A 144,179-nucleotide genomic window follows, 5' to 3' on the forward strand; every position below is an offset into this window, starting at 1 on the left:
GTAATAAAAAGTCAGACATATGCAACTCTTATTTCACTGTCATCAGCCTTTACATACGATATGGGGACAATTATGCATCTTAATTAAAATCAAAACCTAAACCCAGAGGTTTCAATGAAATCAGTGCTAACCTGATAATAGATAAGACTGACATTTAAAGTTACCTGTCTCTCCAAGAGACTTTATATTTTCCTTCTGTCAAGACTGCAGGTCTTTCAGTTATTTACCTATGATTGAGTGTCTGCTTTAAAATTCCCAACCAGATCCAGCCTGTCTTTTCCCATGGACAGTCTGCACAGATGTTGCCCAAGCTTAGCAGGCAGGTGTTGCAATTACTTCACAAAATACTTCATGTTCAAATTATGAAAGGTCATAACTGAACAAGTCATTCAGTTTATATTGAAAGACAATGTACTCTGAAGAGGTAGGAATAAGGTATGTTTGTGGGATGGGTGACACTGCTGCTGAAATTGTGAATTTTTGCAGACGTTACTTAAAACATTTGTTTTAAAGCTGATATGAGAAGAGCTCTTAATGAAAGTGCAGATTTCCCCCAGTTTGAATTCTAAGTAGAGCTGGGGAACTGCTCCAGGCTCAACAGGGAAGCATTTACAGGTCTTTCCCAGAGCTATGTAAAGCATTTGGGTACTCCTATAGAATATAACTTATTATTTATTAAAGGTAGAATATTTCCAGTCCATTAATTACCCCTGCAGCGAGGAGAAAACATATTCTGCTGTATAGAGTATTATGTATAACCTATTGAACCATTCTGTCCTCTTGTATTCAAGTGTGATTTCCACAAAACTCAGTAGAAAGGAAAGATCCACTGTGATCACAAAACTTACACTTTGACAGTTCTAGAGACTACAGAATGTCAACCAAACAATGGGAAAACACCCACTTCAACATCATAGCATGATACCTGCAAAAAAAGTGCTGCATTTTTAAAAACAGTTTTCACTGAATATTTGCTAATTGAATCAACATACTGCTGGATAGACTTTCTTTCTCTAGAAGCTGAATTTACATATTTAAGCAACTGACTGTTACTACCTGCCATCTCTTCTATAAAAACAATTGAACATATGTGCACTATTCTAAAATGTTATATCTGCTAGCAGAATGTTAAAGACATTTGGCTCAAATTGAAGCTTCCAGCAGGAGAAGAAAAATAATTACTTCTATTTAAACAATAAACACATTTACAAGAATAACATGAAAGTTTCACAAGTTTCTGGTTACAGATGGGCTAGATCACAAATACCTTCTGCTTTTTTATATCCATAGGGAAGAAAAAGATTATGTACTTTCTCTGGTGCTCTATGTTCTATTGTAAACTAAGTTAATTACAGAGACAAAAGTGTCAGCCATTTAGTGACAAAGAGCCTGGGGAAGCAGCAAGGAGCTCCATGAACCATGAACTGTTATAAATAGGTCAACATTAGGCAATACTCCGAAGTTCTCAAATCTGGATAAAATTCCTTTTTGAATTCTAATTCTTTACCAAAGTGAAAATCTAGTTTGCCTAAACCTTGTCTTGCTTCACAAGGAAATGTAAAATCATAGGTAAAATGCAGTAAGCATTTCAAATTCATAGCATGACATAGTTCAATGAAAGTGTTACATTTTTAAAAGAAGTTTTCACTGAATATTTTCTCACATAATCACCACAGTGCTAGATAGAAGGTTTTCTTTCTCTAGAAGATGAATCTACATATTTTATCAAAGGATATTAGGCAAGCTCTAGCTAAATACCCAGTGTGAATGGCTGAGGAACTATGTATGGGCTGTGAAATCTAGAACTGGACAGCTCGGTTCAGAAGGAAGTAATGATATGATACTTGAATCCCTTCATCTCTAGTCACATAATCTCACTGTGATCAGAGACACATTTTTGGGCTCCTATCCTTCTACAACTGGAAATTCTTGGAGGTGCCACTAAATCAGGTATTATTTGTACTAAGTTCAAGCATCACTAGACCCAAATATGCAAAACCATGCTGTTGCAAAAATGTTTTCCTTTTCTGTATTCTTAATTTCAGAAAAGGAAAGTTCTCAAAGAGATTTTTTCTCAAAAGACTTAGTTTCTGTAAGCTTAGTAGGATAGAATGCAGTGGATTAAAAAAAATAAAATCTGCCTAATGATAATTTGTGTAACAGTGGACACAAACAAATAAATTGTTTAAAATCTTTTATAAACTGTGTGAGCCTGCTTGTCTTCCTAACACTGAAGTCCTTTTCCTTCACCAGGTATTCAGGTGCTTTCATGGCACTATGTTTTTTTATGGGACTATTTATGACCTACATCATAATTCAGTATCATTAGTGGTATTGCAGCTTAGCCCCATTTTAAAGAATTCCTGGTCTGCCATTTTCTCATACTATAAATGGGGAAAAGCCTCACAAGTGTAAGAAAGAGATACGGGGGACAAATTATAACTATTTTTTATTAGGTTATTTCCTCAGACAAATGGTCCCTGTCTTTAGCACAATGTACCTTCTCTCTTTCTTTTCTTATATGACACATATATTTTAGATTTAAAATTTCTCTATTAAATGTTTTGAGTACGTCTTCTAGTGTTTCATTCTTGATAAGAAAATTTCTTGAAGATTGCAAGTTAAATAAATCACTGGGTGCAGACATATACAGAAAGCATTTAAAAAGGAAAAAAAAAAAAAAAAAAAAAAAAAACCAACAAAAACAACAAGCCACCAACCCACAAATATGATACCAGTATTTGGAAGTGTTGGATGGGACCATATTGCATGTTAAGATTACTTCACTTGTTGAAAACAAGTATGAAATTTCAAGGAAGAACTGCCTTTGCTGCTTTCTACCATATATATATATTTTTAACAGCAATAATAATTTAATTTCATGTGAATTTAGTTACTCTGTGCAACAAGTTTCTAACATTATTTCTATCAAAGATAAAAAATTTAATATAATAGATCTGTGCATGTCTGTGTAATATACATGAATAATTTTATATATATATATATATATATATATATATGTACATACACAAATGTGAAGAATAACTCATCAAATTGGAATGCAGAACAACAAACTGAGATAGCCATGATGGACAGCACAGATTTCTCTACTCCATTTTGATCTTGCCTGTATCTAGGTTGGTTTAATGTTCCTGTAGTAACTTTAAAATCTGTTTATTTTGGTGATGAAGGTAGCAGGTGGAACTGCATCATTGTACAGAAAAAGAATTAAATATAATATGTTAATGCAGTTACAAGTTTAATAGAATTCATTAAGGTTAAAAATAGAGTTATGAAATCTTAGAAAAAAACCTCAGACTGCTGAGAAAACCCTTCCACCCCAAAATTTCCCATGCTTTTCTCTTTTAAAGGCTTAATTCTATAATCCATGAATAAATAGAGAACAAATATTAAAATATTGTGTTTTACACCAGTTCTCATAGATTTCCATATTAGTGCCTGGTCTCATGTGGAAAACAAGCCACAGATACAGTAGCAATATTTGGGAATCTCATGTTCTTAGATGTGCATTCCATGCTTTGGTACTCAAACCAAGCATACTGACATTAATTCTGACTAATTTAACAGGAATAGCACTGAGATTCTTCCCATATGAGATGGGAATGGTGGGACAGAAACAGTTCTATGAAATGCTTGCATCCCCGTCTGCTGAGCCTGTCAAAGACATCACAATCGGAATGTGTTATGTTTAAATTGGCAAAGCTATGAAGAGGCATATTAGCTGACCTTATCAAGCAAGGAATCATGTATAATGGCAGCTAAAACCTTGTCTCAGTAGGTTTTAAACCTCATTCAGTAATACAGTAATGAGCAAAACACAAGCACTCTTATGGAGTTAAGACCTAGCAAATTGAGAAGCCTCAGTCTTTACTCTCCTGTGCATAAACTCTGGTTTATAGATTCTCTCTCCAGCATTTAATGAAAGATACATATTAAGCTTAATTTAAGTAACCATTGTAGTGACAGAAGTTGATATTTATACCATATTTAAAGCGAATATATTTCTTCTCACTGAATGCATTCATGTCTCATTCTCCAGAATATGATTCTATAAATCTTAATTATTTTTTTTTCTAATAAAGAAAAATTAAGCATCAGAAGCCAGACATCTGGAAATCCAATATTTCTGGAAAGAATCAAAATTAAATTAAAACAAAAGGAACAAAACACCTGATTTGCTGATTTGCTGATTTCAGTACTTCATAAGTAATTACATTCATTTCCCTTTAACTCTTTGCTCAGAGAAAATAACTGCTTGTAGAACAATAATATCAGTGTATGGAAACAATGTTTGTAGACTCCAAGTCTTAATTTATTTAAATTCTACATTTTTCAATTTAAATATCTAAAGTGTATGATAAAGACATACAATATGAAGTCCTCTTATAAAAACTATAATTTTGGAAAGGGAGTAGGTTGAATGTATTCATACTACTTACACGCTTGAATGTGCCAGACAGATACATTTGTCAATTTCTTTGTATACTTTTATTTTTTCCCCCTTCTCAAATAGAAAACGTTAAATTAGTGGTTCGCTTTGTTGTTGTTATTCTTACTGTTACGCCTGTTTGGCTTTTACCATTTGTTACAATGGAAGTATTAAAAGTCTTTATAACTTTGAAAAGATCTTTCTATTATGAGTTATGTTCCCTTATGAAATATATGAAACTGTAATTCTTATAGTTTCAATGCTATATTCAGATAAGTGTTCCAGGCATTTTTCAAGAACATGAAGAATTAATATAGACAAGTCACCTTGTATCACTTTATTAATTACTCAACAACTGTACCCTCTGTTTTAGTTTTCTTTTTAATAAAGACCAGTTTAACATGAAGGTTCATAGGCAAGAATTGCAACTTCTGCAAACCTAACTTCTGAAACATGCCTCAAATTAGGAATTTAGACTGTGTTATCCTAGTGAACACTGATACAAGGCTGTAGTTCAGCGCAGAAGACACTGAAAAAAACAGTGCAAAACAGAGAAACAAAAAGGCTGAAGGACTCCTAATTTTTCTTTTCCTCCTCAGTATCCCATGAATAAAGATGGCAAAGTATGGGGGGAAAAAAAGAGGCTGGGAGTTTTAAGAGGTAAAGCTTAACTATATCGGAATTACTCTGATTTTGAATATTTTCTCCCTGGATCCTGCCTAAGATGTCTATATTTTTTACCTTACCCATCTGGGATATTCTGGCATTACCTCACTGAATGCCCAATGACATCAATAGACTTAAATAGAAAGTAAATAGAATGTTAATTGGCAAACGAATTTGGAATTCTAACAAAAAAGACAAGACTGCAGTAAAATCATATACTTCAAAAAGTAAAAGTTCTAAAGATTTAATCTTTTCAATGTTGATAAAAACTTTAAATCTTTTCAAATTAAGATTTTTTTGTGTGTGTGTCAGTACTAAAAAGGACACAATAAAAATGCAAATCCAACCAAAACCACAGTTTATGCAGATGATATATTTTAAAATTATAAACACAGCACATATGGTAGCTGAAAATTCCACACTTTTTAGCTTTCTTGTTGCACAGTACTTTTGATTAAAAAAACTCAGCTAGGCAGCAAGAAAATGAGTGTTTAAACTATGAAATTACAAAGTCCAATCAAAGTCCAAAGTAGGCTGAAATTTTCTTATTACCAAAAACTTCATTGAAAAAAAGTCCAATGCATGTATCTTTTCTTTGCCTTCAAAGTCCTCCTACTGAAGCTGTGAAGGCTGTACGCTGTAGCAGAAATGACATGATAAAGAATGCGCAAGCAATTTCTGTCAAATAACCTGCATTGAGACAATGGAAGTGAAATTACCCTAACAGCACAACTCTGATGTAACTTGCTGAATAACTCTTCTGAGCTCTTAGTTGCAGGAAGGCAGCAGTGGAGTTTGAATTTGAGGAAAGATTTGTCTGAAGAGAAATTACATGCTCTGGGACAGGGAAAGGATGCAAGGTCAAGTATTTATCAGTAACAGACTGGCTATCTGAATAGACAGGTTTTTCTGCAAAATAAAGTATGAATCACATATAAAACTCATTTATTTAGCCTTCACCATGACAGGCATTCTGTTTCCAGTGAATTATAAAAACAAATCTGACTTTTCTCCTAAAATCAAACTAATTTTTTGATTTTTTTATATCTTTTTATTTGCACTTTGTACATCATCTATCCACTCCTGCTGATCATCATGTGGAGTGATGAATTACCTTCCATGGCTTGCACGCTATCATGATGTGTCAGCAGTTTCTTTGTCAGGGTTGCTCAAAGCAGAATATCAAAGGTACACAGTACACATTCAAGACCTTCGAGAAGAAGTAATAACTGTTAAATCTCAGTAATCATATAGCTAGCAATTCAGAATTGTTTTATCGGTGCATAATGGAACAGCTATTCCAAGCAGATGTACATAGAGTTATAGATTGGTTTGGGTTGGAAGGGACCTTAAAGATCATCCAGTTCCAACCCCTCTGCCATGGGCAGGGACACCTTCCACTACAGCAGGTTGCTCAAAGCCCCATCCTGACTGGCCTTGAACACTTCCAGGGATGGGGCATCTACAGCTTCTTTGGGTAACCTGGTCCAGTGTCTTGCCACCCTCATAGTGAAGAATTTCTTCCTAATATCTGATCTAAATCCATACTTTCAGCTTAAAAACATTTCCCCTTGTCCTATTGCTACAGGCCTTTGTAAAAAAACCTGTCCTCACCTTCCTTCAGGTAATGGGATGCCGCTATAAGGTCTCCCCAGAGTTTCTCCCCTCCAGGCTGAACAACCCTAATTCCCTCAGCCTGTCTTCATAGGAGAGGTGCTCCAGCCCTCTGGTCATCTTCATGGCCCTCCTCTGCACTGGCTCATATCCCAGCATAAATAAGACATGAAGCAAAATAGGTGATATTCCCCCTATGTATTTTTTTTATTAAAGAAACAGGAGTACCACTGTTCTGATACCAAATTCTATTGAATGTCCAGGAGGATTACACCTATCTCTTCCCTCTCTCCTTGCTGGCTAGGCCACAAACCAGCCACGGATTTTACAAAGATCAAATGAGATCAACAACAGGCAGCACAGAATTTACTATTTTAAAAAGTCCAGGATTTCACTATGATTTTTTGCCATGACTGCTAGAAGTCATTTCAACTTATCTACTTACTATTAAATACCACTTTGTCTATAGTGCTCCTTCGAAAGCTAAAATATGAAAGTGATACAATGGCAGAGGGAGCTAACAGGTGGGAGATGCACTCAAGGAATGCATTTCCAGGAAGAAAGTAAATGGGTTCAAAAAGGGATTCATGTCAACTTCAGATGCCTAGCACAGGTGCTGGAGTGCTGATGCATAGTCACTGGAGAGAGACAGTAGTTAGGAGCCCAAGCTAGAAGCATTACTTAATCTGGATACAAAAGCAATTTTGGTAGATTACCCCTCTCCTCTGAACCATGAACACAGCATGAAAATAGATTTTTGCCTTAGTGTTCTGATGTGAGGGTTTTTGGGAGGCATGTGTGTGTTTGTGATGTGTTTGGTTTTATTGCATATGCAATTATGGAAAAAGAAGGTGTAATTTACTGTGGAGATTTAGAAAATCAAAGTTCTTGTTTCACAGAGTAGGGCAGTCAGGCTATAGCTCAATATATAACACTGTCTTTACTGTGTTTATTTCTTCTTTCCAGGCTTCATTAAGGCTAGGTTAACTGAGAGTTGTAAGACTAGCATAAAGTATGACTTTGTAAAAGCATATTTTTATATATGAATTAGTCAAATGCTATCTGACTAGTTTGTCACTTACGGAAGAATACTTTCAGTCTTGGGCAAAAAGAAAAAAAAGGTATTTTTATATAAAGCTAAAGAAATTACAGTATGTGTATAGATAAATATATTTTCTTCTGGAAATTGTCATAAGTGTGATGGACTTAGGCAGATGGAGGAAATTTTACTTTGGTTTTGTGTGATATCCTAATATAGGACCTAAATAAAATATTGCATTATGTTTCAAGTAATAAAGCCTGCTTAAAATTTTCACAGAGCACCACTTTCTTCCGTGTTTATGTCAATCACCCTCAGGGACACTCTCAGTGAGAATCACTTTATCCATTATTAATAAGTCAAAAGGTTTTCCTGCAGATCTCTCATAAAACCTTGTTGTATGAGACAGCGTTACCAGAAGCAGCAGGAATCTTGCACAAGTTACAGCTGATCCACTGATGGTGTTTGATCTGTTGTTTCTGTAATTCAGTGCATTGTCACCTGTAAATTAATGCCTGAGAGTGGCTGAACCTCTCTGTGTGTTCCATGCAGTACCTGGCTGAGTGCTAACATCAGAAAGGTTTGTAGTGATGCTGTGTGAGAATACGTATTTTCATTACTTGAAGATGAAAGGAAAAAACTAATTAATGAAAACTCTGTAGAGTACCTTATGCAAATGAATTAAAAAACAAACAAATAAACAAAACCCTGACATGGTAAGCTGACCCTAACTACCAGGTAAGCCCCTACCCAGCTTTTGGCTTACTCTCTCCTCCGTGGGGTGAGAGTCAGAATAGCAAAAACTGAAAATTCATGCATTGAGATAAAGACAATTTAATAGGTAAAGCAAAAGCTGCACACACAAGCAAAGAAAACCAGGGAATTCATTCACTACTTCCCATCGGCAGGCAAACATTTCACCATTCCTGGAAAGTGAGGCTCCATCATGCGTAATGGTTACTTGGGAAGATAAACACTGTAACCATGAGCATTCTTCCTTTCTCCTTTCCCACACCTTTGATTGCTGAGCATGAAGTCATGTCATAAGGCATACCCCTTTGGTCATCTCAGGTCAGCTGTCCTGGCTGTGTCCCCTCCAATCTTCTTGTGCACCCCAGGCCTGCTCACTGATGTAACAGAGTGAGTCAGATATTGGGACACCCATAGCAAAGTGGAGGGGAAAGCAGATAGCTTCTAAATCAAGGAACTTCAAACTTCAGCTCAGCAGAGGTTGTATCCCCCTCATGATTTCCATCAGAACAGATATAACTGAGTGTCATTGACCCTAATCATAGTCCCACCAATGCTTTATGACACTATGACGCTCTTTTGGCACTCTTCTACAGAAAGGATCCAAAAGAGTGTTCTTTAAATGATCTGTATTTGGTACACCCTGAAATAATCATTTTCTCCCTTCTGGAAGTTGTTTGAAGACTGTCTATGTGCAAAACTACCATATACAATGAAAATATCTGTTAAAAAAAATTCTGTGTGAAACTAGACAACAGAGCTAAACCAGAAGAAATGTTTAATTATTTTTTTTTTATTAATAGTATATTACAGAAGTAAAATAATATCTTCCTTTTCCACCTGTCACAAACTGGGAAGTGGGGAGGAGTATAATTTACTGCATACTTCAGAAAGTGCCTCTGCCAAAATCCTTGCAGACAGCCTACAGTACAAACTTGTGTCATTATGAATAATTTATTACCATAGGCAGAATCAGCAGGGGGGACAATACATTAATGAGTAACAGCTCAAATTCTAGAGTCAGCTCCCTAGCTCTGAGCTTGGTGATGCTCTAGACAGCAGCAATGGTTATATTTGACTTTCTATATCTAAGTCCATACTCACTTCTAAGATTTGCTGTAAATCCTATCTACTATTTACAGAATTACAGAACAGAGCCATAAATTACCATACTCTCTTGACTTAGAGCTTTAAGATTTATAGACAAGAGAAATATATTTTAGGTGCACTTCCTAAATCCTTTTCTGAAGAAGGAAAGTCCTTTATGGATCAGAGCTGAACTGCCACAACTGCACCCTTATTGAAGGCTTGGTTCATTAGTGCTTATAAATGATTGGTAACTGTGAGTCTGACTAGTGCAATAGTATAACAGAGCTTTGCTAGTTTACCTGGGGTATCTGACATACAGCTATTTCAAAGCCTACTACTCAAGAAGCTATCCAATCTAATAAAACTCTTTAACATGTGCTGTGTCTTTTAGTCCAAGGTAATTAATTAGGATCACTTGGAGCTGAAATATCTGAAAGGTAATGAAAATATATTTTTCAAGTCCTTATCTCAAATGATAGGTTTATGATTTTACTATCCCGTGGAATCATCAAAGGCAGCAAAGACAGGCTTGCCTGACTAAACAAGTGAGGTCCTGAATCAACTTTCTGATGGGTGATTGTGGGCACAGACAAAGCAGTAATGACAAAAGGCCAGTCTCCTCACAATCCCTTCATAGCTGCAGAGCATTGTGCAAATGTTTAGGAAAAAAAATTACAAAATCATATTAAGGTTAGTAAATATGTTTTCATTCCACTTCACAGTAGATAAATTATGAACATCTTAACTTTTCCAGATGATGTGCCTGTGCAGGCAAGCTTCACTAGTTTTCAAGACTCTGTAGATTCACTTCCTGGCAGAGGCTTCCACGTGCCACCCCCCGGTACCTGAGAACCATAACTCAAAATGATAACTGTCATGGCAGAGGACTAAAGAACACTTTAAAGTATGTCATTCATTAATGAGTCCATGTGTGAATCATTGCACACTCTGTGCAGCGACTGAAGAAAGAATTTATCTTTTTTTCAATGGAATCTTTTGCTCAGTTGAGTTACAAGGGAATTAAAAATTCAGGCCAATCAGATTCCTGCATGGATCCTAAAGACTATTATCTGTGACAAATATATAACTTATCAGGTCAGAGCAAAGGTTTTACTCATGCAAGTGAAAGATTATCTTCCACTAATCTCCACAACTAGTAACTGCCTATTTGAAACAGCTAATGTTTTTATTAGCCAGGAAAATGTTAATCATAGCAGATGTCCACAGAACAGTAAATATGCTGGAGGTTAGATATCAAAAATGTCTACTTCACTTGCTTTGGATTTCAGTCTTCATTTATATTATCAAAAATCACTGCTGATCACAAATGCAATGATAAGACAGAAGCAGGAAGACAAAATTTAATGCTTCTAGAAACTGTTTGCCACGGATCAGATAGCAGCTTTCTCTTCAATGTGCAGCACTATCAATCTCAACAAATGATAACCATTTCCTCTTTGACACTCATGCTTATATCAGTTACTGAAAAAAACAATGTAAAATTATTTTCAGATTCATGGTATAATAGATCTTACACCATTTCAGCATTAAAAAAAATAATATTAAAAGATATTTTTGGTTCAGTATCAATTAAGCCCTTATTGGGTTTTGTGTTTTGTTAGGTTTTGGGGGGGTGGGGGGGTGGGGGGGGGGGTGGTCCTCTTTGCAATTATACTGGTGTAATTTCCTAAGATAAACAGAACAATTACTGTACCTTTGTGGAAGAAATTTTCTTGTGATCATCTTCCATGTGCAACTTTTCAGCGGTTTATTTTTTACAGATAGGTATGGCCTTTGGAAGAAATGGCAGATTATTTTCATAGAAGTGATTTCAGACTCAAAATCAAACTGTTAGGTCAGATCATGCGCAGACAGACAGCTGGGTGTCAACAATGTTCTAAATACTGTACAATCAAGTCTCCTAACTGATCTCCAGCAGCCCGTCTTATAAATAAGGCAATATGCTAGATAGAGCCATGAAGAATACTGCTAGATAATATCTTTTGGGAGAAAGGCTAAGTGCTTGAAATTTATTCTTTACAACCACTTGAGAATAAATCTAACCAAAGTCAAGTTTAGTAACACACAAACTGTGAAAAAAATAAAACACTTAGTGATAGATGAGTGAGATAAACATGATTTCTAGTCTTCACAGAGAATATCCTTCAAGAAGATGAGCATTCGCCGTTGCAATCAATGTAGGCAGCATGTCACGTCTATCAGTATTTAGGCAACTAAGGTTAGAAAAACATGAAATTAAGATGTATATTTTTTGAGACATGACAATGCAACTACAGGTGGTGCAACCTTAACCAAAAAGGGTTATATGCATCACAGAGACAGACTTCCTTTTCTTTCTTGTTGATGTGTTTGTACTTCTGTGAGCAGTGCTTCACACTTCTTTCGTGCACTATCTCTTCTGCCTGCAAAGACAAAACAATCTCGGGTTCTAGAAGTGCATTTATTGATGCACTTTATTGATTTATGGAAATCTGAGTGTGGAGATGTTAGCAAAAAAAACATGGTAAGGAGATAAAAAATGTAATCACTACTCATCAGATTCTTTTCAGTTTAAAAATAAAACAAAATATATGGAAATTTTTAAACACTAAGAACTTCTCACAAATGTAATTAATAAGATAAATTGTATTTTTTATTCAGCTTTTTCAAAATTTATAACTTGCCAAAAACTATTGGTTGATTATGTTATAGGAAAATTATGAGAGAATGTTAAATATCTTAAGAAAAAAAGAGAAAAAAATACCAAAATAATTTGTGGTTTGACCAGCATCAAATCTGAAAAGTTCTTTTTTTCTATGGAGATTAAAAGAAAAAATAAATCTAAAATGTATCAATTGTAGCTCTTATTTGAATAAACAATGCATAGTTTTGCAAGTTCCATAGTCCTTTCTGGAATTCCTGTTGGTTCCTCTTGTAATATCATGTCTAATTTTCACAAAATCAATGCCACATGTTTTGAAAAAGTTATTTCTTTAGTTAATCAATCCCTATGGCTTTATTAAAATTATACTGCTGGGATGTGAGGATTTGCTTCTGTTAAATTGCTGGAACCAAGCTATAAAGAATTGTGTTCAGCCTTGGTTTTTTGACAATTGGATAACTTGCTATAAAGAAAACATCAGATCGGTAGAAAGACTGATATTCACTATCAGTAAGACTTCTCCTAAATAAAGGCACGATCATTTATTTTTGTCAAAAATAGATTTATGCAAGTGAAATGAAACCATCAGTTTTCAATGAATAGCTAAATGTAGACTTAAATTCCTAGTGACCATAAAATGCCAAAAATATGAAAAGCCGTTCAAAGTGATTAAAACTTTTATTTTTTTAATACATACTCATACAGAACAAAACAGTGAATAAGATGATATATATGATTATAATTACCTTCTATGACTATGATTAGAATAAGAATACAATATACAATCTTAAGCAGATGTTTAAATACTTGTTGGGCTAAAGCATAACAAAGATGCAAACAGTTGTAAGGTTGACCTGAATTTCTGTACATCCTTCTAAGCTATGAAGCGTAATAACACTTACTAAAAACCAGGAACTACATTAAAGTATGGTCCCTTCTTATCCATCTATGCTGGAACCTACATCATCTCAACATGAAATAAATTTGAAAGAGTGTAGAGGAATGAAGCTGGGTTAATAAGCATTGATAATATACAGTTGTGGGCTGGCTTCAGGGGTGGGGGGTTGGCTGATGTAGATAAGGTGCAGCTGTGGCTGGTTCTGTTAAGGGGTTGAGAGCCAATGAAGAGAGTGCAGCTAAGGAAGAAGAAGAAGAGAGAGGAAGAAAAGTGAGAACACATGCCCTGGATGAGGTGAGGAGAAGGCAGTAGAGGGACTGTATGAAGAGTATGCTGGTATGAGATGGTAAAAGACCTTGTTGCAGCTTGATAACCTGGAGAGTGCTGTAACAAAAGAGGTTTTGGTGCAGTATCAATCAAAATCAGTGCAGAAAATAAGATGTAAATACTTTAAGTACTTAAGAAATGTCTTGTAAGTGTAGAATGCGGAACATGGCTGTGGCATGTTACAATTGCAGCTTGGGGGTTTTATTACAAGTTTAATATTCATTACAGGTTACCAGGAAGCATTTTGCAGTCTTCAGTATGTAATGTAGATGTTTTGTAGATTTTTTGAAAGTATTTGAAAACTGCATAGTTTCTAGCCATTGAAAGGGACTGAACTGTTCCTTTTCACTTCTATATTTATAAATATTCATATTTTTATCATGATAGGCAAACCTGTGTACAAAAGTTAGAAATCTCATATCCAATTATTCTAGGACTCTTCCATTAAAATATATCTGCTGTCTAATCTTCATATCCTTCACTTGATTTAATTGTTTATCCAGTCATGAACCCAAAATCAATTTTTTTCTAAATGGTCAAAGACATAAATGACAACTTTGATTAATCAAAGTGGAAAATGCTAGTTCCATACATTTTCATTCTGATGTAAACCCTATCAAGAATATAAAAGTATTTGAAATATTTTTAGCCTTAGCATGAAAAAAATCAACACTATGGACTTTTAGAAGGAAATTGTATGATTTATTTAAATTTCAGTACTCTCATTCCCTCAGTTTCCTACAAAAGACAGAAGTATTATTAATTTTAAGTAATTGTCCTTTCTTAATGATAAAATCAATATTAGCTTAATATCAAAACCTTAATAACATAAACTTCCTGAAGGTCAGAATAAGAAAAGATAACACAGAAAAATTATCCCAGATATATTTCCTATGAAATCATGCTCTTTCATACATCTGAAAGTTTCTTTTAAGATTAAATAAACAGACTTTAAAGCCAGTGAGGTGTTTTCTGTTATCTTAGTAGTATGTTGGAATTCTTGCTCAGACTAAACAAATATAAATGAATGATACATTAGTACGAGGAAATAATTTCTTTTTTGCCTATGGAAGAGCATAAAAAAATCCAGACTCATGTTTAGACTTGTATTTCTTAGACAAACTAAACATTGTTTAATATGATCATTAGGGAAAAAGAAAGTGGAAAGAAAAAGACAAACAATAGAGAATTGGTGTGTCAACAGATATTTGCTATGCCTGCTATAGAAGAAATCCTTTACACAGAGAATTAGTATTCCAAAGGAGATGTTGCAATTTTAACAAGAGGGAGGAGGACTGAAAAAGGAACCAGAGTGGCACAGAGAGACCTGCTGATGGTTTCTAATAAAGTTACATCTTCACAGGTTAGAGGATGATAGGTCTGGGGATAAGTTTACAGTATACATGACAGTTATCTATTCTCTCTAATTGCTTCAATCCCAACAGTTAAAAAAAAACCCATTGCTTGGGCCTGTTCAGTTGTATGCACAGCTGTTCACAGCTTCTAGAGGGAAGTAACACAGGTATTTGTTCTGGCCAATATCTACTAAAAAGCTCTGATTACAAAGCAAGATGACCCAAAACAAAACTCAGCCTAAGAACTGGAAAATATAAATTATATTTATTGATAATCAAATGAAAAGGAGTGACCTGAGAGAGACCAGGCATGATCCAGAAAGACCAGTGTCGTCTTCCTGGTCAGATAAGAACCCTTATTTCTAAGTACTGGACCTACTGGATTTGATGACAGTCCAAAGTTTTCTACGTTTTACAGGGTTTCTCCAATTCAATTACAGAGTAATTTAAGCATATTATGAGGTATGTCTCAGGTGTTGGAACATAAGGTTTTGTTCAGGAATTTGTTGGATTGGAGTTTTGTTTACTAGATAGTTCTTCATCTGCTGTCTGCAGCAGAACTCTGTGATTCAATGGATGTAGGCTGCAGGCTAAAGGAAATATCAATGAACTTGCATTAGTTATGGATAAGCAGAGCAAAAACAAATCCAAACAAAACCAAATATTCCACCACAGCCAAAGGAAATAAAATAGGAAACAAAAGCACCATGATTCATAAAGCTCCGCAGTTGACCAGTTGCAGTTTTATTGTTCGTATTGTTGATGCCATCAGGTGGGGAGCATAAGTAAAGTTTGTCAGAAGTTCAACCAGCCTGAACATTAAATTTTCAAAGGCTCTGTAAATTTCTTTGAATGTACTGCAAACAGTGAATACATATAATTCAAAATCATAATTGAAAGCATAATAGAATCTCCTCACCTACAGGATGTTCTTCAGTTGTACGCAGGCTGCATGCATTTTCCAGTGTGGTGAATTACTTTAATTGCTTTTGACAAATTAAGATGCACTCTTTCACTGAGTGAGTTAGCTACAGCAGATTGGCTGAAAATGGCAGAAGACAAGACAATGATAACTACAAAATTAGGCATATGAGAAAAGTTCTTAAACTTCCCTGTAACCACTTTGAGTCACAGCAGCCTTGCTTGTCAGCGTGAGGTTTATTAATCAACACAGACAGAGAACCATCCTTAATAAATTAAGATTGTGGAAGCTACCTGTTCATACAGAACCCTACAGGATTGTTGGAAGGTAAAGGAAGAATCAAATCTAAACTTTTCATTTTAAATGAGAGCAGACATACTTTATTTCAACACCTAAGCATGGTTAGGAGTCATCTTACTGAAATCCCAACAGTGTTTCCTTACTACTTCTTCCTTGTTCTATCTAAAATTTGTCTGGAAATGCAACTAGAAATGAAGAGGCATTCTGAAGTTTTGGCATGTCAAAGCATCCTTTGTTCTTGTTATGAGCTGACAAGAGGACTTTCAGTTGCATTGATCAATGGGGTTGATGAATGTGAAATTAATCAAATGTTTCTAACTGTGTATATGGAAAAATATGAGTTTAACTTAAAAGGTGAAGTAAATTCTGTGGTTAAGATGTGAAAGCTGATGCTGGAACAATAATCTCACTTTTTGTTAATAGCAACCTTAACCACAGGAACAACATATCAAGGGTGATGAATCACCCTTCATGAGGCATCTTTAAGCCATGACTGGGTATTTCACTTTAAAGGATTCACACCTAATTTATCCACATCATCAAGTTCAGCTTAACTACTGCAAGAATTCTGACTGGTAAGACATTCTTTATCCATCTTTATATGTCTTTGAGGAGAGAATATTTACTCTGAAATGTCTCTGACTAGGTGGATTAGGGTGACCCAGGAGTCATGGTGGGAGTGACACCAGAGGAGTGGATTACAGTTTAGGAATGAAGTAAGTCTGCACTGCAGTCCAGATGCTTAGTCTGCTGCTGGTGGGGTGATGTCCAGCTAACAACTGGAATGAATAGTCGGTTGTCTGAATGTTATTTGTTTTAAAACAGGTAATTGTTCACCAATTTTAGGATAAACTACCAAGCTTTTTTGTAATGACATTGATGAAAACTTTCATCATTTCTAAAGAAAGCTTAGATACTGCCTTTCTCTGGGCAGCTTGTGATCATTAGAGTTTGATGCCTGATATAATAGGCATCCATTTAATTTTCTTTTATCACACCACCACCTACTCTCTTTCTGTTAGGAAAGAATAAGGTGCCTGTCAGATTGCAATAGAAGCCTTCCTGAGCCTTTGTGTTCTGAGAAACAATGAGTGCCAGCTTGCAACAACTTGAGCGAGGAAAACGAACACCTGCTAATACAGACCTTGTTTAGATGAAGGCTGCTCAGACCTGTCATTTGACTTGGGTGCTGCTAATGTCTGTTAGTATTTAATGGTTATGCTAGTTTTCCTCACAGTCTGTGATGTACAGAATCAAAAGATGATACTCAGTGCTTCATTGTCTTCTTGAAAAATATTTGCAAGGTCCCATACTGCAAGGAATAAGAGATTGTTTCAATATTTTTGAAACTCTTGTATTGTTGCAGCAAAAGAGAAAAAAGTAGTGATGAATATCCTGGGACTGTGGCGTTATCACTACCCCTTGTAACCACATACAGTCTCCCATGAGCTCAGACTCCTACTTCTGATTTTCTTATGCAAATGTCGTTGTCATCTCACTGCTATAGTCACAGGAGCCAGGCATTGGAGTCGAGTCTGGTCAGACCTTGGAGAGAAGACTGGGTGAGCAAGAGGTAAAATGCAAAATCCTGTAGCTTGCTTGTCTACAGCAAAACCAGAAGGCTCAGCATGATCATTTAGCAGGTCAAATCACAAGCAGAACTGCTTTGTTAAAGACTAGACAGAGGACCCTTGTTTAAATCATCTGGGGGCAGTGAGGTAGGTGACACAGCACTCATGGAACTGCTTAGCCACAACAAAGCCTCTTAGTGTTAACATTAAATCACTTGTGATGTGTTTCACGGGGAGGCTGAGAATTGCCCTGCTGCTCAGTGACTTGGAATGCTAATGGATTCCTGGGAACTGATTTTCAGTGCAGATCTGCTACCAGCCTGTTGAAAAGTTGCTCTAAAATGTGTTTTCTGCACAGCTATAGGAAGGTGAATATACTGGGCGACTTGTGCAGTATTTATCATGTAAGAAGCTGATGTACTGACTCACAGAGGCCCGTTATGAATCACGTTTATCTGGCACCTCTGCCCTACCTGCCTTTGCCCTGTAATTCCTTTCCACAGAATCTGTCCTCACATCCTAAATCTCAAAGCAGCAGAGACAAAAGGTACCAGGGACTTTCATCTTGCCAGTAGAAGAGGAACATACAGAAAGTTCTTCCGTGTTCAGTGAATTCCTTATGAACAATGGAAAATTATCTCATTCCTATCTACTGGTATTTCAAATATATCCAATTAAAATTTTCTGCTATAATTTCCATAAAGGGAACACTCAGGTTAACCTTTTCAAAGGTTTTTAAGTCACACAAATCCATCTCTAGGTTTTTGTGAATTATAACTATTGATATCTGAGTATGGACTGATGCACCTAGTGCTTCCAACTTCATAACACATTAATGACATTTGGCAACAGAATGCTAATAGCACATTGACACAGTGCCAGATCTAAAATGTGAAGAGAACTCTTTGAGTAAAGTCATGTGGTAGAATTTTTTAATGCAGCATGTAAATGTACTAGTTAGGAACAAATTTATGTCTCTATTCTATTGTCCCCTGCTTTGTAGAAATACCGGGACTCTCCAGAGTATGTTGTGCTATATAAATGGGTTTAAGTTACTCAAGCTTTTTTATAAATGTCAAGCATTAAATCTTACACATAAAGGGTTTACAAAAAACCTAAATTGTATTCTGCAAATGTAGTTGAATTTAGTGAACTATGGTGTAAACAAAACTGAGGTTTTGACACAGGCTTGAATGAATTGAAAAAAAGTAATTTATGGCTTGGAAATAATGCAGCCAACTTTATCTTACAGTAAAAAAAGCTGAGGGCTGATTTTTCTTAGCACCTTTCCTCAAAATCACCACATCGTCACTTTGTATGGCTGCCTCGCATTTCAAGCTAAGTAACAGTATCAGAGCCCAGTTGGTCTCAGTCACCAGCTGTGAGAAGACATGGGTCATGACTTTCCCAGCATAGGGACACGAACATACAGTCAGCAACAGCATACTCGGGCTAGAAGTAAATCCAGGACCTTTCTGCCTGGCCAAATGTCCCTTGTCTTCCACGCCAGAGCAATAAGGAGATTAAGGAGGTCAAGATTTTTCAGGGGTCCAAACTGAGTTCTGGGAGAGGTAGAAACTTTTGTTATTTTGGTTGTTGGCCAAACCCTAGTATTAATCCCCTTCTTTTATCCTGCCGCTGATTAACACTTTTGGTCTCATTGCTGCTGTAGCTTGCAGTCATCTCCTTTCTAGTACTTTGCTCTTTTTTTTTAGGCCAACAGATGCTCCTTTCTCCCCTCTATCTTGGGCATATTTCTTTCAGTCCTGTCCCCTCAAACTGTGGCTCTACCTCCTCCTTGACTACGGCAGAACCATAGTATTCTGCTACCTCAGTTCCTCTCTCCTACTATTTCTTTGAGAAGCAGCATCACTTCTGCAACCCTCTCTCAGGAGCATGAAGAAAGGATGCTTTTCTCCATAAAAATAAAAAAAAGGTATATTTCTATGTATGTGTAATCTACTTTCTTCAACTTAAAATAGTGAGATGCAGAATTTTTATGAACATCTCTGCTGTTGCAATAGGCAAACTTACTGAAATTGCTTTAGAAGAATACTTTATAATAAAGATAATTCAGTTCTGTAAAGAACAAAACATACAAAAAAGGATTATTATTATTATCATTATTATTGATCACTTCATTAAATCTTTATTAAAGACTAATCAAGTATTATTTAGAAAGCTATAGAACCCAGATTACAATTCTGGTATGCTAGGTATTTATTAACACTACTGATATATAATTCGCAACACAAAGCTTTAATCAACAAAAAGAAAACAGACACAATATAAAAGAAATACTTCTCTGTGAGAAGCATCTGACAGAAGATCACTCAGTCAGTTTGCTGTTGCACTACATCATAAACACATAATAATATAGGAAAACCACTAGTAGCAGAAGACACTTGCTTGAATTTCCAGCTAATGCATTAGGTTAGATTTTCAACATCACAGTTTCTTATAATGAGCAAGACAGTGTTTCTCAACTAAAATTTTATCTTGCTCCTTTTAAGTCAACAGCAAAATTTTCATTCACTTAAGCAAAGCAAATGCCAGGTTTGATTGTCCTAATTAAATTAGTTATAAGCACCAGAGCAGCACAATCTGACCTTCATGTGTAAAATGAATGCATATGGACTTTCTACAGATAAATTAATAGGAAAAATGATTAAGAGGAAAAATGGTCTTACCATACTTACATCACCCCTGCATTATGCTAATACTGAATATTACAGCAGCAGTAGAAAACTTACCTATTGTACTTGCATCACTCCTGCATTATGCTAATACTTCTAGCTACAGCAACATCAATCTGATGATGCATTAACATACTCTGTCTCTGGAGTGATGTACAGTAGCACTGATGATATGTTAGTTTAAATCATTGCCAAAGTGATACTGCTGTAATGCTACTATGTTGATGATTTGATATAATATATTGCTGGAGAAACACCATGCTGATTACATAGCAGTGTAATATATCATTATTTTCCTGTCACCATGAGGATATTGTAGAATAATCTATAGAAAAGGAAGGAAGAAAATCTGACAGAAAGAATCTTTTAGAGAAGGAGAACTTTTTTAAGTATGCATTGAAATGATAACTTTATTTAGCCACAGAGGGTTTAAGGAAAACAAGAATGTAATTTTGCCATAATCAAGGATAGAGATACCTCAATTCAGGCTTCCTAAGATATTTCTGCAAATAAAGCAATAAGAAATTAGAGAAGTTGCATGCAGAAGTAAATGGTTCTGAGATAGTCATAACTGGCTTTGTTGGTCTACATTTTTGTTAGTCTACAAAACAGCCTGAAATGAGAACTGAAAACACATGAGCTAGATTAATAGAAACTGAGGTAGTTAAAGAGTGACCCCTAAAGACATGTAAATACTTTGGGTCTTTAGAAAATACAGAACACATAAGTTTTTTAGATGTCTTAGGCATGCAAATGGATATCTAAGAACTGGTAAGAGACATTTCTCCTTGCCCCAAAACCCAGTAAAACACTAATAAATTATATCTCTCTCCTTCTCCCTCTCTGTCTCAGTTCTCAATAAAGAAAAAAGCAATATGTTGTGATTCATCAGATGCATATATCAGTGTGTGGGAGGATTAGCAAAGGTTTCTGACTATTTGGAATGACGAATTTGAAAACAGTGAAGAAAAACACATAAGAAAACCCTTAAAACTTTGGGTTTCCCAATTCCTGCCAGCAATCCAAGGGCTTCCTATGCTTTGACAGGGAAAGTCTAGAGACCTTGAATGTTCTTTTTTTAAGGTGATGTCCACAGAAGTTTCCCATTCAGGAAAGTAAAACTCCCTGGAGCATCAAACCTTGGGAGTTCTGAAATTTCTGACTTCCCACATCTGTATTTTTATAAACAATTATCTGTCATGAACCACTTTTGTAATACCTTTTTGTAATAGTTTTACCATCACTGTCTGTCAAAAAAGGTAAGAAAAAGAAATTGTTTTCAGATGTTTCTTGCCCAGCTGAGCACTCCATGCACATTCAATGCAAAAATCACTAAAAAGTGTGTGACATACTGTTAACATAACCATCTCTAAAGGGGTGTCCCTTAACATTCTATCCTGTTGTAAGGTAAAATATCAAAATTAGAAGATGAAAATGAAGAAAAGGAGCTATGATTGCATTTGCTGGTACAGTTCATCAGGAACTAGTCGTCACCTCAAGAGCTGCCAGAGGTCACAAGGCTGAATTTCATGATGAGCTGAACTGTTCAAAGAGAAGGACTTACATTCCCTATTTTTTATGCTTCTTTTTAAAATTAAACGTGAATATGAGTCACTCTGTAGAATGAGGTGTTTGAGAAAGGAGAGGATTTTTTTTCTGTTTCTGGGCCTTTTCCTGGTTTAGTGTGTTTGAGTTCCCACTCCCTGCAACAATTTTCATATAGTGCTATGCCTTTACTAAAGCCTTTCTTTTATAGCAATATGTCATTAGAGAGACTTGAATTTTAAAATAATGGAAGAGTCTTTCTAAAGCTTCCATTCCTACTGCTACGGTCACTGCTATAGTGACCTGTGACCCCAGTTAAAGCTATTTTAGACTTTCTTGTTCCCTTGATAGCCAGAATGGAAGTAAAGAGAGACAAAAATTGTTTATGACACCTTTTAACTTCTTTCTTAAATATCTGATGTTCAATCAGGTCAAGAAGTATCTTTCTCTTCCATAGGGAAGAGGTGGTTGTCTCTTAGAGTAATTGTGGAACCTATAAGAAGTGACACTGGAGATTCAGCATGTGGGGATATTTCTATTTAGCAAGTAATCATCAATCACCTTCTGCTGTGCTACTGGAAGTGACACATTCTGTATGAGATGGAAAATTAATGTCTTCATCATTTTGGTATTAAGCATCTCCAGGCACTTTCATAAAATTAGCAGTATTAGTACCTAATTACTGGCCAGATCTGGGGTAGAAAATTATGCTTTACCACTATAAAATTCATTCTTATGTTTCATCTATATATTTTTACTTCCTGACCTGCTTAGTGCTGCTGTAGTCAACTGAGTAGTTACTGTGTTCCCCTACAGAAATGACCATCTGACAGCAGCAGTAAATTGATTCTTAATCTAATTCCATGGTGGTTTTACTTAAAATTTTTCTTTCTGAGACTTACCTAAGATATTCTGAAACATAGAGTTCAACCTAAACATCTTTTTAAAGCCTGAGAGTATTTTGCTTCGAAGATTATTGGCTCTTGCATTTCTCTAGTACAGCTCCAGTACATTCCCCATTTTGTCCAATAGAACATTAAAATCAGTCAAAAAAATATAATAGAAGAAATAGAAATAGCAAAAGCCATAAGAAAAATTGCCAAATGCTAGGTCCTTCAGGAATGATAAGGAAGAATTGTCTGACAAATATATTATTATATAAATCTGAATATATTCCTGAAACATGGCTTCTGTTGTTTGAGAAAAAGAATAAGGAAGAGTCAGCTGTTTTTTACTCTCAGTCACTCCTGCCTAATACACTGTTGCTGTCACATATTTGGCTGCTTGAGTCAGTGGTACACATGTCAGTGGGGATCCTAACCCAAAGTCATGGGTTTATTTGATCTATCTGCATTCCTGCTGCTCACAGAGGGTGCAGGGACTAGAATAAGCTTCATAGAAACAGTGCATTGTGGATTAGCTATAAATATAGCACTGTTGATACTTGTGTATAACTTTCTTTAGAACAAAACTGAGCAGACAGCTTGACGGTCTAGCAACAGTGTTCCTTACTAGAACAAAGCAATTAATTTCTTCTAAAACTGGGCAAAGAATGTTATTAATGGATAATAGTTCCCTTAAAAATTTTTTCCCGGTTCACACACTCTCTCTCACACATTTACTGTGGATTGTTTTCCTTCAAGCAATCAATAGCTTGGTCTGTTTTCCCACTGCAGTTCTAAGGAAAACAGTAGATGTATCTCCACACCTAGTTCAAATCTGAGCGCCTGTGTACATGGTCCATAGAAGTTCAGTGTTCAACAAAAAGTTAAATAAGAAAATCATGATAGTTACTCTTAACTATAAATCTTTCTGATAGATGAGATATGTGGAAAAAGCATGCTCTGAACAAAAACAAAATATCACGCATTATATAGGAAAAACTGTGCAAGGTCTCTCTAGCTGTATGTGCACTCTTCACCAACTGCTGATAGTGATTGTCTAGGGAAGAAATTAAGACAGAACAAACTTATAGTAATGCTTCCTCAGTGTGTTCTCCATAATTTGAGAGTCTGTGGGTTACTTTGACACTTTCAGGATTCAAACTCAAAAAGGCTTTGATGAAATCTTTCTAGTGTCTTCCTATCACTGAAAGGAAAACAGAGTGTTTCCAATGAATACTTATCAGAGGGGGGGACACACACCAAAAAAAAAAAACCCCACAAACAAACCAGAACCAACAAACCAACCCAAAATGAAGACAAAAACCTCAAAACATCCCCATCCTACCACCCCCAAAAAAACCCAACACCCAACAGACACCCAAGAGTATGTAATAAAAAGGAAAGAAGGCAGGGTCAGAGTAAATCTAATCATTGTAACTCCTATTTAAAATAAGAAAGGGCTAGGGGAAGGGTTGTTCTGCATCCAGATACTTCTGGATCCTTCACAAATTCTGTTTGAAGGGAAAAGTGTTTGATATCTACAGTATGATTTTCCGCAGTAGGGGAAACAGCAAACGGTGTTTGATCACTTGCAACTTCATTAATCAAACAGGCTGAAATAAAGAGCTGCAACAGCTGACTGAGCTGAAACAGTGTACCACATGAAATCCAAGAAGCAGTAATGATTTATTTCTGTAAAAGAGACATCTCTTTCAGTTGTTATGACCTTAATGGTAGTTATTTTACTCTTCAGTTGTTTTCACTATGAATGGAATATGATTCAAACTTTGAAGTCTTATCAGATAGCCTTAACCAGAGCTGATGAGAACAGATTATTTTTTTTTCTTTAATATTACAGTAATACACAAATGATCCCCAGGATACTTCCAAATAAACAAAACTACTGGGGGTGGGGCGGGGGTGGGGGGGGAGGTAAAGAAGTAAACATTTAGAAGCAGTTTACTCCACTGTTTCAGTACAAAGAATTGCAAGAATTTCAAAATGCTGAAATGCCCCTTAATTCATAGGTAAGATTATAGAAAAATGGGAACAGTTTGATTAGACATCTTCAAAGCTTTAAGTAAATGCATTCAGCTAAGGTGATGAATTTCCTGGCACTACCATACTCCTAAGAAATCTCTGAAGTGTTCTGAACTAAGTTTGTCCATAAAATTTGATCAAACATATCTGTTCTGCTTCCCTGGCACAAAGGTCAGCTGGACAGCTAAACCACTGTTTTTGGTAGCATTAGGTGTTCCTCACCAAATTCATGCCCAGAGCATGCAAATAACTGTATAGTGTATCAAGTGACTGGAACATTTCTTGGCATTGTTTCTATTGATGTTATATATACCCATTGACACACGTATATTTACTCCATTATTTAGTGTTGTTCTGGCCTTTGTTCTCCTGAATCTTTACAGATTCATGATGTACACAAAGGGAAACATTTGCACAGTAACAAGAAATGTTGATGGATATTTCTGTTTCTATATTTATCAACTCCTGTAGTACTAGTTGACCTTAACATCATTGAAAATGACTGCATGAAGAAATAAGCTGCACAATTATTTGAATCGTTCTTTTAACACTCAAACAAATGAGTATAGAAATAACTCATACACAGCAAATGTCTGTTTGCAAATTACTCTTGCTAGATTATTCAAGTCAGGTTTTGTGGTATGTGCTTTGTGGGAGATACTTTAGAAATCATCAAAATTAATATATGATATTTCTAGTATCTATTAAAAAGCTACTGACAGAGGATCAATACATCTCTTGGGGTAAGGGGGGGGGGGGGGGGAAGTCACCCCCTGCCCCCCCCCCCAGCAGCAGACAAACACAGTCATATCTGAAAAGAATGTACACTAAAACTTTGCTCTAATAGATGTTGTTCTTCCAAACAAAATTAACTCTGATTTTTAGTGAAAGAAGCAATATTTTTAAATTACCTATGGATGTGACCTGTCTTTTTTCCTGAAGCTGGATTTCTGAAGCAGGAATCCACAGGAATTGTGGTGTTCAAAGCAATATTCTGGTGTTGAAAGGGAAAAGCCAAACCTAAATGCTTTCTTCAAGAAAACAAACAAAATTATATCCGCAACAAGCAGACATCTAATATGTAATGATTTTCTTGCCAAGTTTAGTTCCTCCAGGAGACAACAAAATAATTGCTGCACAGCTTTCTAGTGCTGTTCAAACACGAGTATCCCTGCAGCACACTACTGTCCAAATTATTTTGCAAACATTTGACATATTTCTAAACTTCAAAAAATCCTAATTTATCAAAGGAAAAGGTCTTTTTGGCTCTAAATGAGTGTAATTTAGAAATGGTGCTTTTCAGTATAAATGTACTGTTTCAAATCTTTAAAAATAATTATTTTCTTGTATTCAAATCAGTATATGCAAACGTTTGCTTTAATTAAAATAGTGCCATGGTTATTTTCTTAAACAGCTGCAACTGTTGCTGTAAATCTGTCTTTCCATACAGAGCACCAAGGGTATTTCAAGTTTATCGGATGAACAAGTAGGATAGCCAGGAATTACAGGCTGATTTCAATGCATCCTTTTTGCCCTTGTGGGGGAAGACACTACGTGAGCAATTAAATGATACTGACTGTCAGTTACATGCCACAGACCTTACATTCGTGTCAATGAATAATAACGTTTGGTGCAGGGTGGATAATCTTCGGTGTTGTTTCTAGTTACTGCAATTGTTACCTAAAAAAAAATGGCCAAGTTCCGCTCAACCCAATGTTGCTGGTGTCCTCACATGCCCTGCCCTGGCTGCCGCGCTGCCTCCCCAAGCGCTCCCCAAAGTTTGTTTTACAGGGACATCTAGCGGCACACGGATTAGAAACCTAATGGCAGTTTGATTTTTTTTTTTTTTTTTTTTTTTTTTTTTTCAGATTACTGATTTCTTCAGGAGACCCAGAGACGGGTGACCAAGCAAAGGGACGTGAACTCTTCCTGCTCTCAGGTACTGTAAGGGGCAAGAGGGTCTGGCTTTTCTGTGAGCTGCAGCCCCCAGTTCACCAAACTACACGTGTCAAGGTAACTGGGAAGGACCTTGCTAACCTTCCAGTCTCTCTTGTCGTCCTTGTTTCTTGTGTCAGCAGATAACACATGGCACTGCTGAGGTTGCGGTCCAGGAGAGGTACGCTTTATTCTAGAAGCAAGTTTTTGGTTTTCTTTTTATTATGTTGTCTCCTCATCTGCATCTGCACAGGTTCTTGCCACTAAAATACCTGAACACCTTTCCTGGATTCATTAAAATAGTACGATTAGCATTTGTCATCTGTTGGTTCTTTTTTCTTTTGGAGAGAAACATTCACTGTGACATGTCTTCCAAGTAAACAAAGTTTGTTGAGTCTCTGTTCAAATACATGTTACTAAACAGTTACACTACATGGAGTGTGAAGTGGTGACTCATCCCTAGTTTGTGAAGATGAAAACGGGTGAGGATTCAATGCTTTGAACTAGACTTTTAAGAACATTCTCTCTCTGTCTCAAAGGCAGTATTTATTTTTATTTTTATTGTAGTTAATTCTGTCGCGCTGAGAGAACAGAACAGAACTGTCGTTTGTGGACCTCAGTGGCTGCACATTTTCTACATCTGATTGTAGCTTACTGGCAACCTGTGCTGACATATCATGTCCCTCTGACTTTAGTGATAACCTGTTATTAAGTCAAGATGGAGTATGTCCTGGGGCATCAGATTATAATAAACCCTTTCACCATAGGGAATAGTAGGGGGGAAAAAAGGGGGAAAATATACATAACATAGTTACGTAAGCATATCAAATATTTGGACTGATTTGAAAAAAGAATGTTCAGCAATGAAGTATTGTGTGACAGCACTTACAGAAAGAGAGAGGAAACCCACACAATTTTGTTATGACCAACTCCTTTATGTGTACCAAATAATTAAGGCCACATCAAAAATTCTTCACATACAAAGATAAGCAGTTACTGCTAAACATTTGAATATGAAAGCCTATTAACATCACTAACATATATCCCTTCTGTCATGCAAACTTTTCTAAAAACGTAAAACTTTTGCAATGTTAGGATGCAAAATTTGAGGAAATAAAAGGAATTCATATGAGGATAAACAAGCTCCACAGTCTGTACTGAATTTTTAGAAATGTATAGAAATCATTTTACTAAATTGTTAATAAATTAGAAAAAAAAAAAAAAAAAAAACAGGAAAGGAAAATATTATATTTTAAAATTTGGTAAACTTTCCTCTTTTGAAAAAGAAAAATCAATAGTGAACAAATAATAAATCACTGCTTTTTCTCTTTTTTTTATTCATTTTGGAATTTCCTATTAAAAAAATACAACCACCTTTGTCCTGTAAAGGTTTATTTTCATATTACATTGTAAAAGGTTTCCAGCCAATTTGTTTCTGCCACCTCTGATTGTCACATTTTCAAAATGCTGATGTTATCAGGTAAGATGTGTCAGAAATTATTTTCCAAATTTGAATCTGAAAAGCAGTCGATAAATCTACAATTCATTAAAAACCATGGCCAGCTTCAACCTCCAATATTTCAATGTTGCTGTAACATTCCTATTATTTCCTTCTTGGCTGTGGTTGTGAAAAAAAAACACTCTCTAATTTTAATACAATATTGTATGTCCCAGAGCTCCATCTTTTGTATTAAACAGACATCTTTCTCCTTGACAATTCATGATATATCTGGCATCAACAGGCAAATTATTTATTCAGATGCACAAGAAATATCTGACAGCTGATTATGCTGTCATATTTTCCCCAGTAATTCAACTTATCAAAACATTAGCCAGCACTCCAGTGAATCACCAAGGCAATATTCACCAGATGCAGTATCTGCAATGAGCTAATCTTGGATAATAAACTAGAAAACACTTCTGGGGAATTGGGGCGGCTTGTGAAAGACTGCCATTTCCCACATATGGTGCATAGTCTATATTACCCATAGTCCCGTAAACTATCTGAAAAAGTGGATAATGGCCAAGAAGTCCAAATGAACATGATCAAGAACTATACCTCAGGTAGTTTAGCAAATTACCTAACTACATCCATTATGTCATCTACACATATGCAAATGAGCAGAGAGCTCAAAACAGTGATGTCTGAAAAAGATTCTCTTTTGAAGCTCAGAGATGAGAATCACCACTAACAGACATTACTGGGAAGACAGGAGAATACAGAAAACTGAAAATTAAGGTTTTGCTTAAATAATGTTTCTACTTGTGTGGTGATGCAAACTTCTAACAGTCATTTGCAACAATACGTGATTGAGTGGGATCATGTGTAACTGAGTTCATGTGTAATACTCAGATAAGGGACAGGTGTTGGGTGAAACTTAGCACTGTTGCAGGAAACCTAATATGTTGTAAGAAAGAATTCTTCCTCCATATTTGAGAGGAAAAAGCAATGATTTATTCTAGCACTTCTGTTAAGCACAACTCCTTATAAAGAGACTACCAGGGCCCTGAGAAGAATAGTTCTGAAGCCTCCCCCATCCCATCCCTCTCCCTTCCCCTCCAGGGGCTGCGGTGCAGCAGGTCAGGGCCACCTCTGCTGCCAGGCAGCAGTGACCCAGGAAAAGGTCTGGGATCAGCTTCCCTGAGTCCCTCCTCCTGTGGGGCTACAGTGGGGTTCAGACCCTTTGCCCTGGCTCTCACCCTGGACTGCACTGTAGGGAGGCCTTGTGCCACGTTACCCCCTTGCTGACCCTTGCCTTGCAACTTGCCTTCCCAACCTGACCTCTGATGTGCCTTGGGTGGCCATCCTGGGGAAAATCTGACTGAACCTGCTCTGCCTTGCTCAGGGCTGTAGAACCACTTCCCACATCAGGACTCTGCAGCATCCCCATGCACTGGTGCATAAATGTGTATGTCCTTGTAAGAGCAAGAAGGAAGGCGACACAGGGGTACCACTTATGGCACTGCTCCCTGGTGGTCTCCTCTGGGCTGTACTGAACAGGTCTGAGCCACTGGCAGGAACTGTGGCAATTTCAATCAGCAGCTGCTGGGGAAAGTGAGAAATCGCTTGTTTCTCCTGTGTTCATAGAAGCCCGTGGTAAAATGACTAAAAAGCCATAAATGGAGAAACAGAGAACGAAAATTTTCAATACTTCCAAAATTCATTTTTTTAAAATTTGTCACAAGCTTCTTGCCCTATCAAGGAAAAATAGTTTAAAATTATTTCCTTTCCCATGAAGCAAATTTCTGCACAGCTTTATCTATTTTTTTCCCGGAAAAAAACCAAACAGGTAAGCAATTAAGAATCCCTTCCCAATTTCTGTCAATGACACTTACCTGACTTTTACTGGGGGGTTGAGAATCAACTTTTAAAAGTATACTTACTGCTTAATGAAGTCCATATAATGGTTGGATAAGTCAGACAAAAGACAAGTATATCCTAATATATTTATACTATTCTGAAATTCAAGGCCAGACCTCTAAACAAGGTCACCGTAGCATGCTCTGTGTTGCTTGATGAAATGCATCACGGCTCTGTGCTTCAGTGTAAAGTATGATTAATTAGTATTTATTTCCTAAAACCATCCATTATGCGAAATAACTGAAGGGTAAGGAAGGTGGGGAAAGGTGTCCCAAGATACTCAGCACTGGCCTGGTTTCACTCTGACTGAAGTTAGGGAGAATTTTCCAGATTTTAACAACAGCATCAGTAAGCTAATACTACTTCCTTTTAAAATGTTTGTACCTAATGCTTCTAAGCATCTTTAAAAACCTGAAGTGAAAAAACCCTTCAAAAACGCTAAATCACTATAATATCATAATATTGAAGCTGGTTTACTTTTCTTAAAAACTGTTTAAAAAGAAACCCATTTTCAATGAATTGAAAGAGTTAGGACTTCCTGAGAAAAACAGCATGAGTAAAGTTTAATTTGAAAGTCATAGGTTAGCATTTCTGGCTTTAGAAAAAAACAGGCTTATACACATCATTCTTTATTTTGCATATAGAAAAGAAACTTGTAATCTGATATAATCTTCTGAACATAAATACTTCTTTTTTTTCTTAACCAAGTAATTCATTTACATCAGCAATAACAATATTTTTGTATTAAAATCTCACCAATGGCACAAAAAGAATCAGAATAAATGCCATGCTGTGATTTTGGAGATGATATAAAAGTTAATACCTAATGTTGAAAATAGCATTTGGATTTCTGAATATTGTCTGAAGAAAGCACAGGGAAGTATTTCTTTCATCTTTAATGAGCCTTAGAGAAAGAATTTAAAGAAATCTGGGAAGATGGTTGAAGTTCGAATGAAATTAAACCCAGAGCTTTGAGATACTGCAGATTAATATGATTGAATAAAAAAACTCTTTTAAATATAAGAAAAGTGCTAATCTGAGGCATATTTTCTTGGCTTTTTTCCAAGTCTTTGCTGATGTCCCTAATACTATTTCCAGGCTAAATTAAAATCCGCTGTTAAATTTGTATTTGCTAGTATGATTGTCCATAACTTTAGGGCTGGACGAGAAGGAGAGAAACTGCATCACTTCAGGGCTGCTTCCTTTCACGTGAATGGGGAAAATCTTACAGTAAGTGTTGTTAGAGTTCATGTGTGTGTGTAATTCTCTCTTAAACTACTTTTATTTGGGCAGCCTTAGCTACATCAAAGACTGTAAGCAGAATTATACACAATTTACATGAACACATAATTTAATCATGAGCTAACAGACATAATGGATAGCTTAGGCTAGTTAAACATGTCACAAAGTTAAACATGAGTATGCTCACCACTTTCAGGGCAGGCAGATCTAAGCGAGATCCACTGCAGACCAAACAAGCCATGAAGATACAGCTGTCTGTAGTTCCACAGTATAAACAGATCCTCAACTTTGCTGAGATGCTGTCTTCCAACTCCGCTTTTTACATAGTATTTTATATGTGACAAGATAAACAACTTTTTCTCTGAAATTCTTGAGTTACTATTACCACCTTAGTAATTCCACTTGTGTCTTCTGGTTTGGTGGTGGGTTTTTTTTTGTCATATCTCAAATGTCTTCAGCTTATGTTTGTCAATATAATATCTCATTATTTATTCTAGAATTCAGACCATCCACAATTAAGATATCTATGGAGATTCCTATGAAAGCAGGGAGAGCAGCAGCAGATGGACACAAGAATTTTGAAAACCAAAGTCACTTATTTAGTAGTATAACTTTAATGGAGGATCCCAATAAGACTGATGACAAAAAACACCACTAGGAAGAGGTAGAATAAGCAGCTGTCCATACCTCCTCAGGGAATCTAAGATTTCTTTCTCAAGCTGGAGTAACCATCACTATCTACAGAGCATGGAAAGATGCAGAAGCAGATAATGGGAGAGGGTTATATTCTTGGTACAATAGTCATCATTACTGCCCTTAATTGTTGATTAGCAGTTGCAGAAACCTCTCTGGTGTCCTGTGTTAGCTCCTACCTTTCTTTTTCTGCCTTAGAAGCAGGACCCACAGTTATATTCTTGCCTCCATGGCAATCTCAGAAGACACTACACCTTATTTAAAGTGTGGTTGTCTCCTGCCAGCCCTCTTCTACCACCCACAGCTTTCACAACTTCTACTCCCTGCTTCCCATTGTCCCCTCCTAAATACTCTTATCACAATGGAAATCAGCTGATCTTCCTCCCAAACACAGACATTTGTTGTGGATTACATTTTCCCTATGTGGCTAATCAGCTTTTGTGAGGCCCGAACACAGAACATAAAAAGGAGCAATAAGGCTTTGTGAATATACTTGCAAACTACAATAACTGATCAGAAGTAGGTAAATGAGAAAATGTTGCTATCTTGCAAAGTTAGTGGCTTCCTTTTTTCATTATTTTTTTTTCTTAGTTCTCAATTGCAGGGAAAGTTAGGTGTGATGGGACCAAGCCATTCTGTGACATAAATTCTAAGATTTATTTACGAAGTGGGATGGGTATATCAGATGGATAGCACTTTCTATTCTCACACATGCACACACATACACGCTGCATAGGATGCCCACATCAGACAAGGCTTCCACCCCAGTTGTGATCAGCACCATGGTCTCAAGGGAATGGTACACTTTTCTACCTGGTTGAGGTGTCCAAACCCTGGACAGCAAAGTGAGTTCAGCCTTTGGTGACAATGAACACATGCATGTATATGCTTCTACCAAGAGGAGGTACTGTCTTCGCTATTTATTGCTTTCTAACCTAAAAGTTCTGCTTAAGCCACCAGAGACCTTGTCTACATCACCCCAGGCCAATCGCTTGCCTGCCCTAATTCAATTACCTGTTTTTAACTAAATCACTATCATCTTCTGGACTCTTGCCCTAGATAGATAACAGTTCATCTGTGCATCTTCATTTCTTTCCTATGTACCTAAACTGTTAGGGAAGGGCAGATATAGTCCAGAACTTTAGGATAAACCTTCTCCATAATAATAATCTATGATTTGTTAGTGTTTCTAACCTAATAATTTAATGAGATAGAACTGGGCAGATGTAATCAAGGTCTTATTGAAGTGACGCTTTCTTATAGGGTTCACCTCATGGCATTTCCCCTCTAATTAATGTCATTTCCATTTAGTATGTCTATAATTTACCTTCTTCTTCACTCAGTAACGTACTACTGGCAACAGGATAACTGTCACAACATTTTTGGAAAATAAATTTGAACAATATAGAGAGAGTTTCAAGTTTTCTTCAGATTTAAGGTGTAATAGGTACACATGACCGAGAATAGATGTCAGCTCTTAAACAAGTAGTACCACTGAATATTCCCAGGGTAAAGGCAACTGCAGTGCTCGCTCTGCAAAGAGAGGAGTTAAAATATTTTTATCAGTTTGTCATAGAAGGCAGAATTATTCGTCCTCCTTTCAGCTCAGGGGCATAAAGAAAGTGTCAAAAAGTGATCGATGTCCAGCTATCCCAGTCTATTCAGTATATAAAATGATAGGCTTCATCAAATACAGAAGAACAAAAGATTGAAATATTGCACCATAAGAGTAGATGAAGAGTCATTATCCTTGTAAATGATGCAATGTCTTCACATCGGCATACCCTCTGTAAATATGAGGGAAACGGCCAGGTCTCTGTAGTGGGTAGAAGAGTGTATGAAGGATAGGATAGGTGCTAGTCAATCCTCATGTCTATAAATTTATAAATACTTATTTCTGTGACTAGCATTCTCCTTACCATTCTTACCACCACTTCTTAATCTTTGTTCCTATTCACTCAGTGTTATTATCTGCCTCATCTTTAATGCTTTGGATCTCTTGCACTCATGTTTATCAACTCACTGTTTCTTTTTCCTCATTCCTCTTGTCTTTAATCAGTAGAACTGTTCAGTATAAAGAAGAGAAGATGGAAAAAATAGCTCTGTTGAACTTAAGAAAGAGCACACCAAGTCAAGATGAAACTCAGTGTTCTGTTTCTGAAACTGTCTACAAGCAGTTGTTGAGGAAAGAATATGAACAGGATAATAATGCTACTCCCCAGTATTCATTCATCATCCAAATACTTCCAGCTCATGGGATTTTTTAAGTCAAACAGAGTTCCTGTGTTTGTTTAGTAAACCTCAGTTAATTTTCCTTTTAATTACTGTAGCAGCACCATGTATACCTTAACCAGTGTTAACTTTTCGCTATCTGCAGCAAGTTCTTATGCTGTGTGTGAATAATATTTTTGTTGGTTGGTTTGGTTTGGTTTGAGCCTAGCATATTAATTACTGATATACAGAAATTCATGTGCTCCATGGAAGCTAGAATATATAATAAGGACACAGGGTTGCAACAGGTGGGATTTAGGATTTAGGAAAGAATTTAGGGAAAAGCATGTAGCTCTACCCTCTAGTCTATTTGAGGCTATTGGAAAGTTACAAACATCAGTGAGGAAACTTTGATATAGTTTATCCAACATTTGAATGGGTTGAGTTCACTTCCTGATGTATCTTTTGAACTATTTGCTGTGAGGTTATGAAACACACAGGTCATTTCCTTTACTCCTTATCTGCTAGGGAAAAAAAATATTACAGTAATTACAGTTAATATTCTAAGCTGTCTCATCTTTATTGTTCTTTTTTTATTATTTTGCTTTCAGTGACTGTATTATGTCTAATTCAAATGATATAGTCCTGAAGCTGGGGCAATGGTGGTTTCACAAATTTTGATGAGGACTCGGAAATTATTGATAATTTTTTTGGTGGTGGTGGTGGCTTTTCCTCTATTCCTAAGACTTCCCTGAGACTGAATACATAGCCTGTGAAAGAAAGCTTGGGTTCAACTGGCAAAATAGTAGATGGGGTTTGGTTTTGCTAGTTACAGCCATATAAATTATCTTTTGCATCTATTCTAAAATTCCTTCTCATTTCAGAAGGCAGTGCCTGTTAATTGGTGTACAGAAGATGACAAAAAATATTTAGTCAGAATCTAATTTGAAATTGTAGTTCAACAACAACCTTCATATTAATTGCTATTCCAGTAACAGTATTTAGTTGATACCTGGAACAAGAGCACTAGCCAGCTGGGCACACCAAAATCTTCCTTAATAGGCTCACTTACATCCCATTACAGTTGGCTTGGGAAAATTACAACTGAAATAAATAAATGAATTTAACACCACCACCAGAATGCATCACTGCAGTAATCTTTAAATTACAGCAATTAGTACATTTTGTTATTCATACCTGCCATTACCGTCCCATGTTTCACTGCAGAAATGCACACATTCGCACACCATATGGGTAATCCCTTCTGAAATTAACTCTTGAAAACCACTGTTACATGAAATTACTACATATAACAGTTAACTCAGGGTTAGAATTCTATAAACTTCATCTTGTGTTATAATTTTAATCTAACATGTCTTGCTGCTTTTTTCATGGCAACAGGTAACCTGTTTTGTTTCATGTACAATACAGCTACTCACCTGTGTACATAAAGGCAAAAAAGAGAGTCTCCATTTCAGCACTCATGGTAGTAGAAATGCTCCCGATTTGCAAGTTTGTCTGTTTAAGTGCAAATGAGTCTAAGTTTCTCTGTATGCTGTGATTCCTGGCAGGAATGTCTTGAAATTCAACTAGTCTTTCTCTGACTTACCTAAAATTTTTGAGATGTATTTTTTATTTAAATATTAATTTTCAAAATGTATCTGGCACATATTAGTCACTTCTATCAATTTTGTGAACATCTTTGCTCAAATGTGGGAATGAATCTTTTGTTTGCTATACCAGACTTGATGTAAGTGGAAACATTTTCTGAAAATGTATAGTTTTGTGAAACATTCTCACAAATCTACAGTGATCATGTAAGCGATCACAATTCAAAGTGAAAGTTTTCTAGTGTCACTATTTAGATAGTGACTTTTTACAGCAGAGATATAGGAACAAAGGCTGTATCCAGAAGAGGATAACAAAAATAGTAAAAATAAATACATCTTGGTTTTTTTTTTCCTTTTCAGTGTAGTTTAACTTATTGTATGTAGGAAATTTCCTCTCATTTGGTAAGCATCAGACCTTTTCACCTGTATTATTTTTTCTAACAGAGTGATCCCACAGTTCTGTATCCACAGGCTCTGTCATATTAATTTTCAAATTTTAAGATTTAAGAGATCTAAATATTGTACTGAACTGATGTGTTTATTTTCAGGGAGCCAGTACTAACAAATGGAATGAAGTAATTCAAATTAAAAAATCCCAGAGAAGGCAAGTAGAAATTCAAGGTTATGACTGTAGGTTTTTTTGAGATCCAAATAAATTTCTTAAAAACTCCTAAGTACTACTTACCAGTATGTATAAAAAGTATAAACAATTCAGTCACATTTAATAGCTTTTTCAAGTTTATAAGTATTCAAGTTAAAAATAATTGAATAATGCTATATTTAAGAATGTATTTATTAGATTAAGTTGATTCATCTACCTCCATTCACTTAAGACACTTAAGAACTCTGTATGCTTTGCAGAGGCTATACAGGTAATACATATAAAAATCTAAGCAGTGACTACAGACATTTTATAGGACTTTGAAATTAATGATCTGAAGCTGAAATTCTTAGATCTAAGCATTTCAATATTTACTCATACCTTTCATTCCAGCTTTAATGCAATGGAGCACAATCAAAGAGGTGGGAAGCTTCTAAGATTAAACTCAAAAAGAAATACTAAGCAAGTTGGACTTACCCTTCTTGGAAATGAAGAAATTTCATGATGTCTTAATTAAAGCACTGCTGTTTCAAAGATGGTAAGTAACACTGATCCAAGTAATGATTTACAGCTGCAAAAAAATCACAGTCTAAAAATGAAGTAAAAAAAAAAAAGGCATAAACAATTTTTAATAAAACATTTCCATCTCTCTTACATAATGTAGACAGGAAAGAAATAGAAGACATATTTTTTACATTCATATTTCAAAAAAAAAAAAGTTCAAGAATTAAAATGTTCAAAAATGTAGAGAGAGTTTTGTTTGTTTTTTTCACATAACAGTTGATTTCCAAAGAAATATTGAAAAGAAAGTTGATAGGTTTAGTTATGGACTGGAAAGAATATAAGCCAGTTCCAGCGCTACTTAGGGCTCTGCTGAAGAGAACACTTCAGAGCAAGTACGCACCAACCAAACTGGCCAGATGACTGTGAAAATACTCACTGTTCAGAAAGTCATCACAAGGTTTATGATCTAGTAAAGGTCTTTGTGTAGTAATGTATTTCAGGTACATAAAATATGATTTAAAAGTTCTTTTCATTCTCCATACACCACCCCCACCCCCCAAGAATTAGGTCCTAGAACACATCTTGGTCTTGGAAGGCTTAGTACAGAGCAATAATGAATGAGTTTCCTTCTCTTTTTGCTCATGAGGGATTTTCCAGGACTTTTTCTATACGTTGCTACAAAATGTATAGATTGAGAAGGTATTTTTTTCTTTTTTCAAGAGTGTCACAAGACTGCAAATGCTTCCAGGTAGTGCTCTTAACATATTAACAAACATACGTATTCATATTCAGTTATTAATTATCAATATAAATGTCCCTAAGTTGTAGGAAGGTGGCTAGCCCCAGCCATTTTACAAAGCTGAAAGGAAAAAGTAACAACTAGGACATACAAGTTCAACATGGTGTTGAACCAGGAAATTATTTCAGTGTCACACAAACCAATCTAATACCTGTTCATATTCCAGGTGAGAGAGTTCAACACTAATTTTGAACTGAAATAGCTTATTCAGCAATAAGAATGCTGCAGATTACCTCACCTGTGCAACCTTGGCAAGTACTTCAACAGCAAATCTAGCAGATCAATTAAATGTAAGTGCTACACTGAACCTGTCCTTTGAGGGAGCAAACTCCTATTGAAGAGCAATTTCTTCAATATTATGAAAATGGAAAATTGATTTACAGTCTAAATGTGTCAGTTCTTATAAATAGAGTTATAACGAGGGTCTATTGAATGCCAGATAAAGGAAAAGGGGACTGAATGAGGGGACAGGTAACAGTTCAGTAAAAACAAAGTATAATTGTTCAATCAATAGTTTCCTTTAAAGATTTAGGTAAGATTTCATTAGACATCTATCAAACAGGTATCACTTTGTACAGAGAGCAATGAACTGCAAGTTTATGGTGGGCAAACGCTCAGAAAGGAGTTAAAAGGATTAAAAGCTACTAAAATGCACTGAAGCAGATCATGCTAATGACTGGGTTTTAACATCAGCTAAATAGTACCTTATATCTTTCTTTCCCTCTCCCACTCCACCTTGCTTCTGTCTCAGCAAGACAGATGCCAAGTTAGGCTGGTTTCTGCAAGGAGCTTTTCAATTCCAGGTGTTGTTGCAACATGGCAGGTGCCATTCTTTATGTATGAAGCAGTTGCTGCTAAAAGTAAAATCCATAAAATAAGTTGCATAGCATTTAGACTCAAAGCACTTCATACAAATAGATGTTTGCCTAAAGGATCGTTCTCCAAATATTGACACAACCATTTTCAAACCTGTTTAAGCAGCCCTGCTGCGTTTAAGAAGTTCAGCAATCTAATCAGGGAGCAGCAGCAACACCATGTGATTTATAGCACATTTTAAAATGCAAATAAACAAATAATGGGAACAGAAATGATTACTGTCTATATATACCTCGGGAGTGAGCAGGATAGCAAAATGCCCAGGAGAAGGAAGAGCTGTTTAAGCTAAAGGACAATGCTGGCAGTTGACAATGAATAAATTTAAACTGGAAATTGAAAGATTTCTAACAATTAGAAGAGTCAGAGTATGGAACAAACTCCTAAGGGAGTATTGAAAGAAACAGATCTACTAGCTTTCAAGACACATCTGAACAATTTTGTGAATGAGATTGCAGAATAGCAGGAGATTGGGCTAGTTTGCCCTGATTATTTCCAGTTGTATGTCATACCTTAATAAGTACGATAAAGAGATGAACAGCAATTCATGGGGTGATACCAATCTCTCTCTCTTTTAGTTGGCTGGAAGTGGTATGTTAACTAGGAAAAGCTACTATGTTCACTGAATAAAATTTGTTGCACGTGGTTTGAAAATCTGAAGTGAAGAATAATTTGATCTCAAGGGCCTATTTCCCAGGCACACCAATCACGTATTTCAGAAAAGGATATGTAAATGAACTGAAGCTTATAACTACTTCTCTGGCTAGGTAGCATGATTAGTGAGGGCATAGAACCATGTAATCCCTTAAGAGCATCCCTAAAGAAAGTACCACATTTCCTAACCTTCTTACCATCCCTATTTTGCCAAAGTTTTCAAAAAAAAAATCAGTTGCAAACCATATATTAGAAATCCTGACACCAACTTAAGTCACTGATGGAACGTCCTAAGACATAAATGGAATTTCCATACCACTTGGAGTTTCCCCGTGCTGTTATTTAATTGCATATCGTTTCTCTAGCCATTGAAGCATTTGCAAACCTGAGTCAACAACTGCATAGTACTGTGCTAGATGTACTTGCCTAAAAGTGGAGCCTTCCTTTTCAGCTGATCTGTTTCAAAAGAGACTCACTAAATAAGAGCTACTAATGTGAAAGTATTTACAGTAACATGCACCAAAACCAAAAAGAACAAAAAGTGAATCATAAGTGCTTACCATCTCTAATGTTTGACAGCAATGTAGAAAACGCAGTTTGGTTGATAGTCCATCAATGAATGGTGTTACCCCAAAACCATGTTAAGGTACATTCAATGTGGTAGATTAAAATCTAACACTGATGCAATTATTATTATATGCTTTGCAGAAAAGTGCTAGTTACTGATCTCAGAGTAATTTCACTGGCAGTGCAATGAAGAACATTGATATTTTAATTGCTCATTGGCATTTAATTTAAAAAGTTTTAAGCCATAATAGTAAGCCTTATTAGAAGGACAATTTATCTGAATCTCTGAGGTTACTCAGTGGGAGTACAACTTTATTTCATTACCATTTGTCCTGAAATTTCTAATGCTGATACTAATTTTTATTAGTGGAAAACATACAGGACTGGAAAATGTCTGGATCCTGTTGTGCTACTGCAGTACAGACACCTATTTCTGCCCAAACAGTTTTGGACATGGGGTGTGGAGGGTGTGTGGAAATAGAGATGCCTTACCTTTCCCAGAGTCAAGCAGCTAATCATCTAAAGAAGACACAAGACTCTGCTTCCCTCCATCTGAGTCCTTGCAGTCTTTTATGTATTCGACCTTGTTTCTTGAACTTTGTATTAAAGAGACAAATTCTTATCTTGGGAAGGACAGAAGGGGAGACTGTTCTCAAATTGCTGCTTCTAGAAACCACTTCCTTTTGGTCAAATAGGACAATCTAATGGTCTCTTATACCCTTGAAAATCCTTGAACAGTATTTCAGATCTGGCAAATAAACTAGAACAACTGCACAGCAAATTTATCAAAAAATGCCAACCTGACCAGGGAGCAGGGAAAAGGATAGAAATCATCACTCCAGTGGGATGAGAAAAACTCTGTTCAGCCACTTAAAGAGAACCTTTAGGCCGAGAATTTCAAGGCCAAGAGCCTCCTGTTATGAAGGAAAAGGTGGTGATGAGAAAAATAAATGTTTCTTTGATCTGTAAAATATTACATATATATGCACAATACTCACAGTACAGAAACCCCTCTCAGAACCCAAGAATTTCCTTTGCCTGATGAATAAGCTAGCAAGTAAGCTATGGATCTGTGCCCTTTTTCCCCATCTGTTCTAATTCTTATATTTTACTGCATCATAATCATGTAGCAGAAGGACAAGAGAACAGTATTACCTGGAGCAGTCTATAAAGTGTTGCCACAAATTTCTTCCTGGGCAATGAAAAAAACCTGAAGTTTGAGAAGACCATTAGGATTGAGCCTTTCTCTTTGATGAATATTTTACCAGCAGATGATAATAAAAAATACGGATTATGATGATAATTTAAACCCACTTAAGGGGTTTTATGTTTACTTCTTGACTGGTTTGTGGGTTTGTTGTTGGTTGTTTTTTTTTCTAAGATAGCAGCTCAGTTCTACTTTGTGAGAGGTTTGGTCCTGTGCATTATTAGATACAATCATTTATAATGTTTAGTTTGAGGAACACTGATCTCTGTCACTGCAGAATTTAACAGAAGATAAATGTTTCTAGGGTTTTGAGAATGTGTTATTTGAGATATATTTGAAAACTCAGACTAGGAGAAGTTAAAGTCACATAGAAATTTGTTTAACTTTGTTTAAGTAGTGGTAAGGCATAGGAGAGTATGACAAATTAGAATTTAGATACTTAAATTGTTTTTCTTTTATCAACCATAGCTTTAAACTTGGCACCTGAAACCTCTTTTAGATTAGGATTTGCAGTTCTTATCTTCTTTCGGCAGTTTAGCACTTAGGCTAGCCACTTGTCATGTACTTTCTCAGTGTCTAACTGAATAACCAGGGTAGAAAGCACAATCAAGCTGACTGTGATTGGAATATTTTTTTAATCAGTAAGTAATACTAGTTTAAATCCCAGGAAAAGACCAAGCCTTTATCTTCCACACCCTTGGTGAAAGCTTAATTTCAAAATTGGTGGGATGTGTTAGATGTTTCTGCTCTATCTTTACCATTGCATGGTATCTTGACTGTAGATATCACTGAAAACTCTTATCCAAGAAGTTGGAGAAATCTGACAAAGTAAATATCCAAGTATTCCTTCTTCAGCTGAACTGGAACGTCCATTTTAAATGTCTGAGACTTTTCTGTGGCTGGGTAAGCTCTGAGAATTACCTACCAGAAATTTTCCTTTGCCCAACAATTGCAACTTTATCCTTAACGGCATTAAAAGGTTGTCTTAGAATTAATTAAATGGTATCATTTAAAAAATTATGCAAGATATTTATTAGTCAATCTGCCAGGTGCTTCTTCCAAACACATGGATGAATTCCCCACCTGTGAAGAATTTGTGAGAACGTGTTAACAAAAATAAAGACCAGTTGTTTTTCTAATTAGGTTATATTGTGGATATGTAAAAATAAACTACAACTTTTTAGCAACTAAAGAAAAGAAGTATTTTTGTTTTGACATTACACATCACTAGGATAAACATCTGTGTGTCTAATTTGGTATGACGAGCGGTTAATGTCTAAAATATAAACCATCCAATATTAAAAAATAATATGAAGATGAGCAGTGTTTGGCTTCCAGCTTACCATAGTGGTTCTTTAATGTTTTTTCCTCTTTCAGTTCTGATCACAAAGGACTATATTGCTGCTGAGTTATAATCAGTTTAACACTTGTTTTTAATAACAGTTTGTGTATTCATTTTAGTTTGTGATGATGTTCCCAGCATGTTATAATAATTTGCATCTCACTCTCAAATAAGAAATGATTTTATTTGCATGGTTAATTTCTCAGAAATCCTCCTTATTTTCAAGATTAATGTGTTTTTCAATTTTGTGCAATTATGTAAGCAAAAAACTAAACCATCAACTCCCCCTGGAATCCCTCAGCTATCTCTTAAGACCTTTATAACAATCTGTTTTCAATTAATTGTCTTAAACTCTAGCTCTGTGGGAGAGTTGCTAAGTGCTAGCCAGTTGCATAGAGGTTGTAGAGTGTCTGTCCCTGGGGATTATCAAAACTTAGTTGGACACAGTCCTGGGCAACCTGCTCTGACTTTAAGGTCAGCCCTGCTTTGAACCAAAGCTTCAACAGGATGACCTCGAGACCTCATGGCCAAACTGAATCTTTCTATGAGTCTATGAAAACAGCTGTTAATCAGATGATATAGTGGCACCATTGTACATTGGATTATACAGGGAAACTATTTTCATATGTTATTCAAACATGAATACAATAATAAATAATTTAAAATATCTGCATTGAAAAGAAGCTTTACTGTATATGACACATTTGTACATGTGTGGTTTTGCATATAGACACATATGTATGCACATTTATAGCTATACATACATGTATGTGTACACATTCTATAATGTTAAAACACCCCTTTTTATACATCAGACTTTGGTGTTTAATGTTCTCAGGTTTTTGAAGAATTCTTGCTATTTATATTTTATTGCCAGTTCCTTCTAATTATATTTCAATTAGTAATTATAAAGACAATAATAAAAATTTAAATTTAAAGATTGTGACAATAAGATTTAAACTGGAGGTAGTCCACAGATGATTACCTTTGAGTAAGAACAATAAATAGCCTATATTAAAAGGATAACATTATTTCCTTTAGAAAAATACTTAATGGACTGAATTTGACTTCTTAGTTATTCCAGACAAAATTATCAGGATATTTCTGCTTCCAGTAATGCCAGTATAAATTGAAAGTAAATCTATGATATATACTGAGTTACAGTTGCCAGAGTATTTATTTCAGACCTGAATATGACTCATTTATACAGCCAGTTACAAAGAAAATAATTATGTTTTCGAGGTGGATTTCATCCTATCACCTTCTGTTATATATTTCAGAGCAGGTTTTCAATCCAGAAGGAGATTTTACTGGGAGTGGCCACAAATCAATTGATATCTTTATTGTGGGACATATTGATTGCATTACAGCCTTAATACATTAGAATGTTATATAATGTCCAGTACTTCATTCTTGCTTACATAAAATTCATACTGACTTCCAAGTTCTTTGCAACCAAAATGGGTCTGGAAGCCACACCCAGCACATTACATATGACATACCAGAGTCTCAAAAGCACAATCTGTTCCTAAAAAAATGTCATATTAAATGTTTCCTAAAAGATTATTTTGAACTAGGAAAATAAGTGGTTTTACATTAAGTAAGACACCTAATGAGTGTCTTAATTCTCAGCTGTTTTAAGGCCCTAGAAGGTTTTGGTTTTTTTAAAAAAATTATTTCCTATTGTTACCTGAAGTCTGTGATGGTGTTTCAAATGATTGTTTATGGGTGTAATGATACCTATCTTTACTGATATATCATGTTGCTTATGATTCAGCATGTAATATTGACTGTAATCCAACTGCTGGCTGTAGGACAGCACTTTCATTCTTTACTCTGTTCCTTCTACATCTTTCAGAAGGCAATATTTAGGAAAATACAGTTCACAGATACGCTTTTAATCTTAGCATAACACATTTTTCAGTCAGTTGATACTGATGAAAAGTTTCATGATTTAAGAAAAAAACGTTGTTTCTGTTCATAGTGTGTTATAAAAGTACCATAAAAGTCTGAAACTTTCTTTAGAAATTTTCTCATTCTATTGGGTCTGGCTTAGCCCCACAGCAGCCCTCACAGCGCTGTGCATGGCTGGAAAGGTGGTGATAACACACCAGTGCCCTGACTGCTGCTGGGCAGAGCTCACAGGGCATCAAGGCTGCCTCTCCAACCTGCCCCTGCCTCTCACCAGCAGGCTGGGGGTGGGCAAGAGCTTGGGAGGGGACACAGCCAGGACAGCTGACCCAAAGTGACCGATGGGATATTCCATGACATATGATGTCTGCTCAGATATAAAAGCTGAGAGAGAGGAGGAGGAAGGCAGGTGGGGTATGGGGTGGGGGGTAGCATTCATTATTTATGACATTTTTCTTCTGGAGCAATGACTACAAGTACTGAATCCCTGCTTCCTGCCAAGTGGCTGAACATCACCTGCTGATGGGAAGCAGAGAATAACATCTTTTGTTTTCTTTCACTTCTGTGTGCACAATTTTTGCTATTGCTTTATTAAACTGCCTTTGTCTTAACCCACAGGGTTTTCTTCCATCTTATTTACTCCACCACCACCACATTCTGCTGAGAAGGGGAGTGATAGAGCAGCTTCATGGCCACCTGGCATCCAGCCAAGGTCAACCCACCACACTCATACCAGGAATTTAAAACCAAAATCTATAAAAATGTCAAAAACTTGAATAATTATATTGAAAAATTGAATCAAAAGCATAAAATCTTTTTTTCCTGTACATATAAACATATTTATAGCTTTTCTTTGGAACTGTGAAGATTTGAGATTTGTTGTGTCACCATTTTTAATCATCATGTTTTTAACATCTTCATGTAATGATCAGAAAAATTTGAAAAATTAAAAAATAATTTAAAACCACCAACAAAGAATGGGTCACATGAGGCTACACAGCTGGGAAGAGAGACACAAGAAAAGCTCAAGCTGAAAAGAAGTGAAACTTTGAGCACCCTCACAGAAGACAAAATGCGTTAGAAAAGCTGTGCCTGCTATTTGAGATAACTGCAGCCAGGAGAAGTCAGTGCATATGCATCGTTCTCCTGTGAAACTTTAATATAACTTTTTATATAAATCTTCCAGAAGTCTGGAACCAGCTCTGAGGGGTCTCTCAGACTGGAACTTTCCCTGCTTCAAGCTGAGAAAGATAATGAGCTTCTCATAAAGGGAACCTGCTGTGTCTGGTCTTGTACCAGAGGTAATTTCCAGCTCAAGGTCTTTTGAGGAGGGATCTAGCAGGAATGTAGATTATTTTAGGCATTAGGGATAATTATATTCTGGTTGATTTGTGAAACTATTTGCTTAAAAAAAGTGCTAAGACACTCTTAATTTAAAAGTAGAAGAGATAATCCTACTTGAGACTGATAAGGCCTGAAGTCTGTATTAGCTGCATTGCTGGTAGAGGTTTTGGATGGAAAGGATTAACTCACCTGCTTCATTTCAAGCAGACTAAGCCTGCAAAAGAGCTCTTTAAAGAATCTGCTCACATAATTGAGGGTCTAACATCATTTAAGTGCTGGAATTGTGTCAGATGTGTCACATTTGTCAGGCATCTGCAGTTTTAAGTCCAGGCAGGACAGCTAGCATCAAATGGATGCTTGTACAAATTATAGTTCATCACGTTCTGCTCTAAGGCACTAGCATTTTAGTACATTGATCTTTTGTTTTTCAGACATAGTTTTCCCTCTCATTCAAGATAAATTTAAGGAAACATGTTCGTTCCTGTACACATCACTACAAACAGGAAGGACTCTCTTCCCCTTCCTTCTTCACACATCTGAGTATGCATGTGAATATAAGATGAATAATTAGGTGTAGCATCTAAGTAATTAACCTCTGATAAACTTGAGAAGAAATTGAACTATGTGGCCCAAGGTGTTCTCCAGGATAATAATAAGGGAAAGTATGCCACAAACCTAAGGTCTTACCCATCCAGTTTCTTGTTCCTTTCTCTAAACAAGTCATCTATCTTTTCACTAAGCCATCTGAGACATTATCTTATTTTTTGCCATGTTCTTTCCAGCTCTTGTAATAAATAATTAATCCCATTGCTCCTATCCCTGGAGGCTTGTTACTTTCACCAACTCTCTATAGAGAACTTGCTTTATTTCTGATTCTTCCACAGACTTCAAAAAAAGAAAGAGAAAAAAACCCAAGCACGTCAAAAAACCCATGAGGACAAAAAGAAAGCATCAAATGGGATCAAACATATGCATTATTTGCCCATTATTACTTGCCTTTCAGCATCTGAATCAGACAAGCATTGCTACTATAGAGAATGCATCCTCTCCAGGAGTTCTAAAGTGAAAATATAAGTTATTTATGAGGGATTTTATAGGAAGGGTATTCCCAATATGCTCTAAAAAGTTCCCCTCACTCCTTTCCTGGGTGACCTCATTTTCACCTGTATAGACTTTAGAATTGAGTTAAATATTACAGTTCGCTGAGGTGTTTTCTCTGTGCATGCTAATGAAAAATTTTATCCATGTGACCCAAAGCAAATATCCAAGAAACATGCATGTAATTAAAGTGGGTTTATTCAGTTTCGATTGTGTTTAATCAAACATTTACTTTGTTTTTTCTTATTGCTTATGATTATGTAATTTTTGTGCTTAAATATGAAAACAAAAACACTTAATGAGCACTATGACTGGAAGGCACTATGCAACTTTATAGGCAGTCATGTAATACACACTAAATTAAGCAGGGTTCACATGACCACTTTCTGTATTCTTGTCTGTACTCAATAAACTCTGAAAGCACTTCTCAGCACCTTATAATAAGCACAAGATCATTATTAAGCTAGAATGCACTACATGAGAAAAGCAAGAATAGTGCTAAGGATTTAGGCTTATAAAGTATCAATTAATTCATTAGGTATAAACAGCTGAATATTCCCAATAAGCAAACCAGACCCTGTGCTAAAGAGCAAGGTAGAAGTTTACTACAATTCCTTTTCCTCTAACTTGAGAAAAAATGGGGGGTTTACCCCAAACCTTAGAGCTGCCTGAATCACAAATATGAGCGAGACCAATCAGATACCTCAGGGGTTCTGCAAGGTGTCAGAGACACTGGAATCACCCCACTGACCACCCCCCTGCTGGGACTGTGGGGTTTGGGAGAAATACTTTCCTCTAATTTCTACTTGCAAGACTTTACTATCATGCTATATAAGCTCTCAAAAACAAAAAAAACAAAAAAAACCCAAAAAAAACCCAACAAATGCCCGTTTGAAAAAAACGCTTATATTCACAAAAAGATGTCATTTCAGCTACAAAAAGGGATTCTTGAGTATTGGGAATGGGGAGGTTCTCAATCCATTCACAATCTGACGACAAATTGTCAGCTGTTTTCCCATTAATAGTCATTAAAAAAGCCTTTCACCCAGCTACTTCAATAATAAAAAGTACCCCGGAAGTCTATATGTTCAGTGGTAAAACTAGCTAAATAATATAAATTGATATTATTTATAAAATAAAATAATATAAATAACTTGATGGATTAATCTAGCACTATTTTTCTTCTATGAATTCACTCGACTTTCTGAAGGTTTTATTATTGAAAGTAAAAGATTAGGACCTTTTTTTAACTGTGAGGGAATCACAGTCAATATTATTTAGAACTGGGGAGGAAAAACTAGGGAAAGGAATACATTTTCTTTAATGCAGCAAACAGGCCTTCTACATGAAGTTCATAGCAATTTGTGTTTTCCTGTACAGTCAGGCTGATTCCCATGAAAGCTCTTTATGTTTTCTGAGGGTTTTTTGGTCTTTTTAAGACCTTTCCTCAATTCTTTGCTTATCATTTCTTCTGTGGCATTCAATTTCATTCAGAAAGCTTTGAAGAAAAAAAAATATTAACAATATAGGTATTGCTTTCTATTATTGACCCACAAACATTTTTCTGAGGCATATTTTATTTGATTTTTCCTAATCTGCTGCTGAATTCCATATTAAACTAAATCAAAATGGGTGCTATACCCATCCCAAGAGCTAGATAAATAAATATGAAGCAAAGTATCGCACAACCAAAGCTTAACAATCAAACTTCTACCTGATTAGAAAGAGACTGTATACACACCTACATAATAGTTATGAGTAATCCAAAACAATTCTATATTTGCCAGAGATGATATTTAACATTTATGGTTTATAAAATTTCCAATTATATATACATAAATTTATGTTCTAAAAGTTCTGTGAGATATTGTATTATAAAAAGACAAGCTGGGATTACAAAAACATCTATGTTATCACTTTGAAATCCTAATTAGTAATGTGAAGATGTATGTTAAAAAGGAGGAATGATGTGAAAAATACAAGCACTGATCTTCTCTTAAGACAGCTAGATAAAATTCAGACATTGATCAATTGAATGAAAGCCTAAAGTATTGTATTTGCCCTGCACTGAAGGGCATCAAATGAGAAACTGTGTAACATCACAAAACAGTCAAGAATAAAAACAATCCACAGCTATTCATCTAGAATGACCCTGTTTCTTAATATTCCTTTAAAAAAAAAAAAAGAAAAGAAAAGAAAAGAAAGAAAAAGTAGGAAAAAAAATCTGTGATGAGTTACTGTTTTTCATGAGGTCTGGGAAAATGTAAATGAAAGGATAGGGAAAACACAAGAATTGCAAATTTTTTTATTTAGTGGCAAACCCTGTCTATAAAAAGGAGAGATATAAAAAAAAAGTCAATCTAAACTTGATTATCCTTATCGCATAACCACTTGTATTTAGAAAAATCTGTGCTACTTAAACAAACAATTCTCTTCCTCTTCATACCAGTTTTTCTACTTCAGCTGGAGAGGAAAGTACTAGTTTCCCTGTAAACTTGATCGACCCCTTAGGCTTCAATTTCTTTAAGACATGTTTCAATTTCAGCAGCACAAAAAGAATGTCATGAGGCAATTTGGCAAAAAGACATCAGTGGTACTACTTGCATAACAAAGTGTTATAGAAGTAAATTGTTCCAAAGATGTTGAGAAGAATTTACATTTACCCAATAAGCATGAAAGATATGGTTGCGCATATGAGCAACCATTATCCCATCCCCATAGTGCGAAAGTCCACAGTCCCAAATGAAGTCAATGGGACCCATCAGCTGTCAGATCAAAAACTGTATTCCTGAAGGGGAACTTTTGTGTGGTACAAATTGTCATTGTTCATTTAGCGATAATTGTTTCCTGAGTTTCACTGTCTTTTTTATTTTATTAGTCTTTATTCAAGTAAGAAGTATATGCAAAGATTGGTGGACCATAATCAGTTTCCCCAAATTCTACCCATATCTTCAGGAAAGTTGGCAATCCTTTTGAAATTGGTATCATTGCCATAAAAAATTTACAAAACTGAGTCCAGCCTTTACTTAACTCACACAGATGAAGGAGAGAGAGAAGGAGAAAAAGTGTTACAGATTGTTTGCTTAGGATTTTTTTTTATTTACTTCAGTACACCAGGGAGTTACAGCTATTCCTTTTTCACAGGTCACGTATCTGTGTCACAGGTATTGCAGTCTCTAAGGATCCGAAACCAAGCATCCCTTCATGCTTAATAAGCTGGAAAACGAACTGTTAGAAAACTGACTCTAAATATATGTTTAGCTTTTACACTAAGTACGATGCTGAGCCCTAGAGATACACTTTGACCTGCAAATCAAACCTTTATTTTAGAAATGTAACGTATACAGGGACAAAGTGGGAACCTAAATAAGAGTTTTGGGAACCTATGTTTCAGTGAAACTCATAGACACTCTCAGAAGAACCACTAAAAATTGAAGTTACAATTGTAGGGAGAGGTTTTTTAAAAGTTCAATTGGCACATAATTTTTGAAGTCAGATTTGGAAATGTATTTAGCTGGAAAGAGACACAGACAAATTCCAAGAGAAGTTTCAAAAGCACTAGGACTCATAAAGTGTTGTATACTTGACTCTTTTCAAACCCTGCTAAGGGCTCATCTGCAGTTTTTATGCCTAGATATTAGTGGACTTATTTAAAAAATAATAATATTTGAAAACACTTTTGTTTTGGAATATCTCAATTAAGAAAATTCAGTGTCAGTTGTTCTCATCTTTATAGCTGCAGAAAACATACTGTCTAGCTTTCCCTCTTGTATATATGTGTGTATGAGTGATTATATATATGTGCGAACCTTTGCAAGGTTCATGCAATTTTTTAAAAAATCTGCATTTAGCATATTGTATTGAATTTCTTTCAATGGTATATTTAATTTAAAGTCAAAGAGGAACTTTTTCAGGCTTAAAAACATTTTTTTTTATATTTTGTATTATGTGATAAACACATAATGAATATATTTTCCCCCTCAACTTTAATACTACAGTCTCCAACAGAAAATAATCAGATTACTTCATGATTGACTGTAAGTGCATCTGAGAATAGATTCACTTATTTTAACAAAGATTGTGCAGCACATCTTCTACAGTGTAACATGAAAGTGAAAATAAGGGTAGATGTGTCTGAATATTTTTTTTTCACAGAGTCAGTAAAGTGAATTATTAATGGACCTAAAGTCCTGAGTGCTGAAAGCCGGTAGTTATGTGAATATTCAAAAATATGAATACTCCAGTTTGTAGAAATGTTTTTTGTTATCTCTTGTATTAACAAAAATATTCACCAAACCATTATGTGCTGTAGCTCTATCTCCCAATACTTTTAATTCTTCTTCATATCATAATGCGTCTTATTATTGTGAGGCATGCTGTAATATTTTTTCCCTATCTGCTCAAAACTTCAACAAGGAAAACTTTCAGCAGGAAATGAATGAAATTATGCCTTTCAAGATCACTTTTCTGAAGGGGGGGGGAGGACGGGGGAAGGACAGAAGTGCTGTAATCTTCTATTTATTCCACAAGATGGCGCTCAACCACTATATTACAATTTGGTAACCCCGTTGCGAGGTGCCTGGGTTTTGACATTCTCTTGTATGAATAAGCAATAACAAAGAGTCGGAAGTGTGATGTAGTAGTCCTGTATTTATGGATGACAGAAATGTCTGCCTGGATTGAATCCTACCATGGTGTATCCACAAACAGTATGCAAGTTCTAAACAAATCAATGTGACCTTTCACAGCAATAGCTGATAATCACAGAATCACAATTTGGCTGGAAAGGACCTCTGGAGCTTATCTAGTGCTTCCCCTGCACAGAGTCAGAGTAGGGACAACTTCATGTACATCTGGTTGTTGCTAACAAAGTGTCCAGCTTTTGAAAGGTGATGATAATCTGTTTTCTTGAGTGTTCAGTTAAGAAATACAGTCTATGTACTTCCAGTGTTTGAAGATACCTTTTAGTGGAAACATCGGTCTTTCAGCTACAGAATAGAATGTTGTCACACACGTTCTGTGAAGTACTGAGCACATGTAAAATCTGTGAAAGTAGATCAAACCGTGACAAAAAGCTTTTAAGTTTCATTAAAGGACACATCCGAAAGCTTACTCAATTGTGCATGCTGCTTTGGTACATGTTCCATGGAAAGAATACCATATGCCAGAAGTTTTTTAACCTTGGTGATTATGTCAGTTAGAACAACTTTAGAATCCAGAAACTTCATTCAGCTAAGGCACAACTAAGGCAACTTTATTCAACACTCCAACTAATTTTGCAGTGATTTGATATACCTTAAGATAAGTTTCATGCATCTTCAGTTGTTGAATTACCATTTACCTTTGTTTCTGTGAGCACAGTAGGTGAGATCTATCATAATCTGGTTTCAGAAGCACAGAAAACTCAACTATCCCCTTGTTTTCTTTCCACAAAAGCTTTTGTTGGCTCACAGATGTTGCAGTAATGTCTATCAGCTTTCATCCAAAGCAATAAAAAAAATAAAATTTCAAAAGTCATATTTTCACAGCATTTTCCAGTTCTACTTTTTTTCCCAGTCCTATTTCACAGTAATTTTGTCTGTCCCTCACCCAGTTCTTATCCACATCCACATTCCGAACAAAAATATCATGTAAACTTATGCTGTGCTACTATACCTGTTACCTTCATGTCCCTGCAAACTCAGGATGCTTCCTTTTTCTGTTTTCCTTTGATGTTCTCCCCCCCCCCTTTCAAACAAGTGAAAATCCAGATCCCACACCCATAGTTTTGCAAGCAACTCTCTGACATTATATTCCTTTACTATTGCCATCCTGCATGCCTGCTATTCCTATCCCACTTATTTTCCTCAGAACCTCCACCACTTCTGTGCTGTCTTTGTAATTTGTATGACCATTTCTATTTTTCTGTTCTTCCTTTCTCTGGAACATTTCCTCCACCCATTGAATAAAAAAGAATAAAATAAAGGGGAACAAAAATATAGCCATTCACAGCACTTTTACTGCCATCCAAGCTTCTGATTTATGGAGACCTGGATCATTTCATCTGATCCTCTTATCTTTGCACCTATCTATTGTAGATCAGATCAGACTGTTAGTGTTGGGACACTCTCCTCATCATTTCTTGCAAACCCTCCCAGTTCTCCTTTCACTTTCAGCACTTGCAGGAAGTCTCTCTTCTTTACAACTGCTGCTGCATCCAGTCGCTACAAATCATCTCACTACGGTTCAGCTTTCTTCTCTAATTTCAGCTTCAATCTCTCTCTCCTTCCCTCAGCATCCTGCACTGTTCCTTGGCTTCTTTGCTAATGATCCATTTGATCCCTTTCACTGCTGGCTCTGTCTTCCTTTGCCCTGGTGCTTTACTTCAGCTCTCTGACATGCCAAAATGGTCATCCTTTACATTGCATGCTTTCACTAAGTTTCACTCTCTTTTTCTGTCTGATTTCTCCCTAGCTGAGTTTTCCTTTTTCTAGCTATGAGCTAGTCTCTCTCATCACTGATCATTGGTCTTCATTGTCTTCCCATATGACACTACAGAGCAATTCCTTTTGACAGCACTGGTAAGTGCCTCATGATTACACGCAGTTGGTTTGTTGTTTTTTGGGGGGGTTCTTTTTCATTTCCTGGGATGGAACTGATAAACATTTTTCAAATATGCCTAATTGGTTAGGCTTTAGAAAATGTTCTCCCATCTCAGATACAGATTTCAGAAATGAGTGTGTTCACTTGCAATACATGAAACATTTTTTTTTTTTTCAGTTTCTCCTTTTCATGTGGATTTTTATGTAGACTATAGTCTTCCCATTGCCTTAGCTATAAGATTCCAGAAAAGGTGGTATTTTCAATCCAAATGAGAAGGATTTTGCAGACAAGTGTTTAGTTTCTGGCCTTGCTATATGCACTACATAAAGGTGAAAAGATTATTAGACTAAAGCAATAAAGTCTCCTTCACACTCAGGTGAGTATCCCACTTGCTGGATTACACAGAATTTTTCTTTCCTTTCCTGAATTTCTCACATCCACAGTGGTAGTTAATCATCCAATACTAAGTGGAACCTTGAAAAGTAGATGTAGACATCCTCTATAAATAAAACCTAGCACACTGAAGAGTGCCTTGCTATGCGTTACATCATAAAATGTCTAATGATGTAATTAAAACTTTCATATAGAAAGTGGGAAATCTGGGTCCACATTAACTCAAGAGAGAAAAGAAATACATGAAGGACTCAGTGGATAATAGGACGAAAGGGAGGTTTGAACTGAGTAATACTGTCCTTAGATTCCTAATTCTCAGTGAATGTTATAGAGTGAACTAGACTCAATTCAACAAATTGCACTAGGCAGATGTCGAAATGTTAGGAAGTTGAGCACTTTACATCAATCTGAGGGCTCCCTTTTGAGATAGCAAACTTCATCTGAACAGAGAAATTCTCCAGTAAACATAATTGATGACTGTTTCTGAGTCTATATGCACTCACTAGAAGACAAAATTACATTAGAAAAATTGAAAGATAAGAACAGGGATCCATCCTCTTGTAGAGACTCTAATCTGAGTAGAATAGACTCTAATCTGAGTCATCTAGTTACAAGGGTTCAAACTGCTACTGCTGTTTCATTTCACATGCCTAAATATCATTTAACAGTGTTCAGAAGATACTATCACATAACTGACATATTTGGTTGACTATACAAAAAACATATCACCATACAAAAAATAATTTATTGTTTAAAATAGTGGCAGAGTGGAAAATAATTTCAGCTTTTTATAATTTCTCTCTCTTGAGTTCACTGTCTTTTTGCACTTCTTTTCTCAAAAGTCTGTATCAGAGAATGGAACAAAGGGATTTGAAATGGCTGTTCTGTAATTCTTTGCATTTCATTCATTATCAAATACAAAATGACTTTCAAGATGGCTAGATACCGACCATTAGTTCAGTCTGAGGGACAGAAATATTCTTGACTCTATCACAAAGTTTGTAGTCATGAGTGGGATTAGGCAGCTGTTAAATAGGAGATCTAATCTTTGGTTGGAGGCAACTCAGTAGCAAATGGGTTAACAACTTCATATCTTCCTGAGAACCAGTGTCAAGCTCTCACCTGCATTAATTCCATTTCATATTCACCAAAACAAAACAAACAGTGAAAAATGCCTTTGACAGCACATCTTAGCTTTGATTAATAGGTAGACAGAGCAGTGTAAAGCTCCCCTGGTGTTTGAAAAAATTAAATCTTCAGTCTTCTCTCTTACAGTCATCATACTTAGATTTTACTGTCAAAACTATTGATTTTATCTGTTATTCCACACATACAAACCCCTGACTTTGGTGGAACGAGACTGTAAGAAGTCAGGGAAGGTACAGGAGAAGAAGATGGAGATGCAGAGGGCACAGTCTTTATGGTAGGGATCTCAGCTTTGCTCTGACATGTGGAGTGATAGCCCATCATTCATGGGTTTTGACAGCAGGACAGTTTCCCAGTGTTTTGCACTGTGTAAGGTGTTGTCTCAGAATAAACTTGATTAACAAGCACATACTAAAACCCTGCTAGAGCTGAAACTCTCCATAAAGGTGGTGATTGCTTGCTTTGCTTATTAGATTCATAATACTTCAAGATGTGTCCTTTGATATAGTTTTGTACTTCTCATCAGGTCTCTGATTCCCTTAAGTTACAATTGTATGAATAAGAATCAGCAGAAACCACAATGAATGACCTTTCTGCTGGTCATTGTTTATAATCACTTTATATGCCTGAAAAAAATTCAAAAACATTCACTGCTGAACTTGAATCCTGCAACAGGAAAGGGCAGGGGGAGGAAAAAAGAAAACACCACCTTTTCTTCTCTTTTTATCTTAATCAGACTTTTTGTTCTGAAGATGCCAAAGTCATGTCAGTCAAGATGATAATTAGAAATTTTAATTGAGTCTCCTGAAATAAAAATAAGGTGAAGGACCCCTAGTAAAATGTGCCACTGTCTTCAAGAACACAGTACAGAATTCAAAAGATGTAGAAGTCTTTGGGGGCTTTATATACTTATATTCTTAATATGGTAATGACAGACACTACTAGCCATACTAATAATACTGTATTTTTTTAACATCTTGATTCATTCTTTCATGCATGTCTCAGCTGACATTGTAGTGACTGAAAAGAATTAAGCACAGAACAATTTCTTCTTTTTTTTTTTTCTCCCTTTTCTGTCAGACAAAACTCAGAAAGTCATCAAAATTTCACCCCAGTCCTGTTAAATGAAACAAAAATGTTGATTGCTGTGCTTCCTAATAAATTATGATGATGCTAGGAATGTAGAACTGGCATTTTCTGATATTTCAGCATTTTCTGGGTTTTCAAAATTTTCTATGTCAAAGTTTTTTAGCACTTTCAACAATTTACCTAAAAAATAATTGAAATAATAGAAAACTTGATACTGTCAAGTCAAAGATGGGCTGTTCAGGAACCCTGGCATCAGACTGCCTCATAGCCAGAGTTAAACCACAGAGCTCAGAATAAATTTTTGTAGCCGCAAGGAAATATTAGGAGGTTTTTTGCCCTAGCTCATCTTTCACCTCTCAGATAGCCAAAGATCTTAAAACACAAGGCCTCTTCTACTGTATGTTCATACATACGTCAAGAACAGCAAGAAAACTTTCTCTGCTGTAGATTCCTTCTTAGACTGGATGTATTCACACCTACTGAAAGCACACACACAGCAGTTTTAACTTCCAAAATAAATCCTAAAACATCACTCAGTAAGTCTGACTACCGTCACTAATCTCGAGAATTATTTATTATTTTCTTTACTTCTTACTGCTGCCTTTCTGGGTTTTTCCAGCAAATTTTGCCATAGATGCTTTGAACAGATGCACCCCTTTGAGTGAGATGGAGAAAGATGAATGGAAACATACATACATGAATGACTAAAGAAAAATCAAATAAAAGATCTGACTGTTTCCATAAAAATATAAAGAACCTTGATGTTCTTGTGGGTGTGAAATCGGAAATTCCTTCTTGGTTTTACGATCAGTTTATAGGAACTAGATTGTTTGCTACTGAAGAGCTCAATGTATGGAGTGCTCACAAAATAAAGTACATGGCATTCAGTAGCAGTGCTTCCACAGGTGTGTGTTGAGAGAAATCTGCTGCACCTGGATGACGACTCAGACAGAATAAATGAGGAAGATCTTCTGCCTTGTCTTCAAAAGAGAGGCTCCTAAGTTAGATATTGCAAATTTCCTGTGAGGAAACAATTGAATATTTTTCTTGGCACAGAGGTACCAGCTTAACTCTCAACAACTTTGTTTTCTGACATTGTGGTTTCATTTTCAACTACAGAAAAAGTCATAGTTGGAGTATTATGAAGAAACAGAAGACTGAAGATATAATTTAAAACCTTGGTAATCTGATCCAAATAAATATGGTTTCAGTACAACTTTGCTGATACAATTTTTCCCAAAATATCGTCGAGAAAAATGTATCCATCTGTATCATTTTACCAATCTATTTTTCCTTCTGTTTTTAATTCATTACTGAAAATGTGAATAGTTGGGGGTTTTTTTGTTTCATTGCTTTGTTTTTTCAATGTAGATATTCTGCAACATCTAAAAACCTGTATGGGACACAGACAACAGGTTGTATGCAGGTGGAAGGTAAATTGGAATATTAAAAATAATGAAAAAATATTATTATTTGTAAGATTATTTGGTATTTAAATTTTATAGGCTTCATTATTTTAATGGAAATCATATACACAAATACGTTTGGAAATCGATCCCAGAAATATACTCCATAATCAAGTACAGTGGAGAGGAATGAATTAAAACATTTGCTTGATTAAATTCCCAGTTACTGTTGCACTGCATATCGGTGCCAGCAGATGCTTTTAATGAACCTGGGATTTAAAATACAAAGCAGAGACATAAGGAAATGCAATGTTACGTGTTAAAGAAAAAAGTAATAACAATGGAACTCACTATAAGAGCTTGATTTAAGGTATGACCTGTCTCCCATGCTTCCTTTCCACTGCTGGGTCCACAGGCATCAGGCAGGCAGTGTGGACAACCCCAACACAGCAATCAGCCCGCACAACCAGTGCGGCAAAGTATGTGGGGTGCTCCAGTTAGTGCTGGATTTATGTAGATGTTTATGTTTTTATTTTTAGCTTAAAGGGAAACTGTCCATTTTGATTAGGTGACATTGACTTTATTTTGATGCATAAAAATAATAGTTTTAATGGTAGCACCAGGTTTTATAATTTTTTAAGAGAAACATTGAGCTGCATCATACCTTTTTTTGTTAAATGTCAGTCTATCTTCAGATCAGCTTGGGAAAGAATGCATCTCATCCATAAGCACATCCAGCTATCTTAACTACTCCATTTTTCACTAGCACTGAATTCTTTGGTGTCTTATTGTTTCGTTACTTACAAGACATATATTTTATCCTTACTAGAACTTTCTTGTGTTACTTTTTTTTTTCTCTTTTGTATTACTTTCTTCACAGCTTTTTTTTCCTTTCTGTAAGCTACCATACAAGGCTCTTTCTTTACCCTTTCTCTTCTCTACCTCTCAAACTATTTTCCTTTTTTTTCTCTTACCCCATTTTCATGCATATTCACTGTCATGCTCTTTTCCTTTTTCTCTCTCCAGTTCATTTATGGTTTCTGTTCCTCAGCAGCCACTTATAGCTATTAACTTACATATATTATCCTATACTCTTTTTACCTCCACATAATTTAAAGTCTCTATTCCCTGTCTCCTTTTTCTGTATGCTAATTGATTAATTCTGTGGTTAATTGATATTTTAGGAATTAGACCCTTTCCCAGCAATTTAGGGAAGAAATAAACATGGGACTGGAAACTAGTGAGCAAGGCAATATATATAGTTAATTAATTTTACTCTAAGTGTTATTATAAGATAAAGGATACAGACAATTTGGGATGCAAAATAAGGAAATCAGATGGCATGCTGAAAACACACACTGGAGTCTGAAGGAATTGCAAGAACCAGTGGAATTTGTCCTCTTTCTGAGGCAGATAGGCAACTTGTGATCTGACAGCTATGTCATCTCTTGCTTCACTTCCTATCTTCTTGTTATAGAACATTTTTTACAGGTTGCTTGCATGGAGTAGTACTTACTCATTGAAGAAATACCAACAGAGGGTTTAATTTCTTCTTGATTTTAAAATCAAATGTGAAGCCCATGTGTATATTTACGTGTATGCATACACACATTTTTTCCTTTGTAATGCAACTGGTTTGCTATAGTACAAATGCAGACATATACCTATATATCACTTAATTAAGAATTCACAGTATTGTAAATGCATTAATCAACTTTTTTGTCAATTTATCTCAAGTAATTTAACATTTGTGATATAAGCCATTAGGAATACTGCCTCACCCCTGGGAATCTGTCAGTTTAACCACTGCTAACATTGGATCATTTCAATAACTATTAAAAAGAGGAAAATATGGACAATTTTTCATACACTTGGTGATTCATAATAGAGTTTGATGCCATTCTTTTTTAAAAAAGTGAAATATGTAATTATTCAAATACAGTAATATATTTAAATGTATTTCTAACACTGAGTTTTTGTAGGTTAGGCAGGAGAGTTCATAAAGATAATGGCATTAGTGTCAGGAAAAAAGATCCTAATACAGCTCATAATTGTCATTTCAGAATGGTTCAAATTAGATTCCAGAGTGATGAAAATCGCCATTTCAAAAAATAAGCTTGTACACAGGAGATAACAGTAGCCATCTGACAGAAATTATTTTTCTGCATTCCATTATTTGCCACTCTACACAAGCATAGGTTATTGGAAGCTATTTGGAAGACATTTAATGCGAAAGGAGTATTAAAAAAAAAAATCTCTTCTATTTCATAATTAGATGAAAAGGTAAAAATTAAAATAATCAATATGGTAATGTTTTACTAACATTTGTAGTTCACAAGAGCAAAATGTTGCAAAGCAAAGACGGGCTAATGGCATTATACATTGCTGTACTTCCAATATTTTATCTAGTATTCCTGAAAAAAATCCACCAATCCCTCACTCTTTTAACTGTTAAACATCTTTGAACATATGTGCTTTGGAACAAGATGAAGAAAAGCTTATGAGAACACTTTTCAAGCAAAAAAGCTCTTTTGAAGCCACTACTAGATGCATATATTTTTAATTGGTATGATGATTATTAGAAATGCTTCCATTGAGAAAAGTGGTTATGAAAAAGATATTGATTCTTTGACTTATGCCTTATCTGTTGGCATGGTTGTGACCTTTAGATAAGTTTTTAAGTCTGTGCATATATGATCAGTACATAGTGATTGATCTTATAGCAGGAGTGGCCTTTAAGATGCATCAAAGAGATGGAAGGCATCATAAGAAGTAAGCAAGGCTGTGCATATGCCCTAAGCCCACAACAAATGCACCTAAACTTTATTTGCTATGCTTATTTGGATGGATTGAAACAGAACAAGGTCTTAAAATAGAAAGATTAGTCAGGATGAGTTTGGGACAATGCTCTGGGTGATGCTCTGTTTGTGTTGAGAAAGGAATGTACTCTGGATAATTAGAAAAGGTAAGGCAGGCACCTGAAGGAGATAAGGAGACCATCAAGTCAGGAAATCATTGCACAAAGAAAATTGGAAGGTCTACTCCACCTAGATCCCACCTACTGTGAATGGAATGATTAGGTGTCAAAATCAAATGAGTATGTATGTAATTATATTGTGTAACCTCTCAGGAAAACTGTATAAAATACCTAACTTCTCACTGAAAACTTTGGAGCTAGTTTGTCCAGTGCGAATCGGCTAGCTCCCCAACGTTGCATGAAATAAACACCTTTGTTGCTTAAAGACAAAATTCGTCTCTGAGCAGTTATTCTGTGCCGTTTTGGCATCAGGATAAAGGGATCCAAAACTAAAGTAGTATCATTGGTTTGATTTTCAAACTTTTGCAAGTGGATCAATTATTACAGGAAGTTCTCAGAAGGCTGAACATGCAGATTAGTTCAGTGACCTATCCAAGCCTTACAGAAAATCTCTAGGTAAAGCAGTGCACAAGTTCAGAAATAAGCCATTACCTTTTGTTGATTTCCATGGTTGGATTTTTTCCAACTAGGCTGCTGCAGGAATCTGGACTTCTGAACTAAGTAATAATCAATACATCACGAGAGCATCAGTAACAGAAAAACTGGAAGTTACAATTCATTGGTGTAAGCAAAAAGTGGCAATTGCGTAACATTTAGAGGATGCCACGATCAGGACAGTTCCCCATCCCAGAAAGACTGGAAATAAATCTTCCACTGTCCTCTCTAGCTTCCTGTAAAACTCCTTATTTAACTTCAGCCATTCATGTGCTTGCTTCATCCTACTTCACTGACCTTACACTTATTTTCCTTCCTACAATTATAACTTAACATCTTTCATTCTTCTGATGAGTACGAATCATTCAGAATGAAAATCCCATTTTTGTCGCTAAACTCAGTTAACAAATGGATAAAATCAGGAGCATAAAACAGGGAACAATGTACTTAAATTTTATTTTTAGCCTTATACATGACAGTAATAAATTGTTAAGAAATTAAGATTTTATCTAACAACGTATCCTAAGTTTTTGACCTCAGAACTATACTGATATAAATATTTAGATATTAACCACAAAGTTCATGCTGCAGCATAGAGATATTTCAACATAAACCATTTAAATCCTTTTTCCGACAGAGATGGGATAGGGGTTGGTGTGCAAAACAAAACAAAAGCAAACAGCAACAATAAAATTAAATCATTTTCTATATGAAAAAAATAACTTTTCCCTAATTCTAAACTGTATCTCACAATTATCTGTTCCTTTGTGCAAGCATCTGTCTTTTAAACAAAAATACAATTTCCTCCTCTGACACTATTTCTCTCCTTTGATCAGTACTTTATATGGCTTTTAACTTTTTAATTTCCACTGAGTATGTTATTCCTTCTTGGGAAAATGCTTGATCTTTGTGAGAACATGCTGTGGCTTGAAAATAATAACCTTGGATTAAGTAAGGAAAGCAGAGCTATATCTAAAACATGCAGAACAAGGATGTTTTTATCTCCAGGCAATGTCACATTAGTGGCTGTGCGCTCAGCAGGAATTGAAGGCTTATCCAACATATTTGCTTTGAAAATTTCACAGATAACAATGTACAAAAACATTGATTTGAAAAACTGGTAGTAACTATGCAGTAAGGGCATAACAGAATTATAGTAAATGGCATATTCAGCTGAGTGAATAAATAGATTTTTAAGACTGAATGCTCTTGTTTTTCTGTTCCCACTAACTTACATGTTTGGATAGTACGCATCTGGTTTGGCCAGTAATTTACACTGAGTTCTAACTGACATTTTTGTCAATTCCATGGAGTAAAAGCTTCTAAATTATTTTCTTCTGCTGAGAAAGACTTGTGACATTGACTCCAATATACATTAAAATTTTCAGGATTAGTTTTCTGTAAACATCAGAACCATTTATTATACTGACAAAATGTAATTGAAAATAAATGTCAATGTAACTTATGCATGCATCTGAAAAGTATTGCCTGATCTAATGTAAAAGTTACAGCTCAGAAGGAAAAATGTCATTTCAGTTATTTATGAACAAACCACAAACAGAAAATAAATAAATAAAAGAAATCTGAGGAAACTGTGATGTGTTAATGTGTGTTCCAGGATCAGCCTGAAAGTCTGAAATTGGCTGAGTGAAATATGAGCTGGGAATGTTAATTCCAACTCCTGTCCAGTGGGAATGAATAGTTCCTTTTCTGATACCTGACAACATTATTAAGCCATGTGTTATATTATGGTTGTTTATTTGGCATTTGACAAAATAAATCCCACAAAAGGAAGCGTCTTTTTAACTCCAATAAAAGCAGTTTCTGGACCTATGGATTAAAAAAGTTTTTAAATAAGTGAAAAAATAATTTTATTGTAGTTTTCTGTAAACCACTGAATTAGTATTTTTTCATGTTCCTTTCTCAGGGATGTTTCCTCCAATATTTCTGTAACACCAGTTGTTGATACTAGCGTGTACAATGGCTATGAGCCAGAGAAGGGGCCTGGCTCAGAGTGTTCTCTCCTTACTGTTCTTTCCATCTTGACAAAAACTGTTGCAAAAGGTTACAGCAGAAATTTCAGAAATGCTTTTATTCTTCCCAACACACTGTTTCAAAAATGCTTTTTTCTAGAATGAGCCAATATGGGACAATACTGTGTTTGAGAAGCACAGTAATTCTTGCTAGATTGGCAGGAATATATGAACAGCCGTTCAAAAAAGAATTAAAAAATACAGGAAGGTATTTGCAATCTAGCACTACAGGAAAAATCAGGAGCAAACATGTTCCTATGAATTTAAAAATTGCAGACTTAAGAACAAGTTTTTGGTTTGGGTTGTTTTGTGTTTTTTTTTTTTCCTGTAAGTAAATGCTCTTATCTCTGAGGGTATGAGCCTTTTTTTCCACATAATTTTAGGCAATTATGACCAGACAATTCAATAGTTGTCTGTGCTTGTGAGGAAATCAGTTCAATGTGCTATCACAGAGATCAGATTATGTTAATTCCTAACACTGGCTTAATGTCCAACACTGCCTGCACAATTTTTAAAGAAAACAATTTTTTAAGAAAAAAAAAATATGGTTACTGATCAGTCATGTAACTGGACAGAACTTATTAGCAAACCTAAAAATTATACATTAGGCCACTGAGTATTTAAAGGAGTTTTCCAATAACATCCAAAGAATTAATTCCCAAATTCCACTGACTATTGTCTTGAAATGAGCAGAATCAGGGACACTTAGTTCCAACTTCATGTACTAATGAGCACTTGAAAAACAGTATTCATGCCATCTAAAATTAAATACCTAGCTTAGACACTGTAGGAAAACAAGCTTCTTAGATAATCAGCTTGGTTTTTTTTTATTTCTGTGTGGAAGGAAGATCGGAAGACTTAAAATATTTTGCATTTTAATTTATTTTCTTACAAAGAAAACCTCATTAAGGAGTTTCAGCTAGAAAAGTTTTCACCTGGCTATTTGCTTCAGATTTTGAGAGAGAGAGAAAGAGAGAAAAAGAGTCTCCTCTAAATTTTCTAAGGCTCTTTAAAGATGAAGACATTGCTTATTTCTATTTTTGTACTTGTGGTGGGTTGACCATGGCTGGCTGCCAGGTGCCTACCAAGTTGCTTTATCACTTCACCTCCATCAACAGGACAGGAGGAGAAAATACGATTTAAAGCTTCTGGGTTGAGGTAAGGACAGGGAGATCATTTCCCAATTACCGTCACAGGCAAAATAAATTCAACTTAGGGAAACTAATTCAATTTGCTGCCAATTAATTGTAACAGAGTAGGATAGTGAGAAATAAAATTTAAAACACTTTTCTACCATCCCTCCCCTCTTTCCAGACCCAGCTTCACTCCTGACTCTTCTACCTCCTCCCTCTGATCTATGCCAGGGGATGGGGAATGGGAGATGCAGTCAGTTCATAACAGTTTGTCACTCCTTCCTTCTCACACTCTTCCAGCACGGAGTCTCACCTATGGGCTCCAGTTTTTCAAGAACTGCTCCAGAATGGGTCCTTTCCATGGGGCACAATCCTTCAGGAACAGTCTGATCAGGTGTGGGGTCCTCCATGGGCTGCAGTGAAGATATCTGCTCCTCTGTGGACCTCCATAGACTGCAGGGTGACAACCAGCCTCACCATGGTCTTCTCTTGGCCCCTGCATGGCTGCAAGGGAGACTATGTTCTGGTACCTGGAGCATCTCCTTCCCCTCCTTCTTAATTGACCTTGGTGTCTGCAGAACTTTTTCTCTCACATCTTCTCACTCCTCTCTCCCAGCTGCTGTTGTGCAGCAGATTTTACCCTTTCTTAAATATATTATCACAGAGATGCTACCAACGTTGCTCATGGATGTAGCTTTGTCCAGCCATGGTGTCTGTCTTGAAGCCAGCTGGAAGTAACTTTGCCCAACATGGGGGCAGCTTCTGGTGTCTTCTCACAGATGCCACATCTGCAAACCCCACTGCTACCAAAATCTTGCCACATAAACCCAGTACAATACTTGCATCAAAGAGTACAGTTTTCTTGTGTTTTAAAGTATTTTTTCTAATAATTTTATAATACAGAGTAATTATTTTTGCTGTTTTCACTTCATATTGACTCTTCATTGGTAAGAAAATGCTAAAAATATCTTTGCATTATAAAATTTGTCACCTGCATCTGAATGGTAAATATATTTTTGGGGAAAAGATTAGTTTTAGGTCTAATTTAAAAAAAAAAAAGGCTGATTGTAAGTAACATTTGAATAGAAAGTGTCTGAAATAAATGTTGATCTGAATGTCAAATCAAATTAATCACATATTCAGGAAAACTGAAATAGATACACTGCAAACTTCATAATTCCTAATTTTGACTACAAACTGTCAGTACTCAGGGAAAAGGGAAAAATGAGACAGAGCAACAGAAAATTGGGTTTGCAGGCTAGAATTCAAATGATGAAAGCATAATGGAGCAAGAATGGGTAACCAAACCAGTGGGAAAGCATAAGTAGTAAATAAACAGGGAATAGCAAAAGCAAGCCAGTGCATACTAAGACGGGGAGAGACACTAGAAATAAGGAAAAGAACCACATACTCCTCTGTGAAACATTGGCTCCTCTTGCAATTACAAAGCATTTAACTATAACATACTAGAGGGTGGAGATACCTGTAAATTACTTTGAGAAATAGAAAGGCAAATTTTAATGTATTACACTGTCCTTCATTTTCTATTTAAAGGTACATATTGGCTTTCCAACTACCTATGTCTGAATTCCCAGTGGAAATTCTTTATTACTGTTGCTTAACAAAAATATGCCCCTGTAGCAAAGCCTTACAAAAACATCCATTAATCCAGTAATAGTTAATGTCTTGAAAGGATTACAATACATTGGAGGATCAGAATTAATAGAGGATTTCTCACTTAATTATCTGACTCTGGATAACTCAGAAGGAGAAAACTTCTATGCCTTTTTTCTGATTTTGTGATTTCTTTAACATTCAGCCAACTCTTAGCCATGGTTTACTATAAAAATTACATCAGGTACAACTTTGTCTGCCCCATCCCTCTGCCCTCCGCTTCCCAATAAAATCTTTCGTTTAAGCTACTGCATTTCTTGCTGATACAGAGAAAGGCATGTTAAACTGATTGCTATCTGATTGATATGTGGCAAATAAACTGCAAGGAATATAAGATCAGCACCTTCTAAAACAACACCTAAGAAATGAAACAACAGGCAAAGATTATACCCATTATAAAAAATATTATATCACAAAGAAGCATAGCCAAACTTAATCCATTATGTATTTACTAACAAGAGACCTATGGAAAATTACCCACATTCTTGATATTTGAAAGTTATTAGTTTTGTTACTCATTATACCAGCTCTCCATAACAGCAGGCAGTGCAATACATAGACAGAACGTATGCAAACCCTTTATTTTAAATCTACTGCTTCAATGCCAGTTTTCTAGAATAATGCATGTATTTTAACCTTATTCATTTATCATTTGGTTTTACTCTAATGAGGTTTAAAATATTATTTTTTTCAAGAGTGCTTCAAGAGCTCAATTTATGCTCCTTAGGTACATCTGAAATTCCAAACTAACAGTGCCAAAATGCTTACACAAGCAGGTCTAAAGCCCTTATTAGTCCCAACTTGCACAAAACTGAATAGAAACTACATCTGAAGAAGAAACTGATGGGAGGACTGATGGAGTCCCTCTCAGACTGGCCTCACATCAGAGGCAGGTGGTGGAATTTACTTGAGCTGGATTTGGCTGGGATGGAGTTAATTGTCCTTTACAGCACCCCTATGGTAACTGACTTGGATTTGGGAGCAAAACTATTCATAACATACCAACCAATGTTTTGGCTATTGCTGAGCAGTGCTTGCACAGCCTCAGTGCCTCCTCTGTTTCTCACTCTGCCCCCCAAGAAAGTAGGCTGAGCATGGCCAAGACATTGGGAGGGGGACCACAGACATATTGTGCCATAGAACACCATGCCTAGCAATAAAAATGAGTGGGTGGGAGGAATCTTCCAAAGTGGTTGTTGCTCAGAGACTAGCTGGACGTTGGTCTGCTGGTGGTGAATGATTGCTTTTGCATGACTTGTTTCTTTTTCCTTTTTATTTTTCCCCCTCACTGATTAAACCATCTTTATCTTGACCTATGAGGGGTTTTTTCCTTGCTTTTAACCTTCTGATTCTCTCCCCATCCCACTGCAGGGCAGTAAGCAAGCAACTGGGTGGGAGCTGCCAGCCAGGATCAACCCACCATGTTACTTCCAGACAACCACAGAAAGCAGGTAGCCCTTTCACGGACCTACAAGTCAAGCAGGTTGGCATTCACAGATTTGTCATTCATGTCAGTACATTTTTGCTTCAGTAAAACATGAAGCAGAAGTTAAGATTCAACTCTGATGTAAGTTACAGAACAAAATGTCCACCCAGAGATTTTTGTTTATCCATATCTTTTTTTATTACATCCATGTTGCCATCTCCTAGAATGTCCAATATCTTTCAGATATCCCCAGAAACACATAATTTTGTTGTGAAGAACCTACTGTTAACACAATGCTGTTTATGACACTGTCTCCCATGACATCCTCATAGGTAAGCTCAGGAAGTGTGGGCTATGGGTGGACAGTGAGGTGGATTGAGAACTGGCTGATGGCAGAGTTCAGGGGGTTGTGATCAATGTCACAGAGTCCAACTGGAGACCTGTAGCTAATGGTGTTCCCCAGGGGTCAGTCCAGTCTTGTTCAACTTATCCATCAATGATCTGGATTGAAGGGACAGAGTGTGCCCTCAGCAAGTTTACAAAGTTCAACCATACGAACCTGGGAGGAGAGGCTGACACACCAGGTGGCTGTGCTGCCATTCAGTGAGACCTGGACAGGCTGGAGAACTGGGTGGAGAGGAACCTCATGAAATTCAACAAGGCAAGTGTAGGGTCCTTCACCTGGGGAGTAACAGCCTCACACACCAGCACAGTCTGGGGCAGACCTGCTGGAAGGCAGCTCTGAGGAGAAGGACCTGGGAGTGCTGGTGGGCACCAAGTTGCCCATGAGCCAGTAGCATGCCCTAGTAGCCAAGAAGGCCAAAGGGATTCTGGGGTGCATTAGGAGCATGCCAGCAGGTGGAGAGAGGTGATCCTGCCCCTCTGCTCTGCCCTGGTGAGGCAGCACCTGGAGTGCTGTGTCCAGTGCTGGGCTCCCCTGTTCAAGAGAGACAGGGAACCACTGGAGAAGGCCCAGCAGAGGGATACAAAGATGATTAGGGGGCTGGAGCATCTCCCTCATGAGGAGAGGCTGAGAAAGCTGGGCCTGTTTAGCCTGGAGAAGACTGAGAGGGGATCTTGTCAATGTCTACAAATATCTTAAGGGCGAGTGTCAAGAGGATGGGGCCAGGATCTTTTCAGTCACGCCTAGTGACATGAAAAGGGCCAACAGGCACAAAGTGCAACAGAATTAGTTCCTTCTGAATGTGAGGATGAAGTTTTTTACCTTGAGGGTGACCGAGCACTGGCACAGGCTGTCCAGAGAGGTTGTGGAGTCTCCTTCTCTGGAGACATTCAAAACCTGCCTGGGTGCAATTCTGTGCAACCTGCTCTAAGTGAAAGTGCTTTTGCAGGGAGTTGGACTGGCTGATCTCCAGAGGTCCCTTCCAACCCTGACCATTCTGTGATTTATGATTCTGTAATTAGAATTTTCACAGATATATTCTGTACCATAAATACTGATGTAGATTGCAGATATCATCTGGTATCATGAAATGTGCTTTATGATGTTTAAAACCAGTAGTAAAAGTGGCAGAGAGGAGCTGCTATGGACTGACCATAACCCACATTCCCCATCTCCCTGCACCACTCAGGGGGAAGAAGGTAGAGAAGATGGGAATGGAGGAGTGAAGTGGAGCCTGGGAAGGGGACAGGGAGGAAGCGTTGTTTTGATTTTTGTATTTGTTTCTTACCATTCAAGTCTATTTTAATTAGCAAAAATTAATTTCCCCAAGGTTGAACCTGTTTTGCCTGTGAAGGTAATGGGTGAGTGATGTCCCTGTCTTTATCTTGAGCCATGAACTTTTTCATCCCATTTTCTCCCCCTGTCTGCTGAGAAGGCGGAGTGAGAGATTGACTGTCTGGGTGTTTGATTCCCAGTCAAGTTAACCCACCACAAGCAGGAATTCACAGCAGCCACTTAAGTCATTACCAGAACAAAAGGTGGCAGCAATGTTAGGCAGATGTTGCCCACCTTTAGCTGAGACTTCTGCAAGCTTCAAGACACTCTTCCACCTCTCTTCCAGCTCTGATGTTATACTAGTAGACTTTAACCCTGGACCAACACACAACATCACTCCACCTGCACAAGAAACTAGAAGAAGCAATTGCCAGCTAAAATACAAACTCACTGTCTATTACCTTATGGCTGAGTTGTGACTGTGTTCTTATAAGTGCTTGGGCTGCATGTCACCTGGCCAAAGTGGAGTCTTCAAACTTGGGTCACAAAAGTGGTACATACAACACATGCAGTTCTGTTTGCAAATATAAACCACCTTTTGGGCATGAATAAACTGCTTGGCTGTGTGATTTTTGCTGAAGATTTTCCAAGTAATTTTACACATGTTCTTAGATTCACAAGTGCAGAGTAACAAGCAGAGTTTTCCACTGCATCTGAATTCAGACAGCTACTAAAAGGTTCTGTTTACCATCTACACACTCCTATCTTTTCACTTGCAAGCTTGAGCCCATAGGATGAGTTGGCTGATTCACTCATCTGATAGGAAATTAATCCCCTCGTCCCTTCCACATGCTGAGAAGTGTAATTTCTGTCATCAGTGAGCCGAACCAACTCATACTTCAGGGAAGCTGCCTGAAGATGGACGACACAGAGGACAGAGGGAAAAAGACTGGACAGCATCTCAAAATTATATTGGAGTAGGTATGACAGAAAACTGTACCTTGGCAAATATCTGAACAAATGCCTGGTGATGTTATAGGTGAATATTTTGTGGGTTTTCTCTGCAATACCTTCAAAATTAGTGTCTACTTGATATTTCTATTTTGTTTTTCACATACATTTGTGATGGAGATATATCTGTAGGTGACATAAAAAGCAAACATCAGTTGCTGCCTGAGGGTAAGTAATGAAACCATATTTGTCTGTTCCTGCAATTACACTTAGCATCACTTTGCCTATTTATACATCTTTCAGACTTGTTATTGCAGTAAACGCACACACAGAGAGTCAGATTCCAAGTGGATAGATAGGTTACATCAGGCTGTAACAAGTCATAAAGGGAAGCAAACACCCTGTGGGATCCACTCTCACTGTTAAAAATGCGTGTTTGCATCAGTGGTTCCAGATTCTCTGCTACTAATAGATGGTAAATGCTATATGACATGATCAGTTGCAGTTCTTACTGGAAACATATTGAAGTCTGGGACAAATTTTCATCCAAAGCAGTATATTAATAGTAGATTTTATTATTGAAGAAAATGAACCATTTCTTTATTTCATCTCTGGCCATGTTTTCTTCAAAAGGACTTTCTGAATCAAATATATTTTAGTCTTAGTAATATTTCAGTGATCCTTCCTACTAAGAAATATCAAAAACATTGTCAGCTCCAGAAGCTACTGACATAACTGTAGTCTGTTAGAGATATGCATATGCACATTGATTTAAAAAGAAATGTGAAAAAACTAAATGAAACTTAAAATTGGAAAGGATTGTGCTTTCAAAAAACCAACTAATCTGCACTCTTGCTTGAAGAGTTAAATGTTGTTAAGACTTAGTACAGATATATGATTTGATGTCCAAGAAAAAGGAAAAATTTGACCACAGAAATAAGGAGAAAAATTGTGGGGAAAGCGGGTTTCTTTCCCTGTCAAGCCATCAAAGATTCTGGTTTATCATTGTTCATCAAAATTCAATGGTCTGAAATTGTGACAGATGTTGAATTAATAGAGAAGTGTGTACACTGTGTAACAGCATGTTCTTGTGCAACATGTCCATGGAAACAGTAACTTCATAAAATATATCAGAGAAAAGTCAGATGTTGTACTGCAATATATGAGAATAGATACTTCTGTCAATGTTGCACTGATTACAGGATAAGGATTGTATTAGTGGTGTGTGCCAAATAGCATAGTTATGGCATTAGGATTTTCTACTAAAATAAATCTGTAGCAGACTCTGTGGTAATAAATCAGCCATTATTTTTTTCATACATTTTGATTTAAATATCTTTATTTAGGAAGGTTAGGCTAATCAAAGCTACTAAGTCATGTTCACTGAATAGATGTCTAAATGTATTTAGTATTTGTAGAATGCTGCAACATCTACATAAATCATAGCAATGAGTACAGCATTTTCTTTTCCTTCCGTTTCCTCTTTTTTATTTTTTTTTTTTCTGAACTCTCAATTGCCTTTATCAGAGAGTGCTGTATAAAACTATTGGCTGATGATATGCTACCTTTTTTATTTGCTGACATTTCCTGGAAGAGAACCTCATTTTATTTTGCTGACTATTCTTTTTAACTTGTACATCTTTAAGTTAGCCTTTGACAGATCTGTTTTTTAAAAAAGAAGTTAAAAAATTATAAAATTCATATAGATACCAAAAAGAGATTTTTAAAGAAGTCCCCTTCTTTCATCTCTCTCTCTTTTGGTTTTCAATAATGTTAGGTGTACATGTACCACCTAAACCAAAAAGCCATTATTAAAATTGTTTACATGAATTTATCTTGTGAAATATCCCATTCCCCTTTAGAGGTAGTAAATAACTTAAATAAATGAAAGACCTAACATTCCCATCCTAAATTAATAAGAATAACTTAAGGAGTACAATTATTATTTAAAGTAAGATCCCAAAGACCAGCAGTTAAACTTACATGCAAATTAAGATTCCTGCAAATTACTAGATATGTGTTTTGATATATTAAAGGACCCAACTGTAGATAAGTGCAAAGTTCATTTATTAGCAGAGATGGAGAGAAAAAATCTCTAACAAAAGAGAATTTGCAAGTTTTGAAAATGCCAGTATCAATACACACTTCAACAATTTTTATATCTTTTAAGGCAGTTTGTCTATTTATACTACAGTTTTCCACTGAAACTCCTATCCTAAAAGTTAAACTTAGGGGCTCTATTTTCTTAGCTGAAGCTTTTATTTATGTCCCTGGAATGGCATGGCCTGTGAAAATAGCAAAGCTTCTTGGATTAATAAAATGATCTAGATGGAATGGCCATCACCACTAAGCAGTCTTTTAAAGTGGCTATGGTTTTCCAAGGATCAGGAAATTATCCTTTTTCTCAAATAAGGTCAAAACTCATGAATCAGGGAGTCTAGAGGAACAGGGCAAATTACCTGATGAAGATGACACAAATTTTTGCCATGCTGCCAACTCCAGGTCATCTAACACCATTACATACCTTCTGATACTCTGTATGACATACCAGGGAACAGCCTAGGAGGTAGGACATGTAGCCTTAAATTCCGTAAAGGAGAAGAAGGAGCTGAAAGTTGGAACTCACACATCATATGCATATGCTGCACCACCTGCTCTTCTGTGTAAAAGAGGAGTAGCATGACACTGACATTTCTGGGAAATTAACTTTCTTGGTTTCTTCATAAGTATTCAGCATAAGTGGAACATGCTGTGCCAAAGCAAATATTTGCCCCTCTCCCCTTCTTGCCCCCCCATTTTTTCATATATAATTTGAAAAATTGAATATGGATTTGGAAGGTAAATTTGACTTTTGTTGTCAGGGTCTTGAATACACCGAGAGGCTCTGCAGCCCTCAGCCTTGACCCTTCTCTGCATTACACCATGGGTACTGCTGTACTTTGCTCTCTTGCTGATTCTTGCCTTGCTGATGTGATTTACAAACTTGGACTTGGATCTCCTTTGTCACTGTGGGCTTGCAGGGCCATCACAGCCCAGTTGCCTAAACCTGTCTCCTCTAACTGGTCCTTCTCTGTCCTCCTTGCTCAGGCACTGTTGGAGTGCACCCTTGCTGGTGAGGACATTGGTCCTCCCTGCCTCACTGTCACCATTGGCTCTTGCTTACTTTTTACTTCATGAAGCAGCCCAACCCTGCTGTCCCCTGTCTTCTGTTGGTTGTTTTTCCTTTTTGTTGAGGTTTCTTTATTTATAATTGTTATTCAGCACATAGCTTCTCAGCTGAAGCTAAAAGGTCAATTTATGGATATTGGGTTCCTGTTATTCCCAATTCAGCAACCTACAAAACTTATGAGACACTTCCTGAATAAAGTATTGCTCAGTGTGGTGTTGATCTGCATTTAGCTTTACTAAAGATCAGTATTAGAAAGGGACGGAAGTACTTGCTATTTTTCCACAGAAAAGCAAAACTTTGGAGCATTTACATTGCTCAAAACTTCTGGCAATATAAAGTACAAAAAGACACAAGCTGGGTGGAAAAAACCCAAAACCTAATAACACAGTATAACTTAAGAATCAATGTGCTTCCTTGTGAAAACTTTTCTCTTTTAGGGTGGAGAAAAATTGTCACAATAACTGTGATGCAACAAAGATAAAACATATTTTCACTCTCAAAGTACAAATACTCTGTAGAAAATAAGATAAAGTTTACTATACAATAGGCATAAGCTGAACCAAGTCTAACATTTTGTCCTAAATATTCTCAGAGAAGGCATAATCATGACAAATCAAGACATTGGTTGCCCAAAACCAGTTGGCCGTCCTGATCAATGGTATTAATGTCTTGCAGGGGCTTCTCCAAGCATCAGTAAAGAACATGCAAAGACAAATTTAACCTTTTAATAATATTCTTTTTCAGGTTTTTTTCTAAATAAATTGTGATTTTAGGGCTGAGCTTCTGGATGAAGCAAAGGATTGTCAGCTCTTGCTACTGTTTTGCACCAGCAGTTTGAGCAGGAAGCAGCCCAAAACAATTCTGCCAGAGTGGTATTGATTACTGAACACTGAGTGAGTATTGTGTCCACCTATAGTATCAAGCTCTCTAACACACGCAAAAGACTTTTAATTTAAAAAGCAATGCGTTAGGGGTTAAATGCTTGTGAACTGATTAGATTTTGTATACATTTTGGTGGAACAGGATGTCCAAATGACGCATTTTCATGACAGTAACACACAAGACAAGCAAAATAAATTAGTCGGGTGGGGCACTAGCAACATGCTGCTGCTCAGAGCATTCAGACTAGCTAACATATTTTTCAAATCCAAAACATATGCTACGTAGGCATTATAAGATTTAAATTACAGAGATATTCCAGACCACAAGTAATTTGCTCAGCTCCTTTGCTAATGAGCCTTTACAGCTCTGACTGACATTTCACACTTCAGGATGTGTACATCACCAAGAAATGCATAATCAGGGTTAGGCACTAGGTGGTGTGGAAGACCTAGTTAGTAGGAAAGCATATTTGTGCAGTTCTCAAATTGGTTAATATTCACCTTTTATCATCAGTTGCCGCTGATGTAGCAGGATTTGTTCTTCATACTAATCTAGACTTGATCAGGTACTTTGATTTAGTTTTCATATTTGTAAATGTATATTGAGATCATGTTCTAAGTTGTACTTCTTTCTCCTTTGTCTGGAGTTACGAACATATTCTTGTAAGTGAAAACAGGCTTTCCATGTTTTATTAGTAAAGAGCTTCTATAACCTGACCTTATAAAATCTGAAATAAATATTTTTCCAAAGGACTATGTTTAATCTTAGCTTGTGTTAGGCACAGACCATAGAAGAATTATGGTCTCGCTTTTCTTTTTTTTAGAAAAAAAAAAAAGCCAGTTAAAGTAAATATGAAAGAAAGAGAAATCCTGTGTTAGTGCCCCGTCACAGAAAAGTGTTTTACCATGGTAAATGTACAGCTACTTTTCCAAATACTAAATATACATGTCAAGTCAAAATTAAATATAAAATTATCTATTCAACTCAATATTGTTTAAAATCCCTCTGCTTAGGAGATAAGCAGATGTTGTAAATAACAAGTGATCTCACTAAATTAATTATCATATTCTGCTTAAAAAGGAGGCAGTAATATAAGGATTCCAGCCTAGGATTTGTAGATATTATTTACTCACTGTCTTCAGTTTTAACTAAGTTAGTCTGATAATTATATGCAGTTACACTTAGAATAAACAGCTATTACACTGCACAATGTGTACACAAAAGGAAGGAGAGTATACTTATCTATCTCTACTGGATTTCCAGACCAATAACATTCTCTGTGTTTGTCTGAGGGTAAAACTGCTTCAAGAGCTACTCTTAGCTTTAGTTCTATTTCTAGTGGTAGGTGTTCCTTAGTGGCTTGATCTCACAGGTTTTGGAGGTTAACTTCTGCTAACTGCTCAAAGCAAGATTTCTCAAAATAAATCATTCTTTCTATGACCTAGAAATCTATAACAAAAAAATATTACAGAATCATCCTCTCCCTATATACCAAGAAGCCAAATTTCCAGGTGCAATGAGCTTGTGTGATTTCTTTAACAGCCATCTGTGTCCCGCTATGACAAGTGGGGTCCAGCTCCCAAACACATAGAATGTATTGAAAGGATTAAAAAACTAGATGATACTTTCCAATATCTCACAGCTTTAAGGAGTCCGTGTTTGTTAAAAGGAGAATTGGGGTGGATATTTTCTGAACTAGTCAACCATCCCTAATTTAGATCTATATCATAATGAACAAAACATCAAAGTTATTGACTTTGCACTTAATTAGCATCACAGACACTACTGCTAGAAGAGTCACTGTCTTGAAAAGGGGAACTAAGACTTGGCCAAAGGAAGACTTTTAACATTAAACTGGCCACAAAGCTGTGTAAAGTTGTAGCAGTGGCACAATATTCATGCGTTTACATTCTGTTAAAAGATGCTCATGGACTGCATCAGCTATCAGAGTACTGCTACAGGCACTGATGCAAAGATGCAAGCTAAGTAGAAAAAAAAACCAACACCCTCCCCCCCCCAAAAAAAAAAAAAACGCAAACCCACTACAGTCAGAAGGAATAAAATGAAAGCAAAAGTGGCAAACACTTCAATAAGTAAGCAAATAAGCATCCTTCTCTCACCAAACCACAAAATATATGTGGCAAACCAGTAGAATATGACTTCCGAAAACTATTTTTATTTAACTGTGCATACTTATTTCATTTGGTGTATTTATAGCTCTTTAATTCTCTCCATCTCGTAATAACATGTCTGTTAATATGCAGAGTATAAACTACAGTACTTTGATCAGCTAATCAATCAAAAGAATTCTCATTTATTCCCTCACTGTCATGGTCTATGGAGGTCATTTTACTATTCTGCAAATACATTTAAGTAAACCTCAGGAACAAATTAAATAAAAGGTCCTATAAACAGCTGTTTTCCTATAGACATGTGTAGTGTTTATACTCTGCTGTTAAATACTGTAGCCTGATTTTACTGAGACTTTTGAATATAATGAGCATAAATGTTACATATACCACCATATGGTTTCTACATATGGACAGGCTGCAATTAATGCTGGAAACTATACTTTGCATCTTAGTTAGTTATCTGTGTGATCAAAGTTAACTAATTTGCACTGAGTATCTGTATATATACATGACTATATGCTACTGTACTTAACTACTGGTTGTACAGAATGAAGGCTGTATGAAATATATGATCAGCAGTGTAAGGCAGAAGAAATATTTCATGTCAAGAAAATTGTTGTAAAAATACTGTCCTATAATACTGTCATTTTTTTCTTGGTCTTTAATGTGGACAACTACCAGAAAACATAATGTTCTTATAATTAAACAATTATGATTAAATTTGTACCCTAATATCATGTATATAGCACATTTAAGACAGCGGGTTAAAGTGGGTTTGCTTTTTCATAGTTAAATGTTATGGTCTGATATAATTCATTGCAACTTCTGAAAAGCTCCTGAAGATACAGGCAAAATTTTTAGCAAGAATTAAGTAAAACTTGGAACTGGAAAATTAAGCAACGAATAGTATTTGTGATCAGGAGTGGATAATTCATAAAATAGTTCTATGGCATCAGGACTGGCAGTTTTGGCAAGTCATACATACAGAGACACCCACACTGAAGGGACACCTCTTTCTGGTTTGTCTTAATTTAGAGCACAGCTAGACAGCTACACTGCGTTCCCTTTTCTCAGCAAAAGGCACCATGACATTCAGTACAACAGAAATCGAGATCATTTCATGATGAACAGCTGTTTTGAACACTGAAAGTACCCAAATTTTATTTTGTTATCTCCTAGTGTAATACTTTTGCATGGAACTCTCATATAAAATAACATAAAAATCACTTCAGCCAAGATAAAACCACCATATCTTAAGACAGTAGGCAGCCAATATTTCTATTAGATCTTTGTTTGAACCAAAGTTGTTTTAAAATAGCATTTCACATTTATTAGTAATACTCAAATGTATTAGTTTATAAACAGAACTACATAAAAGAAGTTTTATTATATAAATTCTGTTGCCCAAATGTCTATGCTTGTTTAGTTTATTAATCAACTTGTGTGATGTCTTTATTTGTCAATAAGCTTTCACGTGGTGTTGGTGAAGTAAGAACTACTTTTTTTTCTAGCAGAGCAGTTATTATGTGAAAACTTCTACATAACACCTTTTCAGACAAAAATGTACAAAACAGCAAATGAAAGGTAGTATAATTGTACACATGTATAGGCTTAGTAATTATGTATATATATATGGCCTTAACAGTAATGAAAAACCAACAGTGTTTGTGAAGTGCTTTCTTGTCGGCAATATTTGAAGATAAGATAGACAAGTTTTAATAAAACCTTTTTTTTTTTTTTTACTGTATGTATTATTTAATAATAGGCTATGATGCAAGATTCGAATAAACATACAGGTTTAAAATTTATGGACTTGAGGAACGTTTTGCTTTTGTCAAATATGTCAAATACAAACTTTGAAAGAATTTTTTTTCCATGAGCTCTGAAAATGTGAGACTCTTTTCAATGCTAAAAGTAAAGAAACTTGCATCAAAACTACATTGGAAATGTACTTCCAAAGTGTGCACACCTGCATAATTTATGAAGACTGTTAGTAACTGAAAAATTAAGTCTGTACTAAAATCCACCCTTGACATAACTCAGCTGGAGCTAATGAAGTTGTGCCAGCAGTACTGTGTTGTGCTCCCATAAGGCTGTTCTAAAATTATACACCTGCTTCAAATGCATGAACTAATGTCAATGGGGGAAAAATGGAGACACATTCACCACTTGGCATAACTTCCCAGACATCTGTGGAGAATTATGCTCATGTTTTTGTAAGATTACTTTTGAAAAGAAACAGTAGATTGCAGAACAGTAGATTGTTGTTTATCTGAGTGGCAGCCAGGACAAACCTGAGGGAGAGAATAATTAAGCATTCTCCTTTATGTTCCTGCCCTTCCCCCACCATTTGACTTTGTTCAATTTAAAGACAAAGATTTCTCTGGCAGTGGGCTTCATTTGGCCACTTCTGTTCAGTCTCCATCTAGTAAAGATTTAAACCCACTTAATATACCTGCACATCCTATTGATTTGCAAAGTTTCATTCATCCACTAAGTAAGCATGCATAGACTGGAGATTTTTTTTTTTTCTTTTTCCCAGAAAAACTAAATTTAATACTTACAGACAGTTTTTAAAGTAATTTGACAGTGTAGTATTGAATGGCTTTTATAGGCACATACCATCTGTTTCATCACTACTAATTTAATTAAATTTACTTTTGGTCACTCTACTGTGGTTTTCACTCTTACTGGTTTGTTTCCTGTGTATTGCACTGTTTGATCTCACAACATAGATAATATTTTTTGATAAAGTAATAAAACCAAATACCCATAGCAACATAAGCCTATATCAATAGCTTAGGCAACAACAACAACAAAAAATCACGTTTCTTGCAGCGCATCCACCATCTTTAAAACCAAAAGTGTCTAATTCAAATATAATAGCTTACTTGCAGCATCTATTTTTTTTGATGGCTAAGTAAATCATGTGTAACTCTAAAATGAAATGCCAGGGCTGATTGATAGATTTCTAACAATTGCTCTGGCATAGAGATGTGCAAGTGATTGGCACTGGCAATACTTTTGAACAGCCTGTGTTACCATTTCCCTAGTAAAGTTGAAGTAATATGTAAGCAGCTAAAAGTCTAGATCTAGACTTCCAGGCTTTCATACCAACTAATAGCATCAGTTATTTTCTATCGAAAACCTGATGAAACCTGATGCAATAATTGATGCATAAACCAGTCTGTCTGCAGGGCGCCCGGAGCACAGCCTTCAAGGGACACTTGTGCCACTTATAGCAACAAAACACTCGCACAAAGGCTCTCGGTTCTGGGCACGGTTAAGAACACGCTGCAGGATCACACACTTTCCCTTCTAAATATATCTCTGTACTGAAGAATTAGTCTATAGCAGTAATTCACCCCTTCTGCAGGAGAAAAAACCAAACCAAATCAAAACAAACTGGATCTTCACTTGCTGCTCCATGGGAGATTGGTGGTCCTGCTTAGAACTTGTATGCTACTGCCACTGTGCAGAGGAGCTGGGCTACTCCCTTATGAAGGACAGAACTGTCCTAGCAGGACCTGTAAGGCAAACTTGAGCCGTACCTGAATTTGAAATTCTGTGCTCTACGGCTCTCAGGTAAGAATGGAATTAGGGTTAAAGCAACTGAAGACCCACAAGTTGCAGCCATGTTAAAAACCCCCAACTTTATTCTGCCCAGAGCACAAAATAAAATTCACAGTATCTTTCTGTCATGCAAAGCTGATACAATTTAGTAATTGATATGTGTGATGAAATCTCAACAGAAATGTGCAGACATTGTGTGGCATTATTCACTCCCTGAAGTGAAAAGGATTTTAATAAAAGGAAAGCAAGCCTAAAAGGAAAGCAAGCCTGTGTAGCCATACACGAGCAGCTATGGCAAAACACTGGCCTACAGGAGGCCTTTTGTGCATCTTTCAGGTTTAGTTTTGATTCATTTTCTACATATAAACACATTCATCTGCTTTCAACTGTATGTTTATCTTTCAGCAGAAAACTAGCAGGAATAGGGAAAACCCTTGTAGAGTGTTTCAAGTTGATCTACTGCAAATCAACTAAACAAATAGAGGATAACTTGTTTTCAGCTGTTTCAAGGAATCAGTTTGTCTAATCCCATAAATGAGGATCACATATTTTCTTTTTAATTCACCAGTAAGTACAAATACATGTAGCAGATTAGTCTAAAATTCAGAGGGTGAATACAGCATCAGTCCAAGGTATATTCCCTTCAGCTTTTAGATACAGAAAAACACCTCTGCATGGTAACCGTATTAGCTCTCAGGAGTCCCTAGGGAAGCAAGGAAGGTATGATTACTCACAACATGCACTCCCTCATTTATTTTTGAACAATACTAGCCCAGAGAAGATATTAAAGGAAGAGTCTGATATTTATTTTTTGCTCACTGAATTTCTCCATGGAAGACTGAGAAAATGAGAAGGTATTTGAAAAGGAAAAAACCCTATTTGTCTGTCATATCAATATTATTGAGGGTTAGTGACTGTTGGGGTACTGGAAATTCTGTGGATCTGATGCAAACTTTACTATAATACTAATAAAGCAGTTGAAAATTTGCTAGATATCCCACCTTGACAAATAGAGTAAAATAACTTTAGGGTTTTCACCTGGCTGTTTTTGAGCATGAATATTAAGTTTACCTAAATGAAAACTCTATCTTTGTAATCTCTTTGTAGTCAGGAACAGGCATCTTTCAAATGTGCATAAGTGAGAGCTGGGAATGCATAACAAGAAGCATTGCCTTATCCTCTTAATATATCAGCTCCTGGGAGCAGCTCATTTCAGACTTTGATGCCTTCCTTTCCCCAAGGGAGAAAGTCCATTTCTAACAAGTCCCTTGCACTTGATGATTTTATTTTGGATAACAGTAACAGTGTAACATGTTTCAGAGACGTGTCTGACATCTACTGCCACCTTTGTATTACGTGTCTCTCTCTCATCCAGTTGCAGGCATTGTTGCATCCCAAAGCTGAATGTGGCAGCAGTGTGACTTTTTATTTCTGCTGCCAAGTAATCTGCCATATCTTTTTTTTTTTTCTTTTTTTTTTTTTTTTTCCTTCAGGTCTTTTGGTTCCCTATGAGCATGCAGTATCTATCTTTGTCACAAAAGGTTGTTTACAGATTAATGGTCACTACCTATAGAAACTCAGCACCTACTCTTTTTTCATGTCTTTTTCAAAACTAACACATTTCTCTCAGAATTATTATAAAGATCCAAAATTGTAGGTGATTTTATGCAGCTTCTCCTTCATGAACATATGCTTTCTCTATAATTTAGAAGTTTGGTGTGGTGGGGGTTTTTTTGTTTGTTTGTTTGTTTGGTTTTTTAAGATATATTAAATGTACTGCTTGCAATAAAGGAAAAAAATATCCTAAATAAAGTCCATGCATAAATCTTGTTCACTGAAATTGTCCCCTATCTTTTTAACTGACTATTTTGGGATACCTACAGTAAGCAGGGATTACTTAATTTATTCTTCTAAAGAAGGACACATAAATAAAATGATACACAAACTCTCTATAAGGGGTCAATATTCATACACCTTTCACTGCACTTGGCACAGTAGGGAAGGACACAGTGCGCCAATTAGGAAGGTACAGAACTTGGGGGGGGGGGGGGGAAAGGGAAAAAAAAAGCAATCATTTAGTTGCTCTTTCTTTAAAATTGCCAAGGTCAGTCTGTTCTATGAGAGATGTCCTACTGCGCAAAAAGAACATAAGTTTCATCCAAAGGAAAACTTTTCAAAAGATATTTCATTTAAATTTGCAGGTCATGGAGAAAAAAAGAAAGAAAAAAAAGGAAAGAGAGGAATCTTAGATGTGATGCCTCTGTGTGCAAAAGAGGAAAAGACAACCAAGCCATTAAATCATTATTTTTTTCCTGCATTGAGGAACACATTAAGTCCAAAAATATTGACACCTATTCCATTTCGCTGTTTCTGTCAATACTAAACCTAAGATCATTAACAAATAAACTCATTAACCTAAGAAAATACATTTCACAGAAGGCAACCTGAGAGACCACAAAATTATACATATACTTCAGTTTCAAAAATGTAGCTTTTTCTTATTTGAAAGAAGTGTAATGAACGGTATATATTTTCGTATTGAATATGCACAAGGAAGAAGGTAGAGGAATAATGAGCATTTATCATGGTGTTTGATCAAACCAACCTTTTTAATGCAAGCTTCAAATACACAGACAGAGGGAGCCCATGCTTTAAACACAGAATCCCTGCAAAACAGTGCATTAGTTTGTAGATCTTGCACTACGTAATAGTAAAAAACCCAACCAAACAAAAAGCCCAAAACACGCAAACATAATGTATGGCTTTTCTAATCAGTCAACAGCTGCAAAGCATTTCGTTTGTGTAAGAAATACAATTTCTGAAGAGTAATCTCATGTCCATTCAAAACTATCCTAGTAGTTTTATGTCTGCCTGGACAGTAGTAGTTGTGACATTTCCTATTTATAGTCTGACCTCTAAATTACTCATTTCTTACTCTGATTTCTTCAGTCTCATCATGGCTATCTGGCAGTACTTTAAACATTGCTTAAACTACCATCTTTCACAGCTTGGAGAGAGGTTGCTATAAAGCACTTCATCTGCTTCCATTAAGAATTATAGTTCTGAAATAAAACCCTTCATGTACTCTTTTTCTGATGGCCTGTAAATTCATTGCCTCACTTGTTCAAGTTTTTTTTCTAAGCTGTTCTAGTGAGTCTAAGAAGAGACTGTCTTTTTCTGCTTAGTTTTTTCCCTCTAATCTTCATGTACAAAATATTTTTATTACTTATTCATTTGGGTTTTTACAGAAAACATTACAAAAAGTGTATGGATAGAAGCCTCCACTGCACACATCCTCTCCCCCTACAGAGGCACCTATGACCTTCTGCCTGACAAGAAGCACATTTGCTTGCCTTTTTTTTATGATGTAGGATCATTCGAGCTTCAGTCACAGTAAACAATCTCTCTGTGCCCTCATTCTTGGGAGTCCCAATGAGATTTCATTACCAATCTCCACAAAAGGTTCCCAATACCAGTTATCAGCAGGAGGAAAATTGATTCCAGACTGTAATCAAGGCAGTACTTTAGCTTCATTTTTAATATAAAATTATGAAAGTTTAAAAATATTATTTAATTTGAATCACATGCAGAATGAGATGTCTTGCTTTTATGTCAGATATTCAGACACTATTTTGAAGTGTCTTGGCAATATTAATTGTATTGTTAATTGATAGCCATCTGCAGTAAACACCAGTTCTAACATTAGGACTGCGTATTTTTTGTTTGAACACAATTTATGTAAAGAGCATAGATATTTTCTGACCTTATGAATACAGCATTTGTCTTAAGAAAAATTGTCGAACATTAATTAAATGTATTATACCCATAAACAGATACATTCTCAAACTCTGAAGGCTATATTGTATAGATTATTTGTGGATGCTAAACCTTAGCTTCTACAGTCAGAATATGAGTAAAAGACAGAGATGTTACTGGGAGGAATCCATGCAGTATTTGACATTTTGAATCTTTCTTTCATTCTAAGAAAGATAATGTTCCACAAATCACAGTTGAAATATTTTCTTATTAAGTCTAAATGTTCATGTCTGAATATTGTATTAATATAAAATATGGAAAGAATACAGTATTAATATAAGATATTGTAATTAAATGTAAATGGAATTTTAAAAAATCAATATTTTTAATACAAAAACCAAATAGCTACTCATTTTTTTAAACTTATTTAATTGAAAATGCTTCTTCTACTATCAAAATAAAATCATAAAAAATCAACCACCTTATTGTTCAATTAATCCACAATGATGCTGCTTTTCTATACTCATTTTAACATGATATTCTTTCATTTAAGAAATAAAATATTTCCAAGGGATAGAGAATGAATTTCATACCAATATGTAATGATCTTTTTGTCTTGGGCAAAACTCAGTGTAATAGTTTTAGTGGTTTAATATTTCCTGGGCAGAAATCCAATAATAAGAAAATGAAGTTATTCAGTTATGAAAGCTGTCTGTCTGGAGACATGCTATTAAACAACACTTGAGCTTTCTGTTTACTGTGGTGATATTTATAGTTATGGCGATGCATTTGTGGCTTGCTCTTACTAAATATTTCTCAAACGCATTTGCTATAATAGACAACACAAATCATCATAGCATCAGCTGTATTGTTTTTCAAAGAAAGAAAAAAAGACGCAATGGAGGACTTTTGTTGCTGTTTACTTTGCATGTACATCTTATTCTTCAGTGTCCTGTTGCTTTACAAATAATGCATTTCTACTACTTTTTATGAAGGTATATGTATTCCCCATTATTACAATACCTGAACATCCCATACTTGAATGTTTTTATGCTCATAGATCCCTTTGAGATAGAGAATAAACATAATCTTGCTTGTAGAGTTGCGGGGCCTAGTTTGCAGTGGGGGAGTCTGCTGATTATTTTAAAAGCAGCCCTACAGCTAACCTCAAAACCACACCATCCAACTTCCTATATTGCAAGCATGCAAATGAATTCAAAGACTGGCTAAAGTGCCCTTCAGACCATGCAAGAATCTATATGTACATGCAGTAGTAGGTAGGCAACAGGGCAGGGCAGGGCAGGTGACAAAAGCCTTGAAGAAGGGGACATTACCATTCTGGTAATTCATCAAGGCATAGATATAACCCAGCAGATCAGATGACAGTCAAAGACCACCAGGGATCAGTGACGGACCAGGGAAATAATTTCAGACCTCTCTAACACAGGCTTACATCAAGGCATTACCTCTATTCCTCTTTTAGACTGCCAATAGCTATGTATACAGAGCTCATGTGGAACTCAAGTTTCGTAAGATTTTACTTAAGCTATTCAACACTACTGTATTTTTAACAAGCTAATGTAAACAATAGGAATAGCTGCACATAAAAATCCGATGCTTGAAACAGTCTTGCTGTGTTCAGATATACAGTCTTAAAATCCAAATCAATCTATCTGGCCCCTCTTGCCTCTGAAACAAGAAAATTAAAACCACAGGCTACAAAATAACAAAATCCCAGCTAATCACTTATGGCATCCCTGACCTTTAAGCTGTTACTACCTGAAATGTAACTTCCCATTTGCAAGCATAACCCCAGAGGTAAATCGTTGCAAAGCTCTTATAACAGATCAGTAGGACAAGGTAAAATAAAAGCAGATGTAACTATGGAGGGATTAGAAGCCTGTGCAAAAAACAGGTGTTGTACCATGTTTCACTGCTGCTTACCACTGAATACCAGCAAAGAATTAAGAAGAGTTCTGCCCATTTTATTCAGTGGCAGAGAGGGCAGCGATATTTTACAGCTCTGGGGTTGCTCCCTGATGAAAATTATCTTAGTCCAGACTCCAAGAGTCACAGGCTTCTGAGATGGATGATTCCCTACAAAACGGAAATCAAAAACCTACTAAAGCCTACTGGTCCAAGAGTCTGGATGCCTTAAACTACATGTAAACTAAGCATTTGGTGTACCCACACACTGGAAAAGACCAGAATGTTCCTACATTTCTCCAAGACTACCCTCCATCAGTTTTCAACACAGAACGATACCTCCTAGGGACAGGATTTGGCTCCTTCTGCACAGCCAGGTCAGCTGAAGAACGAAAGACCTGGGAAGGGAGAGAGGGAGAGTCTCATACCTGCTCACACTTTACTGAACCTGAACTTCCAGGATTGTTCTCCAAGTGTTATAATACTGCAGTAAAATATTGTGGCTTTCCAACATTTTGTTTCTCTTATATTGTTATGATGAAAGATGCAAATGTCATCTCTTATTTATTGGGATATTTTTTTCCTAACTACTAAGTCACTGATTCTTTATCTTTTCTCTCTGAAATCCTAATAAAATACTCTTAAATTAAGTATTCCTTCTGTGAACAGTTGATAATATTATGATCAAATTAAAATGGTTTATCTCAGAAACATCTGCGGCTGAGTGACAGTGAAAATAGGCATTGATCAAAATTTGAAACATGAAAGCTCTTCTGGGGTTTTAGCTACAAAAAAAGATAGATCAATCACATTTCAACTAAATGTTTCTTTTCAAATAAACTGAAGGGTCAGAGGAAGGTGGGCAGGTAAGAGGTCTCAAAAGCTACAGTGCGCTGTTACCTTGTGTTGAACTTAACTACCTTGATGTTCCACATCAACACCAGAATGGATCCTCTGGGATGGTAGGATATTCCTCCTTTACCACAAAACACTTCTGGGTAAGATCATAGCTCTACACATTGCCAGGCTGGCATGGCAAGGTGCTCAAAAAGTGATTTTAATTCAGATTTGGTGCATGCTCAGGACTGTTCCTTGTATGGTCCAAATAGGCTTTCCAGGTAGGAGAGACTGATGGCTAGGTTTTTGTTCTGTGTCTAAAGGGGAGCAAGGAGTGGGAAGCATTGACACCTGCAGCCACAGTATTCTGTCACTTACCTTTCCTCTCTTCTCTTTGGGTGCTGATCATCAAGGTGTAGTTCATGGGCCTGTGGGTACCTGGCCTCCCAGGTCATCACAAAAGTCTAATGCCATCATGCAGGAGGAAAGCCAGAAGCGCAGCCCAGTGGGATTTATAGGGGTGAGCTACCTGCCATGGAGGAACTGCATGTGTCTACTCACCGTATGTCTTTTAATATCCAAAGTGACTAGCATAAAGACAAAAATATGGAAATAATAAAAATAATTAATATAAAAATATATTTTATATAGTAATATGCTAGATAGATGTAAAATATTTATATATAGTTAAAAATATTAAAAATACATTAATCTAAAAATGTTCAATGAGAGAATTCTAGCACTGTTCTCCTTGTGTGTTTTCTGGATTATGTCACCAGTTCTTTTCTTCAAGAATTAAACCTAACTTGAATTATGACCACTTCAGACTTCTGTGTATTTTATGAGATTAACACAGATGTACAAATACACTGTTAAGCTCCCGTATCTTATCTTTGCCACAAAATTCCTGCTGGAGTGTCCTGGTTTCAGCTGGGATATAGGTAATTTCTTCTTAGTAGCTGGTACAACACTGTGTTTTGGATTTAGTATGAAAATAATGTTAACAACACACTAATATTTTAATTGTTGCTAAGCGGTGCTTACTCTAAATCAGAGACTTCTCAAGTTTCCCATGCTCTGCCAGTGAGCAGGTGCACGAGAAGCTGGGAGGGAGCAAAGCCAGGACAGCTGATCCAAACTAGCCAGAGGGATATTCCATACCATAGCACATCATTCTCAGTATTTAAGCTGGAGGGGTTTACTGGGACTTGTCAATGGCAGCTCAGGGACTGCCTGGGAATTGGTGTGGAGGTGCTGAGCAATTGTATTGTGCATCACTTGGTGAAGAGGTTCACTTTGGGTTTTATTTCTCTCTCCTTCTCACTCTTTTTCATTACAATTATTAAATTGTTCTCATCTCAACCCACGAGTTTCACCTTTTCCCCACTTCTCCACCCTACCCCACAAAGGGTAGAGGGGTAGGGAGTGAGCAAGCGGCTGCATGGTACTTAGTTGCTGGCTAGGGTTAAACCATGATGTAGAGATATGAGGGTACTTATGGGTTAATGACCTGTAAAACAAAGTAGTCTTTGCCTTGTTCTCACAGAGAATCTATCTTCAAACAAGAGGTCTTCTACACATCAGTCCCTGATTTTTATTTAAAGCTAGAGTTAATGTTACTTTCTTCCTCTTATCTTCTATAAGAAAGTGCTAAGACCATACCCTGTTACCAGTCATCAGCTAGGGGATTTTAGGTTAAAGGAAATTGAGCAGGCATAGTCCTGAAAAACACTGACTTGTTTTGTGTTCTGATCTAACAAAGTAAAGATTTCTTGCACGTTTCAATGGGTTGGCGAACAAAGTATGTCTGCAAATTGGAAACCTTAGGTAGTAAAAAATTTAGACACCTCAGCCTGTAATCTCTCCTGTTAGCCAATTTTTTTCTGCGTGTCTACCAGGTACTCATACATACACATGCAGACACAAATATATTTTGAAGGTGCAATTGCAAACCAAATATACATGCTTTCCATTGCTTCATCTCATTATCCTTCAAATTAATTTTGTATTTTTTTGTTCAGTTATGTTACTGGTTGTCACTCAGTTTGTCTCTTATAAAATAGTGATATCTCAGTGAAGGCTTGCTCACCACCCTTCATTCAGATTAAACAGAAGGAGGAATTAAATCTCTCTTAAAGTGCCAATTAAATGCTGAAACAGTGGGCTGCCACCATCCACAGCAAGGAGCCACTTGCAAAGGCTATTCAGAAGCTTAGCCGTGAAAGAAAAAATGCTAACTGGAAAACCAAAGGCAAACATGAGATCCCCATGGTTTGAGTGGTTGCAGCTGTGTGAGGAAAGCAGCAGGACAACAGGCAGGCAGTGAGTGGGGTGTGTTGCATGGACCTGGGAGAAAGCCAAACAGTACATTTTCCATTGGCCAAGACAGTTACACGCAAGGCAAATCTGGGAATCTTAACATGCAAGATGCCCTCCCTGCTTTTTCCCAACATACTGGGAGACAGGTGAGATGATTAAACAAACAAACCTATTTCCATGAAACATTGGAATCATAAAGCAAATTATTTTTTTCCTGGCAATCAATTAAAAAGGCTCCATGTACTGGCTAATTGCTCAAGCTGGAAAAGCTTGTGGTTTATGTTTTTTAGTATCACTAGCAGTGAAGTCAGTGGAGTAAGAATAAAACTTGCTACTTTGGTTTTTGTTTTGGAAGAGTTGACAAACAGAGCCTCTGCAGTGCCTTTTAATAGCATAGGTGGGAATGTATAATGAATTTTTTTTAAAAGTGAAAGACATAGAAAATATTTGCTTGTTGCAATGACTACCGTTATTGTGCAAATTGGAACAAAATGCTTATATTATTTATCTTTGTAGTTAGTTATATGGTTAGATTTTATATTTATAATGATGTAATTTATAGTTTCTCACGTTCTCCCACAATTCTTCTATATATTTCTTTGAAGTCTTGTGAAATAATTCCTGAATCCACCAGAAACTAATGTCTGCCAAACCTAGTCGTCATCAGTGTGAGAATGTGGGATTTGATTTAGCTCAAATTCTGCTTTCAGTCAGAGGCCCTCTTTCACTTGCTTTAGCAGATTTTTTGGAGAAGTTGATATGGTCTGCTCTTTAACTACTTTCTTGATTCTATTTTAATTTGTCTAACAGAAAGTAACTGGAAAAAAAAAACAAACCAAAACCTACACGTGCCTGATGAGCCTCCAATGTGTTCTTGTTTGTGAATGTGACCATACCCTCAGTTTAAGGAGTAAGACCATTTACCCAATACCTTGCTAATTTACCCTGGGGAATTTATTAACAAGGTAGAATTGGGGTTTGAGCTGACCAACACATCATTATTTACAATAGGTACAGGTAGTTTACTAATTTCCATGAGCTCTTCTGGGACTGGAAAACTATTTGTCCAAAGCTAATCCATGTTTTCCTGTGATGCTTTCACATGTTGATGACTGGAATCAGTTGATACTATAAATGTTCTGCATTTCAGGCAATTATGTGTGCATGCAGTATTATCTTGAAAGGTTTAATAGGAATTAAGTTGTCATCATTCTAAGAAATAATTGCATATAATGAAAGAAGATGAGAAACATAGGAAAAGAGTGACAAACTGCTGATAAAATGTAGATTCAGGATCCTGACATACTGCATTAAAATAATTTGTACTCAGTTTGATTTTGATGTGAAGAATTGTGAAAAATCATTGTATTAGCTTCCAAATCCTTCTTTTTTTCAATAACAACAACAAAAATGAATGACAACCAGTCATTTTCTTACAAGAAAAACATTGGTGTATGTTACAGAATTCTTTATTTTCACCAGATTTTTCTATCACCACTTTGGCAACCCTGCTGATGAGTAGTTTATTCATATACCTTTACTGCAGCACTGAAGTGGTTTGATGCAGAATACCACAACTGATTCATGTAATGACCAGCTCCTGCCATAGGAACAAAGTTATGTAGTCACTTTTCACAAGCTTATATATGAGCAGCTGTTTTTACATATTTTCACAGAAATCTTCAGAACTAAATCAAAAGAGTTTTTGTCATTTATAAAAGAAATATATTAATAGACTTCTTTCTCAGTTCTTAGTTTATCCTTCCAAAAGCTAGCACTTCCAAGCAGTAGATCAGCATAAGATAAATGCTGAATGAATTTCTAGAGTTACAAGCACAATGTCAAGCCCAGCTTAGATGAAATGCAATAGTACTATTCAATGTAACCTGCGTCTCCTCCCCACGTCCCTTCTGTTTTCCTGTTATTCTGATGAAAAGCCTAACTGCATCTCCCTCCAACAATTGGCTGAAATCACATTTTTCCCTCTCTCTTTGAAGAGCATGAAGTTCAGGCTGAGTTGAAAGGCAGGTAAAGAGCCATGGACCTCTTGAAGAGCATGCCCAGCTACTGCTTCTTGGGTATGATACAGGCTCCAGGTCAAGTGCCTCTGCTCATCTCAGGTGCAGCAAGCACCACAGAAAAAGGTACACAGACACAGGAGGCCCTGAAGCAATGTGGTATTCCCATAGTGAAAGGATAATTTTTTTCCTCATATCTTTTCTTAGCAGAAGTCTTGTAAATCCAACATTTGGTCTTTAGGTCTTGCCAAAAATATTAAAGCAGAACAGGCCTACTTAAACTTTTTCAGGGAGACCTGATCTCATGTTGTCTAGTCTCAGAGCCATTTCAGTGCGAGCCAGCTCTGAAAACAAAATCGTATAGGCAAAGTGGAGGGCTCAGTACAAAAAAAGCTTATTTCTTTAGTAGTGCATAGCTTGTGTGTAGCAGTGTGTAAATACAACCCTGCTAACATAATTGATTGTATCTAACCAGACTTCAGTTCAAGATTATGGTTGGTTTTTTTCATAATTTTAACATTGTAAGTATGTATGTGTCATGCCAGATATACATTTTTTGACTAAGTAGTTTGGTTGCATTTTGTTATTGGAAAATTGAAATAGATAAGTACAAAAACAAAACAAACAAAACATTAAAAAAAAAAAAAAGAAAACCAGAAAGAGTTCAGGGTTTCAAGATGAGTTTACAGCTCTGTTAATGTGTTCATTTAAACTGGGTATATTATCCTACTTTGTGATTTGGGCATGTCCAGTAACACTGTGGCAGAATTCATAGAAAAACACGACTTATGGCTCAAAAGTCTTGATACATATTCATTAAATATATGTCATGTTTATTCAAAAGCCTTACACAATATTTCTACAAAATATTGTTGTATGTTTTACTATATCACCATACTTAATACTAATTTTTGTATCTCAGAATAGGAACTTAAACTAGCTTAAAATACTAATGGTTTTGATGTACTTCAAATGAAAAATATCAGAATTAATTCCTCAAAGTTTGCACAGATTTAGAACCAAATAAGTGGTGAAGAATTGTATGTTTCTTTAAACTCTTGTGCGAGAACGATGAACAGTAATTCATACTTTTATCTCTGAAAGCAAGAAATTTACATTTCAGGAAAATGTATATGTATAAATTGATTTTGTTTTATTGAATTTAATTTTACATCCCAAATGTAAGGACAAAATAAAAAATTACTAATGGAAGAGATTGTGCGTGTTAGATTTATTCCAACACGACTTAGTACCTGCAATAATTGGGGGTTTATAATTATCTCCAATATAACTTAATATTACTGCAATATAACCAGCAAACTGTCTTACACTGTGACCTCTAAGCAGTGATAGTCCCTCTGTGTGCTCCACACATCCTCGAAAAGTGATGAGCTGTCCTGTTCTTGCACATTCATTCAGGGTTACCTTGGCAACCAGTTGATAAGATGGTGCCATAATGTCTGTCCAGCTTTTCTTGCTATAGCATGAGTTTATACAGACAATTTCAAAAGATGTTTTTCTCCCCTAGGGCCTTTAGACTCAGTATAGATTTCTTCCTATCTTAATAACAAACATGCTACTTTACTTGCCAACGATCCTATGTTTTTTATGGCACTGCTTCCCATGTGTGTATGCAGCCATAGACTCGACTGCTCTGTATTCTACTAAACACTTCTACTAAATACATACTTTTAACCCAGGTTTCTCGAATTTATGTGGCCATACTTACTATGGACAGGCTTGTCTCCATTCTAATTCTGCTTGCCCCTAATGTTTAACGATGTGACAGATGTAACTAAATTTTAAGAAAGACAGGGATGTCAAAGGTATTAATTTGTTTTATATCAATTTGGTATAATAATATTATTAAATAATAACATTTAATATTAATCCACTGACATACAGAAGACAGATTTCAAAGTTTCTGGGTTTTGACACAGTTTCTGAAACTAGGCAGCTGAAGAGAGGAGAGAGACTTTATTATTGCCATCAGTGAGGGGAAGAATCCTCTCTGAGCTCAAATAAAAGCATACACGAGAGACGGGTCATGGATCCTGGAACACCCAGAAACGTAACTCATCATTGTACCCTGTCAGACACCAGATAATCCATTTTGAGATTTTCCTTCTTTGAGGTTTCTGTGATTGCTGATGAAGGTCCAAGTCACACTGCAGGTGTAGTAGAACAAAAGTCCATTGTCAGACACAGAAGACGTTCTCTGAAAAAAGTCCCAACTGTGCTGCTTCCATTTTTGTATCAGTTTATTGTTTAAAATACTTCGATATCCACAGAGGTTAAAACCTTGAGAACTAAGGTGTTCTAGTGCTGAACAGCCCATTGCAGACCTGCCTGATCAGCCAGGCAGATCCCAGAGTAATCTTCAGAGATGATATCCAGTAGCTGTATCAGTGAGATCTGTCATAGCTGCTTCACTTCTCAGAGAAAATGGGATTATTTAGGGTGGTTGTGAGAGGAAACTTAGAAAAGGATCTGTATGGGAGAAAGTAAAACGTCACTTCCTTCCCACAGACAGTAAGTTATTTGCAGTGACTGTTTTTTGTGAACTGTTCTTCCCAGTAACTGATCAGCCACATAATTTCTAAAGTAAATTATTTTATTCATATTATTTTTAAGTATTTTCATTGTAGTTAATACTTCTTGTGACCTGCATAATTGCTCTTCCTATTATGTCGTCTCAAGTACCACTTACACCATTTCATTTCTCCTACCTTATAAAAAGGAAAGGAAAAAAAAAAAGACACTTGTTTCATGTGAACTGTGGGCATAAAAGCAGGTATCACAGTAACAAATTCTGATGCATCTTGAACATTTGATCTAGCATGTAATTACCAACTCTAATATGTAAGCAATGTACACTGAGGTCAGTTTGTCAGGACTGAAAGCATTGGGTGATAGGTCTAGGACACCAGACTATGAAGATCCAGCTCAAGAAGTGAAGGAAGAAAGAAATAGTCTCTTTCTCCTCATTCATTTGTTGGTTAGAAAAGACTGATAACTATGTTGCAGTGAAACTTATAGGAGAACAGTAGCATTAAAATCTCGTGTTGCTGTTTTGAGTTGCTAGTCTGTTAAATTCATTTAAATGTGCTTGGAGTTTTGTTGTTCTCAAGGTATCTTGATTCTTGCTTTAAAGTCAGAATAAGACAGTTATATTTTTAGTTGTTTATTTTTTATACAGAAAGAGTAAGGTCATATCTGTTTTGCATGACAGAGCATAATAAAAAAATATTGAACCAACTCTAATAGGACCTTTCATAGTCAATTGTAACTTTGCATTCATAATGTCATAATTCATTTAGGTCATATAACAGCTTGAATGGACATTATGTCACAAATGGTACGGTTTTCCTTTTTAATTATTGCAACTCTATATGTGGTAGTCAGTCTTTTTTAGCACACATACGTGTTCACTACTCTTCCTATTTCTTTTTGGCATTTTCATTTATATTTTTTCTTTTTACTAATGACACAGTAAGCTAATTTTCAGCTTCCTTTCAACAACAAATAAAACTCCAGGATGTATTTTTTTTTTTATTTTTATGCCTCAGTAATCATTTGACAAGTTGTAAAGTGGGAGTTGAGAACTGCTGAGGCTGACAAATCCTACTGTAAAATTAAATGTGTAAGAAATTTTAGTGTGTGGTTTGTAGAGAGAAGGTTGCTCGAGTACTTAAAATAAACTAGGTAATTCACCCACTCAAGTACATTAATATGGTGACCTAAGGAGGCACTCTTTTCTCTATGCTGAAATAAAGGACTAGTTTTAGGACAAGGACTGGAAGAACTAAGTCTAGATTAAAGATTTCAGTAGCCTGAACAAAAGGCACATTAGAGCTTGAATTTAGTATTTTAACCTGGGGAGATATTCTAAATAAATTCAAAACTTTATGGGACGTGCAATTTATCACAGACTGTTTCTGAAGGTGCTACAAAACCAAGACTGCTAGGTTGGGTTTTTTTGGTTTTTTGGTTGTTTATTTCTATTTCAGACCAGGCTCAATGTACAGCAGATGCTGTTCCATTGCACAGACATGTTCTGCCTTCACTTTCTGAGGTGTCCCAGGCAATCTAAAGTTAAAAGAAAAACAGACTTCCAAAGTCAATGCTGCTAGTTCCTTACCAAAAAAAAAGTATTCCAGTTGCCCATTCTTTCCACAGGTATTATTAGCATTTCTAAGTTGTTTTTAAACAGCTAAAGAAAATGTGTCAGGCTCTACTTATATAGCTTTAAACATGCAAACTGGAATCAGCAGCAGCATCAATTTTAATAAAAAATAATATACTCATGCAAGAAGGTGGATTAGTGAAGTTCTAAGACTCTTTCCAACTTTGCTCTTCTGTGATTCTATGAATTTGAGAAAACCTGACAAATCTAAAAACCTTTGGGCTTTAATAGATGAAGATAAAAAGTAGATATGAAATGCTTTCAGATCTGTCTAGATTAAGAGATTTGCCATGAAAAATAAAGTAATTATTATCTACTGTTTATAGTAAGCATACAAATTTGTAGATCTCTGCAGCAAAATCAGCAACCTCTAAGCTTCTGCATACTACACAGAATTTCCCTTTTAATAAGAAAGATGTTTACTGCTGTTAATATCCTCTTGAAATATTTTACAGTATTCTTTGTTACCATAACCAAAGGAAATCCCCAGTCAAACATTCTGATCTGCTTGTTGGGGGGTTGCAATTTTATCTACAAAGGCCCACATGAACTATTTTGTTTTAATCATTCCAGTTTACTTCCAACAACTGGAAATTTACCAGTCTTTTAACTAAAGAATTATTCACCACACAGAGCTGTAAAAGGAAAGAAACTTTAGTTTGAAAAAAAAGTTAGTATTTTATCAAGAGATGGAAATGCTTTTAAAATTAATTTAACAGTTTAAAAAAATTAAAGGGACACTTTAGCTTTGTTAAAGTAAAAGCTATGTTAAAATATAAGTTATTTTCTACTAGAAGTAAGAAGATAGTTGAGGAACAAACATGACGCTTTCTGTTAGCAAGTCTAGTGAGATATTCACTGACAGGTAGCCACCATGTCTTCATCTTCTTTTGTATTTCTTATATCTGAAACATCTTCAGCGTTGCTTTCCATGCAGAACCCAGAGCTCCTTCCTTTATAGAGTCTGATGGAGCTAATCTGTATGTTAGTCCATACAGAGCAAGTGTATATAGATATCAGAATAAGACCTTTGAAAAGTTAGTTACTTGTCAACCTAAATGAGAGATATAACCTGGAAAAGGAAGAATTAGTCCCTGCACTTTGGTTTGTTTACCCCAGAGTTCCCATGTATTCAAAATTATTCTTCAGTTTTCTTATAAAGACACAGATTTGTTCTGCATAATTTCCAGGTCAGCTCCCCTCCCTTCCTAAGCAGAGCAGCAGTCAGAGAGGTTGTTGCTACTCATGGAAAATTTTAATGTTGTGAAATTTCCAGACTGCCTCCAGTATATTTTAGTTTTGTGCTCCCACATTGGTTTGAATTGTAATCCTGAACCCCAGAGAATCTATAGTGCATCTGTAAAGCTTTTCATCACGGAGCAGCCAGTCTGGCCAACTACCTAGTTTAGTAGATGGAAACTGAGATGCTTCATCACCCCATCTGTGCCAATAAGCTGGCAGAAGCTCAAGGACTTTCAGGACTGTAGTCTTCAGATTTCTGTGGAATCAGAATTGGCAAAACTTACTGTCATAGTTAAATGCTTTCAGTTTGCCAAACTGCCAATTCCAAAATTACCCTCTCAATCATTTGTTAAATTTTAGTTTCTCATCCTTCCCTGTCAAAGTTCATCTCATTAAACTAAGTTCTATGTGAATTGCATTATTGCTTAGCTATCATGAAGGAAAGATTTAGCTTTTCTATGCTTATCTATGTGTGATTTTTCAAAAGTTGGATGCAGCTGCAGAAGTATGTAAAGAGAAAGCAGAGGCTGTATGCATGCAATTTACCTCCTCCAGAGTAAGGACTAATAAGGACTAGGAGGAATTCAGCATATGAGTATCTGGAACCAGAGTTCTTGCTTGGTAAGTTAATAAATTTCAATTTTTTAGAGGGGTGAAAGCCAGCAACACGCTCTCTAAATGATAGAAGTTAGTATGATTTCCATTTCCTTTCAAAGTGAGGTCCTGGGATAGCTTGTGAATGATATACAGCCCATAAGATCTAAGAGTAACTCTTTGCAGTATTCTTCCACAAAAGCTATCAATAAAATAGACTGTATTTGGAATACAATAACAGAATAATTTTAATAATTTAATATAAATTAAGGTTAAAATCCAGATGGTTTTACTTATTTTAAAACTTGGGAAACCCGTGTTCCTTAGATGTAATTAGGTGACAGTATCACAAGATTAAAGGACAAAATATTTCCTCTCCCTCTCTAAATCAATAAAAATAGGCACAAGAAAAAAAGCCAACACAACCTCAGAGTTATGGAGTTTTTCTTGTAAATAGTTTTCAATATCCATCATTTCTAGTAACCACTATACAAATAGCAAGGCACAACTACCTGGTGGCTATTATTACTTAGAATCAAGTACATCCCCTTCTGTCTGTCCTTGACATTTTACTTCAGCTAACTTCTTTATTTACCTCTGCTGCTTTTGTAATTTTCAAGCTCTGGCAAAAATCTGTGGAGTGTATTCTATCATTGTCCTTTTGTCAAGCAGTACCTTGTATTTTGGCCTTTTAGAGACAACTTTCAGAGAAGTAGTAACATGGAGCTCTATTGAGCTTGTTTATTTATAAAATGTATGCCCCTGAGTGGCTCCACGGTATGTCACAAAGACACAGGAAAACCCCTTCTTTCAAAAGCTGAGGCTCAAACACCAAGAAACAACAAACCTCTGAAAGCTATCGCTAATTAAAACTTCATGGAAGCAAGGCATTTCTTCCTTCTTTTGCCAGAATGCACAGCAAGAAACTGTGTCACACAAGTAAAAACCAGTGTTTCTTCAGCCAATGTACACTGTTTACATTAAAGAAAAATAAATGTAAAAACGTATCACATTTCCATCTGATGATTCTCACAAGAAAAATATTTTCTCACAACACACACTTAATTTATATGTCAAGAAGCCTCAACCAAATAACATTGCTAGAAGTATCAGTATAAGAATTCTAGAAGAAAGAACAATGAGCAGAATCTTACCACTCAGGCACATCACTGATGTGCAAAGAGATACTCAGTGGTTTGACTATGTGAGAACTGAAGCCCTGTTTTACTAAAGGCATATAAAGATCTTTTGCCTATTGCATACAGAGAGTCTGCTGCTGTTAATGGGAATTAAATGGTCACTTCCAGACCTTTCAGATTTTGTTGTAAAACTGGATTTACTCAGGAGTAATATATATGTTGTAACTTTCCATCTTCACACACAAGCATACACAAAATAGTTTCCTTCTCCTGTGATTCTTGCTTTCCTTTGTCTCTTAATATTTCACCAAAAAACACTTTTGTCAATGTGCATGTTTCTGTCTGTATTCACAACAGAAACACTTAGTCTATCTATTTTTCACCTTATCATAAACTCTACATCTCATGTGCCCTCATTTCTCACTCCTTTTCCAGTACTAGATGGAGAATTTAAAGCAATACCAGACAAGCTCATAGCTGAAGCAGCTCCACAGACGGTGCTATAAAAGTTGACTGTCAGGCACAGGGGTGCAGTCACCTGCCACCCATGGAGTTTGATTCACTCAGACCTTGGCACTCCCATGCTGAACTGCAGTGATTTAATGACAAGAGGAAAGGTAAGGAAGATCAGGGTTCTTTTTATCCTTTACTTCTTCCTCACATATATCATGTGATCTCTGTAAACTTTAATATAGGGCCAATTTAATACATGGAAAGAAAAGAAAAGGAGAGAAAAAAAAAAAAAAAACCAACAAAAAAACCCAAAAACCAAATCTCTCCTCTCTTTTTCTGTTAAATGAAAATATGATCTTCTGAATGGCTTAGAAACTCTAAGTATCAGAAGAATTGCTCATTTATCTACCTCTCTTTAAAACACAGGCCTCCTTTTGAGCCCACTGGAGTCAGTAGAAAGATTTATATTGAGTTCAATGGGGTTTGGATGAGTTTTTCTGAGAGCACTCAATTCATCTCACTTCTCTTATTAGCTCTCCATGTTGCTCTAGTATTACTGAAAATTCTCATCTACAAATTAAGAACAAGTCTTTAACACAGCAAATGAATTAATTTCAAAATTGCTTAGGGATTTTTTTTTAATTCAGTCTTTTATATATATGAGATTGTTTATACTGGAACTCTTATTTTCTTTCACATAATCACCGAAAAAGCAAAACTGCCAGACTTTAACTCAGTTCCTGTAAGCATCACTGCATGCAAGAAAATGTGAAAAGAAAATTTCCAGTCCTCTGCAAGAAAGCTCTTTGAGGAGGTAGTTTACTTCACCACACAACTGTTTTAAACAGAAAATTCAAGACCTTAAACTGATTTATTGATTGTTATCAATATTTGTCTTAGTAATTATTTTTAAATCTAGCCTTTAAGACATGTAGCTTATTCTCAGCTAAAATGACCTCTTTTTGCTCCTTTATGAGACTATTTAATGGCATAGTAGAACTGCAGCCATTCTCTGCTGGCTATTGCCCTGGAGCAGTAACAACCTGCTGCTCCCTCCCCAAAATGAAATGACCAAGATGCACTTTCACCATCTGTTTATTTGTCATCACTTACATGATCTCATTACCATCCTAACAAACACCTGAGAATATATCTGGGTTGTTTGTCCTCACAGCACTCACATGAGTCAGAGGAGGTACCACTCCAGAGACCCTGAGAACCATACTCAAACCCAATTTGGTCCCACTCAGAAATCCCATTCCAGAACCTGCAGTGCTTCCTGCACTCTAGAATAATGTCTGCATTCCTCTTCTTAAATTAGGTGGCATGTAGTCTAACGAAGAGGGAGAGACGGCAAGCTAGGAAGCAGAAATTAAGGTAATTCAGGATGCACCACGAACAACACAGGACAAGTTAAGACAATCACACTTGCCAAAAGTGTCAGGAAGCAGCAAGGTTCAAGCTAAGGGTGTTGTCCTCAGGGATAAAGGAAATGTAGATGATAAAATGAAATAGGAATCTAGGACCTCAGTGTTTACCTAAAATCTGGAAACTGTATGTCAAACAGTTAAATGTAAACCTGGGACTCGTGTATGTTGCAGTACAGAAGCCATAAAGTACAGTGCTCAGGTATAGAGGCTGATCCTACCTTTTCATGACTGTGTTACAGAAGGAAATTCTACTGTATCCATTTTTATTTCAATTTTTTTACATTTTATTTTATTATTTCTATAGAAGACCTCAGGCAACTATTTCTATGTTCAGTTCCAATGACCAATATTTATTTTCCTGTTTACTTGGGATCCACCTGGATCTTAAAGAGTCATACCTTTGATCCACTTATACAGTCTTTAAGCTAAGAAGTCCTCACAGCAAGTTCCTAACTGTAAATTAATCTAGTTACCAGAGTGACCTCATATAACTATTGTTACACATCTCTTCTCAAACTTTACATCGTTGAAACTTCAGTGACTGTTCTTACCTTTGTGGTTAATCTCTCCATTATTCTAAGAAGAAATGAAATAATGTTTTATGGTTTTTATGGTGGTTTGGGGTTTTTTTTAGCAAAACATAGCTGTTGGTTGAAATTTTATTTCTTAGTGCACTGTTGTTTCAAGAAACACACGATAAGGTTAAATTTTGTAGGGCTTACTAGGCCATTTGTTCTAAGCCTAGCTTTTGAAAAAGGAAAGGTTTCTTCTATAATGTTATGTATAGTCTAATATATAGTAATAGTAGGAGAACACCACTGATTTCTCCTGGCTGATCTCCGTCTGTTCATAGTGTAAAACATGTGGATGTGTAGTTGAATTAATCTGAGGTACTATATGAATCAGCTTAATGTCAGCTTTCTGAATGAAGGAAAAATAAAACTGTTAAGAAGATATAACATTTTTCCCCAGGGAGTTTGTTTGAGAGTTTTCTTAAAATGATGTAAAATTTTGTAAAACAGGTACATGGGAACATTAAAAGGAAAGATCATTTGGAGAAGAAGAAAGCAATTTTATCTCTGTCCTTTGAAGGTCTGAATTATGTAAAACCTTACAAACCTTTTTCCTACAAGTATGAATATACAGATTTAGTTCCAATAGAAGGCATTTACCTTTACCTCTTTGTACAACATTAAGCATTTCATTGCCATCTGTACCAGAAGCACAGTGGTAAACTGTAAAAGAAATGTGTTCTCTGTAAATTTCAAGCATCCTAGAAATTCCTCTTGCAGGGACCTTGATGATTTTTGATTTAGAAGTACTGGAAGTAATTTCCTACACAAATTATTTCCTCAAAGTATTTTGATCTTTTTCACTATATATTTGGTCCACAACAAAAGATTAGCACTTGCATCAGGATACGGTAACTTTTAAGCAAAATAGAAATGCACAGGCTTTTCTGATTTCAAGCATAAATATAAAAAAAGCCGAATAAAACCAAACACAGAGTAGCTTTCCTTCTTTAGAAAAACACAGAAAGGAATGAGGGACTCAAAAGGCTTTTCTATAGGATTGCAAGACATACCTTTGGAATCACACTAAATTGACATATATTCTTTCTTTTCCCCTTACCTAATAAGTAAGCAGCCTAACCTGAATAAAAACCCAGTAGTCCACATCTCGATTTGATTCAACAGTCTCCCTTACTACTACTTGTCTACCTGACATCAATTAGTCTAGTGCTGGAATACCAAATCTGTCCATCTGTTCACATCTTGTTATCACTCCAATCTTATATAAATACATCTCTTGACCTACCAGAACAGGTAGCCTAAGATGGCTGTGGACCTCTCAGTCACATCCTCATTCATAACAATGCTGGAAAATCTCTTAAAAAAACCCTAACTCATGTCTTGTCCTTGACCTACTGTGTGCTCCTTTCTTACTCAGATCATATTAGCATTTACACCTTACACTTCAGAAAACTTATTTTCTCAGAAGTTGTTGCTGCCTGTAAGTGGGTTCAGAACAACTTTGATCCCAGTCTAAAAGACTTTGGTTTTATATACTCAGACCTTAAAAACAGAGTTCTAACCTCTTGAAAAGGCATCAAACATAATTTTCAACAAAATTATTAGGATTAAAAGGAAATTATTTACATACTATTAATAAGATGTCTGAAGTGGTTGCCAAAATATCTTTTTGTCCTCTACATTATGTACTGACAACATATCTTCAGGCTAAATCAAGGAGCTTTTGATTCTACTCAAGGCGCCCATTAACATCAAAATAATTTTGTTCTTCACAGTCTCTCTAAACATGCTAGCCTTTCTCAAAAAGACTCAGACATGGGTTATTCTCCAGTATTGACATTTTTCCTTTTTCCCTTCCTCCCTGTATTCAATAACAAACAAGCTTTCACTGTTTGTTCTCCTTGGCTGGGGCAAAAAAAGCACATCTCCAATTTCCATTGGTTTTCCCTACCAATCTTTAATCTCAGTGGCCCTGCTGGGTTTCAATGGATGGCTAAATTTCTCCCAGAATTAACTATCCATACAGGAAAAGACAATTTTGTGTGACTTGTATAATTTTAAAAAGCCTATAGAAACATTTGTCAACCAAATCTTTGGATTTTGGAATGAAACTTTTGGACTGAAGGCAATTTTAGCATATAAGTTTTTTACCAATTTAACACGAGTAATGTTGCCTAGCCAGCTGAGTGAGTCCTTGAGGGACTGAGTGTAAAATCCTAGTGACTGACAGCATTTTTCATCATAATGAAAAAAAAATTATGCATGTATCTGTATTTTTCACAGGTGCATTTTGTACAGAATTTTCAGTGAATCACATTATTATTGTTATGTATAATGCATTTTTACTGCACTTTTTTTCTCACTGGTGCTAACATCAGAAAACTTTTGATGAACAATGAAACTCTTCTGATTTGATTCTATTCTAGAAAGAAAATGGAAAAAAACCCCACTGTATTCTTCTTTCATGTAAATAGAGCTATAAAGCAACACAAAAATAATCTCCAACCATCTAAATTACAGTAGAATTCTGTATATTAGATGCTTTAAAGAATGTCAGTGTTTCAATATACATTCTTTATCTTTAAATTTCTGTTGATAAATGGAGTGTAAAGTCTTGCAAGTCAGGCATTTTTGTAAGTTAAAAGTGATTGTGTACACCTTGAGTCTTCTTAGCCAACATACACATACCAATATAAGGTATTTTATTTAAGCAAACACCTTTTACTATTTCTCTATTCTAAATGCGTTCCTGGTAGAAAAAAATGCATAATTGTTTGACAAGAGAAACAAATATTCTTACCTACAGCACAGAGCTCTGTCTACATGAAATTCCCTGAAGGTCTTTTAGTGTTGTTTCCACTGAAGAAGCAGGGCTAAGAGATAAAAGGGTCATTAATTGTCACCACGTAGTTTCCATCAGACTCAGTCAAAATTATGTCAAGATTTGAAGGATTCATGATAACATTTGTTTATTTTCTTGTTTGTTTTTTTCCCATGTAAAGTGAAATTTAGTAATAAAGGGCATATACTGAGCTATTCTAATTGCTTCCTCTGTGCATAGAATATAGTAATTACTGTGTCCAAACTGTTCTGTGTCTAAAATGAGCCCTGGGGAGGAATGTAGATGGTTGAGGATGGAATATAGACTACTTCTTTGTTGTATGCAATCAGTAGGAGTAGGGTTGGTTTCATTGATATGCATTTACAAAAACACACATATCTGTGTAATATCATCAGTGAACATTTAGAAGCATTTCTGTGCTAACTTAAGGAGCTCAAAAAGAAACCTTTTGTTATATATCAATTCTTTAAATTCAACCGGTTAATTTATATTATAAAATTGCAATTACAATCTAAAAAGAACAAAACCATAATTTAAAAAACAAAGTTATCGGTTTCTGACCAGCTGTATTCTAAAGATTTAATTTTCAAAGGTGAATCATTCACAAATTAACATCTAAGATCTTTTTGACAATATACCGTAACAGTTCTGCACTGCCATAAGTCATGTAGAAATGGAAAGAGATAAGCAAATGACTCTGACCAACAGCTGTAACAGAAAGATTAAAAATGATCATTGCGTATAAATTTCACATGGAGTGGAGATCTTGCTGCAACAAATCTGCACTTGTGAACTGGTGCATTCTGCTTATATCTAGTCCCAGAGACACTTTCAGTGCAAACTAGAGCTGCTTATCTCTTTGGAAATGTTTCTCATTTTATTACAAATATCTTCTGGAGTCTGAGGTGCTTTGTGATTAATTCTGAGGGATAATACATAATTTTTGTATTTTTGTCATTTGTCATTTTTCATCTCTGGGAATTGTCCTTATCATTTGGTTCTTACCTGTTTTAAAGGTTACTTCTCTTTTTGTCTCTTAATCTATAACTAAAAATGGATTCTGAATGTTCAAATAGAATCTTCTGATGTTACATGTTATTAGGGAAGAGCTTGGACAAAAAGCAAGTACTTTTTGTTCATCATGAAAGAAAGGGGTTTTATGAATTTCCTATATGTCACAGAGACTGTCTTTCCCTAGGACTTCACTAGGTATAATAGATTGAAAAAGCTGGAAAAGCACTGATTATTTATGCTCAAACTTCAGCTGTATGGTTCTATTTAAGTCTTCAAAAATTAATTTTTTAGGAGAAGGTCTATGATAGGCCGAGACAGATTGAAAAGTATAGTCATATATTCTTTACAGTACTCATATAACGTATTTGCTGTAAGTCATGGGAAATCTTCCTACACATTCTTGCAGTATGTATTTATGAGTGTGAAAGGCAAAGAATGAAAGCTTATAGCTGCCAAGTTCGGAGGCTCAGCACATCATGCAATGGTATTTGAATCAGCTGCTTCAAATGGTTGAAATAATAGACCAGAACAGGAAGCAGTGGTTTCTTCATTATCATGGTATATTAAGTCATATAACAAAAGTGATTACATTTGGGGCATTTTCAATACTGTCCATTCTATATTTCTCTACATACGATACACTGTATATAGACACAGTTTTTTATGTCTTTCTGTCTCCTATGAACAACATTATATACCTGTATGATATGCACATATCTATGTATAAATATTGTATATATAAGCTTATTAACAACAGCAGTTTCTTTCCTCCACTTATTTTGCATACCTCCCTTTTCTAAAGACAGAATACTCTAATACTCTGTTCTCACCTTGTTCATTTATTCTTTGCCTATTTCTGCCATCACTTCAAATTGCACATGGTCTTAAAAGCTTGCTTTAGAGTGTCTCTTCATCCTACCAAGACTGGTTTGAAGTTTCAGCTCCAAAGTGACATTTTTCATCTGCCATCTGTGGTCTTCTATCATCTGGGACAACTCCTCAGTTTTATCCTGTTCCTGAAAGCCCTGTGTGATGATAATCTAGGGAGGGAATCAGTCACAGATTGACACCTACATTCAGATGAATGCAGGTGGGTGTCTACATGTGTAAAATGAATTTGGAATTATAAACTGTTAACATCAAGTCAACACTAAATACAGAGTCGGGAGGGCTATTCTGTTAATGAACCACTACTTCAGGACAATGTGAACAACTGCATGGGCTCCAGTGATTGTATTCCTTATGACCTTTCCTTAGTTGTTCTACTGGTCAAGCACCACATGGAATGTCCCTAGTATCCTGGGTGGCTTTTCTACAGGAGACCATTAGGGGTCCTCAAAGGTTTTATGACATCTCTGCTAGCTCTGTGTATTTATCATAGATAATGATAAATTGCCTCAAATGGTATCAGACACCTATGTTTAGGCAACTGAATCAGGATCTCAGGGATGTAAAAGAGAGTTTAGAAGTCTTTTAAAGTTGTAGACACTGACAAGTAAACTTTTTAGGTGTTTTACTCTAGAGCTCTCTTGTTCTTTCATGCACATTTACTAGGAGGTCCAGATTATTCTTAACTTTCAAAACCTATTAACAAATGCCTTGATTTCCTAGCGTGTTAAAATTCTCCTGATTTTCATCAGAAAAGAGAACAGTAATAGAAAAAAAAGAGGAGAGGTAGACACTTCTCAACCTTGGCACAAGACACCGGAAAACAGATACAATTGCATGTTGGATTGTTAGATAAAGCACATCCTCTCAAGATGGAGAAAACCAGAGAAAAGTCTGCTGGGAAGCTCTGAACAAAAGAAATTTGGAAGGATTGTTCATAAGGGAAAAAAGAAACTAAGAAGTAGTTAAAATTTAAGCAAATCATGGCTTCTGAAAAAAATTAAAAAAAAAAAAAAAACCAAAATTTAAATGTATTTCTGAAAGCTTTTGGACATTATTTCTTCTCAATATCTTCAATTTCTTTATTGCTGGTATATTTGAAAATTTATTGATAGAATTTAAAAAGAAGGTCCAAATAGTTTTAAATATATATGTGAAAAGTGTTCAAAAGTTATTTGAAGCAATTCAAAATGTGATAATTATTCTCTATATACCTATACAATATTCTAGAAAACTCTTTCTGTGAATGTTTACCCCACAGGAAAAATGGGGTAGGTTTCCCAAATATCTTTAAAGGAAAGATCACTCTATATTCTGTAGAGCTTTGTGGAAGATAAAACAACAGATGGATCTTCATTTCTTAGGTATTTCCTATTCACTCTCCATTTACATCTTGTAGCTTTCATCCATTATAGCTCTGGTCTACCAAAACAAGTTTGGAAACAACCTAGTTCATCTAAATTCCAGGTCTCTCTACATAATAAATAGATAATCTGAATCATTCTTGAGACAATATAATATTGCCTGAATCTCTATATAGCTCTTCACTGGGCACAGTACTGAGGAACATAATTTTTATTGTAGCCTGGGTGAGGATAGCTTGCTGTTCAGGGGGAAAGCACTCCAGGACTCCCAAGCTACTCTGCTTCAGGGCAAGACACCACAAGAGCTGTTCCTTCCAAAGAAGTCCAAACCTTACAATCCCCATGTCAGTCTCACGGCCCACCTTCTGAAGAAGCATCAAATTGTTTATTTTTGCTCCCAATTAGAACAAAACAAAATTTCAAAGTTGTGGAAATAAAATTCCTTTCTCTACATGCCTCCCTATTAGCAATAAATGTTGACTGACCTTTATATATCCCCCCAGGAAAGCACTGAAATTCCTGTTAGTCATACAGGTTACAACTGCCAAATCTTCACTTTTTTCCTCTCTTTCAGTGTAATTTTGCCTGTCTAATAGTGAATTCTTTTGGACAGACACCCAATGCTACACAGTTTTGAAGATATTTATTTGCTATGTGATATAAAGACCCACAGATTAACAAATACCATTGAGTATCCTCCTATTGTTCTGCCTTAATGTGTTTTCTTTCTTTGAGAGATCGTCTCTCACACATAGAGAGCAAAATGAAATTTTTTTTAATGCACAGGATAATTCCATTCCATGTATGCTACAGATACATTATCAAGTGTCAATTATATAACTCCCGTAGTCTTTTTGTTGAAGTACATAGAAATGCTTGGAGTATGTGTTGCTGACAAAAAAAGCCTTCAAATACATACACATATATATATTTCATATATAATAACAGCCAAATGGGATTAGAAAGGAACAGTTCAGCAGTAAGACAGCAATGATCAATAGCCTAGTGTTAAATACTGAGAAGTTCTCTCCTGTAAGAGAAATAGCATTCACTTTTTTCCCTCATAGGTGCAAAATTACCAAATGTCCCCCTGGGCCATCTCTTCGATCATTCTTCTCATGATTTTCCTTTCTCTTTAATGTGAAGGGCTAGGGGAGGAAGGGAAGCTACAAAAATAATGTTCAGCTAAACAAGATATAGTTAAATTGAGGGCATTCCAAGGTGAAATACAAAATATTTAAAGCACAAACTGATCTAATTTCTTCCTCTACCATTGACTTAGTGTGTAATCATGAGTAAATCATTCTACTAGTCCTTCAACATTATTGTAACATTTTCTTAAAGAAAATGCAACCTTACTTTCACAAAACTGAGAGCTTTGGAAAATGTTGTAAACAACTACCAAAATAAGAGACAACTGCATGCAATATGAATTAATACATTAATATAACACCATATTAATAGTAAGATTATATATATAAGTGCATGTGTATGTATATATAAACAAATATACAGATTCTCTGAGTCATGCACAGGATTATTTAATGTTCAGTTCTAGAACTGGCAGAAATATCCTGATGGTATATGGTGCAGGAGAAATGCTCTGATTTGCACATATGATTAAAGACATTGTCTTTCCAGCTGGTGCACTACAAAACCGATGAATCTTTCTTCAGACTAAAATCAGTGACAGTTTTGCCCCTTTCTTATCTGGAAGCAGAGACTTTTTTTCTGTACTTGATTACATGTACAAGCATTGTAAAAATTTATAAGCTTGTCCATAGTAACTTCATACATGTCCTTTGATTTGTGTCAGTCATTTTGGTTTTGAAGATCTTGTCAGACCTCATAAACTTAAGATTCTCTTCTCACTATGAAGAGAATTTAAAAAAACTCATGCCCTCCCCATAGCATTGCTAAATTTAAGGTAGCAGAGTCATTTCCTTACAACTAATAACTAGCAGTTATCAATAATTTTTGCTGCTGTTATTCAGTTAAGCAGAACTTTTTTAGCAATGGTTCTCAAGACATTTTTGCATCTATTCAACCAAAAGCTCTGATTAAGTAGTTAACTAAATAAAAATCTCAGGTGAGTGTACAAGCTCCCCAAGCCACAAACGTCATTTATTAGCTTCCCTTTTTTGAGGCCTTTTCTCCTTTTCTTGTCATCTTTCAACCCTAGAGCTATACTAAGGTGATCCTTGTGTTGCACATGACTTCCATACTGGCACTGTGGCAACTTTTGGCCACTGCGGAAGTGATAAAACAAAGAAATATCAGTAATGCTGGATAGAGATGATTTTGAAAGCTTACTAAAGGCAGAAGGCTTTTAGTTCAACTGACTCAACTTGTAAATGGACATATGTACTCTATATTTTTCAAGAGGCATTTTAAAACCAAAAGAGCTCTGATAAGATCACAAATATATATATGCTGAACACAGTATCAGGATACCAATTATAAATATATTTCATAAAGCAATGCCAGTGTAGGTAAGGGTATATGAAACAGATGCATTTTCTAGTTCTTTCACAAACCAGTGTTTTAGCACATGCTCTTTAAGGAAAGTAGATGTAGTTAGTGGATACCTAGACTCTAACAGATTAAGCTAGGACCTTTTGTCAAAGTTAGAATTAGCAAAATGGAATCAATACCTTATGGAAGGAATAAATTTAGAAAAAAAAAAAAAAGAACAACACAACTGATACATTTAAAAAATAATCTTAAGAACCTACCTTATTCTAGAAGCCTTTGAAAATGTTAGCTATAACACCTGTGTCCACAACTTTGTTAAAAACACACATATGCATTCATTCACTGTAGTGCATTGACTATTTAGAGTCATAAAATTTCAGTCATCTGTTTTTTTGAACTGATGTACAGATTTAAAAGAAAAAAAAATGCCTAGCCATCACCTGGAAAGGCAATGGTTTCTTTGAACTGTAAAGTAAAAGGCAAGTAATAACTGGAAGGTTATTTAAGCCTTTAGTAAGGCTAGCAAATATAATTTTCTGTTGTGTTTCCAAATGATTTTTCCTTATGCTTCATTTTCCAAGTGAATTCTTCCATTTCCCTTCCTTTTCATCCAAGTCATAATGTGCATGTTCTCAGAATACTCACATCTTATTGTACTCCTTATCCAAAACTTTCCTAAGCTTTCTTTTCTAAGCGCTAGTAGGTATGATGACTTCAGGAGAAGCAGAAATGTGTTCTGTTTCCTCTTCACATTCTTAGAATTACTTCTTCATTTTTTTAGCTAGCATTTTCATCATCTTTTCTTCTCACCCATTTCACTATATTAGCAATTAGGGAGCATGCCTTTCTTCCATCGTGATCATGTCCTGTGACAAGATGTAGAATTCTGATGTTTGAAAAAAACTATTTAGGAGAAGGGAAGAAGTATACAATATCAGAGAAAAGAAATGGGAGACTAGGTAAGTAAATAGGTCAGAAAAAAAAGTGTTTGACTGGAAGATAACAAAAGCAAGAAAAATGTAAGAAAATTTGGGGAGAGAGAGAAAAATTAAAATTGGAACATGGGAAAAACCAATGTTAGAGAGGTAAAATAAAGGAGATGTTCTCAATTCTCAAAGGTATGAAACATTTAAAATTCCAAAGTACATAGGGGAGTGGGGGAAAACCCCCACAAAACTAGGGTATCTGGTAAAATATATCTGGTAAAATAATTGTTATTTAAAGTTTATGAAAATGTGACAGCAAGATTTGGAAACAGAATAACAAAGTATTTCACCAAATGCAGAGTGTAATACAGAAAACAGTCCATTCTGCACTGAAGTGTTTATGTAACCAGCTGTGTTGAAGAACAAAGAACAGATGAAGTAATAGTATACAAGGGTCACAATAACACAACTACATTAGTTTAGGAGTATGATGATACCTAACATAGGATTCTTTTTCTCTGATGTTTTCTTTCCTATCAGTATATGTCCATGACAGGTTGTATTTTCTCATGATTATGCTTCCCAAAGTTAATATTTTTTTTTTTTTTAATACTGAATTTTTGGCTAGAATTAAATGTACTTTTGACAAAGAAGTTTTCATATTGATTTTAAATGTTTGACTGATCTGTACTTTGAGATTCAAAAGCAAGAAAAACAAAGAAAGATTACTGTGGCTCAAATTCACTAAGGATTTGAAGAAAATTCAAATACCTCTATTGGAAGATGTAATCTTCAGAATCCTCTCCTAACTTCCTAAATTCTAAAAGATAAAAGGCTTCTTTTTTAACACCAAAGTCTTGAACACTCTGAGGGGCTTGGATGCTCTGAACATCCCACATTGGCAGTGTTTCTGCCTTTACCTGCTGCCACCTCGAGCATCTCCAGAGCCCTCAGAGAGCTCACCATCCACCCTCTGTCTTGCAGGCTGGCAAACGTGCTCAACAACCACATGCACTGGCAAAGGGAGAGCGACAGCTACCAGCAGGAGAACATTTCCCACAGAACTATCCCTCATTTTGTGCTGCCAGTCCTGGTGCTTCAAAATCTCCACAGAGATTTATTTAATACTTTGCAATATTTCTCTCTTCTGACCCTTCCTTCCTCCATTGCTAGTTAATCCTTCTGTGTTTCAGAAGATCTAAGTTTCATCTTTAGCCTTCCCTTAGGAGAAAAACCTATCAACTCTATTTCTGCTAATAATGCTTATACTACTCCACAGGTGCCCAAAGTCTCTTTTTTTTCCTCAGATGATCTTACTGACATATTTCTAGTTACATACAGAGCAACTGTTCTCATCTTGGACTTAGCTTACGTTGTTTCCATTTCAGTTCTGACAGAGGGCTTGCATGCCTGAAATCTTGCCTACTTTTTGCTATTTATCATATTCAAGTTATACCAAGCTCATCTAACCTTCTCCCTATATATGTAACTTAGCTTGTTTTCAAGCCTGTGACTACTGTAATACAAGAATACAGCTGTGGTTCTAGGGCGTACCTGCATTGCATACAGAGCTCTTTGGTGGACCAAGTTCTCAGAGCACCTGTATAAAGCTGCAGAGCTAACACCCAGCATGGCAGTCTTTGACCAAAAGTAAAACTGGCTGATTTTATTTAAACAAGTTTTAAAAAAAACACGGAAAGAAAGGGAGGGAAAGGGAGGATCACCAAAATTAAATCAGTATGTAACTCTAGTTCTGAAATAAGAGTGTTTGAACACATACTTGCACTGAAGCAACTAAAGACTGAAGGCATGCACTTAAAGAGATTTAATTATCTTGTTTCTATTTAATATGTAAGTTAAGGATGAGCTGGGTTTTTTCTTGCATACTTTACATAAGGGAAAATGTTATTTCTGCAACTGAAAAAGTCTTGCTACAATTATTGTTTCCAAACTAGAAAATTCTAGTAGTTTGGAACATAACCTTAAAATTCTGTTCTAAATTACAAAAACTCCTGACATTTTTTGAAACATCACTGTTTACAAGTACATTATAAAAGGACATCTGAAACAGGCAAGTACTTTAGAAATATGTTGTTTAGTGTTTTAAACCCCTATTAGTATTTACATTTTAAACACCTGAAAGTGATTAGGTGTTGATCAATACAGATAAAACTACTTTCAGGATAAGACAATTTCACTCTGCCAAGAAAACTGTTCTTTGAGGTAGTCTGGATAGAAACTTGCTGGTTTTTTGTATTATATTTGTTTTTCCTGCTGTTTTATCCAGCTGTATATTTGGTAAGTTCATTTCAGCAGTATTGCAAAGGGATCTCTTGGCAGAAAAAACACTGCAAGAGCTTGGAAAATAAACCTAGAAATATTGCAAAAGTAGTCTTACTATTATACAGTCACTATACACCTGTGACAAAAACACTTGCCAACTGTTTTCTTAATTTTACCTCACGTAAAAGGACAGATGATGTCAGGAGAAAATCTAGTACATTCTAAATGGAGTACGAGGGAATACACTAAAAGAATTTGAAATCATTCCTACACCTATTTCAAATTGTATACCCAAAACTCAGTTCAGTCAACACATTCCACAGATTTGGAATATGCCTTGATAAAAATAAGCACATAATCAGTTAAGAAACGAGGTAGTTGGTTACCATGAAACAAAGAGAGGTATGTGATGGGAGAGCAGAGCCAGAGCAGGCTGCACAGGAAACTGCTGAAATCGGAATATTGACTTACACTCCCAATGGCACAGCAGGGAGAACATCATTGCTGAACAGACTTGCTATTAATTCTGTTGCCTACATGGGTCATGGCTGCTAAATTAACTGTCTTTAGTGATATATTAAGTTCTCAAGGTTCGTGACAGATTTTGTTCCTCATCTGTTCTGAAGCTGACAGCAGCCATTTCCACTGCTTCTGCAAATCACACTGAAGCTATAGAATTTGTGTGTATGATAGTGACTTTAAGAAGCGTTATGGCAAACATACAACATTCTCAGTTATTAAGAAAAGAAAAAATAATCAGCATCCTTAAATGAGTTATCACACTGCATGAGTGTTGACTGTGACAGTTTAAAATCCTTTTGCTATATCTTAATGAAGCCAGTTCAAGTTATAATTAAATTGTTATAACATTTGTCTTATTTCTACTAGAACTTGATGACCCTGTATAGCTAAACCAAGGAAAAACACTCCTTGCTTTCTGGATTACCTTTAGAAACCTGCTTCCTCCCCAGCTAAATGCATGGTCACACACACACACACACATGCACAAACACACACACGCACAGACACACACGGACATGCACAGTATTCTTATGCTGGCTTCCTTAACCCATTCTCATCTATTTACATGAAGAAAAATTTAATCTTTTCAATGCCCACTCAGTGAACACATTCCAAACTGAAACAACAATCACATTTCCAGATGCTATGTAGCTTTACAAGAATGCTTTACAATACAGCAAGAATGCTTGGCTCTGAAGAAACCACGTGGATAATTGCATGTATTGTCTGCATGGTTTAAAGCCAAAGAACCTGGCCTTTCCCATGCTTTGGGAGTGGTAATGAAAGAGCCAAGTGTTATTTTAAAAGAACAGTTAATAAGTGTTACTTCTTAAAGCTTAGTACTTTATTGAGTTGATACAATAAATCACCTGTCATTTGTATAAAAACTCAGTTCAGCTTGACTAGGATCAAAGAATAGTTTTTCATTTGTACAATCATGAAGTTGTTTGGAGGCATGAATTTTAAAAACAGGAAGGTGTCTAATTGTATCAATCCAGTAGACTGTGTTGAGTACTTTTTAAAGCCATGAACTGAAAAACATTTCTGCGGTTAACAAATACAACAAACACAATGGAAAGACCTTTGTTTATTCCAGTATTTTATATAAATTCAAATGTGAACAGTTTATCCTGAATTTGCTGGGGAAATTGGCATTCATTGTTCATTACTTTATAAAGTCAGTAGTACCAATTATAACATAAATCTAAATGTTGATGGGTTTGTACACCTAATAAAATCTACTATTATAAGGAAGAGCAGGCTGTATAGCTGAAGTGGAAGAAACTAGAAACAAAGTAAATACCAAAATTTTGTCTGCTCAAAAGCTTAAATTTAAAAGAAACAAATTATAAATTCTTAGCAAATTTGGTCAGTCTGATATCATAGACCATTTAAAGAATATAGTTCAGTTAATAAACACAGCTAGAATAAGAAGACAGAAAGGAAACAAGTTACATCTTCATCCCAAGTGAAAAAAACCCCACATTTTCCATGAAAGACTAGCCCAGTTTTTCAGTTAAAGATTTTCATGATGAGTAGCAAACCTTTAAAATAAAATGTGATTTTATTTATTTATTGGGGATAAAAGGAAAAAATATTTTCATATAAAAAATTACTACCCATAGTAAAGAAGGTCAAAGGGAAAAGCTAATTCTTTTCATAAGTAGTAACTATTACACTGGCATAACCAGCCATTTTCTTTTCCTTGTCAAAGAGTTGGAGTTTGTACAGGGAAAAGCACTACAGAGTGGGCTAAGAAACAATGTGTTCAGGAGTTTTTTTGTTCGGTCTGACCCAGCTCCCAAGGCATCCACAGAGCTCCACAAAAAGTCCCTGAGGAACCCACAACACACCAGGTGGTAGTGATGTTTTCCTGAAGCCAAGTATGAGATATTTACTCTTTCATAATCTAAGGGGACTTGCAGAGAATTCAGCTTTACTAGGCAGTTCAGAAAACACCAGAGGCAAAATAACTGGGCATTTCTTACTGCAGACAATGCAAATGCATGAGAAAATTTAATTATGATTAATAACATCAGTTCAAATACAACTCTCAGAAAAACTGTATTCTGGCACTGTAGACAGGTTATACACATTGTAAACATATCAGCTAACATGGTTATGGAATCCATCATGTTTTAATGATGCTGCATAATAATAATAGATCATTGTAAAAATATACAGCTCATGTTCCTGCAAATAAAATAGTTTCTTTTTAATCCTGGAAGCTCAGAAAATACCAAATACTCATTTCAGTGCAGCAGTTTGAATTAAAATATATTAAAAATTACTGAATATTCTGAGTCTACTTAAGCTTCAAAGTTAGAGTGAAAAAGAAGTGCTGGTGATTGTTTATCCTAATGGGTCTAGGAATCAGCAAATTTTAAATGTCAGAAAATTGACCAGATCCTTCATCTTACAGCTTTCAAAAAGAAATACATGACCAGTTAAACGGAGAATGGATGCCAAAGGCCAACAGTTTTAAAAGGATTTTCATAAATATAGGTATTTAAATCCATATCCAGACACACAAGTGAAAGTGACCTAATTATAAAAAACAGACATGATTTTTACTGAGTTCAGTACAGTGCTTAGAACATTTTGGGGGGTGGGGGAGAGAGAAAGAAAAAAAGATTACGATAGTTCTGAGGCTTTTGTGCATAAATATAGATACAATCACTAAATTTTATCCACACTGGAAACGTGCAATGCCAGGTTATTTTAATTATGTTGAAAGTAAATACATTTCTGTAATTACATTAATGTAATAAAAACCTAGAAAATGGCTAATAGAATAACTAAGAAGTGGACCAGAGGTCTTCATACAGAATTCAAACTTATACTCTATGTTCTATATTATTAAAAGGACAGTGTAGAGGATGTGGACTGATTATTTTAATTACACCTGGACATCTCCAGAAATTTGATAAAAGCAGGGGCTCTTTTATTCTCTGATTCACTCTAGCCTCCTACATAGAAGACTTCTCTCCAAGATATACTATTCTGTCTGATGGAAAATGTTCTTTTGGGCCAGGAAATCCCTCCAACTGAAATCAAAGCCAGTCCATTTCAAATGTAACAGGGGTGCTAACACACTTACAATTGGTTCATGAAGGCAAATCACAGGTATACCACAGGTACTGTAAAATTCTTTTGTTGTTTAAATAGCACACCTTCTATACTAGTACCCCTTCACAAAATGAAAAATAAAGAGAAACTTTAAATGGCTTCCACCACATTAAGGCACCTTCTTTATAGTGCAAAGCTAAGAAACTCCATTCTTAGCAGTATAAACAACAAGCATTCAGTGTTTTGCCTAATAAATACAGAGTTAAGCATCTTATATGACGAAAATAAGCTGGAGTGAAATAATTCTAAAATAGTTTCATTGGTAATAATGTAAACAAAATTTTAAATCCTTGTAGGGAAGATTATAACTAAGTTCACAGAGTATCATTCAATGCCAGTATTTAATTTCCCACATCTTCAGAAAAGGGTTTTTTTTGATATATAATATGAAGTATAAGAAAGAACACCAAGAAAACACTAATCCAGAATCTGCTGTATTTACATACCTTTGGAAAGGTAAATTATGCATGGTTACTTTTACCTTTGGAAACACATACATATATATCTTAAATAATTTAAAAATAAATTTCTGCTAACTCTACTGTGTAAACTTAGTGCATGGACATCTTGTGAAGAGTAAAAACTGTGGCTGGTATTTCAAAAAATACTATTATTATCCCAGATGATGCGACACAGAAGAACAGTGTAATCTTAATGCCTATCTGCAAGAAAAATCAACTTCTATTACCATTTCAGCTGGTGAGAGATTTATCATCCATTATGCAGAATGATGTAAAATGATATCAAGGGGAGAAAAGACCAGTAAAACAGTTATTCAATGTTGGAACTTCATCACTTTGAGATCATGTGGTCAATGAGCAAAACCAATTTCTAGCACCTGAGATGAGCTGAGTGGATTAGTTAGAGGAAACTGATAATGTACATTTAAATCTATATAATCAGATTGGTTTTGAGAAAAAAGAAAAAATACCGTGTGTCTGGATTGAAGTGTGGATCCTTCAGAATGAAAGATCCCAGCCTACTAAATCTGAAATTTCTGTGTTATTTTAAAACACAGAAGAAAATTCTGCTGTCCATTTAAAATGTTCGTCAACTTGAAAACACCCTTAATAATGTTTATTAATAAAGTAGTTTATTCAGAAATGACACCCTGAGGATAATAGCTGTAACTGGAATTTATAATACATTCACTTATTGTAGGTTATTAATTTCTAAGACTTGGCTCTTGGACATACAGTGTAAACAGCAGAGCTGATGGAAAACTTAGGATAAACACTGTTGTCTTTTAGAAGAAAATTGCTAATGAAATTCATCAGATCTTCATCATATCCAGGATGAAGCTTTTAGTAAAACTAGTAAAGACCACAATAACAACTGAGAAATCAGTGAGAGCACTGATTTAGAAAGTAGGACATGTATGCTTAGATTTTAAATTCCTTGGGTTATGTAAAATATGCACCAGAGACTTGAACCTGGCTCTTCCACTTTCCAACTGGAATTCCCCAGTCAGTGGGTTATTCACATCTTGCTGAGAAGATGCTGCTGTTCTCATTATTAATGTCAAGTGGAAATGAATGGTGAATTTTTATTTTTTTTTTTCATAAAAATTGATTTCTTTTTTCAAGATAACTGCAGTTGACCATGCAGTATCTGTTTCTTACAGTGGAAAATGAACATATTTAGCTTTTTAAGTGCCTGGCTCCCACATGAGTATGTTGGTCAAGAAGAGATGATGGTGAGACTCCTTTTTATTGGAATACTGATACTTAGATAAAACAGATCTGCCAAAAGTCTCTGCAGAGTCTGAATTCAAAGTAAAATGAAAGAAAGTCAATATACTTGTTATCCAACTACTGTACAACATGAAACATTAATAACCATTGAAATGTTGACACTAAACACTTTGTTGTTATTTTTTTGTCCTTAAAATAGCCATGACTTACTTTGTTCACTTTATTCTATCTGTTCAGTAATAACAATAGATTCTACAGGCATAACATGTATTTATGAGAAAGTAGAATAAGTCAAAATACAGTGATCTCCAAGCAATTACAAATAAATATGGAAGAAAATGAATGACACATCAAAACATTAGTTTCAAAGACACTCCTGGGTGGCTCATTTCAGAATACATGTCACAGGAGTTGTACAATAAGGCCTTTGAACCTTTCTATTCAAGTAAAATTTAAAGAATCTTTATAAGGTGGAAAAACTCCACTAAAATAAATAAAATGACTGTTGAAGGACAGCTAAAAACCCAAAGTCAATGTATTCCAAATATGTATGATAGAAGAGTGAATAATAGTAGAAATAGTCTGGCTCCAGCTTTTTCAAGAGAATATGTTGTGAAGAGAAAAAAATGCATATCAAAATTTGACATTGTTTTGACTTAAAAACCCCAACATTTAAAGTAGCAGAGTATGACTTTTTCTTGACTTAATTCTTGAAACAATGCAAGTAGCACATTGGTAAAATTTATAGTTGTAGTCAGAGATTTGGTGGGAAATAAAATTCCAGAAGCAAAATTTAAAAGATAAACTAACGTGACACAAACCATAGTGGAGTCCAACAGATAAATTGTTGCAGCACAAACAAACTAGTAGGCTACAACAAGCCTTTTACCCTCAGTCAGATTTTACTGTCTATGCTTTATCTCCTTCCTCCAGAGGCGAGGCGAGGCGAGGCGAGGCGAGGCGAGGCGAGGCGAGGCGAGGCGAGGCGAGGCGAGGCGAGGCGAGGCGAGGCGAGGCGAGGCGAGGCGAGGCGACACTACTCCTACTCCTACTCCATTCAACCCCCTCTCCCACAATCCTCGGGGCTATTTAACCACTTAGCAAGAACAAGCTACAGCTGCACATCATCCATGTCAATCAACCCACTGCCTCTGAGGCAAGGCCACAGCTGCATGTTATCAATGCTAATCAACCCACTGCCTTCATTCCTCTACAATGAATAGATGATTTTTTTTGTATTGTCTGCAATAATGTATGTAGAAATAACCTATGAAAGTAATTGTAGTAGCTGAGAAGAAGCCTCTGTTGTGATTACAATAAGCAGCTATGGGCTGAACTTGACCTAAATTTGTAGTTCTCTGCTAAGTTATCTTGGTCAAAGAAGATAAAATGTTTAAGTGATATTTAGGAGTATAACACTCATTTTTTAAACACTGAATTTACACTACTTAAATGCCTGAAATGCAACCAGACATCTAGTTTACCAATGTTAGCTTCCACTTCTGAAATCTTTATCCTCATAGAAAGGAATAGAAATGAATTGTGCTGTACAGAACCACCACCCCTACTTTCCCACACAAATGTATGTATAATCTCCCAGTTACTGCAAGTTTAAGTTTCACTGACTTTCAAAGCAATCTGAAGGCACATAGGTCACTTGAAAATCTGTGACTTCAGCTTTATAGCACTGAGTTGCTTTTCAGATGTTTGTATTCAGATTTTCCTTGTACGGTGACAGAACAGATTTTTGTTACAATAGCTTAATGAGGTACGGAGTAGTTAGAAATCTATTTAACTTCAGGAGTGGATCCAGCTTGAAATAATCTTTCCATCGACATTTACCTCTACTGCTATGATAAAGTGTTCAAAATAGAAATTATATACTGAAATAGAGTATTACAACAGACTTCAATATTTCCTTTTCTCATTCCACATAATATTGGAATTTTTCTCCCCATCACAATCAAAATTGGAACCTTTTCTACAAAAAAACTGGTCTTAAACTGTCAATTTTCATCATATTTTAACATTTTTTAATTATTTATGTCATTATACTTTGTGAAATGGAGTTTGTAATTATTCCTTGTAAAACAGTAAGAAAACTAAAGTGCAAGCTCTCTTAGCATCTCAGGGTTTTTTCATTATTTATTAAATAATTTCAATTGTTCTTATGGAAAAAGCAAAATCTTATTTAAAAAATATTTTTTGTTGATCTTTTTAGTTACATGTTTACAATAGGAATTTTTATTGAAAAGATGTAAGAGTTCTATTTAGGGACATCCCTTTTTCCTAATTAAAATGCCATGTGAGGATTGTAATGTTTTTGTCAGTGTAGATGTTTCTGTAATAGCCTTATTACACTCATGGAACTTGGTAAACTCATTTTAGTGGCTGAAGTTAACTTAAACATTTGCCATTATTTGTGCACATTTTGTTAAGAACTCAATAATTGAGCTCATAAATAACATCAAAAAGGGTAAATTTGTTTTAAACTTTCAGGCATACTGGAAAGGATTAGGTCTGTCATGTACAGCTGTGGGCCATGTTTTTACTGTCATGCCCATGTAAATCAGGATTAACTTTGCTTGATGACTGGAATGTGCTTTCCAGAACAACAATGAAGAAAAACAGTAAGGAAATATTCATGAAGGTATAATTTGCTCTGTTCTTGTTTCAGATAGGATAGACAGTATTCCAGGCACACATAAAAGTCCACACATATGTATAACCAATATTAATATCAAGGCTATTTAGAACATATTAATATAAGTCAATGAGTTAAAGTGTGAAGAAAACTAAACACCAAATAAAATTCTGTAGAAAAAATCTTGACAGTTTAAGTGATTTCAAGAATACTAGGACTGAATGATTAATTACTTTATCTGTTAAAATAAATTTTAAGTCAAAGGAATAGTGGAGAGATCTTCATGTCTCAAATAAGGGAGCATAAACCAAACACTTCTCTGAAAAAGAACATGGGAATATGAAGTTGGGGAAAGATTCTCATTCCTTAACAACTGACATAATTCAGTCTTTCCTGAAATGAAGGCTGCTCTTTCCATCTGCCCTTTCCCTGTTAAATTCTCAAGAAAAGGCGAATGCCCCTTGCGTGTCTCTTAGGTGAACCTGTACAAAGTTGCAATGGCATCTTCAAGTTCAGAGAGATGCGATTTGCATCCCCCTCTGCCAGCACGTGCAGGCCTGTTCTTTCATGTGACTCTTTTCTGTACAAACTCTAATCAGGACTTTTAGTACATGTGAAGTCCTTTGCAACACATAAGTACAAACCAGTTGGTGACAGCAGACTGTTTTTGATTCAAGCCAATACACTGACAAGTTACTAAAAAGACATATCCTTGATTGCCTAGATTCACTGCTAAAGTTCATTGATTTATCAGGTTGAACTCTTAACAGATAGCATCTTCAGGGAAAAGGCTAACAAAACAGAAGTACTTTCTAATAATTTGAATGTGTAGTGTGTGGTGCAATATCTGTTTAATATCAACTAGGTGAAAAGATAATAAAAAATGTAAGTTTTCAGACTGACAATGTCAAAGACATTTTCTTTGAGAGGAACTCTAGGGACCACTGTTATATTCTTTTAATTTTTATTTTACGTACTAGACCTGCAACAGTTTGTTAGCAGTATACAGTTTATATGCTCTTACTAATAATATGAGACATTTTGTTCTGCATAAAATCAAAAATTCTTGATAACAAACAAAATTTTACATAATGTTGTTTTTTTTCTTGAAGCCCTAATATTAAAACATACTTCAGATGATTACACTTTAAATTATAATAAAGTGTAGTAAATTGTAAAAGAGTGTATTGTATTAAATAATTGCTTTCTCCTAGATTGTGTTTAAAGTTTTAACAGTAGTTCAAATAAAACTAGAAACTTATCAGAATGTCTCCGACCACTTCACTGGGTTCTCCAAATGCTGCTCTGTTTTGAAGACAATATTTTTCAAGTCACAGATACTGTTATCACTACTAAGTGTGAATATTCCAGCATTCAAGTACATGGATATTAAAAAGTATATGACTTTTTCTATATTCTGTAAAATGAAATATGATAATGCAGTGCTAGTGATAAGAAATCATACTGTGTGACATTCAAGAAGAGGAGTCCACTTTAAAAAATACAAAATAACTATTTTATTTCTTCTTTGTTATCTAATTGTGCCTCGTTCATTCGTGTGTTGGATGAGATTAACATGCTGGATCACATATGCAGTTAAAAAAACCCTTATTGACAGCCTGCATCAGTATATCAGTAAAAGGTTCAGAAATGCCATTCTAGCCATTTTATGGAACAAGATGTTCTCAACACTGCAGGCTGTAGGCAGACGACCAGGTCACTGGCCTGTGGTTATGCTATCAGAATGGGATATGAAAACCTCTGGACTTGTCATGAGGAATTGCTGAACCTAACAGCCAACAGTGTGAGCATTGGCCAATAGGTAGGGATAGTACCCAACAAATGGTGGCATCTCACAGGTGGCTATAGGAGCAAAGCCTCACAGGTAATTAGAGAGGATCACTGGATACTCACCACTAATACCATATAAGGGCAAGATTACCTTGGTAAAAGAATAAAAAATGGCAAAAGTATAAAAAATGGCAAATTTGGGTATAAGTGTGGCAGAATGAGGACTGACAGAGAAAAAATTATTAGGGCCAAGTTGTTTACCCGGGAAAAGGCTGGGGCAGAGAAAGGGAGGTACAAGAGTGGCAAAAAACAGGGTCAAGTGGCAGGAAAAGGGACAGTAAAGTGTGGAAATCCTCTGAGTGGGACAACACAAGGGTTCCTATCAAGCAGCCTTGTGCTTGTTCAGTGCTGCTGGAGCAGGGCAATAATTCAGACCTGTTGCTCTGGCTAGACAATAAAAGTTGATGTGCTTCTGTGGTCTGGAGGGATGGAGTGGATGCAGGGTGGGGTGGAAGCTGTCCCTGTGTAAGGGAACACTGGAGGGATAGATTGAGTATCCCAGTACCGCCAAGTTGGTGCTCATTGCAGGTCTGAGAGCATTCATAACACACAATATATTGGTGTCTGGGTATGACAGCAAAACGTTGCTAAACTCTGAAGCATGGAGTTTTCAGATCCCTTTCAGAAATTAATTCAGATAGTTCCTACGTTGTTGAGAGAGATGTTGATAAGTAATTTTCTAAAGCTTCTTTTATGTTAATTTAATTATGGCAAGGATTAGATAGATAACTTTGGAATAAAACATCCATCAGATTTCTTTACAGAGTATCAATGAATTAAGAGTGGGTGATATTTTCACTTGGTTTGGACAAGTATCATCAATACAGCAAAAATTCTTTACTAGGGAAATAATACTGGCTTGGGTGAAAAGGAAATAATGTGAGATAGACACAAGTTGTCTCATAATTATTTTTTTTTATTCAAACTAAATACTTATAAGTGAAATAAACTATCAGGACGGCTGGACTGGAATGTTGGGGCTTGTTTGGTTTTTTTTTTTGTTGGTTTTTTTTTCAACAAAAGGTGTAAAAGTTTATCTGGAACATGTATCTCTTACAGTAAAATACTTCAGACCTGAAAGGTAAATAAGTGTCTCAGAAAATACATTAAGTCTAAAAAGCACTTGAACATAAAATAAAAAAAAACCAAACAAACAAAGAGGACTGAGAAAGAAAGCTGGTATTAGTGGTCAGTAACTGTTCCCAAAGGGTAGTCTGGATTCAGTGTTGCATAGGATTTAAAACCAAATAGGAACTGTTTCTTCAATCATATACATTGAATAAAAATTAATAAAAACATGAAAGGAAAAAGGCAATTTTTTTGAAGGGAAAGTATTAGATACAATCTAGGCATTTATCAAAACAATTATATCTATATTTTTCCTTCGTGTTTTTTGAATAACAGTGATGCTTACATTGGTCCTTTAGAAAAAAAATAAATATTCATGCACAGAAATGGAGGCTCATACTAGAAAAGAAGTTGCAAAGGAGTGAGATGTGTTCATAGTAAAAGAACTAGACAATTAAAAGCACAAAGTTGTCAATAATTGATCTATGAAAGCATGAGTCATGGCAATTTTTAACAGTAGGATATAATTATATCATTAGGAGAAAGGAAATGTAGTATTCCTTTCTAGAAAAGAAAGAATGGCTTTCAGCAAAGTCAGGATTTGAGAACTTCTATTGAAAAATTCTGCAAATAAAGAGGAAAACTAAGTGGAACAATCTACTAAGAAAGTAATGGGATAAAAAAAATCTGTTTTTTTAAAGATCTGCCATGAAAAAAAACAAACTAATAAAGCACTACAGAAAATATAATAAATCTTTATATTTTAGGTAATTTGATACGATGTCGTATTGAAAAATTTTATTTGTCATAAAGATTGAAGTTAGTACATGAAGACTGAAGTTAGTACAAGCATTATAAACTTTAAAAAAATTGGTTAAAGATGGAATGACAACAGCCATACTTAAAAGAAGAATATTGAACTGCAAACAGGATAATTGTGAAAATTGTAAGGAACATCTTGGGACTGATTGCATTTAACAGTTCCTTAACAACCTTGGTAAAACAAGTTGGAATGTGGTTAAGAATTCAGATAAATTTTTTTAAGATACAATCAATAGAGAGGGTGAGCAGTATTTTATACTGAACACTTGGATAACCTTGAAGACAGTATAATGAAAATAAAATAATTATCAATACAACATGTGAAAGTTGCACAGTAGTAGGACTCGGTAGTCGTTTTTCGCAGCACAAATAGTGGTGAGCCAAAGTCTTGCCTAGTTTCTGAAGCAGAGCAGGTTTCACCTACAGCTTTGTAGGACTGACCTATGTGATCTAGGAGATGAGCCTATTGCCATGTTAAGCTCTTGGACTCAAGTATTTTTACTCCAGTGAATACTGTTGTTTAATTATAAGCAATCCTTTCACTGGTTTTAAATTTCCTGCCTTATAATTAAATTCAGTGTTGTCCTCTTCCTGACACAGAAGAACTCTTTCCTATTTCCTGTCTTGTTTACCTGATTTCTAAAGCAAACAATCCCAATCTTTCCATACCAATGCTTTTTCAACTTTATCGTTTTCATCATCTTTCTTAATTCCTCAATATCTGGGTTATCCTCCGACTTTGATACTACTATCAAGCAAATGATAAAATCTGAATCACCTTGCATTAGCTCACGTTTACATTCATTTCCATAGTGTTCCACCAAACTTTTATTTCTCTACATGATGGAAAGTCTAAGTATTACAAATAAAGCAAACCAAACAAAACAAAACCCCCAAACCAAAACATGTAAAACTTTTTATTTGACAGAGTTGCTACATTGTGACAAGACTTAGCTGAGTAAAAAGAGAAATTGAGAAGGGATTTTATTGTGTTCATTTTTTTTCCTGTCAACTCAATATAATTATTCTGAATAAAGTGTCAGGTAGTTTTGTACCTAATCATAACATAAACCAAATCAATCTAAAAGTAATGAAATAAATAAATAAAATGCACAAATTGGGTCAAATTTATTGTCACTAAAGGAAGTAATCATGCATTTCTTGGGGATTTGTTTCTAATCTAGACATCTGCTACAAAAAGATTTTTAAAACCATTTGGGGGGGCAGGGAGGTATGTGTGTCTATGTATGTTTCAGAACCTGATTTTCTCCCTTCCTTCATGTTCATTCATTTAAATTACTGCAGTGGATACAACAGTGACAGCACATGATCAAAACTCTACACTCTCATCATCACAGCTTGTCAACAGTTATATATAAGTGAAAAACCTGTTCTTCCCATTTTTTTCTTCAGTGGCAGGTATGAAGATGCCATGGTTTAACCCCAGCCAGCAACTAAGAACCACACAGCCACTTGCTCACTTTCTGCGCTCCCCTGATGGGATGGGGAGGAGAACTGGGAAAAAGGTAACACTTGTGGGATGAGATAAGAACAATTTAATTATTGAAATAAATATAATAATAATAACAACGAAACAATTGTAATGAAAAGGAGAGAAGAGAGGGGGAGAGAGGAATAAAATCCAAAAAGGAAAAAAAAAAAAAAAAAAAAAAAGTGATGCACAGTACAAGTTTTCACCACCCAGTGACTGATGCCTAACCAGTCCCCAAGCAGTGATAGCAAAACCCTGGACAGCTGCCCCCAGTTTATATAACAGGCATGATGTTCTATGATATGGAATAACCCTTCGGCTAGTCCATGTTAGCTTCCCTGGCTGTGTAAAAAGTGATGCACAGTACAAGTTTTCACCACCCAGTGACTGATGCCCAACCAGTCCCCAAGCAGTGATAGCAAAACCCTGGACAGCTGCCCCCAGTTTATATAACAGGCATGATGTTCTATGATATGGAATAACCCTTCGGCTAGTCCATGTTAGCTTCCCTGGCTGTGTCTGCTACCAATTTCTTGTGCCCCTCCAGCCCTCTTGCTGGAAGGGCCTGAGAAATAGAAAAGTCCTTGACTTAGTATAAACATTACCCAGGAACAACCAAAACATCAGTGTGTTATCAACATTATTTTCATACTAAATCCAAAACACAGCACTGGACCAGTTGCTGGAAAGAAAATTAACTCTATCCCAGCCAAAACAAGGACCAGAAGACCAGTCATACTTTTATTCTCTCCTGACAATCAATGTAAGCCAAGCCACAACGGAACATTTTAAAGTATTGATGTTTTCTTCATAACCACGATGAAATTCCATAACCTCTGTTGAAAGAGAAGTTACCACAGTTTTGTCTTTCTAGGACATACCTATTCCATGTTATTATAATTCACCCCAACGTGATGAGTTGACCTGGGCTGGCTGCCTGACACACATCCAGCTGCTCTCTCACTCACCCTTCTCAGTAGGACAGTAGGACAAAGTAAAGAGATAAAGACATGGAGATCACTTACCAATTACTGTTAAAACAGACTCTACTTGGCAAAAATTAATTTAATTTATTGCTGATTAAAATGTATTCATAAGGTGAGAAACAAGGACAAAAATCAAAATAGATTCCCCATCACCAATCTTCTTCACATGCTCAACTTCACCCCTTCATTCCTGGCTCCTCCTCTGACACCCCCTGCCCCCACTGGAGGGTGGGGAATGAGGAGCTGTGGTCAGTTCATAACAGCTCCTCTTTGCTACTCTTCCTCCTCTCACTTTTCCAGCATGGCTTCTCTGCAAAGACTGCAGTCTCAGGATAAACCCATTCCCGTATGGTCTCTCCAGGGGCTGCAGGGCAACCTCTTCTCCAGCAGAACACCTGGATACACCTGCAGCACCTCCTCCTCATCTTTCTTCTCTCATCTAGGTGTCTGAAGGGCTGTTTCCTTTCACATTTTTTCCTCACTCCTTTCACTGCTTCTTGGTAGTTTTTACCCTGTCTTAAATATTTTTTTCCCAGAGGCAGCAGCACAGTGGCTGCGCAGCCCAGCTGGGTCCTGTGCTGGGCACGCTGGAGCCAGCTGGAACCGGCTGTGCCCAGCCCAGGGCTGCCCCGGCCTCTCCTCAGAGGCTGCCCCGCAGCCCCCGCCTCCAGCACCGGGGCACCTGCAGCCCATACACTTGAAATTGCACTTTTAAAAATGAAAGTTCGCTTGATAAAATAGTTGTTTAGGTTTAGAATATTAAGGAAGCTGTGGCTCCCTTAATCTTAATAAGAATAGATTACATTTCAGTTCTTTACTATAACCAATGGATTGTTTGGGTCTGCAGCGGGTCTGCAGATAAGTAAGTTGACTTCAAAGACTTAGCCGTGTACCTTTAAGACAGCTACAAATTGTCAGGTATGTAAACAGGATGTGAAGAATCGGAACTTAGAACAGCAGCATATGGGCACCTACAGCAACAGCAAATAGCAAGCAAGAAGAAGAACATAAAAACCTATCAGGGTCTGACACCTGCACTGTCTAAGATATATAAATAGTTTGTATAAACAATAAAGGCCATTTTGTCCGAACCCAGCCATGCAGACATAGTGTTTCTTTTCAGTCCGCCTCAACTTGCGTCACCACAATGGATTAAAGTTAAAGATTTCTAAGGAGTTAGAGAATTTCTAGGGAGTTCTTTAATGTTCTGTGACAAATCTTTGCATTTCAGACATCTGTCTTCACTTTTATGACAGTTTTTGAAATACACATGTCTTAATTTTTCATGTTTCCTTAAGTACAGTTCAATGTTGAGAATGAATGTGAACACATAAGGTCAATGATGAAAAATTATTGCACACAGTGACACCTCTGCAACAGTTTTGTTAGAGAAGAAAAAAAAAAAAACCAAAAAAATGATGAAAGTTAGAGGCCTGGTAAGTACCAGGGTACATTATACACAGAGCCACGTGTACAAACATACGCAGAGATATGTGTGTGCCAGTTTTTCACAGCTTTCCATGATGGTGACTGCTAAGCATGCACAGATGGTGACTAACATCAGTCAGTCCTCCCTTAGGAGCAGTAGTTGAACTGAAACCCAAACATCAGTTCAGACCTTGTCTAGTTTAATGACAGAATACTACTTTGTAATTGGGTGTTACAGAAGGAAGGAGCATTTAGGTCCTAGAGAATAGCTGTCTAAAGGCTGAGTAAGCATGGTCAAAAGTGACATTAATCGACACTCTGCCTAGTATTCCTAGTAGAAAGGCAAGGACCGAACAGATGCTGTACAGATGCTGAATTCTTTTTGTCACTAACAGAGGTTTGAACTGCACTGTTAACATACTGTGAAAATCCTGTACTTCAGTAATTCAACAACAACCAAAAAATTTATCTGTGTGATATCTTCAGCTTCCTATACACCGTCAATTGCATCATAACAGCTTTATAATCCTTTCTTGAATCTGGTAGTTTTGCCAGACACTGTAATTCCAGATCTGTGTATCTTGCCTTGATTATACATATCAACAGATACACATACACAGTAATGATACTAGTGTTATCCAGTTTCTCCTGTATCTGTACCTGTGCCCATCCCCCAGACATCATACAGTAGCGCTGATCTTGATAGTAATTCTTAGAGGGCACCTGTTTACACCAATAACATTTGAAATCCCTAGTGTTGTAGGTAAGTGCTTAGAGATTCCCAATATAAATCTCACATAACTTGTCCCCTGCATACAAAAGAAATTGTAACAATTTAGTTAAATCAGTTCTTAAATTGATTTAAACTAGTGAAATCCCTTGTGTAGATGCCCTTAAATTGGCTTAATGGTGGCTAATATCGATGTATCTTATTCATTTTGATCTACACTTTAATTCTATTAAATTGGCTCAAATTCTTTGTAGACACTGGAACCTCAAGTCTAGCGGTACAAATTGAATTTCATGCTGCGAGGTCAATGGACCTCAGTGAAGTTAGGACCTATAATGACACAGCAATTTTAGAAATCATTTCTAAGGACCCACAAATCAACAACTGCAAAAAAGTAAACAGAAGTTTTCAATAAATACTAATATTAAAAGAAATACTATTACTAATAGAAATTATTCTGAAGATTTTATGTAGGGGATATATATTGTTTAAATTCTGAGCAAAAAAAAAGGTTGGTGATATATAGAGTAACAAATTCTGAGAAGATTATGGCAAAAATGAAATATATTCCATGCATTTTTGCTGTCTTTCTTTCATTTCCAGCTTAAATTTGCCTGCTGACTATTGCTGGGCCTGTCAGGTTTGGCACAATAGTGAGAATGAAGACATGTATGACCATCTGTCAGAAATAATTTCAGTTCATCACAATTTCTAGTCTCCATTATGTGCAAGACAAATGTACCTGTGCCTGTCTTGGGTGCAGAGTCAGGAAAATTACAAGTGACAGAAAGGAAAAATAAAAATAAAATTTGCAAATTCCCTTTCTCAGAGCCAGTAATTTTTTTTTCATCAACACATAGAAATCAATAGCCTTTCTACCATTTACTGTTCATCCCCACTTTGAGATGATTGAAAATTGTTATTACATTCAGTCAAATCTGTGAACACACAGAGTCTGCTTTCAAGACTTCAATAATGCAGGCTGGCACTAAAATAGGAAGAAATACTTTGAAAGAGATAGGCGATAAGAAATTATGTGGAAATAATAGACAAATAGCCTGAAATCTGTCTATTATTTCAAATATTGAAGCTCCTTCCCATTATCAATCTCAGTTTGGCAAAATTTGCTAGTTACTCCTCGGTTAACACTGATAAATTTGCAGCCTTACAAATGCTGCTTCTTTCTCTGATACTGGCTTCAGTGTGTTACTGCTAGGTTTGGATCAAGACAGAAGGCACAAACCCTCTCTGCCTGGCACAGGCTCCTTTGCTTACAGTCCCAAAAGCTTTGTTTGATTCTTCTGTGTCAATGGAACTTAAAATATAAAAAATGATTTTTCTACTGGTTACTCTGAAAAGCTCATATAAATCAAGGTGCCTTTTGAATGCATAGAGATATGGTCCCAAAGAATAGCAGTTGCTATGGGAGCAGAGCATGGTGCTTTATGCAGACATGGAGAAAGAGGAATGGAGGAGGAGTGTGTGCATAGTGTGCAAATGTACAGATTGGCCTGGATGCTCACTGGTTCTAAGCACAATGATAATTCCCCTAAAAATACTGTGGTAAATCATATTTATACATCAGAGGATACAAAAGATTCTATTTAATGTATATTATTTTTTTTTACTTTTTTTTTTTTTTTAGTTTACTTACTTATAAGAAGATTTATGGTTACTGGAAGGCTCATTAACATTGATTTTTCATAGCCCTCACTTGGAATTACTATGTGTCCTTGATACAGGAAATTGTCCAGAGTTGATATAAAATGTTAGCTGGAATGATTCCATATATATTTAACAGATCTTTATTATCTTGTGGGGGAGCCAGACAAAAGATCCAGCTTTCCTGAAGGATTGCAACAACATTATTAAAAAATAATGCAGGCATATTTTAATGCAGTAATGAGAGCGCCAACTTTGTTTAAAGTTCTAAGGTCAAAAAAGGGCATTTGCAGACCAAGGAGTCAGACATCCCAAGGAAGAACAAATAGCATTGTATTTCCTTCAGTCAAACTTAAAAGTTCTATAATTACTATCATGACTAGCGAGGCAGCCTGCAGTGTGTATATGTATATTTCCAGTGTAGCTGAGGCAGAGAGAAGTTTCTTTGACTGGAAAGACTCATTATTATTTTTTTAATAGACTCAGAAAAGTTTTGGAGATTTACTTATTTGAAGGTTGTCTAAACAGTTTCGAAATGTATTAGCTCAGTGGGGCAGAAGGCTATCAGCTGGTTTAATTTGTGTTCATTTATTTCAATCTTTTTATCTCCATGAAGCAATCTTCAATAGTGGTCATTTCACTCATCCAAATTAATCAGGTATAGTAACCTGGCACCACAGTTAATTGGCCTTGTTATATATTTTTCCTTTCCATATTCCTATTTATAACCTCCAGTAAAATTATTCCACTTGGATCCTATTAAGCTGCCCTTAGAGCCTGCCAATTCATGAAAAACTCAACCATTCCCTCTTCAGTCCTCCTACTTGTTTACACCAATATGTTTGCATGTCAGATTTTTTTTTTCTCCACAACATGAATACAGCTGTTGCATAATTTTCTCTGAACTTCTAACTTTATACAAATTTGCTTTAAGATGAAGTTCCTTCACCAACTGTACTGCTAGTATGTTATTCCTGCCCCAGCATAATAACATGCTGACATTGTCTGGACAGCCTTGATTCCATAAAGAATGCTTCTCAAGGGACGTAAAACACTTGTATGAAAAGCATGGACAGATAACTGCAGGCAAATGACATAAGATACTATTACTTAGCAGATGTAAGCTTTGGCTGGGGCTACTTACTGCATGTCAGGAGACTGACAGTTCATGCACAACCAGTTAGCAAGGATGGTGTAACTCATTAATCCACTAGCAACGCCACTGCTTTTGATACTGCCTCCTTAGCCTCAGAGTGCATGATTTATACACAAGTCAGTGTTAAGTAGGTAACACATTAGTATAAATTTATTAATTAATATACACATTCATGAGCTTCCTGAAAACTTGTGTGCTTAATTGGAAGACAGTCAAAAGAATCCTTTCATTTTACATTTAGCTACTTAATGTGAAGGCATTCAGACTATGTAGAAATATTTCATTCTACAATTTCTTTGTAATACATATCTATTTTAAACCTTGCATTTTTAAAAAATTACTTGATCCTGAAATTAATACTGCCAGAATAATAAATAGGAAATTTGACAACGTAGTGTCATTTACTTTCACCTTCTATCAATATTCTTGAAATAGTGACAAAAAATATAACATCTATTGTTAAGATTTTTTCTGACTCTCTTGTCACTTAGTGACAGGTTAAAGTGACATTTTTAGGCAAAGCAGTCACTTTGAGCCTGACAGAATTTGCTGGTTTAGTGAGTAGTGATTCAGTATTGATAGTGATTGGGGAAATAACAGTGGTGATATCTTGACAAAATTTGAGATTATATTAGACCGAGAATTAACTAGCTGACAAACTAGCAAAGTGAGTAAGTTATTTCCATTTACAGAAGCTTGTAGTCTTCAACAAGGAGACTGCAGTAATCTATATTGTAGTCAGACCTGGCTAACAGCTGTGCAAAAGGAAACATGCACAATTTTTTTTTTTTTTCTTTTACTAAAAATCCAGACACTGCAAGTAGTGCTGGTGATTAGAGATAAAATGTTTCTCTCCTCCCTCAGCAGATCTCTAGCAGATGATGCACTTTCTCAGACAGAAACTTTCTTTAGCTCAGGGAGTAGTTTCACACACAAATTAAACTGGAATGAGCCAATTCTACCACCAAAAAAATGTTATCAGCCTTGACTATCCTAATGTTTGTCACACCTTCCTTCGTTATAACACAATGAGCTCCATAGCCACACAGTGAACCAGAGGAAAGAAATATTTGAACTTAAAATTATTCTCCCTCCCCCTCCCCGGACTGAATGACAAAAAAGTACATGGATATGTAAATACATGTATGCTAATTTGTACAAATCCTCAAATCAAGTCTAACAAAGTCTTGACAGAGATAGTCATCCATTACATTTTTAAGGTCTAAGTGTAATATTTAATAAAAAAACAAGAGAAGGTAAGACAAAGTATAAAACACTGGCATCAAGGCTGGAGAATATAAATGAATATTTTAAAAGAGTAGCAAAATTTTATTTTATACATTTGCATTTATTTATATTGAGTATATAATTTAAATTACATTGGTATTTAATAACTTATCTTTCAATTTATGATTCAAATGTTTTTTTAAATATGATTCTAAAAATGGTTGGGCAGAAAAAAACTTTAATTTTTGGTTCTGAAGAACTGTTTTTAAATTCCTTTTTCAGTCTTCTGACCTTTACAGAGAAACCAGTCTTTTAACTCCCATGTTTATGATGCAGGAAAACAAATGATTTTTGAGCATAAGCAAGATCTAAGATTTTCAGATTTAGTTACTGAAATTTTCCCAAATATAATGTCCAAATTCTTGGGCACAGTAAGAAATAGACCATCCAGCTGGATTAGTGAAAAAATAGGTTCCCTGTGGTATCTAGCATCTCCAGTCAAAGGCACAATTTTACTATTTATTGTGTAAATAAATTGTGAAAGTTTGAAATATATAAAGAAATTGTAAAGAAATACTAAAATAGATTATAGAAAGAAATATTAAATTAAAGCCTGATGACTCTGTTACAAGTAGTTTACTATGGAGTGACACTCCCCTTTGAAATTCTGATTTTTAAAATGCAGGAGAGAGATTCTATCAGTACACTATCAGCAACTGAAACTGGTATGTAGGCTAGTCCGGTGTCTTAACAGAATAATTAAAATTCAAATCTACTAGTAAGGTCCAATTATTATCTAGACTGTAGTATAGCAACTCGAATGTAAAATGAGAATCTCTGCCCCACTGTATTTTATAGACATTTGAAAAACTTTAGAGACATTTTTTTGCAGTTCCCAAATTTAATTCAATGGAAGTTTAGTGATGCAAACAATGTAAAACTGGATTAAATCATTTCAGTATTTTAGCAAGAATTTTTAATGTTCTCTTGCTATATCATTAAGCATAATAATGTACATTATGCATAAAGAACAGGTAAACAAATTAGACTTTAGATTAAAGTATTGGTCATAATAAAGGTTACATTTTTGTAGATGAAGCCTCAATACATTTAAACTAGAAAGACTGTTACTGGGTTATGTCATTATTAAATCAAGTAAATGACTAACACTGGAGTAAGGTTATAAAGGCTATTTAAGAGCTTTTATAAAATAACTGCCTGGGTGTGCTTAATTTCAAAAGTGTCCTAATATAATACCCACTGGGAATGCAACTAAGTCAAGTTGTCTTTTTTTTATTTTTTAAACTAAAAATCAAACATGTTCCTTTTTCTGAAAGTGATACCATCGTAAAATCAGTATGATTATACTGTTAGGCAGTTTATAATGTCTGCCATGGTTTAAGCCCAGCTGAATGCTCTGCACCACAAAGCCGCTCATTCACTCCCTCCAATGGAATGAAGAAGAGAATCACAAAAGGGAAAGTGAGAAAAGTCGTGGGTTGAAACAAAGACAGTTTAATAGGTAAAGCAAAAGCTGTGCACACAAGAAAGCTAAGCAAGGAATTCATTCACTGCTTCGGATGGGCAGGCAGGTGTTTAGTCACCCCCAGGGAAGCAGGGCTCCAATCACATGTAACGGTTACTTGAGAAGACAAACGCCATCATTCCAAACATCCCTCCCCCTTCCTTCTTCTTCCCCCAGCCTTTAGAGCTGACCATGCCATCATATGGTGCGGAATATCCCTTTGGTCAGTTGGGGCCAGCTGTCCCAGCTGTGTCCCCTCCCAGCTTCTTGTGCCCCCCCAGCCTGCTCGCTGGTGGGGTGGGGTGAGAAACAGAAAAAGCCTTGGTTCTAGGTAAGCACTGCTCAGCAACAACAAAACCAACCCTGGATTATCAACATTGTTCCCAGCACAATTTCAAAACACAGTCTCATACTAGCTACTATGGAGAAAATTAACTCTATCCTAGTGGAAACCAGCACAATGTCAAGAAGTCAGTGATGTGTAAATCCATGCACTGGGTCTGGCTGAGCCCCATAGCAGCCTTCATAGTGTTGTGCATGTATTTGTAATAAGAAAGATGGTGATAACACACCAGTATTTTGTCTGCTGCTGAGCAGTGCTCGCACAGCAATAGGGTGCCTTTCCAACCTTCTCCCCTGCCCCAGTGGGCTGGGTGTGGGAAAGGCCTTGGTGTTGCAGAAGGGTTAAGTTTTAATCTTAAGAACGTAAAAGTAGTCATGCATCCAAGGTTCAAACAGTTAGTGGTAAGGTATTCTGTTCTTTTGAAACTAATCTTTGTATACTTGTAAGCAATAAATTCAGGTTCTAACAAAGGGGTAGCCCTGGAGGGTGAAGGAGAACTGACCCAAGGCCGGTGATTTCAGGGCAAGAAAGAGTAATAGACCAAGATGACCTGGTTTAAGACCATGTATGAGGACTACAAAGGAGAACTCTAGCCAGCTGAACAGAGGAGTGGGCGAATTTGCAGACCCTCAAGACCACTGAAGATCCCTGCTCTAGATAATTGGGCACATGTGGGTGTGGAGAGGCAAATATTACAATTAGGCTTGGGTAATCTCATGAATATGTACATCTTTTCCAGGAAATTTGTTAACTATATATACAAGTACTGCATAAAAAGTGCTACCTGAGGGAAGGAAACTATGCACGTTAGGTAGACCGATCCCCCATGCATCCAGCACTGCAGTAAAGAATGCTTGCTTCTTAGTGCTATATTGGTGTTAAGGAGTTTCATATTCCAAATTTTGGTGACATTGGGAGGGGACATAGCCAGGACAGCTGACTCAAAGGCATTATGTTTTGTTTACTGATGGATCATGTGGTAGGAAACCATTGGAAGGGGAAAGTTGCTGTCTGAAGTCCCACATGACAAGTCATTGACGCCACTGAAGAAGAAAGGAAGTCAAGTAACTTTGCAAAAGTGAAAGCCATCCAACTAGCCCTAGACACTGCTGAACGAGAAAAGTAGCCAGTATTTTCTCTCTGTAGTGACTCCTGAATGGTGACTAATGCCATATCAGGGTGGCTACAACAGTGGAAGAAGACCAGTTGGCAGCACAGGGGCAAACCCATCTGGGCTGCTGCATTGTGGCAGGATATTGCTGCCCAGATAAAAAAACATGGCTCTAAAGATATGTCATGCAGATGCTCATATGCCCAAAAGCCATACCACTGAAGAATATTGACACAATGAACAGGCAGACAAGGTTGCCAAAACTGAAGTAGCTCAGGTGGACCTGGACTAGGAGCATAAGGGTGAGCTATTTGTAGCTTGATGGGCCCATGAACCGTCAGGACATCTAGGAAGAGATGCAACATACAGATGGGCTCATGATCAGAGGGGTGGACTTGACTACGGACACCGTCACACAGGTCACTCATGAACGTGAAACATACACTGCGATCAATTGAGCCACACGAGTAAAATCTCCCTGGACTACAGGGTGGTGGCTGGGTTTTTGTTACGGTGAGGTCTGGCAAATTGACTATATTGTACCACTGCCACAAACACACCGAGGCAAGCACTATACACTCACCATGGTGGAAGCAACTACTGGGTGGCTAGAAACATACCCTGTAAACCATGCCACTGCCCAAAACACCATCTTAGGCCTTGAAAGGCAAATTTTGTGGCAACATGGTACTCCAGGAATAATTTAATCAGACAGTGGGACTCATTTTTTAAACAACCTTCTAAACTCCTGGGCAAAGAAACATGGCACTGAATGGGTGGATCACATGTCCTATTATCCACAAGCCTCTGGAAAGACTGAGAGATATAATTGACTGTTAGACTATATTGCGAGTACTGGACAATGGGGCATGGAAGGATTGGGATACAAATTTAGCTTGGCTGGTTAACACCAGAGGATCTGCTACCCATCCTGGTCCTGCCCAAACAAAACCTCTACATGCTGTGGGAGGAGGTAAGGTTCCTGTAGGGCACATAGGGAAGTGGCTGGGGAGTGTGTGGATTGCTTCTCCCACGGCAAAAGGCAAACCCATTTGAGGGATTGCCTTCACTCAAGGCCCTGGGTGTACTTGGTGGGTAATGCGGAAGGATGAGGAGACTGACTTTAATTGACAAAACAGAGTAACCAATTTTGTTGTGTCATGTGGATTCATACCTTCAGCATATTTATGTGATAGATTTTTGTAATGACTGCTTTAAAGAAAAGAAACATATTTTTTTTTTTCCCTGATTGAAAATAACTTTATAATTTGCTACATCACCTTGACTTGTTTTTCTTTGTAGTATGGAAAGTTAACATTCCAATTTGAAAACTGTTGAAAAGTCTTGAGAATATATGAATATGGATAAATAAAAAGACTTAGTGAAATATTCAGGTGGATGTACTTCAGAAGGAGCAAGCAAAGGCCTAATAGCAATAAGACTTACGTATCTAATTCCTCTTGCATAACACTTAAAATCAATTTACTTTTCTGCTTTCAATTTCAAGTAACATAATATTATGATAGTATTTCTATAGAACAATCTCTTCCTGAAATCTGCAGTAAATACAAATGTAATTTTAATATTAGAATTATATGAGATTTCAAATATGTTCAAAACAGATTTAAGTCCTCTTTCAACATGGCATTCATGCATGTGCTTAATTTTGAGCTTTCAAGTTAAAGGAGATTCCTTAGCTGAGACCTGTATGAATCCATAAATATGAACCTGGAATGCTTAATACATTTGCTAACAAAATTACCATCTCTGAAAATGTGTGAACAGTTCCGATTTCAAAAAATTTCAGCCAGTCCTAATATATAGGAACTTGAAGGCACCGTTTGATTTTCAGGCACTTTCTTAAATTTCAGGAAAGGTTAATTTCCATTTTCTACTTTGGCATGTTAAAATAATGTATAGGAGCGTTAAGAAAAAAAAAAAAATGGCTAGGAAAAAAGAATCTTGATGACTAACTGACTAACTGACCACATCTGGGTTTAACTGACATGTTGGTTTTGCACAAGCTTTCACCTTTCATAGATGAAGTCAAACTTTTCTGCAGAGTACCGGCCAGCTAAGCCTAACTACATCCCACTAAAATAAGGTTCTGCTATTTGTAGAGATGTTGTTCAACAGAATAATGACCTCATATTCCCAGTATAAGTAATGATGCTAGCTAACACGGTCTTTGGCTGACTCCATACCTACCAAGGCACTGAAGGATTCAGCAGTTCAGTGAAATGGAAAAGAATTCATGACTTGCTTGTAGACTGGAAGAGATAACAAGTGAATAGGGTGGTGTTAGAGAAGTAGGGGAAAGCAGAAAGCGAAAAGGAAATACTAGCTTCATCTCCTATTTAAAAAAAATATCTAAAACAGAACATACGTGAAAATCGTTGTTCCAAAACAAGAAATGTGAATTAGCAGAAGTACTGGAATTTTTCTGTCTTTTGGACCATCTTGCCCCAGAAATGTTAATTTGGTCTCTATATGTAGCATCACATATATATGTAATTTCTTTAAATGTTTTCCTGTAACTGTCCTCTATTTTATTAACACAAGAATCCAAATTTGTAACTGTACTGATATATCTCTTCCCATATCTAGAAGAAAATGTTCCTTAATTAGGTATATCCTTGTTTACCAGCTTTCTACACAAAGTGGTGTTTTAATGTTAACAACCTATGAAACTTTTGATTCTTAGACGGCATTTCAGGCAATTTTAATTCCATTACATGTAGAGGCAGAGTTCACATGTGAGTCATCTTTCTTTTACTGATGTATTTCCAAATTAGTGTCTTCAGGGTCAAGACAGATTGTAAAAACACAGGCACTGTGGATATTTCTAGCTCAAGTATCAGTTGCAGCAGCAGGGGTATCTTGACAATATTTCCTTTGCCTATCCATTTATGAGTTTGGGGTTTTTTCATAGTCTTTAAGTAAAGATTATTAACTATAAAAATTATCACATGGTGTATTATTGTTTCAGATCACCATCTAACTTGTTTTACCTTTGTTGACCACAGAGATCATAGAATCATAGAACCATAAAATCATAGAATGATTTGGGTTTGAAGGGACTTTAAAGATTATCTAGTTCCCATCCCCCTGCCATGGGCAGGGACACCTTCCACTACAACAGGTTGCTGAAAGCCCCATCCAACCTGTCCTTGAACACTTCCAGGGGTGGGGCATCCACAACTTCTCTGGCAACCTCACAGTGAAAAATCTCTTCCTAATAACCGATATAAATCTATTCTCTTTTAGCTTAAAACCATTATCCTTTGTACTATCATTACATGCCCTGGTAAAAAGTCCCTCTTCAACTTTCATGCAGGCCCCCTTTAGGTACTGGAAGGCTGCTATAAGGTCTCTCCGGGGGCTTCTGTTCTCCAGGCTGAACAATTCCAACACTCTCAGCCTGTCTTCATCAGAGAGATGTCTGATGATCTTTGTGGCCCACCTCTGGACTCACTCGAACAGGTCCATGAAGAGTACTCCACATGGGGTCTCACAAGAGTGGAGCAGAGGGGGAGAATCACCTCCCTACACCTGCTGGCCATGCTTCTTTTGATGAAGCCCAGGATATGGTTGGCTTTCTAGGCTGCAAGAGCACATTGCCTGGCCATGTTGAGTTTTTCATCCATCAACATACCAAGTCTGTTTCCTCAGGGCTGCTCTCAATCCATTCTCTGCCCAGCCTGTATTTGTGCTTTGGATTGCCCTGACCCATGTGCAGGACTTTGCACTTGGCTTTTTTGAACCGCTTGAGGTCCACAAGGGCCCAGCTCTCAAACCTGTCAAGGTCTCTCTGGCTGGCATCCCTTCCCTCCAGCGTGTCGACTGCACTGCACAGCTTGTTGTCAATGTCATCGAGATGCTATTGTGAATCCAAAATTCATAGGCTATTAATGTATTCAATTTATACTAGGCCAATGTTAATGTAAGTCCATATAGTGCAATTTTTGTCACACAGTAGTCATTCTTTAGTAGTCATAACAGCAGTAGAAAAAAATAACCAATATATAATTTTTTGTGATGATTGTTATTTACAGGATGGGACCCAGATTTCTAATTCCACTCCTTAAAAGCTTGAAATGAACTGGACTCTCTCTGTCCCTGAATTACAACTAGATTAACATGACTGTCTTTTTAAAAAAAAAAAGAAAGAAAAGAGCAACAGAAAAGAGCAAAAGAAAAGTAAATGAGGCAGGTTGCCTTTTAAGACTGAATCAGACACTGGAAGAAATTACATATTGTATCACAAAACCAAATGTCACGTGACAGGATCAAAACTTAATGGTTTCTAGAGAAAAGATTATTTCCTTTGGTATGTGCCTTTGTTATGTTTTCTTACAATGGATGCACTAAAAGTAAAGCCTCCTGTATCTTCACAACAAAACGACTGTGTCAAGACTTGAGAAAAAGCTGTTTGTAATAAGTCTTTAGAGTTAGATATCATATAAAAAGAGGTCACTGTAAACTGACCTTACAAACCATCCACCTGTCTATCCCCTCACATATTGGCTTTTACTAAACAACAACAAAAGTCCCTAAAGGTTTCCACTTATTCCCCTTCTCTTAGCTCAGAAGAAAAGACAAGAGAATTATTTGCTCCCATTTAGATAAAGGTGACAGTGCAGACATTTTCTTGTTGTTTTTCAGACAAAGGATGACAGACAGCAAAGGAATTGTTTTGCTTGTGGTGTGACAAAAAAATAAGAATACTGTAGATGAGAAGTTCTAGCTCCCTTTCTAAATAAATCAACGCCATGAAGTGTATTAGCACGTGATCTAAAAAATCGGAAATAAATGCTTGCCTTTGCTGTTGACATTTGTGGGTATGGCAGTGTATTAGCTCTTTTTAAATAGCTGATGGTATTCAGAAAGAAGATTAAGTGAGAGTCAATTCCTCCAGCTAAAAATCCTTCCGTTTGCAGGAATATATAAAAAACCCTCTTCAGAAAAAAACTTTTTGTGAAAATTTCTAAAATTATTGTAGGTCTGTAGTCCTCAATAACACAGAGTCCTGGCTTCTGATTAAGTGTCATAACCCCTGCTATGAGCTCTGTGCAATCAAGCCAACAATACTGTTAATAATGAGCAGCACAACATAAATAATACTGTAACTATGCATGTTGGAACATAAGGAAAATTCTGTGTTGTGGAAAAGACTGTCCAATCTTATTAGCCAGTTCTCTTACAGACTGCACATGCTAATTATTCTGCTTTTATTATGCTACTGTGATAAGACCATCTCAAAAACATAATTTTCCCATTCCAGAGCACTTAGAAACCCCCTTAAATAAAAATTTGGGACAATGAGTGGGGAGAGGGGTGTGTCTAGAAATAATTTGATTTGCCTCAAGAATACTTGGAGAATACAGTGGAGTTAGAAAATAGGTTTATATCAAGGACCTGTAATATCCCCAGGAGTTTTCAGTCAAAAATGTGTAATAAAATTTGTATTAATAAATAAATAAAAATGAAAACATTGAGAGAAATCTACTGCGAATTAATACAAATTCATTTTAAACTAAAAATTTAAGTTCTTTCTGAGGCCAGATGCACAGAAACAGAATGGTTTCGGTTGGAAAGGACCTTAAATATGTAGTTCCATGTACATGCAAAGGCAAAAAATCATTTTTTGTCAAAACACAGATTACATATCACTGAATCATGTTTTATTTGCACCGTTGCAGCATACAGCTATGATGTGGGAATTTACCAAGAAATTACTTAAATGAGGAATTTTGGATTTTCTCTAACAAGATATCAGTATGTTTTTAATTCGTTATATTGCTTATCAGGGTGGTGGGGATGTCGGGGGGGAAGAACAAAACAAAAAGTATTTCAAGCCTCTCTGATTCCTCCAGAATACTCTGCCTATTAGTAGCAACATCATGCCTTCACAGTGCTCAATCAGGACAACTCTGAAGAGTGTCAAAATTCAGTGTATGTTGAGGAGCTTTGTAACTGCTGCCCTAAGACCTTTAAATGTGTAGCCATTGCATCACTGACCAGAAGTCATAATCTTTCATTTACATATTAAGATTCTGTTTTTCTTAAAAAGAAAATACCACTGAGTTTCTGATAATTTTGTATACATTTTGAGAATACTTCTCCAGTTGTAACATAAGGTCAGGTAGTTAGCTTCTTCCTTTATGTCTTCCTACTTTTCATCATGCAAATGATGAATACAAGTTGTCTCTGACACATGTTGCATTATCTAGTTTGTTTTGGATCAGAAGCATTTTCACAGCTATAGCTAAATCTCTGGGTTCAAAGAAACAATATCTTTTTTGTCTGCAAGTGAAGGTTTTGGTTAAATGCCACATGTTGAAAACACTGTACAATTATTGCTCAACATATTGAACCTAGGATCCAAGGAATTTATTCCCTTTTCAAATCCATAATTAAAGTTCATAACCTTAGAGCAACTGCAAGCTAGAAATAAGAGTTGTTGTGCAGAAATTTTGCATTGCAGTTACTTTAAGTGAAAAATATTTTCTGACTTTACTGACTCAGTTAAATAAACAGATCTTTCCAGAGGAATAGTATTGTTTATTAAGAAATAAATTAACTATAGATTAAAAAAAAAAAAAAGAAAAAGAAAAAAAGCTATTTCAATTACATGAAGGCTATCACAAATTTACACAGGGCCAGCTGCTAATAGATAACTAAGTCTAAAATATGTTTCTTCAATCATAGCTATAATGCAGACAGTCATACCACAGCAAAGCCAAATCACTGTGATCATCAGGGAGCTTTTAATTTTATTTATCGACCAAATACTTCTCATACATTGAACTTAGAAGTCACACTAAATGTTTTTGCCAGGTAATTTATTTCTGCAGTCTTCTCCAGCTCTTTGTTTTGTCAAGATCAGAATCCTGAGCACAGAAATAATACACAATGCTGTTACCCAGTTTTGAAAAATAAAAAGAAAGGTTTGACTATGTTGCTGCTTGCTGTCATAATTATGTATTTATTATAAACTACTTTTGAGGAGGCATTACAAATTTATTCAGCGGATTTTGTTCAAAATAGTTGTGCTAGCTGAATAGTGTGGAAAAGTAGATCTGACTTGAGATACTGCTTTCCTTCCTCCATTGAAGATTAATGCTTCCAAAAAGATGAAAGCAGGAGGATAAAAGAATGATGTTTTCAAAGATAATTCTACTAGTGGCAATCATGATCATTGGGTGAAAATAAATAAGTCGTTTTCATTATCATGTGTCCTGAAAGGAAACAAAATTCACTGTGAAGGAAAAGCATAAAAAAGGGGAAATTAAAGGCTTTGAAAAATTAACATTGATCCCAGAGTGCACCTGGACTTTTATTTCCACTGTTCTGTCTCCAAACATCAGTTCATATTCTAAGATGTTTTGATAGTAGACAATACTGAATTTAATGCAAAATAGACCAGGCTTAACCCAATCAAGGGCTTTTCTTATGAAAACAAAAGCTTTTTATGACTAAATGTCCTTGTCACTTCTAGCTCTACTGCCTTGTTTTATGTAAACTCACACGATGGCTGTCATTTGGGCTCTGGGAACAACTTATTTTCCCAGACAATAGAAAGAAAAAGATAAAATTAAAAGATGAAATCAAAACTTCCCATTCTCCCCTTGCCAGTGTTCAAAACCAAAGTAAGACCTATTACTTTTGGCCCCACACAGCAATTGTAAATAATATTTATAAGAAAGAAAAATAATTAAATGGCAAAAGATGTAGTACTGCATTGTCTGGTATGTTCTGTTTTCCTTTGTGGTGTTAAAACCAGGGATATACCACACTGTTGGTACCTGCAATATATTAAATCTGTTACTGCAAAACTGATTAGATCCTCTTTCAACTCATTCTTAGCTCTTAAGTATCAGAACTTGCCTTTCTATTCTGTTTACTGTTCATCTGTCAATTCATCTATTGTTTCTCCAGACTATTCAATTTTTATTGATTCTATTATCCTATTAAAACCCTTTACTGATTTAGTGCGTCTTACATCTCTATCCCAAATTTGGACTTCCACTTTGTTGCCTAAATTCCCAAATTACTGAACTCTGATTTAGTTAAACAAGAATGTGCACAAAATTTAAGGCAAGCTGACCCACCCTTTCAAGACATTAATGACTCACCCTCTCAAGCACCCACCTTCTCAAGTCGTCAAAACTGATAAATTAAAGGACTTCTAATCAAGGGAGTTAATCTTGGGAAACAAAGAACAGATAATGATAAGACACCGTTATGTAAATTATGCAGAAAGAAGCCTCCAGGTGAGAAAGTTCTGTCCGCAAGAGGAGACAAGCTAATAAGGTGTTGCAGTCCTCAGAAAATTTGTTGAAAGCAGGACAAAGGTAATTGTGGCAGTGGGAGATTGCGACCTCCGACTCAAATAGCCCCTCTGAAAGAGGGCAAAACCCTGCCTGGGGAGCATGTGTATGTAGTTGGTAAAAAACTTTGGCAGTGCTATCTAAGGGTGCTTGCTAATTTGCATGAGAAGCGAGAAATTTGTAACCAGTCCTGCGCGTGAATGAAAATGAACATGTAATGTACTATGAATATGGAGGTACTCTATATAATGTGTACCCCTGACCAACTTGGTGTACACATTACAAGGAAAAATCCCCCATGCACTCAGCACTGCAATAAATTAATGTCGGCTTTCTAAACTATCATTTGATTTGGAGAGTTTTCCTGCTTATGATTTTCAGTAACAACTTGATGCTGACCCTACACATAATTGAGAAAATCTTGGAGAATGGAAAAGAAATGGTTTTGTGAGCCTTTAAAATAAGATTAAACATAATTGTGGATTCAATTACGAAAATTTGAAAATTAACAGATGTCTGGAGAATTAGCAGATGAGCAAGAACACATATTAATAACTACTATCTGAAAAATCCAGTAGCTTGTGAGACATGAGGAGTTACTGACTCATTCTGTTTGATCTGTTCTTTATTGCAATTTGAAAAAAGCTCAAAAGCAGACACCACAATGTATAAGCAGAAGTACTTTTAATATACCAATTTGAACTTCAACATGTCTTTTTTTCCTTCACTGAA

This window comes from Falco cherrug, chromosome 3, assembly GCF_023634085.1.
Source record: "Falco cherrug isolate bFalChe1 chromosome 3, bFalChe1.pri, whole genome shotgun sequence".
Lineage (NCBI taxonomy): Eukaryota > Metazoa > Chordata > Aves > Falconiformes > Falconidae > Falco > Falco cherrug.